General features: G+C 43.7%; 1 protein-coding gene across 5 annotated transcripts; it reads right to left on the minus strand.

Annotated features, from left to right (window-relative positions):
- Window positions 1-32214: 32214 nt before the first annotated feature.
- On the minus strand, window positions 32215-116020 carry AGL (amylo-alpha-1,6-glucosidase and 4-alpha-glucanotransferase). 5 transcript variants are annotated; one of them, XM_069737432.1, is made up of 35 exons: window positions 115980-116020; window positions 113827-113945; window positions 98288-98437; window positions 79354-79564; window positions 73720-73886; window positions 73401-73604; window positions 70470-70651; window positions 69105-69219; window positions 68895-69018; window positions 68694-68796; window positions 67652-67749; window positions 65723-65862; window positions 65266-65453; window positions 63183-63306; window positions 61836-61999; window positions 61087-61188; window positions 60378-60533; window positions 59888-60038; window positions 58817-58941; window positions 58616-58728; window positions 57843-57977; window positions 57297-57427; window positions 56258-56394; window positions 55497-55630; window positions 54341-54516; window positions 53036-53138; window positions 51287-51512; window positions 50895-51006; window positions 50674-50809; window positions 42760-42872; window positions 41627-41838; window positions 37741-37838; window positions 35306-35393; window positions 35094-35227; window positions 32215-32938 (listed from the first exon to the last, which is right to left on the minus strand). In XM_069737432.1, the coding sequence occupies exons 3-35, from the start codon at window positions 98367-98369 to the stop codon at window positions 32821-32823; spliced, it is 4602 nt and encodes a 1533-aa protein (XP_069593533.1). In that variant the 5' UTR covers window positions 98370-98437; window positions 113827-113945; window positions 115980-116020; the 3' UTR covers window positions 32215-32820. The 5 variants fall into 5 exon arrangements, with proteins under 5 accessions (XP_069593533.1, XP_069593531.1, XP_069593535.1 ...); XM_069737430.1 differs by lacking the exons at window positions 113827-113945; window positions 115980-116020 and adding an exon at window positions 98735-99033; XM_069737434.1 differs by lacking the exons at window positions 63183-63306; window positions 113827-113945; window positions 115980-116020 and adding exons at window positions 63756-63879; window positions 98735-98905.
- Between the last annotated feature and the right edge of the window lie 28159 nt (window positions 116021-144179).

The following is a 144179-nucleotide window of genomic DNA, read 5'->3' on the forward strand; positions in this document are numbered from 1 at the left end:
AGTCTTGACGTTTTATCTTATGTTTCTTGTTCAAAGGTGGTCGTTTTTCAGCCTTACATTGGCCATGTCCCTGAGTATCGCACACCTTGTGCTTTTTGATACTCCAGTAACGTTGCAGCTCTGAAATATTGCAAAACTGGTGGCAAATGGTATCTTGGCAGCTTCACACTTGATTTTCCTCAATTCATGGGCAGTTATTTTGCGCCTTTTTTGCCCAAGACGCTTCTTGCGATCCTGTTGGCTATTTTCCATGAAACGCTTGATTGTTCGTTGATCACACTTCAAAAGTTTGGCAATTTCAAGACTGCTGCATCCCTCTGCAAGACATCTGACAATTTTGGACTTTTCATAGCCCGTCAAATCTCTCTTCTGACCCATTTTGCCAAAGGAAAGGAAGCTGCCTAATAATAAAGCACACCTTATATAGGGTGTTCATGTCATTAGACAAAACCCCTCCTCATTACAGAGATATACAACACCTGATTTACTTAACCCTGCTGTACTTTTCGGGTCAATATGACCCGAAATGATTTTTGAGACCCTGTAGATTTTTTTTTGAGGATTTGAAACTAGTGGTATCTTGACTTTTTCTCATTTGTGGAGCTCTATATATTTTTTTTGTTTTTGTTTTTTTTTTTGTTTACTTTTTGCTACACGCTGATTGTTACACTTGTACTGTTCGGGTCAATATGACCCGATAGCATTTTATATTGTTCTACAGGTCTCTGATTATTTCTGACTGCAAAAGTTATGCTTTTTTATGTGTACTTCATCTGGTGGTGGTTTCACTGTTCACTGTTCTTATCAGTAAACAAGTAATTATCTAGTATTATCCATTTGCTGTTTATGAGTGAGGATACTGGTTGGACACCAGTCATTTGACTTACACCCTGAAGCTAAGTCCTGTGAAAGAGACACTGGAATCTGTGACGTTACCGCTGTGCTCTGCTTTACGGCCGGCCGGCGCTGACACAGTGCGGGAAGCTGACGCCGTGGGACGTGACAGACATCAGAATGTGAGAATGTACTGGTTTTTTTTTTAACTTTTACAATGGTAACCAGGGTAAATATCGGGTTACTAAGCGCGGCCCTGCGCTTAGTAACCCGATATTTACCCTGGTTACCCGGGGACTTCGGCATCGTTGAAGACAGTTTCAACTATGCCGAAGTCTTTCCCCTGATCGTTGGTCACTGGAGAGAGCTGTCTGTGTGACAGCTCCCCAGCGACCACACAACGACTTACCAACGATCATGGCCAGGTCGTATCGCTGGTCGTGATCGTTGGTAACTCGTTTAGTGCAACGGTACCTTTACTTTAAATCTTCCCTCCCAGGGGGTTTGCAGGAGCTGAATCATCTCCAGGGGAGATCCAAGTTCCAGCATTGCTGTGACCCTGATGTCAGAGGGGGCGCTATTAACATAGCACTGGCCATGCAACTGCAAAGAGAGAAAAACACACTGTAAAGAGGTGGCTGGCCATGAGTAGATGCCTCATCTGTGCGGCCTGACCTGCCTGTTTGTAATGATGGATCTGGCAGCCTGTGCTACATACTGCGTGGGCTGTGCTATATACTGCGTCTGCGTGGGCTATGTTATATACTGCATGGGCTGTTATATACTGCGTGGGCTGTGTTATATACTGCATGGGCTGTTATATACTGCGTGGGCTGTGTTATATACTGCGTGGGCTGTGTTATATACTACGTGGGCTGCCTGTGTTATGTACTATGTGGCTGTGCTATATACTACGTGGGGTGCCTGTGTTATATACTACGTGGGGTGCCTGTGTTATATACTACGTGCATGATGAATCTTGGTTTGTGTTAAAGGGGGGGGCCCACTGAGACTCTTTCGCCCGGGGCCCTCAAAAACAGGGAGCCGGCCCTGGGGCCAAGTCTGTAATGTCAACAGATCAGAAAGTCTGTAGTCAGAGGGAATGGTCCACTGTGTCAAAGACAGATGCCAGGTCCAGGAGAAGGAGGAGGACAAATTTGTGTCGCTTTCATTTGGCGGTTAGTAGGTCGTTGGTGACTTTAGTTAGGGCAGTTTCAGTGGAATGGTGCAGTCTGAAACCAGATTGTAAGCGGTCAAAGAGGGAGCAAGAGGAAAGGTGGGAGGACAGATCAAAATGAACATGTTGTTCAGTAGTTTGAAGGCATAGGGGAGAAATGATATGGGGCGATGGGTAGACACAGGGGATGGGTCAAGGGTGGGCTTTTGAGGATGGATGTGATTGAGGTATGTTTCAATCAGGATGGAAGACACCAGTTGTTAGTGACAGGTATAAGAGGTGGGTTAGGATTGTGATGAAGACTGTGATAAAGTTGGGAATGAGGTGGAGCATTATTGTGTCAAGTTCACAGATGGGGGTGCATAGTATTCAGCTGAGATGAGAGGAGAGGGAGGGGGAGCTGGTGGACGCAGGAGAGAATTGAAAGTACTGAAGTTTGGTCCGGACATAATCCAAACCCCCGTCAACAGACGAAGTAGTAGAACACACTTGGTGTAAACCAAGAGGCATGCAGCTGAGTACCTCAGTAGAGGAAATGGAGGAGGAAGACGAGGAGGTTACATAGACACAGAGTTATGCAACCACGACAACCAATGTATCCTGAGCCCCAACTCTGGCAGTGGACAGCAGCGTTTGCGGTTCTGCAGTTGCCAATATTGGGTCTTTTTTTCATATAGGCAAAAATCTAAAAAATCACGTTAGCTGTCAACTTTTTAAAAAAGACCTAGTAGAGTAAAAAAAAATGAAATAATTTCAGTACTACATGCATGACTGGCACATGTGCGATCAACATGCGTTAATCTGGGAATGTCACTGTGCTAAAATGTAGATTAGCAGGCATCGCCAACCAACGTCCACCCCATCAACCACATCTTATGATTCTTCCTCGTCCCTCACCATGGCAAGTGTTGTCACACAGGTGGGGTGACTGAGAGCCTGTCAGCTCATACAGAATTGGACATGCCTGCTGTTTTTGACTGATCATACATACCAAGCACACCCCATCTTTCTCAATCCACTGTAACATTTCCGCCTGCAACTCTCACAGTTCAGTAGCTTGTCGTGTTCACTCTACTCCACCCTGTGTCAGCACAGCAGCAAACATTGTGCAGTTGTGCTCACGTAAAAGATTCTTTCCCCCACACATGACAAAGCTAACAGCTTGAACTTCACTATCTTCAATCGACTAATAATAACCTTATTTATATATCGCAGTCAAAAGTTGCCAAGTTTAAGATAATCAAACAATTAAAGCAAAAATAATGACGACCCTGCTCTTCAGAGCTTACAATCTACAATGAAATGAGGGTAACACAAATTACAGATTATTATTTACAATGATGGTACAACCATCTTGAGAAAATGGGCGGTAGATAAAGGCTGCATGAGCCTTTTGGGTACGGTTGAGTTTGATGGCGAATTATGTTCAGAGAAGTAGAAAATAAGCTACATAAATAAAAAGGACTTTGATTAGGGAACGTGATAGTCCGCCCTAAACAGATGTATTTTTAGGGAGCACCTAAAAATGTCTAAGTTGTGGTTATACTCCTAATTTCATTGGGGACAAAGGGTAAGAGGTGAGTTATCTAGGTAGGAGATTAAACTGAGCTGGAGAAAGTCCAGATCAGGGGTGTTACCGTCTTTGTGTGTCTCAGAATTTGAAAGTTGTGAGAGGCCATGAGAATTGGCTAGAGAAAGAAGCTGGGATGCAGTTGGGGAGGTGGAGCTGTTGAAGTGTCCCAGGATAAGGGTTGTCAATTTTGAGGACATGAAGTGTGGCAGCAACGCATAAAAGTGGTCAAGGAAGTAGGTGGGTGAGCCTGGGGGCCGGTATATGACTGCTACTCTTAGGGAGAGGGGATGGAACACCCTGATGGTGTGAACCTCAAAAGAAGAATGACTCTAGGCATGCACCTCTTCAGACCTGATTTATGTTTGGATGTGACGGTCAGATTTATTGATATCAAAAGAAGAATGACGTCCAATTGGCCTGTATTTATGTATTGCATAAAAACACGGATTGTTTTTAACCCAGTGTAGGGTTATCGTGGAGTTAGCAGTGATCGTACGGTGGGATATACAGTACACATATTCCATGTGTTCTAATCTGGACATGGATAAGCTGTACGCTCACCATTACTATTCTGAGAACTAATTATTGTGAACAGCCTTTGGCCTCCTTGGATGATACATCGCCCAATCCTGTCATTGTCTGGATTATAGGGTCCAGTTGAGAGCTATTCGCTACAAAGATCACAGCGTTTGTTTCTGTATGACTCATGGCCTGTGATCTCTGTGATTATTGCATGGCCACTCCAATCTGTTGGCCACAGAAATGCAGCCTTTCCATCTTATGGATACAGATGGTTTCCGAAAGCTGATGGCTGTCGCAGTCCCCCCAGTACCAGTTTCCCAGTCACCATTACTTATCTAAGAAAGATGTGCCTGCTCTACAGCAACAAGTTGCAGACAACATCACCGGTTTCCTGAAAAATTCTATGTCTGCCATGGTGCATTTCAACAATGACACCTGGACAAGCAAGCATGGACTGGGAAGTTACATCTAGATGACTGGGCACTGGGTGACTCTCAGGGCTGTAGGGGAAGGGGCTGCTCCACAAGTCTTGCAATCCCTAAGGCTTGCAGAGCGCTTGTGGATGGAGAAATAAACCATTACACACCATAAGATGGATAGCTAAACTACTAGACAGCAGGGGTTGGAGAACTAAACTATTAAACGGCTAGAGTTGTAGAGCTAAACTACTACACACCATACGATGGATAAGTTAACTAATAGACAACAGGGGTTGGAGAACTAAACTACTAAACAGCTATGAGTGAAGATCTAAAAAAATTAACATAAGAATATGGAGAACTAAACTAATAGACAACAGGGATTGGAGAACTAATCTACTAAACCGCTTGGGTTGGAGAACTAAACTAGTACACACCAGGCAATGGAGAACTAAAGCAGTAGACACCATGCTGTCACTAGACACCAAGTCTTGGAATCCCCAGGGCTTGCGGAACAAACCTCTGTATGTAACAGTTCCTGCAGTGCTTCTGCCTCCTCCACCTCCTCTAGGGCCTCCACCTGCACCCTCAAACTCTGCCTTAATTAAACACATGCTCCAACACTGCAGAGTGAATCCTTCCCACCCCTCCATACTGCGCAGCCAGGGCTCACCAAAATCAGGCAGTGTTTACATTAATATTCCTTGGAGATCGCAGTCATACAGCTCAACAGTTGTGGACAGCTATCCATGCCGAGATTGAGAAATGGCTATCTACACTCAACCTGGAGCCAGGGAAGGCCGTGTATGATAATGGTGCAAACTTGGTGGCAGTCCTACGGCGGGCTAACCTTACACATGTGCCTTGCATGGCTCACATCCTCAACTTGATGGTTCAGCAATTCTTCCCCCACTGTCCCAGCCTGGATGCACTTCAGCAGAAACCACTGTCATGCTGACTTCAACCATTCCACTTCAGTTGGTATAGAGATCTTTTGGACTACCGGCTAACCGGTTCATATGTGATATGACCACACCGTGGAATTAAACTCTGCACACGAGGCAGCGACTCTGGGAGCAGTCACGAGATCTGGTGCAGTATGATATTTTTCATAGCCTGGCACAACGAAGTATGGATGTGGTGCAATTCGCACTTGCGTTATGGACGCGCAACAGTTAGGAGATGAAGACGATAATGATTCCCTCTATGTTGTCCGTTGTTGTCAGAAGGGGATGGGGAAGAAAGCTTGAGTGCTATACCACCACCAACACACTGTGGAGTTGGACCTCATGACCCATGAGCACCTGCTTGCAGCACTATCTGCAACATGATTGTTACCCGTATAGTTATGATTCCAAATAGTGCTGACTATTGGGTTGCCAGTGTGTTCTATCCACAATACAAAAGTAAATTTTGCCAATTGCTTACCCCCCTGTAAAGGGACACGCCCGTACTGCAGTATCAAAACATGCCGGAAGACAATCTTGACAGTGGTTTTCCCCAACTCAGCTGTGAGGCACACAGTTTGCATTGCAGTGTTAACCTTCCAACCACAGAAATGTTCAGTTGTCAATGCAAAAACAGCAGCCTTTGCAGAGTTTGTATGTTCTACCCATGTTTGCAAGGGTTTACTCCCAGTTATTATTTTTCTACCCACGCTACAAAGACATACAGATGGTAAATTTAGATTGTGAGTCCCAATGGTGACAGTGCCAGTAATGTCTGAAAATGTCTATAAAGGGAATTTTGAATTATTGGCATTTTATAAGTGATAAAACCCCCAGAAAAATTGAAAGTGATGCTCAGCCACACTCAGGTGGCACACATATCAGTTTTGTAGATTACTATTGTCAGAAAAATGTAATGATAGTAACACAGGTAGTTGACTCAAAGACAGTGGAGGAGTGCCGGTATTGGAGACCAACTGCTACAGGCAACACACATGAAGGAGACCCAACGCGGAATCTACACATGTAAAACATTTATTTGCACACACCAACAAAGTAACATCAATTTTACCACAATAGAAATAGTCTAATAGGGACCGACAGGTCTTCCACTACACCCAACCCTGCAGATGAACACCAAACCAGAAATAGTGGCAGACGCCAACAAAGTGGTATCAATTTTAACACAGTAGAAATATTATAAAAGGGACGCACACGTCTTCCACTACAGCAACCCAGCAGATCAACACCCAAGCAGGACAGTTCACATTTCCACAAATTAGTGGTAACATGTCCAGCAGCAGCCGCAACAGCAGGCACATAAGCCCCACTAAAGATATCAGAGACTGCAATTACGCGAGAACAATACAGCACACTAAAAACTACAACATCTAATAACAGAAGTTGTCAGTTGTCCTTGGATAGGAAATCACGTTAGTGGCTCATTAGTGCTTTCAGAAGCATTAACATTTTTGAACAGCTGACATGTGCCCGCAATAGCGGCGGGTGGAATCGCTATTCACCCGCCGCTATTAACTAGTTAAATGCCGCTGTCAAACACTGACAGCGGCATTTAACTACCGCTTCCAGCCATCGGGCCAGAAATGAGCACATCGCCGACCCCGTCACATGATCGGGGTCAGCGATGCATCGGCATAACAACCAGAGGTCTCCTTGACACCTCTATGGTTGTTGATGCCGGATTGCTATGAGCGCCACCCTGTGGTCGGCGCTCATAGCAATGCAGTAAATCTACTACATAGGGGCGATCTGGGGATCGCTCCTATGTAGCAGAGCCGATCGAGTTGTGCCAGCTTCCAGCCTCCCATGGAGGCTATTGAGGCATGACAAAAGTAAAAAAAAATGTTTACAAAAAATATGAAAAAAAAAATATATATATATAAGTTTAAATCACCCTCCTTTCACCCCATTCAAAATAAAACAATTAAAAAAATCAAACCTACACATATTTGATATCGCCACATTCAGAATCGCCCGATCTATCAATAAAAAAAAGGGTTAGCCTGATCGCTGAACAGCGTCGCAAATTTTTTTTTAGAAAAGCCAGAATTACGGTTTTTTGGTTGCCACGACATTGCATTAAAATGTAATAACGGGCGATCAAAAGAACTTGTCTGCACCAAAATGGTATCATTAAAAAAGTCAGCTCGGCATGCAAAAAATAAACCTCACCACTTAGATAAAATATAACCTAGACATGTTTGTTGTCTATGAACTTGTAATGACCTGGAGAATCAAAATGGCAGGTTAGTTTTAGCATTTAATGAACCTAGCAAAAAAGCCAAACAAAAAACAAGTGTGGGATTGCACTTTTTTTGCAATTTCACCGCACTTGGAATTTTTTCCCATTTCTAGTACACGACATGCTAAAACCAATGATGTCGTTCAAAAGTACAACTTGTCCTGCAAAAAAATAAGCCCTCACATGGCCATATTGACTGAAAAATAAAAAAGTTATGGCTCTGGGAAGGAGGGGAGCGAAAAATGAAAATGCAAAACCGAAAAAGGGCAAGGTCTTAAAGGGGTTAATGTGCCTTAGGTCTGCAGACAGTTTCATATCACCACCACAAAATGACAACGTGGGATACAGCAGGCTTTTTCACATTTAGCTAGTGAAAAAATATTATTTAGAATGCTATACTCGTGCATGGAGCACAATAGAAGCAGTGGACAACACACTTGTAGGACATGTGCCCTGCCGGCTTTGACTGTGGACCTCAGTGATGACAAAAAAAAATTCTGGAAGGTAAATTTAACAGCCACACTGGACACTATCTAGCTGCAGTTTCTGACTTATATACAACCTCCGACTTAACTAGCTAAAATCTTGCTGCTAACAGTGCCAGCGTCAGGAGCAACCTCTGTGCACTGTTACAGTGTCAAAATGGCGGTAAAACAAGATGTCCACTCTTTATGTGGAGAGCGACATGTGATTTCAGCAGCCAATGACACAAGCCATTGTGTCAGGATATTGTGGGGGTTTTCTGCGCCCTGATTGGCTAGCAGCAATGCGCACACATAAAGCTAGGGGGAAAAAAATTACTGTTTACTAAAACTCTGTGCATCTGAGCTCTGCAAACCCCTTCCCCTCATCAAACATGTGCCAAACGCTCATCCTCCTATCAAGATCACATCTCACCACTTGCACTCTTGACCCGCTCCCATCCCACCTCATCCCTAACCTCGCAAAAGTCTTCATCCCAACCCTAACACAACTCTTCAACCTCTCACTTACAAACGGTGTCTTCCCCTCATCCTTCAAACACGCATCAATCACACCTATCCTCAAAAAACCCTCCCTCGACCCATCCTCTGTGTCTAGCTATCGCCCAATATCCCTTCTCTCTTATGACTCAAAACTACTGGAACAGCATGTCCATCTTGAACTGTCCTCCCAGCTCTCCTCCTGCTCCCTCTTTGACCGATTACAATCTGGCTTCCGAACACATCACTCAACTGAAACTGCCATAAGTAAAGTGACCAATGACCTACTAACCGCCAAGAGCAAGCGACACTACTCTGTCCTCCTCTTCCTGGAACTGTCTTCTGCCTTCGACACTGTGGACCACTCCCTCCTGTTACAGATCCTCTCATCTCTTGGCATCACAGACTTGGCCCTATCCTGGATCTCATCATATCTAACAGACCGGACATTCAGTGTCTCCCTCTCCCACACCACCTCCCCATCTCGCCCCCTGTCTGTCGGTGTTCCCCAAGGCTCAGTTCTAGGACCCCTACTCTTCTCCATCTACACCTTCGGACCTATCTGGACCCGAACTCACTTCCTTACTGACCAAAATCCCACAATGTCTGTCTGCTATTTCATCCTTCTTTTCTGCTCATTTTCTAAAACTGAACATGGACAAAACAGAATTTATCATCTTTCCCCCACTTCACTCTACCCCTCCACTCGACCTGTCCATCAATGTCAATGGCTGCTCACTTTCCCCGGTCCCGCACGCTCGGTGCCTCGGGGTGATCCTTGACTCTACCCTCTCTTTCAAGCCACATATCCAAGCCCTTGCCTCCTCTTACCGATTCCAACTCAAAAACATTTCCCGGATCCGTACATTCCTTGACCATGAAACCACAAAAACACTAGTACATGCCCTTATCATCTCCCGCCTCGACTACTGCAAACGCCTACTCTCTGGCCTCCCCTCTAGCACTCTGGCACCACTCCAATCCATCCTAAACTCTGCTGCCTGACTAATCCACCTGTCTCCCCGTTACTCCCCAGCCTCCCCTCTCTGCCAGGCCCTTCACTGTCTTCCTATTGCCCAGAGGCTACAGTTCAAAACACTAACAATGACATACAAAGCCATTCACAATCTGACTCCTCCATACATCTGTGACATGGTCTCCCATTACCTACCTACATGCAACCTTCGATCATCTCATGATCTCCTTCTCTACTCCTCTCTCATCTCTTCCTCCCACAACTGCATCTAAGACTTCTCCCGTGCTTCCCTTATACTCTGGAACTCTCTACCCCAACACATCAGGCTCTCACCTACCACAGAAACCTTCAAAAGGAACCTGAAGACCCACCTCTTCCGACAAGCCTACAACCTGCAGTGATCCCCAGTCTACTGAGCCGCCACATGACCAGCTCTACCCTCACCTAGTGTATCCTCACCCATCCCCTGTAGACTGTGAGCCCTCGCGGGCAGGGTCCTCTCTCCTCCTGTACTTGTGTGTGCCTTGTTTTACTCATGTTTATTGTACTTGTCTATATTTGCCCCATTCACATGTAAAGCGCCATGGAATAAATGGCGCTATAAAAATGAATAATAATAATAAAAATAATAAAATGATACACCACCATTATCATTGATAAAGTGCTGAAAATACTTTTGTGGCAACGCAAATATTTTCCCGCACTTTTTACCAAATGTTAACAATTTTTCCGATTTTATAAAATTTTGTGCGTTTTTCCGATCACAAATCTGAATATGCCTTATTCATGCCGAATTTATATTTGGCGATTGTTTTCCTAATAAATTTGTTCATCACTTGAATCCCAATGTACTAGCACTTCAATTGACTCCTACTGGGATTGTTTTATTCCTGTGATTTAACCCCTTAGTGACAGAGACAATTTGGTACTTAATGACCGAGCCAATTTTTGCAATTCTGACCACTGTCACTTTATGAGGTTATAACTCTGGAACGCTTTAACGGATCCCGCTGATTCTGAGACTGTTTTTCCGTGACATATTGTACTTCATGTTAGTGGTAACATTTCTTCGATATTACTTGCGATTATTTATGAAAAAAATGGAAATATGGCGAAAATTTTTAAAATTTTGCAATTTTCAAACTTTGTATTTTTATGCCCTTAAATCAGAGAGATATGTCACGAAAAATAGTTAATAAATAACATTTCCCACATGTCTACTTTACATCAGCACAATTTTGGAAACAATTTTTTTTTTTGTTAGGGAGTTATAAGGGTTAAAAGTTGACCAGCAATTTCTCATTTTTACAACACCATTTTTTTTAGGGACCACATCACATTTGAAGTCATTTTGAGGGGTCAATATGATAGAAAATAATGAAGTGTGACACCATTCTAAAAACTACACCCCTCAAGGTTCTCAAAACCACATTCAAGAAGTTTATTAACCCTTTACGTGCTTCACAGGAACTGAAACAATGTGGAAGGAAAAAATGAACATTTAACTTTTTTTTGCAAACATCTTAATTCAGAACCATTTTTTTTATTTTCACATGTGTAAAAACAGAAATGTAACCATAAATTTTGTTATGCAATTTCTCCTGAATACGCCAATACCCCATATGTGGGGGTAAACTACTGTTTGGGCGCACCGCAGAGCTTGGAAGTGAAGGAGCGCCGTTTGACTTTTTCAATGCAGAATTGGCTGGAATTGAGATCGGACGCCATGTCACGTTTAGAGAGCCCCTGATGTACCTAAACAGTGGAAACTCCCCACAAGTGACACCATTTTGGAAACTAGACCCCTTAAGGAACTTATCTAGATGTGTGGTGAGCACTTTGAACCCCCAAGTGCTTCACGGAAGTTTATAACGTAGAGCCGTGAAAATAAAAAAATCACTTTTGTTTACACAAAAATGATCTTTTCGCCCACAAATTCTTATTTTCACAAGGGTAACAGGAGAAATTAGACCACAAAAGTTGTTGTGCAATTTCTCCTGAATACGTCGCTACCCCATATGTGAGGGTAAACCACTGTTTGGGCGCACCGCAGAGCTTGGAAGAGAAGGAGTGCCGTTTTACTTTTTCAATGTAAAATTGGCTGGAATTGAGATTGAACGCCATGTCGCGTTTGGAGAGCCCCTGATGTGCCTAAACAGTGGAAACCCCCCACAAGTGACACCATTTTGGAAACTAGACCCCTTAAGGAACTTATCTAGATGTGTGGTGAGCACTTTGAACCCCCATGTGCTTCACAGAAGTTTATAACGTAGAGCCGAGAAAATAAAAAATCACATTTTTTCTACAAAAATGATCTTTTTGCCCCCAAATTTTTATTTTCACAAGGGTTACAGGAGAAATTAGCCCACAAAAGTTGTTGTGCAATTTCTCCTGAGTACGTTGATACCCAATATGTGTGGGTAAACCACTATTTAGGCGCACCGCAGAGCTTGGAAGAGAAGGAGTGCCGTTTTACTTTTTCAATGTAGAATTGTCTGGAATTGAGATCGGACACCATGTCGCGTTTGGAGAGCCCCTGATGTGCCTAAACAGTAGAAATCCCCCACAAGTGACCCCATTTTGGAAACTAGACTCCCCATGGAACTTATCTAGATGTGTGGTGAGAACTTTGAATGCCCAAGTGCTTCACAGAAGTTTAGAATGCAGAGTCGTGAAAATAAAAAATATTTTTTTTCCACAAAAAAGATATTGTAGCCCCCAAGTTTTTATTTTCACAAGGGTAACAGGAGAAATTGGACTGCAATAGTTGTTGTCCAATTTATCCCGAGTACGCTGATGCGCCATATGTGGGGGTAAACCACTGTTGGGCGCACGGCAGAGCTCGGAAAGAAGGAGCGCCGTTTTGGAATGCAGACTTTGATAGAATGGTCTGCGGGCGTTATGTTGCGTTTGCAGAGCCCCTGATGTACCTAACCAGTAGAAACCCTCCACAAGTGACCCCATTTTGGAAACTAGACCCCCAAAGGAACTTATCTAGATGTGTGGTGAGAACTTTGAATGCCCAAGTGCTTCACAGAAGTTTAGAATGCAGAGTCGTGAAAATAAAAAATATTTTTTTTTCCACAAAAAAGATATTGTAGCCCCCAAGTTTTTATTTTCACAAGGGTAACAAGAGAAATTGGACTGCAATAGTTGTTGTCCAATTTATCCCGAGTACGCTGATGTGCCATATGTGGGGGTAAACCACTGTTTGGGCACACGGCAGAGCTCGGAAAGAAAGAGCGCCATTTTGGAATGCAGACTTTGATAGAATGGTCTGTGGGCGTTATGTTGCGATTGCAGAGCCCCTGATGTACCTAAACAGTAGTAACCCCCCACAAGTGACCCCATTTTGGAAACTAGACCCCCAAAGGAACTTATCTAGATGTGTGGTGAGAACTTTGAATGCCCAAGTGCTTCACAGAAGTTTAGAATGCAGAGTCGTGAAAATAAAAAATATTTTTTTTTCCACAAAAAAGATATTGTAGCCCCCAAGTTTTTATTTTCACAAGGGTAACAGGAGAAATTGGACCACTAAAGTTGTTGTTCAATTTATCCTGAGTACGCTGATGCCCCATATGTGGGGGTAAACCACTGTTTGGGCGCACGGCAGAGCTCGGAAGGGACGGAGCGCCGTTTTGGAATGCAGACTTAGATAGAATGGCCTGTGGGCGTTATGTTGCGTTTGCAGAGCCCCTGATGCACCTAAACAGTAGTAACCCCCCACAAGTGACCCCGTTTTGGAAACTAGACCCCCCAAGGAACTTATCTAGATGTGTGGTGAGAACTTTGAATGCCCAAGTGCTTTACAGAAGTTTATAATGCAGAGTCATAAAAATAAAAAATATTTTTTTTCCACAAAAAAGATTTTGTAGCCCCCAAGTTTTTATTTTCACAAGCGTAACAGGAGAAGTTGGACCCCAGAAGTTGTTGTCCAATTTATCCCGAGTACGCTGATGCCCCATATGTGGGGGTAACCCACTGTTTGGGCGCACGGCAGAGCTCAGAAGGGAGGGAGCACCATTTGACTTTTTGAGCGCAAAATTGTCTGTCATGTTTGGAGACCCCCTGATGTACCTAAACAGTGGAAACCCCCCAATTCTAGCTCCAACCCTACCCCAACACACACCTAACCCTAATCCCAACCCGATCCATAATCCTAATCACTAACCCTAACGATAATCACAACCCTTACCCCAAAACAACCCTAATGTCAACCCTAACCATAACCCTAATCAAAACCCTAAATCCAACACACCCCTAACCCTAATCTCAATACACCCCTAATCACAACCCTAACCTTAACCCTAATCCCAAACCTAACCCTAATCCCAAGCGTAACCCTAATGCCAACCCTAACCCTAACGCAAACTCTAACCCTAATCCCAACTCTAACCCTAACTTTAGCCCCAACCCTAACCCTAACTTTAGCCCCAACCCTAACCCTAGCCCTAAGGCTACTTTCACACTTGCGTCGTTTGGCATCCGTCACAATCCATCGTTTTGGACAAGAAACGGATCCTGCAAATGTACCCGCAGGATGTGTTTTTTGCCTATAGACTTGTATTGCCGACGGATCGTGACGGATAGCCACACGTCGCGTCCGTCGTGCACTGGATCAGTGTTTTGGCGGACCATCGGCACAAAAAATGTTCAATGTAACTTTTTTTGTACGTCGCATCCGCCATTTCTGACCACGCATGAGTGGCCGAAACTCCGCCCCCTCCTCCCCAGGACATAGATTGGGCAGCGGATGCGTTGAAAAACTACATCCGCTGCCCACGTTGTGCACAATTTTCACAACGTGCGTCGGTATGTCGGGCCGATGCCTTGCGACGGCCCCGTACCGACGTAAGTGTGAAAGAAGCCTAACCCTAAATTTAGCGCCAACCCTAACCCTAAATTTAGCCCCAACCCTAACCCTAAATTTAGCCCCAACCCTAACCCTAGCCCTAACCCTAGCCCTAGCCCTAACCCTAGCCCTAGCCCTAACCCTAGCCCTAGCCCTAACCCTAGCCCTAATTTTAGCCCCAACTGCTGTTCTCCTGCCGGCCGGCAGATGGAGACAGATGGCGGGCGCACTGTGCATGCGACCGCCATTTTCTTTTCCCCGGCGGCCAGGCGGAGCAGCAGGAGGACCCAGGGACACCAGTGAGTATGATAGGGTCCCCGAATCCCCCTATTTCTCTGTCCTCTGATGTGCGATCACATCAGAGGGCAGAGAATTACACTTTGCTTCTTTTTTTTTTTTTTTGCGGTCGCCGGTAAACAGTTAATTACCGGCGATCGCAAAACAGGGGTCGGTAAAACCGACCCCGATCATGCTCTTTGGGGTCTCGGCTACCCCCGGCAGCCGAGACCCCAAAGATTCCACCGGGGCCGGCCGGCGGGCGCACTGCGCATGCGCCCGCCATTTTGAAGATGGCGGCGCCCACCGGGAGCCACGAGGAGCACCGGGGGAGACAGATGAGTATCGGGGGGCGATCAGGGACCCCTTTTCTCTGTCCTCTGATGTGCGATCACATCGGAGGACAGAGAAATTAAAAAGAAATCGCGTTGTTGTTTTTTTTGCGATCGCCGGTAAACGGTTAATTACCGGCGATCGCAAATGCGGGGTCGGTACAAAACCCCCCGAATCATGTTCTCTGGGGTCTCGGCTACCCCCGGCAGCCGAGACCCCAGAGAAAATCCGACTCTGGGGGGCGCTATTTACTTTTTCCACAGCGCCGTTAATTAACGGCGCTGTGGTTTAAATACCCTTAGCGGCCGCCGTTAAAAGGCATATCGGCGGTCGCTAAGGGGTTAAATAAAGCTATGGTCATTTTGACAACCAAAATAATGTGTTTTGTGTATTTATTCCAGGGTCTAGGTTTACTGTTGTTATGGTTGTTTTAAGATGGTGTGGGGGTCCGTCCTATATGCAAAAGTCATGCATTACTTAAGAATGAGGCAGAATTCATACTGTTAACAGAGGCATTGAGAACACTTGGTCTCAATAACTGCAATGATTTAAAAAGTACCTGTGGCTTCCTCAAAAAAGTCAGTTAAATAAATACCTTGCAAAAATGTCTAGGCTCCCCCGATTCTGCTGTACTTTTCAATTTTGTTCTGTGTCACTCTAATGCAGAATACACTGCCTTGTATTCATACTCCATGAACTCTTCCACATTTTTTCAAGTTACACCCACAAACTTGTATTTTATTGGGATTTTATGTGATTTACCAACACTAAGTAGCAAATATTTGTGAAGTGTAAATTGTAAATGATAATTGGTTTTCTATTTAAAAAAGAAATACAAATCTGAAAATTGTGATCTATATTTTTATTCAGCCATCCCCCCCCCACCCCCCGAGTCAATACTTTGTAGGACCACCTTTTGCTGCAGTTCCAGCTACACATCTTTTGGGGGCTTTACACATTTAAAGACTGAAATTTTTGGCCATTTTTCTTTGCACACTTGCTCTAAGCAATTTTCTAGTCTTGCCACAGATTCTCAATGGGATTTAGGTCTGGACTGTGATTGGGCCATTCACACACATGAATAGATTTTGATCTAAACCATTCACCATTCATTGTAGCTTTGGCAACATGTTTAGGGTCGTTGTCCTGCTGGAAGGTGAACATGCACTGCAGCCTCAAGTCATCTGCAGCCTTCAGTGGGTTTTCCACCGGGATTGCCCTGTATTTAGCTTCATCCATCTTCCTATCAACTCTGACCAGCTTCCCTGTCCCTGCTGAAGAAAAACATCTCAACAGAATGATGTTGCCACCACCATGTTTGATGGTGGGGACGGTGTTTTCAGGGTGATGATAGCATTTTGTATTTAGCCCCAAAAGTTCTACTTTGGCCTCATCTGACCATAACACCTTCTTCCACATGCTAGCTGTGTCCCCTACTTGGCATGTTTGCATCTTGGGCCCTTTTCTGTAATAAAGTTCCTCATCCTGGCCCCTTCCTGTAATAATGTCCCCTGTCCTGGCCCCTTCCTGTAATAATTTCTCTCACCCTTTCTGTTGGCCTAATGCATATTGATCTGTATGTATTGCAACAGCTATTGTTTGTTTAATATGATGTGATTTATATATCTGCATGCATATTGTTCACATGTCAACAAAGTTAAAACAAAAAAAAGGGGGTCCTCATTTACAGACAGGATGTCCCTCCTCCCCTTTTCTTTCTGAGCATATTATTGTGTGTGCAGCTGAAGCTGAAGGTCACAGCAGCTCTCTCTCTCTCTCTCTCAGAAACCAGATTGATCCTGTTCTCATGTTGTAAGCTGGATGTTCTTAATTCTTAATAAATGAACATTCTCTGTTGCTCGTTGTGGACATCACGCTGATTAACCCGCTGCTAACAGGTTATGGGCCCAGGAGTCAAAGCAATCCCAAACCTCCAGAGCACAGAGATAGAAAGACAACAGCAAACTGAGAAGAAGTAAAATGGCCGCCAGTAGCAACTCAACAAAGTTTACAGTGCCAAGCCTGAATAACCAGAACTACCAATCCTGGAAATTCAAGTTGAAGATGCTGCTGATAAGAGAAGGTACGTGGAAATACACTCAGGACCCTAAGCCTGACCCAGTACCACAGGAATGGCTAGAAATGGATCAGAAAGCACAGAGCACCATATCACTCAGTATAGAGGATGATCAGATTGTGCATGTGTGTAAGTGTGAATCTGCAAAGGAAATGTGGGAGCAGTTGCAGAAAGTACATGAGAGAATAAATTTAAGTAATAAACTCTATCTAATGAGAAAGCTGTATCAGTCTAAGCTACACAATGACCAGGACATGCAGGACTACATTAGAAATACTCTGGAGACCGTAGAGCACCTGCGGGGCATTGGGGAAGATATGAAGGACTTCCATGTAGCAGCACTATTACTTAGTGGTCTCCCAGAAAGCTATGACACTTTGGTAACTGCACTAGATGCACGCCCTGATGATAAGCTGACATTGGAATACGTCAGAGGAAAGCTTGTAGATGAATATAAGAGAAAGACAGAAAATGTGAGCAGCAAGATATGTAACAAGGAAACTGCTTTACAAACACATGATGTGCCCACCAGCAGAAACCACCCTAAAGAGACACGTGAATGTTTTGTATGCAAGAAGCCAGGTCATTTAAAAGCTGAATGCAGAGTCTGGAAAGCTAAAATGAATCAGCTGAAAAAGCAAAACAGCCAACAGAGAGCTAAGAGTGCTGTATCTGGAAACAATGATTCGGCAAATACTGAAGCTGCATTCACATCAGTCAATGCATTTAAATCAAAGCATGCGTGGTGTATAGATTCTGGTTCCACCAGTCACATGACCAATGACAGAGACTTCTTTACTAAGCTTAACCAAAATAAGTCAGAGAAAGTGATAATGGCAAACGGTAAGTGCATGAACTCAGAAGGCATAGGAGACGGTTATATTGATTGTAACATCTCTGCAACACAAAGTAGAAGGATCCATGTGAAAGATGTACTATATGTGCCTAGTCTTGAAAGTAATCTATTATCAATGAAAAAGCTCACAAAACAAGGCAATGAAGTTACATTTAAGGAAGATAGCTGCATCATCTCAAAGGAGGGTCACACATTAGCAAAAGGAAAAATCAGAGATGAACTGTATCAGTTGAAATGTAAAGAGTGTGTATGCACAGCTAAGCAAGAACTGCACAAGAACTGTATTCATGTATGGCACAGGCGGCTTGCGCATAGAGACCCAGAAGCAATAAGAAAGTTATTTCAAGAACAATTAGCTGATAATATTACAATTGATTCATGTAATCAGACAATGAGGTGTTCCAGCTGTATCAAAGGGAAAATGTCCACAAAGGCCTTTCCTAAGAAAAGTACTACAAGAACAGAAGAACTACTAGATTTAATACATACGGATATCTGTGGTCCAATGCGTACTCAGACCCCTGGAAAGAAGAGATATTTTCTTACATTTATTGATGACAATTCAAGATATACAGTTGTCTATTTACTTCACAGCAAAAATGAAGTTCCAGAGAAACTTGGAATATATCTAGCTGAAGTACACAACAAGTTTGGAAGAATGCCAAAAACTTTACGTGCGGATAATGGAACTGAGTATACAAGTAATGAAACACAGAGCATTTTAAAGAAAGATGGAATCATATTTCAAACTACTGTACCATACAACCCTGAGCAAAATGGTGTAGCAGAAAGAAAGAACCGGACACTCTGTGAAAGCGCAAGGAGTATGTTATTTGATGCAAATTTGCCTACCGTATATTGGGGCGAAGCTATTATGACGGCTTGTTATCTTCAGAACAGACAACCAAGTAAAGCAACAGAGAAAACTCCATTTGAACAATGGAATGGTACAAAACCAAAACTACAACACATAAGGATTTTCGGAAGTAAAGCATTTGCACATGTTCCCAAAGAAAAACGAACTAAGTGGGAATCTCATGCCAAGGAAGGCATCCTGGTAGGCTACAGTGAAACCCAGAAAGGTTATAGAATTTTACACCCAGAGACAAACAAGGCCACAATAAGTAAAGATGTAGTGTTTGATGAAAACTTCTTGTCACCCAAGTTTTATGACATTATGCTAGTAGTCCAGATGAAGCAACAACAACAATTTCAATCACAATTACAAGACAATGAAGAAAAGAATGTAGAAGTCTGGCTCGACTCTTCAACCACTGAAGGAACAGCAAAAGGCCTAAGTGAACCTGAAATTAGACGGTCGTCAAGATCAAACAAAGGAATATCAGCTAAACATTTATCCTACATTGTAAAGACACTGCCTGAGTCAGAACCACAGTCATGGGATGAAATGCAGAAACTACCCGCCCATGAAAGAACAAAGTGGATCAATGCCGCGAATGAAGAAATGAACTCGCTTCATCAACTTCAAATTTGGAAACTCACTGAGTTACCACAGGATAAAAAGGCAATTAAGTGCAAATGGGTATTTAAAACCAAATATGATTCTGAAGGTAAAGTCCACAGATTTAAAGCGAGGTTGGTCGCAAAAGGATATTCTCAAAAATATGGCGAAGACTATGATGCTACTTTTTCCCCGGTCGCTAAGCAGACATTTAGAGCATTGTTGGCGGTAGCTGCAGTACAAAGGATGTTTGTCAGACATTTGGATATCAAAACTGCATTTTTAAATGGTGACATTGAGGAGGACTTATACATGACTCAACCTGAAGGTTATGTAAAGGAAGGTGAACAGAATCTTGTTTGCAAACTACAAAAATCTCTTTATGGTCTTAAGCAATCGGCAAGAACATGGAACACTAAAATGAACAAAGTCTTGTTAGAAGAAGGATTTAAAAGAGGTCAAGCAGATCCATGCCTGTACACGAGATATACAGATGGAAAATGGATGTATATTCTCTTATATGTGGACGATGTAATTGTAGTTCATCAAGAAGAAGCTGAAATTGGGAAAATTACTAAAATAATGAACCAGCATTTTGAAACGAAAGACCTAGGAAATGTGACATATTATCTAGGAATCCACATCCAGAGAGAGGAAGATGGAAGTTTTCTTTTAAATCAAAGTGCAAAGATTAATTCAATTTTGGATCAGTTCAGAATGACGGAGGCCAAATGTGTATCAACGCCAATGGAATCATCCTACCTGAAACTGGAAGATGACCTGTTGCCTAACAACGAGAAATATCGACAGGCAGTGGGGGCACTTCTATATATATCAACTATGACTCGACCGGATATTACAACAGCAGTTGGAATATTGTGCAGATATGTGGAGAAACCGCGCCAAAAGGACTGGAATGCCGTTAAAAGAGTTCTCCAATATTTAAAAGGGACACAAGGTGTAAATTTAAAAATATCTGCAGCAGGAAATCTAAAACTCACCTGCTATGTTGACTCAGATTGGGCTGGTGATTCGCAAGATCGAAAATCCACAAGCGGATACGTATTTAAACTTGGAGAAAGTTCAATCTCCCGGTCTAGTAGAAAACAAGTGTCTGTTGCTTTGTCATCTACAGAAGCTGAGTATGTATCCGCAGCCTATGCAAGTCAGGAGATCATTTGGCTAAGACAACTGATGGATGATCTTGGTAAACCGTTAACTCAGCCAACGGTGATATATGAGGACAACCAAGGATGCATTAAACTTGCATGCAGTGAAAAGATCAGTGCTAGAACTAAGCACATCGACGTCAGATATCATCATCTTCGTGATTTAATAGATCGTGGCATAATTCAATTTGTTTATTGTGAAACTGATAAAATGTTAGCTGATATTTTGACCAAGCCATTGCCACGACCTAGGTTCCAAGAATTGAGAACCACTATGGGACTGACAGAATAAGTAGTTGTTGACTGGGGGGTGTTGGCCTAATGCATATTGATCTGTATGTCTTGCAACAACTATTGTTTGTTTAATATGATGCGATTTATATATCTGCATGCATATTGTTCACATGTCAACAAAGTTAAAAAAAAAAGGGTCCTCATTTACAGACAGGATGTTCCTCCTCCCCTTTTCTTACTGAGCACATTCTTGTGTGTGCAGCTGAAGCTGAAGGTCACAACAGCACTCTCTCTCTCTCTCAGAAACAAGATTGATCCTGTTCTCATGTTGTAAGCTGGATGTTCTTGATTCTTAGTAAATGAACATTCTCTGTTGCTCGTTGTGGATATCACGCTGATTAACCCGCTGCTAACACTTTCCCTTTCTATCATAATTTCCTTTGACCTGTCCACTATCTTGTAATAATAATATCCCTAAACCTGGCCCCTACACTGAGTGCAGAATTATTAGGCAAGTTGTATTTTAGAGGATTATTTTTATTATTGATCAACAACTATTTTCAACCCAAAAGACTCATAAATATCAAAGCTTAATATTTTTGGAAGTTGGAGTGGGTTTTTTAAGATTTGGCTATCTTAGGAGGATATCTGTGTGTGCAGGTAACTATTACTGTGCAGAATTATTAGGCAACTTAATAAAAACCAAATATATTCCCATCTCACTTGTTTATTTTCATCAGGTAAACCAATATAACTGCACAAAATTTAGTAATAAACATTTCTGACATGCAAAAACAAAACCCCCCAAAATTAGTGACCAATATAGCCACCTTTCTTTGTGATGACACTCAACAGCCTTCCATCCATAGATTCTGTCAGTTGCTTGATCTGTTTACGATCAACATTGCGTGCAGCAGCCACCACAGCCTCCCACACACTGTCCCGAGAGGTGGACTGTTTTCCCTCCCTGTGGATCTCACATTTTATGAGGGACCACAGGTTCTCTATGGGGTTCAGATCAGGTGAACAAGGGGGCCATGTCATTATTTTTTCTTCTTTGAGACCTTTACTGTCCAGCCACGCTGTGGAGTAGTTGGAGGCATGTGATGGAGCATTGTCCTACATGAAAATTATGTTTTTCTTGAAGGATACCGACTTCTTCCTGTACTACTGGTTGAAGAAGTTGTCTTCCAGAAACTGGCAGTAGGTCTGGGAGTTGAGCTTCACTCCATCCTCAACCCGAAAAGGTCCCACAAGTTCATCTTTGATGATACCAGCCCATACCAGTACCCCACCTCCACCTTGCTGGCATCTGAGTCGGAGTGGAGCTCTCTGACCTTTACTGATCCAGCCTCTGGCCCATCCATCTGGCCCATCAAGAGTCATTATCATTTTATCAGTCCATAAAACCTTTGAAAAGTCAGTCTTAAGATATTTCTTGGCCCAGTCTTGACGTTTTATCTTATGTTTCTTGTTCAAAGGTGGTCGTTTTTCAGCCTTCCTTACCTTGGCCATGTCCCTGAGTATCGCACACCTTGTGCTTTTTGTTACTCCAGTAATGTTGCAGCTATAAAATATGGAAAAACTGGTGGCAAATGGCATCTTCTCGCTTGATTTTCCTGAATTCATGGGCAGTTATTTTGCGCCTTTTTTGCCCAACACGATTCTTGCGACCCTGTTGGCTATTTGCCATGAAACGCTTGATTGTTCGGTGATCACGCTTCAAAAGTTTGGCATTTTCATGACTGCGGCATCCCTCTGCAAAACATCTCACAATTTTGGACTTTTCAGAGCCCGTCAAATCTCTCTTCTGAGCCATTTTGCCAAAGAAAAGGAAGTTGCCTAATAATTAAGCACACCTTATATAGGGTTTTGATGTCATTAGACAACACCCCTCCTCATTACAGAGATGCACATCACTTGATTTACTTAATTGGTAGTTGGCTCTCAAACCTGAATAGCTTGGAGTAGGACAACATGTATAAAAAGTATCATGTGATCAAAATACAACTTGCCTAATAATTCTGCCCACAGTATTTGTAATAATGCCCCTTCCTCTAATAATGTCCCCAATCCTGTTCCTATCTGGTCACAATGTCCCCCATACTGACTCCCTCCTGTAATAATAACCCCTGTCTTGTAATACTGTCCCCCTATTCTGGACACCTTCCTGCAATAATGTCCATAGAAGCTAGGTACTTACTGAACCTGGGCTGCATATGTGACCACGATTTTCACTATGTACTGTGACATCGAAGTTTTGCAAGATCTAATACAAATGGTCTTACAATCACAGGTTCAAGTCTCTATGTGGACTGAAAAGAAATAATGAAAAGTAAAGAAAATGTATAAATAAAATATTTTGAGTACATTATATAAAAGATGAAAGGTTTTTATCAGTACCAACACATTTCAGCGCTAAACTTGCGTCTTTCTCAAGGTCAAAAAACTAATGAAAATGTACACATGACGTCTTTTTCAGATAGGAAAAGCAAAAAATACTTTAAGAAACTCTTTTCTTCACGGAGCATCTTTTTTTTAGTATTTTTGGTTACTTCCTGAATGCTACTTTTTACATTTTCAACTGCACACAGTTTTAAAAAATTGTTTTTCCAACATTTTTGCGGTGTCTTTTTGCCAGCATTTTCTGAACTTTTTTATAACCCCATTCAACAATGTAGAAACCGCTAGTGGTTTTTCAAGCGAAAACACAGGCAAAATGCTGAAAAAGACACATGGACGTCTTCTAAGCCTTCCCACTGACTAGTATTGCAAGTATGGAGCAGCTTCAGAGCAGAAAAAGCATGAAGAATTCTCTGCTCACTGCTTTTAACTGCTTGGCATCTTTGGAAACCAGAAGCGGCTAAAAGATGCTCAAAAGCCAGAACAAATGATCAGCAAGTCATTTTTACATAGAGATGCATGTGTAGAGTTTTGAGCACTTTTCAGGGGGTTTTCAAAACAGATTCTGCTTGAAAAAGACACTGTGTGCACATATCCTTAGACTGGAAACTATGCAGTTTTGGATCTTGAAGATACAGGTGAGGAGATCCGGTACCATGTGCTTGCCTTGATTTCCCAGCTCTATTCAATGGGAGAAAACTTTGAATCAACAGGGATCTCAAGTGCCACTCAAAATAGGAATAATGCATAATTTGTGAGAAGGAAAAAGTGTCACTCACAGCCCCTTAAAATGTCCTTATATTTAAAGAAAAGGTTAAAACACAGTGGTGTGGACGACGGCCATTTTTTGCTACACTGCGATTCAATGGATCCTGTTGATACAAGACTCATTGAAGAGAAATGTAGTGCGAAACGGCCATGGTCCACACCAAGTTGCATTAATTTCTGCCACTATGTTTTAACCTTTTTTTTAATAAAATGACATTTTAAGGGATGGCGAGTGCCACTTTTTTCTTTTTAACAAATGATGCATTTTGATCTAGAGACCTAGTGCCAGAAGTGGATCCAACAGGTGGTAGAAGTGCTTGCTTTATATTATCCAGTCCAAGTGAATCACCAATCGTTAAGCGTTTTCTTCTAAGTAAAGCAGTGGCACAGGTTTTATGTCAGGATGCAGAAACCCTTAGGATCAGGGCGATTTTTATGACAGCCGGCACTTGACTTGGCTTGTTTGTCCTTTGTCCTGATGAGATTTCTGCAGCACTTGTTCTTTACTGACATTATTCAGCGTACATATCCTAGTTTCTTTCTTGTGGTGAAATGTAATATACGCAGATGTTGTGTTCTACGGGAAACAATGAAAACTCCTAGTTCTTCATTCTTTGCTAATAAACTTCCTCTAGCCAAGTCATGCACAGGTAATGTATCTGCAGGTTCACAGATCACACCCAACACTTCAACAAAGGCTCTTTGTGATGAAATCCATTGATGGTAGCTGTTTATTAAGTACATGTAAGTGTCTCTGTACTATAGAGTAAGAAAAATAGAACATTTCCGTCTTTATATTTAACCCTTACTTATAGTTAAGCAGTATCAGGGCTTTTTAATGCAAAATGTTGTTTTAACCACTACTAAGTGTTACAGACAGTAGATGTACTATAGTGATGAATGTAACACTCCCTTTCACCATGTGTAGTTCATATGTCTGACATTAATAATTCTTTTTTTTCGTTACTGACCACAATCGACAATAAAAGCATGCATATATCTTACATTTGTGGCTTGAAGGAGTAAACTCACTGTTCTATGATGTGGTGGTAGTTTTTGTTACACAAATTAGCAAAAGAAAAAGGAAGAACAAACCACTACGGTTTAGGCTGGATTCAAAAGGAAGTATTTCACGATTTGTGTCCAGACTGCAATGCGCAGCTTGAACGTGTGCCTCCTGACTTACAAGCTCATAGACACATATTTTAGGATACCCGAGGTCAGAATGGGCATTGAAGTCCATACATGGACCTTGAAAAATGCCTGTCTGAACCCACCTTACTATAGAGAAGAAAGTATTATAATACTACAGTTAAATATAGTCCTATCCTAAAGTTCCTTAGTGTTCTTAGATCTGCAAATTAGATAAAAAGAACAGACATATCTTAATTTTTAGAGACAAAATTGATGGCGGCAGAATGTCTCAAAAAAGCTGGGACAGGGTTTACAAAGGGCTAAGTCGCATGATTGTGTATAAACGAAGCATGATAGAGAGGCAGAGTCTCTAAGACGCAAAGATGGTCAGCGGTTCAACCACCTGTGAACAACTACTTCTAAAAATTGTGGAACAATTTAAAAAAAAATGTTCTTCAACCTTAAACTGCATTGAATAACATACCATTTATAGTACATGTTATCAGCAAAATTCCAGATTCTTGAGAAATCCATATGTACAAGGCTGATGGTCAATATTGGATGCTCATAATCCACGTGCCCTCAGGTTTCCAGTGACCCGGACAAGGGTAAATGTCAACTAAGTGGTTTCTGTGATGGATATCAATGTGGAAATGGCAGCTGATGGAGACTATTGGGCATCAATGGATACTGTGCTTGTGATTGGGGAGTTGGAACTGAAGTTATAGCTATTCAGGCAAGCTGTGCCACATGATTGGGTGTAAATTGTGCCACATTGAGAAAATCAAAAGATGACCCCAAAGGGGATGTGAGAGGGACAGCTGCTGAAGACCAGGCTGTGTCAGGTGCATGTATCAGCCATCTATTGCTGTAACTACCAACTATCTACTTCTGGATAAGTCTGGCTGTTGCCTTATGGGAAAACCTATACCACCGAGGTCACTGCCTCGTAATGAACAGTCCCTGTGTATGCCTGCATAACCATCGCTGAATGAAGAGCCACTCCACCACCAAGGGGGTTCCTACTGGTCTTGAGTACATGTACAGAGGTAATTATGGTCTTATGATTATGCCATAGTGAGGCTGTGCCTGGCAACATTGCAATACTTCATAGATTTGGGTGCCTTCAAACAAACAATGGTTTTTGGCCACCTTGATGATTTAACTAACTTAGGTGTATATCATCGTATAAGCCTTATGGGCGACTTGGATAGGTAGTCATGTATTTATGCACATTGGCACTTTAACATTGGGGATCTTCCTCTCAGGCAAGTCATTGGATATATTACCCACAAATTGGTCCAACAATAATTAATGAATAAATTATTTTGGTACTTATTTTATTACGAAGTTTCTATTGTTTGGACATCTATACTGTCATACTAAACCAGGTATTGATTTGGAGGCATTCTGTATACTAGGAAATTGTGTATGTTGAAGGATGGATTTTTTCAATTGTTATAAATAAATTTATGTGTTTGAACTAAACATTCTGTGGCCTGGTTAATAGCATGGTGGGCCTTTTTTGTGAACTGTTACCTTCTACCATATACTCTACAACACAACGCACAATCTCACAAATGCTTCAGACCTTAACGGTTTCCTTTTCAAATACTTGATCACTCTTTGGCAGGCCCATTCCACAATTCCTGACTAGTCATGAGCACCCCTTTTCCCTTTCACATAGGTTAATATTGGTTTTATGTGCAGTCTGTTGTGTCCACTCATGAACAATACACAGAATGAAAATATGTTAGTATATTACTGGAATTCTCTAACATAGGAAACTGTACTTGGTCTTGTACATTTTTAAGAATTGCTGTTGTATAAAAAGGAATTCATACCGATGAAAAATGAGAACAAAATCATCTGAGTCTTCTGGATGAAACTTTGGCGATTATTTTGTATAAACTCTTGTAATTTCTATATGCTTCACCTGCACCTGCTGCAAAAAAGCAGCAAATAACAGTAAACTTTTCTATTTTTTTCACCCATTTGTCGGCTTTGCAGCACATTCCAGACTAAGATGACTTCTGTAAATCTAAGTCTGATCTTATAAAGTGAAGGAGATTACGTAGTATCTTATGGTCCAAAGTGAAAAACATATTTTCTTTTAAAAGTTGCATCACATTACTGTATCGTGAAGATGTATGACTTGCATATTCTAAGAAAAATTAGGCAGATGAAATGCTCTGGCTCAGGAAGAATTTGGCTCATCTGTGGGCAGTGTGGTGTAATCTGAGAGTGTGACACCACGGTTACAAACTAAAACAATTATTTCTTCACATTGTGGTACCCAGAGTTGCGCCACCACTTGAGTCATAGTTCCTTTTTATTTGATCGTGTTCCAGTTGGAAAAGATATGAGACCTGGTAACTAAAGAACAGTAGTCCTTGGAGAAATGCTAATCACTTCCTCTTATGTGACGTACAGCATGTTGTACTTTATCCAACTATTGACCAGCACTCGGTGTACTCACTGCTGTAAATGTCTCCTACATGAACACAAAATAGCCTATCTTATTTGCTTTCTCTCCGTTTTAACATTTCTTAACCCTGCTGTTGTCTTCGGTCAAAAATGACCGACCTTGAACTTCAATATTCTTTAAAATATTCAAGATGCGGCTCTGAAACCCTTGGCTGACCGACCCATCCTCATTTAAGTCAATCAACCACAAGTTTCAGAACCGCATCTTGAACACCCCCAAAAATACCAAAGTTCAAAATCGGTCTCCCCAGACCAAAGACAACAGCAGGGTTTTAAACAATCACTAAAAGAGGTACTGGAAAAGAAATACTTTTTAATGGCAGCAATTCCAGAAACAGACTGACGGAAAGTTCTGACACCCTGTTCCTCATGTCTTTCATTGGCTGCGGCGATCAGACTAAAGAATCTGACATTATCTCTTCGGGTAATGGTGGAGACTGGAGACCACTGTAGAGGCAGTGATCTATCAAAAAAAAACAACAACAAAATAAAATGGATTGGCAGCTCACAAAAGTATCAGGTTATAGCTCCTATTAATATATATGGAGAAAAGTTGGGGAAGAAAAAGGAGAAGAGCTCAGCACCATAAACGATCAAACAGATTGTGCTGCAGCTTCTAGCAAATTTATTTCACTCCAGAACTGGATTCACAGCCACACAGCTCAGTCCCGCTTAATAATGTCTTCTATGCTGCTAATGCTTCCTTCACAGTACTACAGATTAAGAAGTGCTGGAATCCCTGTCTGTGTAATGTGTAAGAGATAAAGAGATGTAGTTTAGCTGGTGCTCAGGTGGTAAAATACAAGGTGGTGGGTTAAGAATATTCACTTTCTGGATGGGAGACAGTCCAAGAAAAGAGCTCACTTAGAGAAGGAGCTGGTTAACAACGGATAGATGAAACGGCGAAGTGTTGTTGTGATACTAGATAAAAATATACAATACTCAGCGAATTATGAGTTACCTTTAATGCAAGTCCATGGTACAATAGACACAAATTGTTTTTTCGGCTTCGGATAAGAGCCTTCGTCAGGTGCTATAAATCACTCAGTATTGTACCATTTTATCTGATAGCGAACCGACACCGTGCCGTTTCTCCTACGGTGTATGGGAGACATTTTAGCAGCTAGTCCTCACCTAATAATTCAAAAACAATTGGATGTAGAAAACAGGAGCTAGAACCTGCACAGGGGAAAACTAATGGAAATCCACATACATAAGTCGTAAAATGTCCAGAGATAGTGTTATTTTTCATGCACACATACAAAAGCTTATTCTGAAGTAAAAGGCACACGTCACATTTCACTAAGCACTCGGCCTAATGCTTCCCATACACATACAAAATCTAATGGCTTAGTTTTTTAGCCAATAGCTATTCTTCACCAGCTTCTTACACACATGCTAAAATCCAACGCACTTGATCCTTCTTTACCGCAACTTTTGCTGTCGGGGAGACATTGAGACAAGCTCATTCACATTAAGGTTTGGCTAATCTTGCGGAAATTAGGTGTAGGTTGTCCAATCTCGCCAAATTATATGAGCACCTTTCAAAAATACAGGCAGCTGGGAGGTTAGGAAGGTGCAATGTACCCCTAATAACATACACTGCTCAAAAAAATAAAGGAAACACTAAAGTACCATATCCTAGATATCACTGAATGAAATATTCCAGTTGCAAATCATTATTCATTCATGGAATGCGTTGAGAACAATAAAACAAAAAAATGATCAATGTAAATCAAAATTAATATCCCATAGAGGTCTGGAGTTGGAATGATGCTCAAAATCAAACTGGAAAATGAAGTTACAGGCTGATCCAACTTCAGTGGAAATGCCTCAAGACAAGAAAATGATGCTCAGTAGTGTGTGTGGCCTCCACGTGCCTGTATGATCTCCCTACAATGCCTGGGCATGCTCCTGATGAGGTGGCGGATCTTCTCCTGAGGGATCTCCTCCCAGACCTGGACTAAAGCATCAGTCTACTCCTGGACAGTCTGTGGTATAACTTGGCATTTGTTGATGGAATGAGACATGATGTCCCAGATGTGCTCGATTGGATTCCGGCCTGGGGAACGGTCAGGCCAGTCCATAGAATCAATGCCTCCATCATGCAGGAATTGCTGACACACTTCAGCATTGAGGCCTAGCATTGTCATGCATCAGAAGGAATGCAGGGTCCACTGAACCTGCATATGGTCTCACAATGGGTCTGAGGATCTCATTACGGTACCTAATGGCAGTCAGGGTACCACTGGCTAACACATGGAGGGCTGTGCGGCCCTCCAAAGAAATGCCTCCCCACTCTATTATATTGAACTGGAGAAAATTTGTGGATCAAATCTGCGCTGCTGATAAAAATCCGGTCATACAATTTTGGAATGAAGATGAAGTCTTATTTCGAAGTCACTAGGACGTCTTCTTCATCCATGAATTTTCTCTAGTTGAATATCATTACTTGGTCACCGGTTTGACCAGTGGAGCTGCAGCAGCTGTCAACTCTGACGAGTTTCCATGCGCTAATGTTAAGATATATGAGTGCAATCTGATTTTACACTATTTCCTATCCATCGGATAAGACTCTATTTTGCGCTTCTTTTTCCTATAGTATTCTTTATTGTCCCCACACCATTACTGATTCACTACCAGTCCGGCCATGCTGGAGGATGTTGCAGGCAGTAGAACGTTCTCCACGGCGTCTCCAGACTTTGTCACGTCTGTCACATGTGCTCAGTGTCAACCTGCTCTCATTCGTGAAGAGCACAGGGCGCCAATGTCAATTCTGCCAATCTTGATGTTCTCTGGCAAATGCCAATCGCCCTGCACAGTGTTGGGCTGTAAGCATAACACCCACTTGTGGATGTTGGGCCCTCATACCACCCTCATAGAGTCTGTTTCTGACATTTTGAGCAAACACATGGATGCTAGTGGCATGATGGAGGTCATTTTGCAGGGCTCTTGCACTGCTCCTCTTGTTCTTCTTTGCAAAAATGAGGAGGTAGCAGTCTTGCTGCTGGGTTGTTACCGTGATACGGCCACCTCCACATCCCCTGGTGTTCTGGCCTGTCTCCTGGTATCTGCTCCATGCTCTGGACACTGTGCTAATACAGCTACACTTCTTGCCACAGCTCACATTGATGTGCCATCCTGGATGAGCTGCACTACCTGAGAAACTTCTGTGGGTTGTAGACACTGCCTCATGCTACTGTACAGTAAAGGTACCTTCACACTGATCAACTTTCCAACGATCACAACCAGCGATACGACCTGGCCGTGATCGTTGGAAAGTCCTTGTGTGGTCGCTGGGGAGCTGTCACACAGACAGCTCTCCAGCGACCAACGATGCCGAAGTCCCCGGGTAACTAGGGTAAACATTGGGTTACTAAGCGCAGGGCCGCGCTTAGTAACCCGATGTTTAACCTGGTTACCATTGTAAAAGTAAAAAAAAAAAAAACACTACGTACTCACATTCCGGTGTCTGTCACGTCCCTCGCCGTCAGCTTCCCGCACTGACTGTGTGAGCGCCGGCCGTAAAGCAGAGCACAGCGGTGACGTCACCGCTGTGCTTTACGGCCGGCGCTCACAGTCAGTGCGGGAAGCTGACGGCGAGGGACGTGACAGACACCGGAATGTGAGTACGTAGTGTTTTTTTTTTTACTTTTACAATGGTAACCAGGGTACACATCGGGTTACTAAGCGCGGCCCTGCGCTTAGTAACTCGATGTTTACCCTGGTTACCCGGGGAGTCATCGCTGGATCGGTGTCACACACGCCGATCCAGAGATGACAGCGGGTGACCTGACGACAAAATAAAGTTCTGGCCTTCTAGCTCCGACCAGCGATGTCACAGCAGGATCCTGATGGCTGCTGCGTGTCAAACACAACGAGATCGCTATCCAGGACGCTGCAACGTCACGGATCACTATCGTTATCGTTCAAAAGTTGCTCAGTTTGACGGTACCTTTACTCTAAGGGTGAGAGCAATGACAAAATGCAAAAGTGACCAAAACAACAACCAAAAAGGATGAGAACAAAGAAATGGTCTCTGGTCAACCCCTGCAGAACCACTTCTTTTATTGGGCTTGTCTTGCTAATTGTCTGTCATTTCTACCTGTTGTCTGTTCCATTTCCCCCACAGCAGGAGAAATTGATTCACAATTGGTGTTGCTTCATAACTGGACCGGTTGATTTCACAGAAGTGAGAATTACATTGTGTTGTTTAAGTGTTCCCTTTATTATTTTGAGCAGAGTATATTGATATGTTTTACGTAATCACACAGTCTAATGATTTATGGAAATATCATATTAGGTATGGTTGGCGACAGATACATCAATCTGCCATATTGTTGATTAATGGTATAACTGGTACATGACATATCGTGTATCTGCAGCAAGAATTTTATATTATTGAGCTAAATAAATCAGAATTTATGGAAAGACAAAATAAATACTGGTCATATGGAGATAGCTTGTACGAGCAGTGAGAGAAGAAGCACTAATAGTGAAGGCTTTATTGCACAGATTTACAGGAGATCACAGACATATGATTATTACAGTCTTACACCATGCAGCATCTCACACGCTGCGTCCGCACTAACCACATAAATGGCCAGGAGGACAATATTCCTTTGTAACAGACTACAGTAAATAGATGTTACCCTACTTAGAATAGATACCCCCGACCCCAATGTATTCTGCACTTCTTCTCATGCCTCCTCAACACTAAAAGAGATTTTCTAATATCTGATCCCATCGTACAGTGTAATGTTCGGCAATTATAATCCTAGTTCATTATGTACTGTCCAAGCGCTCCGCTATATTGTGAGATCTTCTGCCGCAGCACCATTGTGGCCAGGAATCTGATGACTTTATTTACATCATTATGAACAAAAAACTCTTAAAGTTGGTGACCAGCGGGTCCTAATGTACTTATGGCAGGACCGATGGGTTATGTGCAAAGTAAACAAGCATTTCACACAACAAATATCTACTCCCTGCGGTAAGCCACGTCACAGTGAGGTCAGTTCCTTACATACAGGCCCTCCAGTGCTCGAGATCTTTTCATCCCGCTACTTCTTCATAGGTGACACAAGTGGAGCGTCCTACAGGTCGTGTAGAACCTCAAGCACTACAGATATAGACCAGGCTTGTGTCTCGCAGCTGAACGGACAGTACTGACCATTCTCGTTGGTGAGTTCTGGAAGACCTTTCCAGGAGGATCTGGAAAAGAGAAAGAAAGTAATATTACTAAAGCGGAAGATACCTTATGTGTCACAACAGGTATCTACAAGAGTGGCTGAGCGAGATTGCATGCTTCAACATTACGATATTAATACACACATTCACATTTGTGTCTACAGACCGGAATAAGATGAATGGCTTTGTGAATACAGGTTATGATACTGTATATGCTGCTTTTATATCCTACCTCAGAGCTGTATTCATTAATCTACTGGTTGCTACATTGAAGCTTCTTAGCAAACACACCCATTACTGCTTATCCGAGCTAAGCCGCGCAGTATGGTAATCGGCCATTCATCCATCAGATTACTGTCAGATCGCACCCCAGAACACACACTGCACCAGGCACTGAACCAAGAATGGAGGCTGGCACATCTACAAACTCGGCTGTAATGCAGACTAACGTCTGTACGTGACAGAATTCACTCCTAATTCCGGCAAGAATACCACTGTGCAAATATGGGACTTTACCAAGGAGTGCAGGTGACTGCAGCCACACTTCCTGCTACAAGATACCTAATGCAATGTGCAAGTAACCTAAGGTCCCCATACATGCAGGATGAAAGTCAGCCGAAGCCTCCGATATTGTCAGGATCGGCCAACCATCTAAGGTGTATGGACACTCCCCACTGATGATAACGTTGGAGGAGAAAAGGATTCGGCCTGATGAATTTCAATAACTGATCCCTTTGTTGTGCGGGAGATAAGCGGCTGCTTTCCTATGAAGGACACAGGAATGCTCGGCTGGGCGCAGCACCCCTGTGCATGGAGGAGATGGGAGACATGGCTGTATAATGTGGATGGAGACCTTTACTGGGACAGCCTTATTATGGGGGAGGATGGCTGCTGGGGAATCGTCATTATGAGCTGGTAAGGATCGGTAGTAATGGATCCAGCAGACGCAGCCCATCCTTACAATGAGTGGTAGGCTATTTATTCAGAAGATATCAAGCAACATTTACCAGGGGAAAAATACTTTTGACCACAACCTCAGCTGACAACAAGTTTCATAAGCTTACCTTGTGGTGATTAAAGGGGTTGTCCGGCCCAAACCCATAAGTCTGCAGTCACTCTGTGTGAATCCCCCCTGCGCACAATGTGCACTGAGGGGATTCACAGGTTTCTAACCTGGGACTGGAGGGTATGAAGCGTTATACATACACCCCAGCCAGCGGGCGCAGCTTCACTCCATACACTTGTACCAATAGGCATGGCTGATTAGAGAGCGCAGCCTCACTCCATACAAGTGTATGGAGCCAGGCTGCGCCCACTGGCCGGGGTATGTATAACTCATCATACCCTCCGGTCCAGGGGCAGAAAACGGTGAATCCCCGCAGTGCACAGTGCATGCGCTGTGGGGATCCATAAGTCTGCAGTCACCAGAGAGACTAGGCCTAGGCTCTGAGGTTTCTCCTCCATGACAGCAGACTTATTGATTTGCACCGGACAACCCCTTTCACTATTCACTAAGCCTGCTTCAGGAAGTCGTCCTCATGATCTAAATAGTTGAGATCATTTAAAGGGAATCTGTCACCTTATCTGAGAGCAGCATGATGTACGTGCAGAGACCCTGATTCCAGCGATGCGTCACTTACTGATCTACTTGTTGCAGGTTCGATACAATCACTGTTTTCACCGCAGATCCTTCCAGTTCTCTGAATGCTGAGCTCTATATAACCCATCCACAGCAATGATTGGCAGCTTTTTGTGTACACTGTGCATAGGCAGAAAGCTACCAATCAGTGGTTATAGAGAGCTCATTAATACAAAGAACTACCTGGCAGCAGATATACTAGTTCACTAGTGATAATCTACTGCTGTTGATGTTATTGAATCTACATCAAGCAGACCAGTAAGTGACACATCGTAGGAATCAGGATCTCTGCCCCTACACTATGCTGCTCTCAGATTAGCTGAAAAAAAAAAAACTTAGTGACAGATTCCCTTTAAAGGTTCTGCTAAATATATATGAATTCCATTTTCCTCTGCTTATGCCACAGTTTGGATCACAAAGAATATTTTCACCCTGGAAGGTTGGGTTAGTGAAGAAAAGACAAGAAAATGGTCCTGGTGGAGGGGTAAAGAATGAGGCATGAGAACAGTGTCCTATCTGCCATTTTAAGTGTGTCCTCACCTCTCCAGATGCGTGTAGTGACGAGACAGTACATTCTTCACTAACACCACTGTTTTCTGGTACGTCTCCTGGTCTATCTTCTTGGCGAAGTGCAGCTTGGCACGCAGGAAATACCCAATGGGCCAGAGCCATTCCTGGAAAACAGAACAGACTGTCAAGATCTGGCTCAGCACAGACAGGGATTTAGGAGAAAAAAGGACGAGCGGCCTTACTGGTCCCTGATGGTAATTAAATCCTTTTGCAACATTATAATTGTCATTATCCAGAGCATTGTCATAAACTCCGCAGTAAACCATGTCACTAGGAAAAGCAAAAGGAAACATTAATTAGTCTTCACACAGACAGTGAAAGGGTTACATAACGGCAAGCGGACACACAAGGCAGGTGTAACCAGGAAGGCCCCTCTGAGGCCATAGTGAGGTGGGCACTGGGGCCGCTTTCTGGTGCCCAGGACCTGTATAGACCTAAGGTAACCATGCTGGAAAGCTTTGGATCTCTGCCAACATCCATAGTCAGATAAAATGCAATGTGATATAGGTGTGACAGGGTGAGGCCGGTGAATGGCTGCCCGCGTGACACTTATGCATCAGACCTGGCACAGAGCACAATACTGTAGTGGAAAGCCAGTGCTCGTCATAAACGGCTGATCAAAAGGTGACAGGGCTTCACAGGTAAAAGCAGAAAAATACAACATGAGATTTGCAACGCTGCCTTGAAGTTAGGAAAGTGAGGACTATTTAGTCTCTGTTCACACCTCTGCGTCTTGTAAGAATAATGCAAGGACAGCAATAACGACAACTAAGCCGACACCTACCATCTGTTATTCTCACAGACGGGCATGCTACAATTAATTGTTTTTTTGTGTGGTAAGGGATTCCCTAGCTTAAATTAGGATTAGACATAATAAGAGCACATTCATGTAGATCCGCTCTGCCTTGTGCAACCAATCACAACTTAAGCACTATAGTTCTTCAAGGGAACCTGTCATGTCCCCAAACACTATTTACATGCCGAAATGGGGTTAATCTGCAAGATAATATATTTCTAAAACCATGGGGTCGCCGCACTGTAAGCCCCACTGCTGGGAGGAAAATAGCTTTATTCCTCATGGCAGCCTCCGGCTTTCAGTCATGGAGGTGCAGCCTCCGGCTTTTAGTCATGTAGGCAGAGCCGATGCCGTTTCAGTCACTGCTTAGTATATAGTGATGGGAGGCTGTAACCATGTCCTGGCACATTTAGTATCAGTGCAGAGCTGGCTGTCAGTCAGTGTCAGGGTTTGGTTACAGCCATCCACACTATGCATTGACCAGTGACTTAATGACCGAAAGCCAGAGGCTGCTGGTAAGAATAAAGTTAATTTCCTCCTATTGCCGGGCTTTCAGTACAGATGCCGGACAGTGTTAGATCACTAATAAGCTGAAGAATTACACCATACCTTTATATAGTGTGCACAGGTTCCCTTTAAGAACGATCATTTCTCAATAATCTTTCAATGGAAGCAGGCAGCTGATCATTCGATGAATGAGCAAAACGCTCGTTCATCTGGTGAAATGATCTTTTGTGCAGAGCAAAAGAAAAACCATCATTCCCTGATGTGAATAGTCCTGTATAGACAGGACTCATATTGTGAACACCACGGCAGCCTAGGTGCACTGAGCGAGCTATTACAGATCGCAGGCTATTAAACACCGCCAATTGGTAAATGTTTATTTACCGGCGGTCACTTAGTGCCGCCTGTTACTCCGTGTAGGTTTAATTGCAATAGAAAAATGAAGCTGGAATGAGACTGGCTGATATGGAGAACAAGGAAGATCTTCAACATCTGCAAAGAGTTTGTATGTTCTCCCCGTGTTTGCGCGGGTTTCCTCCGGGCACTCCGGTTTCCTCCCACATTCCAAAGACATACTGATAGGTAATTTAGATTGTGAGCCCCATTGGGGACAGCGATGACAATATGTGTAAAGCGCTGCGGAATATGTTAGCGCTATATAAAAATAAAGATTATTATTATTATTATTTTCTGTTGGAGCACTTTATGCATCAGGCCCATTGGGACAGTCTGAAAAATGTATTCCTATGAGTTGTTAGCAGGGACCATATTAGCATGATTTTGGAGGGTTGCGTGGGTGCTGGCATTTTCACCATTTGTCAGGCACTATCAGTGCTATACACTAATGCTTAAAGGTGCAAAAGAGAACAAAGGTGTCAAATCAAATGTTCTGCATGGTTATGACAATTACTGGAACTTACCTCTTTTTTCTTATCTGTGATATAAGGGAGTGAAGATCATTAACTTCTGGTCTTTGCCGCTGCTTTAAAATTACACCTTTTTCACAATGTCAGTATCTTGTAAAATGACATAAGAACAGTCCCTTCCCTGTACAAATATACCATAAGTTTCTTTCTTGTTCTCAATCCCCAGCCATTTCTACCTATACACAGCCTTCATAGGAACAGAGCAATGTTATACATCTCTGACTGACTAACAGTTTTTATGACAAAAATGTTCCCCTTTTCTCAATATAAGACCATGTAATGTTTGTGCTGGGGTTTTCAAAAATGTATAGCAAAGGCTACAGAACCTGCCATACATTTCAATGATACATTTCCTAAAAGAAAAATAAATGGTGCTTGACCATCCACTTACTCTGGATCCAGTGTTTTCATTCCCAAAGGTCCCATTAATTTCTTCTCAGCCACTTCGAGAGCTTTCCACGCTTTGGAAGCTGTAAAGAGCTCCGGAGCCTGAAACAGGACCAGTGGTCACATGGGAACATCTCATGTAAAGGGCACCTATCATTTCATAACATTGTAGACATGTAGTGGTGTTTATCGGTTTTGGGCCCAGGAGTTAAGAAACCTACCAAATTTTAAAACTAAAGGGAGAAGTGTTCAGCTTGGTGCTTCTGTCCTATGTTATAAAGCTGATAATAAAACCTAAAGATAGCTGAATATTTAAAGGATTTTTTTCCATTAGTTTTTTTTTGTTATCTGACGAAACTGCTCAGTGGGTGTGGCCATGTTTTGATTGGCCAGTATCAGAAGAGAAAAAGCCAACACCCACACAGAAATTCTGTGATACACGCCCAGTTTGTTAAAGGGGGAATTTGCATCTTTATTTCCAGGGAACATAACTTTGGAACAGAAAGGTATAGAGGAAAAAGAAAAACTATTTCAGAATCAGTGGAACTGCGACAATTGCAGGATGCACTCAGTTTAAATTTTAAAAAATTCAGTGAAATGTCCTCTTTAAATGGGCTTTTGATAAAGAACAATCTACTATATAATTGTCTAAGGGTCAATTCCATCTGTCTGTCTGTCCTTCTGTCTGCCACGGATATTCATTGGTCGCGGCCTCTGTCTGTCATGGAATCCAAGTCGCTGATTGGTCGTGGCAAAACGCCCACGGACCATTGCCACGACCAATCAGCGACGGGCACAGTCTGGAAGAAAATGGCCGCTCCTTACTCCCCGCAGTCAGTGCCCGGCGTCCGCATACTCCCCTCCCGGTCACCGCTCACACAGGGTTAATGCCGGCGGTAACGGACCGCGTTATGCTGCGGGTAAAGCACTCCGTTACCACTGCTATTAACCCTATGTGACCAAGTTTTTACTATTGATGCTGCCTATGCAGCGTCAATAGTAAAAACATCAAATGTTAAAAAAAATGTTAAAAATAAAAAATCATTATATACTCACCGTCCGCCGCCTTTCCTGCTCCTCGCTACGCTCCATGCAAGCGGCAGGTTCCGGTGGTATGGGAGAAGGACCTGCCATGATGTCACAGTCATGTGACCGCGACGTCATCACAGGCCCTGCGCGAGAACGACCTGCCATGACGTCACGGTCATGTGATCGAACTACAAGTGGCCCTCGGAAGGTGAGTATATGTTTATTTTTTTATTTTTTAACCTGTGACATACGTGGATGGGCAATATACTACGTAGCTAGGCAATATACTACGTGGCTCTGTGCTGTATACTACGTGACTGGGCAATATACTATGTAGCTGGGCAATATACTACGTGGGCTGTGCAATATACTACGTGACTGGGCAATATACTATGTCACTGGGCAATATACTACGTGGGCTGTGCAATATACTACGTGACTGGGCAATATACTACGTGGCTGGGCAATATACTACGTGGCTGGGCAATATACTACGTGACTGGGCAATATACTACGTGACTGGGCAATATACTACGTGGCTGGGCAATATACTACGTGGCTGGGCTATATACTACGTCGCTGTGCAATATACTACGTGGCTCTGTGCTGTATACTACGTCACTGGGCAATAAACTACGTCACTGGGCAATGTACTACATCACTGGGCAATATACTATTTCACTGGGCAATATACTACGTGACTGGGCAATATACTACGTGGCTGGGCTATATACTACGTCGCTGTGCAATATACTATGTGGCTCTGTGCTGTATACTACGTGGCTGGGCAATATACTACATCACTGGGCAATAAACTACAAAAATCCAAAAAATACGTTAAACCGCACCCTATACCCATACGGCCTCCACAGGCCTAGTGGCGCACGTCACTGCCAGGGGGTCAACCCAGCTACAAAGTCCAATCCATATCAAAAAAGAAGACAGCGCCACAACGGTCAGTGAAAAATAACTTACAGATTTAATCTGCCATCTGCGGCGACGTTTCGGTACAATGACCTTTATCAAGCACTTGATAAAGGTCATTGTACCGAAACGTCGCCGCAGATGGCAGATTAAATCTGTAAGTTATTTTTCACTGACCGTTGTGGCGCTGTCTTCTTTTTTGATATGGATTGGGCAATAAACTACGTCACTGGGCAATATACTACATAACTGGGCAATATACTACGTGACTGGGCAATAAACTACGTCACTGGGCAATATACTACGTGACTGGGCAATATACTACGTGGCTGGGCAATATACTATGCCACTGGGCAATAAACTACGTCACTGGGCAATATACTACGTAACTGGGCAATATACTACGTGACTGGGCAATATACTACGTGACTGTGCAATATACTACGTGACTGGGCAATATACTACGTGACTGTGCAATATACTACGTAACTGGGCAATATACTACGTGACTGGGCAATATACAGTACTACGTGGCTGGGCAATATACTACGTGGCTGGGCAATATACTACGTGACTGGGCAATATACTACGTGGCTGGGCAATATACTACGTGGCTGGGCAATATACTACGTTACTGGGCAATATACTACGTGACTGGGCAATATACTACGTAACTGGGCAATATACTACGTGGTTGGGCAATATACTATGTGGCTGGGCAATATACTATGTGGCTGGGCAATATACTACGTGACTGGGCAATATACTACGTCACTGGGCAATAAACTACGTCACTGGGCAATATACTACGTAACTGGGCAATATACTATGTAACTGGGCAATATACTACGTCACTGGGCAATAAACTACGTCACTGGGCAATATACTACGTAACTGGGCAATATACTATGTAACTGGGCAATATACTACGTCACTGGGCAATAAACTACGTCACTGGGCAATATACTACGTAACTGGGCAATATACTACGTGACTGGGCAATATACTACGTGACTGTGCAATATACTACGTGGCTGGGCAATATACTACATCACTGGGAAATAAACTACGTCACTGGGCAATATACTACGTAACTGGGCAATATACTACGTGACTGGGCAATATACAGTACTACGTGGCTGGGCAAAATACTACGTGGCTGGGCAATATACTACGTGGCTGGGCAATATACTACGTGGCTGGGCAATATACTACGTTACTGGGCAATATACTACGTGACTGGGCAATATACTACGTGACTGGGCAATATACTACGTGGTTGGGCAATATACTATGTGGCTGGGCAATATACTATGTGGCTGGGCAATATACTATGTGGCTGGGCAATATACTATGTGGCTGGGCAATATACTACGTGGCTGGGCAATATACTACGTAACTGGGCAATATACTACGTGGTTGGGCAATATACGATGTGGCTGGGCAATATACTACGTGGCTGGGCAATATACTATGTGGCTGGGCAATATACTACGTGGCTGGCCAATATACTACATGGCTGGGCAATATACTACGTGGCTGCGCTATATACTACGTGGACATGCATATTCTAGAATACCCGATGCGTTAGAATCGGGCCACCATCTAGTGATGGCATATTTACTAAATATGAAATCAGTGTCTGATAAGTGAAGATCTAATTATTAGGACCCTTACTGACCGGAAATGCAAAGGGGACGCAACATAATTTTCACACAGTGCCTGGTCCACAGTGGTGCTGTATAGGGAAGAAGGTAAATGGCTAGCTGTGATTGGCTCTTCTTTCTAGTATGGGTTCTCAGTATGCCTCTCAACTGTCATACAATAATGGTATAGATAATTAATATATCATCATTTTATTTTGTGGAAATATTATTAGACTGAAAAAATGAATGAGTCCATTGTACAGAAAAGTCTGAGCCATAATAAACACTCACCACCACCATGGCGATAGGGAAGTTTGGCCGGAGCTGGTAATCACACCAGGGACTAGATGCTCCATAGCTGTCTTTATAAATGTCACGCTTGTGAACCAGATCGGGACGTTGTTCGTTAGGATCAGTAGGGTTCTCGGAGACGTAGAAGCATCTTTCAAAGTGATTTTGAATGTGCTGATTCCACTCGCAGAAGGTAAGCAATACGTCTTTCCCTGATTATATTAAATACAAGAATACAACATGGTAGAGTCGAAGGGTTCGAACCATTAGTTCATTTGTGCCTTTTTTGTGTTTAGTTTTTGGTGTTTTTCACTTTGCGACTTACTTTAAAAAAAGGTGCAAAAAAAAAAAAAAAAAGTGAGTGTTATATGTTTTGCCTATTGTCTATGTTTGCAATTTTGGGTGGTTATTGGGGGTTTCCATACGTTTATGGCTAATTTGTCAATTGAGCTAATGTACTCAGGTCGCTTCTTGGAATGATTTTTTGTATACCTGAATTTTTTAGCTAATTTTGTGACATTTTAGAGGAACATACAAGTTTTTGTTCTAAACATGAGTCCTTGTTCTAAAAAAGTCACCAAAACAGTGATAGGCATGAATAAAAAGCATTTTGAGTTTGCTCAAAATTCATAAACCGTGTGCGTCATTTTGAAGAATTTCTAGCAAAAACATCAACGAATAACACGAGACAGAAAAAGAAAAGTGAATTAAAAAACTCCTCATAGATGATAGTATTATTAGTCACAATCAACACATTCAAGGGGTTGTCCAATATTAGAAAAAACGTGGCTGCCTTCTTTCAGAAACAGCGCCACCTCTGAACATGGGTTGTGTCAGGTATTGCAAGTCACCTCCAATAAAGTCAGTAGAGCCTTGCTACCATACCATACACAACCCATGGTCAGTGGGGGCGCTGTTTCTCACAAAAAGCAACCACGTTTTTTGAATCCTGGAAAATTCTTTCTAAGGATCAATCGTCTGATTGAAGATGGGGCTAGAAATACATAATTGTTAACAAAGATCATAAATTAGACATGTATGATTAACCTGACAATGCTAATGTGACAGAACTAGACAAGTATTGCGACTTTCATGGGATGTATGATCCTGTAACATCGCGTGCAGTTTCTCACCTTCCCTCCGGACGGTGACCCCTTTGTATGGATACGCACTCTTCTCATTCAGCCCACTGAGCCAGCGCACCGTTGACTTACTGAGCCCCACGATCTCCACAGCGGAACCGTCCCTGCAATGGAGAATAAGAAGTGACATGTCGCCATCTAGTGTTACAATACAGATATAGCAGTCTACAGCAGATGTGAATTACAAGAAATGGGTTAGCCCTAACAAACAGGAAATCCCTGCATGTGTTGCACCAGATGAACATCCGCGAGACATGCAGCCACGGGGCCTCAAGCATAGTATTAAAGCACGCCGAAGACCATCTGTTAGAACTCAAGCATGCTCGGATAACACTCTATTCCAGCACGTTCGCTCAAGAGAACCTGTCACCTAATACAGGCTGCCGACATGAATCAGAGCCTGACTGCCCAATTGCAGACAAGTATCTTCCACTCTGAAAAGCTGCAGCGTTTTAGAAAAAATATAGATCCGGCTGGTGACTGTAGCCAGAGATGGGACTAGCCCTGACCGCCCCGGTGACTTTAGCCGGAGATGGGACTAGCCCTGACCGCCCTGGTGACTATAGCAAGAGATGGAACTAGCCCTGACCTCCCTGGTGACTATAGCCAGAGATGGGACTAGCCCTGTACCGCCCCGGTGACTATAGTCAGAGATGGGACTAGCCCTGATCGCCCTGGTGACTATAGCCAGAGATGGGACTAGCCCTGCACCGCCCCGGTGACTATAGCCAGAGATGGGACTAGCCCTGCACCACTCCAGGTAATTGACAAGGTCGCTTCATGTACACACATAGGAAAGACCGGTCAATCAACTAGAGCGGTGTAGGGAGAAGCCCGCTGGTGGTGGCACCAGATTCATCCTGGGCACTACCTACTCAAATAGGATCTACCAAATGCATACCTAAGTACTGACCATGTGAATAAAAAGAAAGAAGTATGCGAAACCTCTGTGATTACCAAATAAGAAAATATACTTTCTTTATCGCTTCATTGGGGGACACAGAGAACCGTGGGTGTATGCTGCTGCTGCTAGGAGGCTGACACTATGCAGAAAAGGAAAAAGGGTAGCACCTCTCTGGCAGTATACACCCACCGACAGGCACCAAGTACCTCAGTTTGTGCTTAGTGTCTGTAGGAGGTGGACCTGGATCTCCCCAGATCCGCAGCTAACCTTTTCTTTCTACAGGATTGTTGTGTTTTATTAACTTTTTTCCTTTTTCTTTCAGATACAGCTTCTGGGAATCAGGTTGTTAATTCACTCTGCCTTCCCCTTAGAGGCGGCTGAGCTACCAGTGTGGTGTGTCCCACTCTGTCTCTCTCAGGACCGCCGGCAGGACTTATCCCCTTCCACCCTCATGGGTGATCCAGAGTTGATTTTGGTGGCCAGTCCTTGCCATGTCCCTCCTCACCCCTCTCCTTGGAGAGGGCTGAGAGAAAGACGGTGGTTACCAGAAAAAGAAAGAAAAAGTGGTCCACAGGCCAATCATCGCCTCTCTGCCAGTCCTGCAGTCCACCTGCCATGTCTGCCCCGCAGGAAGCCTCCGTATCTCAGGAGGAATGCACTCCCCCTACCCCAGAGTGGGCCGTTGCCATGTCTCAGTCGGTCTCGGACCCGACTAAGGTTTCCCAGTCGCTAGTTCAAGCACTTGAATGTCTCCCACAGCTATCTGCAGCCACCAGTGCTCCGAACGTCTCTCATGGCGATTCGCATGCACCTGATATCGACCCCCAGATGGACAGACCAGCGGGCCGTTCTAGAAAGAGGATTATATCTGGCTCCTCTTCCAGCTCCCCGGGTCCCTCACCAGCACCCAGACTGCTCACATCATCACAATTCCCCTCTTTGGAGGACCTTGGGTCGGGTATAGATTCCTAGTCCGGGTCTGACTCTGATTCAGACCAGACCTCTAGTTTGCAGGCAATCGTTGATAGTCTCATCTTGGCTATTTCTCAAACCCTCAAGCTTAAGCAGGCGAGGCTCCTTCTCAGGATTCATTGGTTTCCTTTAAACGAGTAAAACGTCCCTCTCGCTCCTTTTCCAACCACGAGGAGTTTGAGTCTACTCTGACTAAGCACTGGGAGCATCCCAACAAGCGTTTATCGAGCAGAAAATACCTGGATGTTCTATATCCTTTCAGTGCCGATCTTCTTTTCAGGTGGGCAGAGTCCCCCAAGGTGGATCCGCCGGTTTCCCGTCTTTCTTCTAAGACAGTTTTGTCCTTACCAGACGGTGCATCTGTCAAGGACGCGACTGACAGATAGAGGCACTAGCCAAATCGACCGTTGAAGCAGCAGGCGCTCCCCTCTGCCCTAGTTTTGCCTCTACCTGGGTGGCAAAGGCCATCTCGGCCTGGGCCAAGATTCTGCACTGGGGCATTTTGGCTTCGCCTTCTCCAGACGAACTCGCAGATCACATTAATCACGCTGGCAAATACCTTCTGACTGCCTCCCTGGATGCAGCGGCTTGTGCGGCCAGAGCAACCAGTAACATCGTGGCTATTCACCGCATCCTTTGGCTGAAGGCGTGGAACGCAGATACTACTTCCAAAAAGTCCCTCACCAGCCTTCCAGAATTCCAGGCTGTTCGGAGCTCAATTGGATCTGATAATTTCGGACGCCATTGGAGGCAAGAGCACCGCTGTCCCTCAAACTAGACCCAAACGTTTCTTCAAGAAAAAGGGCCCCCGGCCCTTTCGCTTTTTCGCGACCTCGGATTCCTCGTCGCAAGAGGAGCGCCCCTCGGCGTCGGGCAAAAGAAGGAAACCTTCTTACAAGCCAGCACCCAGCTGGAGGCCTAGGAACCATCCTACAAAGTCCTCTGGATCCCGTTCCAACAGATACCTTTCTAAGTGACGGGTCACCCCCACCTGGAAATCTTTCCAGGGTGGGAGGCAGGCTTCTTGCTTTCATGGACGCCTGGTTGTTGGTGGTCAGCGATGCCTGGGTCAGAGAGATCATCACCTCCGGTTACAAGATCGAGTTTTCTTCCCTCCCAGAAAATCGCTTCTTTCTCGTCCACCAAGGCAGCCTTCCCAATTACCTGGCTTTCTTCGTGCTGTATCTTACCTGGTCGCCGCGGGTGTAGTCGTTCCCGTCCCTCCAAACGAGCGATTTTCGGGGTTCTACTCGAATCCTCCAAAAAGATGGTTCCCTCCGTCCAATTCTGGACTTGAAATTGCTGAATTGTCACGTTCGCCTCCGCCACTTCCGGATGGAATCCCTTCGATCAGTGATAGCCGCCATGGAGCCGTGGGAATTTCTCTGCTTGGTAGACATTAAAGATGCCTACTTACATGTCCCCATATGTCTAAGACACCAGAGGTTACTTCACTTTGCGATTCAGGATGCTCACTACCAATTCACGGCCCTTCTCTTTGGCCTGGCATCTGCCCCGAAGGTTTTCAACAAGGTCATGGCGGCTGTCATGGCCATTCTTCGTTCCAGGGGGATTCTAATTATTCCTTACCTGGACAACCTGATGATCAAGGGATCTTTGCAAGGAGTCTTCAAATCTCCCTGGACACTCTGACCTGTCTCGGTTGGCTCATCAACCGGGACAAGTCCTCCCTGACCCCCTCTCAGCGTCTGACAATCCTGGGCATGGAATTCGACACGAATTTGGCTCGGGTTTTTCTCCCGAAGGACAAAATTTCGGCTTTCCGCAAGGCAGTCCAGTCTCTAAAACATCCATCTTCCCGTCCCCTACGATTCTGTACGGGAGTTCTGGGAAAGATGGTTGCCTCCATGGAGGCCGTTTCTTTCGCCCAGTTCCATACTCGCCCCCTCCAACTGTTCCTTCTGTGCTCCTGGAACAAGTTCACGACTTCCCCTGACCGTCCTGTTCATCTGCCTCTCCACGGGGCGGTAGTCCCTAACCTGGTGGACTCTGTCCTCCTCCCTCCTGACGGGGAGGTCTTTTCTCCCTCTTCGGTGGCAAGTCATCACCACCGATGCGAATCTCCTCCGCTGGGGAGCAGTCTTCCGACACCTCACAGTGCAGGGTCGCTGGTCCCCCCAGGAGGCACTTCTTCCCATCAATCTTCTGGAAATCAGAGCGATCTTCCTGGCCCTGGTACACTGGCAGTCTCTTCTCACAGGCGGCCCCGTCGGCATTCAGTCGGACAACGCCACGGCCGTGGCGTACTTGAATCACCAGGGCGAGACCCGCAGCAGTCAGGTAATGGCGGAAGCGACAAAGATTCTCCGTTGGGTGGAACGTTGCGTTCCCGCCATATTAGCCGTTCACATTCCCGGTATCGAAAATTGGGCAGCTGATTTCCTAAGCCGCCAAGGCCTAGCAGCGGGCGAGTGGTCTCTCAATCCCTCGGTCTTCGATCAGATCTGTCGGCGTTGGGGCACCCCGGACGTCGACCTCTTGGCGTCTCGCATGAACCGCAACGTGGATCCTCTGGCCATTGGCCACTACGCTCTCGTAGTTCCGTGGTCCCAATTTCAGTTCCCTTACCTGTTACCTCCTCTTCCCTTGATCCCAAGGGTCATAAAAAAGATAAAGGCAGAAGGGATTCCGGTTGTCCTGATAGCGCCGGACTGGCCGCGGTGCCCTTGGTATGCGGAACTCGTGAACATGCTCTCGGATTCCCCCTGGAGACTCCCAGACCATCTCTCACAGGGTCTATTCTTCCACCAGAGTTCTCAGTCACTGAATTTAACGGCATGGCCATTGAGGCCGCTGTCTTAAAGGAGTCCGTTTTTTTCTCACCAGGTCATTCAGACCATGATCAGAGCTAGAAAACCAGCTTCGTCCCGCATTTACCACAGGTACTGGAAGGCCTTCTTCCGATGGTGCGAGACTAACCAAGTCTTCCCGATGTCTTTTTCCCTTCCGGTCTTTTTTGGCTTCCTTCAGACAGGTCTCGAGTCGGGACTCTCTCTCAGTACTCTGATGGGTCAGGTCTCTGCTCTGTCTATTCTTTTTCAGAAGGACCTATCTTCCATCCCTCAGGTGAGAACCTTTCTCCAGGGAGTCGCCCACCTTACTCCTCCTTTCCAGGCCCCATTGGAACCCTGGGATCTCAACCTGGTGCTGGGTGTTCTACAGGCTGCGCCTTTCGAACCCCTTCAGGACATTCCTTTTTCTCTTCTCTCCTGGAAGGTGGCCTTTCTGATTGCTATCACATCAATCAGGAGAGTCTCTGAGTTGGCCTTATCCTGCCAGTCTCCGTTTCTCATCCTGCATCAGGACAAGGTAGTTCTCAGGCCCGTTCCTTCATTCCTTCCCAAGGTGGTGTTCGCTTTTCACATCAATGAGGACATCATTCTTCCCTCATTCTGTCCTTCCCCAGTTCATCCCCTGGAAAAATCTCTTCACAAGCTGGACGTGGTCAGGGCCATCCGGGTCTATCTTTCTAGAACGGCTTCCTTTCGGCAATCCGATTCTGTGTTTGTCATTTCTGAGGGTCGCCTAAAAGGTTTTCAGGCGTCAAAATCCACGATCTCCCGTTGGATTTGCTCTACAATAATGGAAGCCTACCGCATTCATGAGCAACGGCCCCTTCGAGGGTGCGGGCCCACTCCACCAGAGCTGTCGGAGCTTCGTGGACCATTCGCCACCAGGCTTCCGCTTTGCAAGTCTGCAAGGCCGCGACCTGGTCGTCCTTGCACACCTTTACGAGGTTCTATAGGGTTCATACCCAGGCCTCGTCTGACGCAGGCTTTGTAAGGAAAGTACTGCAGGCGGCAGTTGCACACCGGCCGACCTGACTCCTTTCGCTTAGTTTTTTTTATACCCACCCTCATCTGGGACTACTTTTGGACGTCCCACGGTTCTCTGTGTCCCCCAATGAACCGATAAAGAAAGAGGGATTTTTGGTACTTACAGTAAAATCTATTTCTTGGAGCCTTCATTGGGGGACACAGCACCCCCCGTCTTGGTTTTTTTTGTACCGTGTTGGGGCTAAACACCCTAGTTGAGTTGGTACTTATACGTTTCTGAGTTCGGTCGTTTCTCCTACTGCTTTTTACACCAACTGAGGTACTTGGTGCCTGTCGGTGGGTGTATATTGCCAGGGAGGAGCTACCCTTTTTCCTTTTCTGCATAGTGTCAGCCTCCTAGCAGCAGCAGCATACACCCACTGTTCTCTGTGTCCCCCAATGAAGGCTCCAAGAAAGAGATTTTACGGTAAGTACCAAAGATCCCTCTTTATTAATTAAAAGGACAAATCAAATCACACAAAAAAAACATCCAAAAAGCCAAAAGGCTGCCCAACAATAAAGTAGGTGTGACCATAATAGGGCTAACACCTCTCGTAATATGCCCAAATGGTGACACTTGAAATAGAATCCCAAAAGGAAAAATGTTTCACAGTATAAAATAAATAACACGATGATGGAAAATTGATGGCAAGAAAGAGGGTAATGGACGCCTGTAAAAATAGAGGCAAATAACAGGCACATGTGTATCAATACTGAATTATAAAAATAAATCTATAAATTAATATATGCGCAGCAGAAAAATATACCATATCAATGGGCCAACAAAGAGCCAGAGAGTGATCATTCAAAGAAGGTAATGCACCCAAGATGAACAATGTAGATCTGTACTGCTTAACAAATTAGGCCGCCTAATAAATGCCAAGGCCTGAGAGTAAGAGGATATCACAAATGCGCCCAAAACCCTGGAGACTGTGAGAAAATATGCAAAATTCATATAAAGGGAGCTTGTGAACAGGGCAAGATGTAGTGGAGATCTCAGGGGGAGACTCATCTGGTCTCTCACTATAGCAAGCTTACTATTTGGACAACCCCTTTTAACTCCTTTATTTTGTATCCTTAAAAAATATAGAGACTCAGCTCCTGCACCGGCGCCTTTCAGCGATGTTGGCACCTGGTCTCTAGAGTTCACACAAAACGTTTATGCCACATGAGAACTACAACTAATCAGCAGCTGCTAGTTGGCTGCAGTCCTCACATCTTCCTGTGACATCCCAGTCTTGTCCGAGGGAAGTGTAAGAGCTGCGGTCCATTACCAGCAGCTGACTGGTTACAGCTCTCACGTAGCAAGTGATAGACAATCCCTTTAAAAGGTCATTTCACCGGACAAATGAACATTTTACTTGTTTGTTAGGAGATTGGCAGCCTGTTTACATTTGCCGATTATTGGTAAACAAGCATATCTATGTGCGCTCGTTCACAATAATCTGCTAGCGCAAATGCACCTTAAAGGGAATCTGTCAGCAGGTTTTTGCTACCTCATCAGAGAGCAGCAAAATGTAGGGAAGGAGAAGCCGAATCCAACGAAGTATCACATAGTTTTCTGTTTGCAGCAGTTCTGACACAATCAGAGCTTTTAGATTTAGAATGATGCAGAGCTGAGAAAGCTAACCCCGCCCACATCACAGCTGCTAACCCCGCCCACATCACAGCTAACCTCGCCCACACCAGGCTCTGTATGTACATAGTCTATAGACGGTGAGGTGCTTATCACAGGAGGGGGCGTTGCTGGGCAATGTTAATCTGTTAGTGCTAAATCCTTCACAGTTAACAAAAGCAGCCATTTTAACAAGTGACATATCCAAGAATCCCGTATTTCATCTCCTGCTGTCTTCAGTTACTTAGCAAAATCTGCTAATAGATTCCCTTTAAGCATGTGAATGTAAGAAGCCATGTTTACATTCACTGACAAGAAGCACAGATCTTGAAATAGATGAGTGATACAAAAACAAAGTAATGAAAAAAGCTGTGTATGTTTTCATGGGGCAGAAATGGTGAATGAAGAGACTGTACATTACCGCAGGTAGTGCTTAGGGTGCTGAACACCACTTGCACCATCTTGCTGACCTCAGCAGCGTGGGGCTGTTTGCTGAGGAAAGTGCTGTGAGTGGCTCTCTTCCCACGTGCAAAAGTTGTGTTATTGAATAACATTACATAGACAAAAAAGATCAGCACCTTGGGGTTGCAGGGATTCCTTTATTTCGGGCCTTTTCACTTTCCCCCATTTTGTCCATCCATGTCCCACAGTTTAGTCGATTCCCTCCATATACAAAGCCAGTCACTGGGTCAACCCCAGCACTGATGTTAAAGCCTAAACAATGAACACAGGCATGAAGTACATAGTGAGATAGCAGCGGGTTCATATAGTGAAATACATCATCATTTACAGAACTCACCTTCATCTCTCATGTTCCGGTCAATCTGGGGCCCCGCGTTCCTTTCTCTGAAGTTGATCCCTAGTGCATGGCGCTGCAGCGCTTCTTGGATAACTTCATACAGGGGTTGGTCCTTATGAAAAAAAAGAGAGAAGACATACTTCTGTTACTTTCCACAAAATCACTGGAAATAGATGACAGATGTAATCAGAGACTGATCGTGAGCCTGAAACATACGGCTACAACACGAGGATCCGCTAAGCTCCATATTGTGTAAGTAGGCTCCAGATACCACCAAAGGCTGGGGCATGGGGGGAGTCTACAACTCATCGGTGCCTGTCGGCAGCAAATATTGGATGGAGACACTACCCAGGAGTAAATTACTGCACATATGTAAGATCACAAACACATACCACTTGTCCAGCGGGCAAATGAGAAGAATCGTCTTTGGGATACATCCTGGAGACTGGACACTGCAGTATCGATAAGCCATTTGGCACAATGTTGCAGTAATCTTGTACACACTGCAGCCACCACCACACGGCATCTCGGCAGTTATATCTGGCGTAGGTGCCCTGGCCAAGAAGGTTGGGGATCAGCCCGTGTCTCAGAGTGCCGGCAAATGCAAGAATAATGTTCCTGCGGATACAACAGTTACACTTACTGATGTGATCCAAACCGGAAAATGCGATCACACGTGATGTCATGAAGCAGAAAACAAGAAGGTTCTGTTCACACACTGCGCTTCTTCAGGTGTTCAGGAGCGCTCCCCATAAAATCAGGATGCAGATGACCCCCTGATGGGGCCATCTAGTGCAATTACACAATCAGCTCACATTAACTCCGTGTTTTTTATTCCTGAAAATGTCAGTCATTTCAGACAGGCACAGTATTTGTGACTGTCTGAAAAAGTGAACACTTAAGCTACTTTCACACATTTTTTTCCCGCCGGATCCGTTTTTTTCTCATAGAGTTGTATTAGCGCCGGATTGTGCCTGATGTCCCAACGTTTCATCCGTTTTTTGCCATATCCGGCAAAAATTGCCGGTCCGGCAGGAGGAACATTTTTTGTTGTAGCGAAAAACCTGATGGTGCCGGAATCGGCATCGTCCGGGTTTTCTGACAATGGACGCCTATGGGAGCCGGATTTACATAGTAACATAGTAACATAGTTAGTAAGGCCGAAAAAAGACATTTGTCCATCCAGATTTGCCACTTGACGATATCCGGCGACGGAGTCCGGCCTCCAAACTGCGCATGCCCTGATCTCTCTCTTTTTTACTATTGATGCTGCATAGGCAGCATCGATAGTAAATAGATATAATGAAAAAAATAATATACAAAAATAAAAAATCGTGATATTCTCACCCTCCGGCGTCCCCCGCAGCCTTCCCGATGTGACCGGTCCCAGTAATGCATGGCGGCAATGACTCCAGATGACGTGCGATCTCGCTATGTTATCACAGGTCATTGCCGCGATGCATTACTGGGACCGGGAGCATCGCGACCATCGTGAGGAGCGGGAAGGCTGCCGGAAGGTGAGAATATCACGATTTTTTATTTTTGTTTATTATTTTTTTACAATATATCTTTATCCTGGATCCGGAAGAAAAGCTGATCTGGCGCAATCAGTTTTTACACTAATTGCGCCGGATCCAGCAATCCGTCCTGCCGCCGGATTATGTGTGACGGCGCCGGACGGATGTGTGAAAGTAGCCTTACAGAGAAAAAACATAACTGGAATTCATCTGAACTCTATTCCTGACACTGCAGTATACGGCCCACTCGGGGGGGATTCTATTACATCCTGCCTTGGTGGGATCTCCCAAATCCTCTGCAGAAATACAATGTGAACAGTGCCTAAAACACCGTGTAACGAGACTGGGCGTGATAAAACCAATGGAGCACAAATGTGACTAACATCTAATAAAAGATGCATGTGCCCGATCATATCAATCACATTATTTCCTTTGTGGCCGTTAATAACTGTAGATCAGTTGTTGTGTGTAACACCGCAGAACGAATATTCTGGCCCAACTGGGAGATTACTGTACATGACGTGGCCGGCAGTGAGAGCAAACACCACATTCACGCTGAGTAATAATGGAACATCTGCCATTCCTATTGTGTAAGTCAAGATATAAGATATATGTTTCTCTGACCTCGCCTCAATGTGTCGTCCGGTGATGAGAAGCAGACCCCTCAAGGATATAAAAGTGTCTCTGCCCCAGCAGCGGAAAATCCCAGAGGAGAAATGAGGAAGACCTACAAGAAAACAGGGAATTAACATCAGTAAGCCCAGAACGTTTCTATGACATTTATTTGTATTAATTATCCAAATACAGCACCATGTGAACTCATAAAATAGAAAAGCAATTCTTTATGTCCTATATGAAAACACTGGAAGCAGGTGGTGATAAACTGCAGACCATCAGTACAGGAAAGATATGTATCTTGGCATCTTTCCTGTATCAAAATGGAGGATACCAGAATGACCATCAGTACAGCATATTTGATGAGGCTGATTAGCCATAGGAAGGCCGAGAAGGGTCTTGTCTGTAAGATCAACCCTCCACCAAACCACTTATATGGCATGCTGGTCTTTGAAATGTAAATCCATGGACACCTTTATATCTTTGATCTGTTGCTGCAGTCTGAATAATGAATATTTTCATTCATTTGCAAAGAAGGTATTAAAGGTAACCTGACAGCTGATACATGCAGAAAAACATGTTGTAAAAGCTACCAGAAGATTAGTTGGACAGGCGAGTCGCTGGTGCTTTCTCCTCACCCGCTGCCAGCACGGTCAAGTATCTCCCTGTACATGCAGGAAGAATGCTGTCAAAACAGAGAGCGGACCCCAGGCTGCTTTTACAATATGTTTTCACAAGAAAATATCATTACTTTATTAAAATATAACCTATTTATATATATAATCGTGGACCATGAACACTACGAGATAGCTATGTCTATTATATAGGGGCGATCTTATTACAATGTATAATATATGAGGGGACAGTACAGAGATCTGTACAATGATCTCTTTATGAGTAGGGTTACAGCAGTGATAAGGGGTCATTCTCTATGTCTACAGGAAAGGAGGTTTAGTGATAATCACAGAAGGCGATTCTTTACTGTAACAGCAGAGAGACTGTGGGACTCTCGGCCACATGATGTGTAATGGTGGATTCACTACAATAGTACAAGGAGGCCTGGATGCCATTCTTCATAAAAATAATATTACAGGTTATGGACATCGATTCTGTGATGGGGCGTTGATCCAGGGAATTAGTCTGATTGCCGTATGTGGAGTCAGGAAGGAGTTTTCCCCTAATAATATGGGACAATTCGCATCTACACCATGGGATTTTTTACTTTCTTCTGGATCAAGATCTTAGGTTCCAGGTTAGACTTGATAAGACTTCTATTTTCTATCGACTGTAAAATGATAAAAGGTGAAAGTTTACCAGCTGCTAATGAAGGACAGCACTGCTCCTTCTCTTGTGTGATGTTGTTGGTACGGTATGGCACTTCGGTTAGAGAAGGCGACAGGACCGGCAGGGCAGGAAATCTCCCAACGCCACACATCTGCACTGATCCCAGAGCCAAGTGCTTCACCAACGTAGACCCGTTCTGTACAAAGCTATAGGGGAGATACACAAACATGGCAGCAGGTAGTTACCGGAAGCCTCTCCGGGATATGTAGCTGTGGGTGCTGTGCATTACTAAATTAAAGGATAACCCCAAAAAAGCAGACGAGATAATACTATAGGGAAAAAGGGAATGAGACACTAAAGCACCTAAAGATCTCTATCAAAAAGGTTAAGATTGTACTGTACTTTTACAGTCCTCATGCAATCACTTGGGTGTTAGTACATGCTACAAATCCTCGCCACTTTCAGGACTGTTACTTAAAGACTTCTATTTTTGCTCCGAGTCTACCTTGGATACATTTTATTTATTATGCGCTATCATATTCCACAGCAGTTTACGGACATTATCATCGCTGTCCCCATTGGGGCTCACAATCTAATCTGTATGTTAATAGTGTTACAATGTTGTCTGGCTCCAGCTGCAGGAGCAAATGAAGTTTATGTCTCCAGGGAGTCGCTTGCTTTCAGTCATAGAGGCCGGCTGGCGTGGCTACAGTCACCACTCAGTACATATTGAGTAACAGCACTTTGATTGACAGCTCGCTTTGCACAGGTGCACTGTACCACAGGCTGTCCATCAAAATATTGGGGCATGCGTACAGCCGCAATTATTGTGTACTAAGTGGTTATGTTGCCACTCTGGCTGCACCTTTATGACTGAAAGCCGGCGACTCCTGGGAGGAATAGTTCATTTCCTACTAGCAGGTGGGTTTTCAGTGTGGCGTTCAGGCAGCTTTTACCTGAAGAATAACCCCATATCTGCAAGTTAATAGCATTTAGGGACCTGGCAGGTTCCCTTTAAGTGAAGCTCTTGTTTATTGTGCACAACCCTTTACATAAACTGACGCTTTAATTTACACATAATACATTAGAGTAAGTAAAGAGATACAGCAAATGATGATTTTCTAGTCTACTCTGTCTAGACTCAACTATATGGAAAACAGAAATGCTGGAGTTGTAGGTCTCGTACCTGGACATCTGTTTCCAAGCCGCTTCCAAAAGAGTTGTGTAAGCTCCAATTAATATGGCATCAAAATAACAGGGGATCAGATAACGTGGGATTTGCTTTAGATAGGCGAACATTGCTGCAAACCATTTGCCCACCTTAAAAACAAAGAGATTCAAAGCTGTCAACGCAGCAAATACTGCAAATATAACACTCAGATTCCAATATAAGATTACAGTAGGTTTCAATACATTTAAAGGGAATTTGTGATCAGATTTTCCTACCCCATCTGAGATTGGCATTATGTAGGGGCAAAGACCCTGATTCCAGTGATGTACAACTTACTGGGCTGCTTGCTGCAGTTTTGATAAAATCCCAGCTTTATCTGCTGCAGATCCCGCAGTTCTCTGAATGCTGAGCTTTGTACAACCCACCCACACCACTGATTGGAGGCTTTCTGTGTACACTGTGCAGAGGCAGAAAGCTGCCAATCTGTGATGGGGCAGGGTTACACCGATCTCATGAATATGAAGAACTACATGGCAGCAAGTTTACTAGTCATCTAGTGATAATCCCCTGCCAATAAAACTGTGATTTTACCAAAAGTACAGTAAGCAACCCAGTAAGTGACACATCACTGGAATCACGCTCTCTTGCCCAATATTAGGCTGATCCCAGATTATATAGCAAAACCTTTGTTTTATGACTGTGTCATTCTGATCAGTCGGTCACTTACTGAGTAGATTGTATGACTACAGTTACTCTCCACATTGTCCTTAGCTTACCTCCGCACATGCTCCTCCTCGAGCAATTAGGCGGTTACTCAGGTAATCAATCATCCAATCTCCAGAACGCAGATTATCACAAAACGGGTGTCCAAGATCATTCTTAGGTCTGATGTCAGCCATGACGGACATTAAACCTGATAACGAATAAAATGTGATCAAATACAATGACAAATGAGTACAACATTTAGAAATCTGATGTGATACACCTGCACACAACATAGCGCCTGGCCAGTACAGGATGAGCAAGAATCTCAGTCATCTGCTAATTTTGTATTATTGGTGCATTTTTATTGTAATCTCCGGTTACCACCTTTGAGATAAAATATGTAGACTCAGAACTAAGGTATCAAAAGATGCAAAAAAAAAAAGCGAGTCATTGCAGACCATTTATCTCCCTTTTCTTGCTTTTCAAAAAATCCAATTTATGTTTAAGGGAATCTGTCACCAGATGTTTGCCACCTAACCTGAGAACAGCAAAATGGAGGGACATAGACTTTGATTCCAGGGATGTGTCACTTACTGGACTATTTGCTGTAGTTTTGATAAACCACTGTTTTATCAGCAGATTATGACTAGAGGACTAGTAAACCTGCTGCCAAGTTGTCCTCCATATTCATGAGCCCTGTATAACCCCATCCCCACCACTGATTGGCAGCTTTCTGCCTATACACAGTGTACAAAGACATCTGCCAATCAGAGGTGTGGGCGGGGTTATACAGATCTCAGCGTTCAGAGAACTGCTAGATCTGCAAGCGCTAAAACAGTGATTTTACTAAACAGCAAGCAGCCCAGTAAGTGACACATCGCTGAAATCCGCTCATCTGTTCCTACATTATGAGGCTCTCAGTTTGAGTAGCAAAAACCTGGTGACAGATTCCTGATTCCCTTTAAGACCCCCATACACAATAACTTAAACTCGGCTGAATGCACTAATATTGGGATATTTGTTAGTTTCAACATATTTGTTGGTTATATTAAAAAATATAAGATATTCCACCAACACTGAAGTTTAGACAAAGCACAGGAATGTCCTCACCTTGTAAACCTGCATACTTTAAGGGGGTCCAGTTTGGTATGTTGTAACAACCACCCCCATCTTCCTGCTCCTCTGAATCACAGCGATACAGTACTTGGTTAAGGTCAGACAGAGATAGATTAGATGCAATCCTAAACGTGAAAGAAAAGAAATGGAGATTTATGAATAGAAATAGCCACAAGAGCGTGAAAGTGAAGCCAATCCTGTCTTACAGAGAGGTCCTAGAAAATGGCCATTATGGAGCCTACACATCCGTCATTGTGAAGACATGTCCACATGAGTGAAGCATCCAGCACACCGAGGAATCATCAGCTAAAAGCTTAGTCTGCTCCTGACAGATCTTTCTCCTTCTTTCCAGCCTATTATTAGCTGCAGTCACGTGTTTGCTGGATTTGCAGGGCATGCCCCATATTGGAAAGCTTGCCCATACGTAACATGAACAAGCTTTCCATCTGACGTCTGTACGAAGCTTTACTAGTATGTGTATATAAGCAAACAAATCCCAAAGAAGAAAATAATCACAAATAATATGCGAATAACACTCACGTTTCAAAAGGAACCTTCAAGATCGGATACTGCTCATCGTCTTTCAGGCTGCCGGACTTGAAATGTGGCCTGAACTGGATCAAATGGTTGCGTAAGATACCCACGGATTTCTGAGCATTGGGATCCAAGCTTACCCTGCAGTGAATGCACACATTAGACTTTGCACATCAAATCTGGGTGAGTAAATATAATAAAGCTGGAAAATACAAACACCCTCAACGTGTTACTGATCGAAAAATTAGATACCAAAGCAATTACACCAACAGAACAAAAAACGCACCTGAAGTCACCAGCCCAAATCCGACAGCAGCACCCCTACTAGATTCTCATCAGTGCCCGGCTTCACATTGTCCTAGAGAAACCGTGTGGCTCTAAATCGTCATCCAGAGGCAATGTCTACCTGGTAGGGACTGTGCTGAGCAATGCCGAGTCCTATTACAGTGAACAGGATTGCGCTGCAATTCCCATCACAGCGGCTACTAGGCAGATGATGCACAGAGCAATGCAACCATCGCAGAGGCTGCAGAGAGCGCACAAACACAGTAATCTCTCCCAATAGCTGTTCTGTGGCTGGTGAGAATAAGCTCCCACTAATCTGATATTAATGGCCTAGCCGAAGAACAAATCCTGAAAACTTATTGAAATACAAAGTATGACATGACACCAGCAGTTCTTATGGAGACTGCCCATGTAGCAGGCCGCTGTATACCCGTAGCCAGATACTGGATGTGAAATTATCATCACACTGAGATAAATAACCTGTAGGTTATCACCTGAATATAATGACACTTCCTGGGGTCAGGTTCTCAAAGTCTATTTCTTGGACATATTCATTGGGTCCTTTTGTCGCCACCCCAGCTTGTCTGACTATTTTACTGTCAGCGAGCTGCAGGATAAAAAAAAACTTTCATTATTTTTCTCTAAAGTGGAATTTCACAGAACCTTACAATAAATAAAACAACAACTGTTCTTACCTGAATGTGTTCCCTGATCTCGACAGTGTACTGTGCCAAGCCGTTAATGAAGCGCTCGTCCTGTTTGTACGGCTCTGCGCTCCGCTCCACCGTCCTGGCTTCTAGTATTACCTCCTCGATTTTTCCTTCGCACAAAGAAACAATGTTACACTAATGATTTATACTAAACATAAAGCAAACAAAGAAACAATACAATGACTCCGCTATGATAATTTGGCTATAAAATTAAAAAGCCATCTATGACAAATCTTTCTCGGAGAGGTAAGTAACTTCCTTCCATCCATAAAATCTCTCCAAAGTCATCCAAAGGGTAATTTTCTTCTTCTTTACTGGTCAATCGTTATGAAAGAAGCAAGGCTCCCCCCTGCCATTGCACATTACTTGTCCATCAGAAAAGTAGCAGACAAAAATACTGCAGGTGGAGAAGTTGGGAAGTTGAAACAATTTTGCACCAAGAATAAGCATCCTGAGTGTGGCATTTTCCCAAATGCTTTAGGTCCCTGTTCGATACTTGTAAAGTTGATCTCATTGGGATGAATGTACAGGACAGTGCAGAAGCTTCTGCAGAGCTAACAAAAAGGGGGATTTTCTTGAAGATCAATCTTCAGGAGCACATCGCTCCCCTTCTCCCGCCTTCTCGAAGTGCGCTCCTGATGACTGACAGTTTGGGCTGGTGACATAGTTGGGCCCCCGGTCCAAACTGTCCGCTGTCTATTGCTGCTAACAGAGGATTAAGGAGCGCAGGGCATTGAAGCTGGCTGTGTCCAACCATCCAGACACAAGCTCTACCACTCTGCTCCTTGAATTGGTCACCTCTGATAGACTACAGAAGTGGACGGTAACATAGGCAACAAGCAGTAAACTATACAATTAAAAATCTGTCCGCTCTTGGAAAATGAGGATTTTTAATAACAAATACATTCATTGGTTTTATAAGCACTTTGTGGTTTTTCCCTCTTATCACGTTGACACAACCAATTCATTTCACAGCCATTTTTATTACTTTAAATCCATTGTACTGATTTCTAGACGCAGTTATGTCTTAGTCGTTGTCATACAACAGGACTGTACCTGGAATGCACATCTGGGGGACCTCCTTGCTGTAGAATGAAGTTTTAGGGTCTCTAAAGGCCGTCCTAGACACGGCAACCACTGACTGGTGTGTATGAGGACAGTGACGGGTGACGGCTACAATATCCTCATCCACTTGATCCACATAAACCTTGTGGGGAAAAGGGAAGGAAGAAAAACATTTCAATGCGTCATGGTTAGTGATGAGCGTTGTGCTCGGATAAGGTGTTATCATAGCATGCTCGAGTGTTATCCGAAAATCTTGGGCGTGCTTGGATAATATGTTCAAGTCCCTGCGGCTGCAGGTGTTGCAGATATGGAAAAGCCGCAAGACATGCAGCCGCGGGGACTTGAACATATTGTTCGAGCATGCCGAAGACACTCGGTTATCACCCGAGCACGCTCAGATAACACCTTATCCGAGCACATCCGCTCATCACTTGTCATACTGGATGAGGTGAGGAACCCAAAAGCGTGTTAGTGCCATTACCTGAATGAACCCGCGGGCTGCCAGCTCCTGATGGAGTCTGTTCAAAGCTTTCTTCCCTGATATAATGCCACTGTTAGCATTCACCTCTCCAGCCCCGGGGACGGCCACACTGGGGTTCCACTTAGTGTAAAATCTCTCCTCCGACACCACAGAAATCTGCAGGGGAAAGTATCCCATATTAATGACCGATACGATACTGTGCAGTCAAAAGGGGGGTCACAGGATCCTTAGTTACATGAGATTAATAGTCAAGCGTGAAAGTGGACATCTCTCACTGGTCGCAGGGATGCTGAAGACAGTACGTTTCTGTACGAGCAGTGAGACGCTGGATCCCTCTGCCACATGATGTAATGGTGGATTTACTACTAAAGATCAGGAGAGGCCTAGATGCCTTTATTGATGAATACAGGTTATGGGCACTAGATTCTGCGATGGAACGTTGATCCGGGGAACTAGTCTGATTGCCGTATGTAAAGCGAGGAAGGAATCTTTAGCCTAATATGGCGCTATTAACGTCTGCCCCATGGGGTTTTTGCCATCCTCTGGATCAACATGTTATGTTTCAATATTAAAAACTATGAAACTAAACACTACCGAAACAAAAAGATATCAAATACAACGCTGTGTGGACCTCCATGCGCCATGTATCTCTTCACTGCAATCTTTATCATGCAGATCTGTTACTCGGATGTGTCATGTAATAACCAACCTGATGTGGCACCAGCTCATCATATCCCCGTGAACTCCCAGTGGCACAGCATGCCATAGACACAATGGCTGAACTGGGCAATGAGTCGTAAGCAGATCGATGCTGGAAAACAAGAGGCGGTTACATCACTGGGACATCTTACAGATTTACATTTGCTACACATTTGCCATCATTTATATTTCCAACCTTGCAGGTTATGGCTGGCAAGGTGCCCGCTGTTAAGGAAGAGTCTGATGATATTGAATTTGAAGCCAGAAGTAAGTGCCCTGGGGAGTGGCAGTGCACCCCAAATGCATCAACACGCCTACAATGCACTTCCAGGCTAATTTACATATGGTTTTATACACGCACATCAGATTACTGCAAAACAGGGATCATTTTTCTTTCTACTCTATGACCTATACAGCCTCAACACTAGTCTGAGTAGTAAAATAGTCCTGATGGGTTATTAATAAAAATTGCCATGAAATGTCCACATTATACTGCCAAACAGTTTCTATATACTTGTACAGTAGATTTTGCACATTGCAGCAACAGAATAATGTTTAAAATCTTTAATATTAACAAGCTTCTACTATAACCTTTCCAGTCCACTGTTCCAGCTCCTGCATGCCCATCCTCGATTACACAGACGCAGAACCAGACGAGTGACTACCAGACATGGCTGAGCAATTCTCTTTCAGTCCCATACAACCACTATTTTGTCTTTTATATACTGATGACTGAATAATGAATAGGAAGATTCTTACCGTGATGGGACTCTCGTTGTCATGTGTAACATCCATGAACAGGGCGTGGGCGATTCCAGGAACCAGCGGTCTGAGGGACGGCTGCACGAAGGATCCCACTGGTTCCCCACCATAGCGATACACCAGCCGGCCTTCCTCATGGCTGTTGTAAGCACTCATGGCCTCTGGGGAGAAAAGACCCTTGTAGCTTACATCATATCACAAAGAGATAGGACAGATATGGAGAATGTACAAACAGATGGTGAATGCATAAGAAGCGGCCCGTATGGGCGAGCTCATCTATATGACTGGTGCACATAGTGGAGGGACTCTGAATTTAGCCGTGTGCTCCATTATGATGATGTTATGGTGTCACCTATATATATCTATCACAGCTATGACTTGTAAAGAGATATGCTGATATAATTTGTAATACTCTTGTGTATTATATGTATGTTTAATCCGCAATTTCCACATATGTTCTTATTACTGAAATTACTGTACTTAGCAATGAAACTACTATAAAGGAGTATATTATGATCCCAATGGACCCTCTACATAGAAGATGTCTGATCATACCACCTGACAGGGAATATCACTAATGGCGCCAATACACATTAGACTAAAGTCAGCCGAACCCGTCGATATCGGCGTGGTTGGCCGACTGTTAATTGTGTATCGAGGCCTTTGAACTGTACTATGACACATTATGTTGGGGAAGAGAAGGGGTCGGCCTGTTAATTTCCAAAAGCCGATCCTTTTGTTCTCCAGGAGTCGATCACAATGGAGTCTGGCGAGTCTTTCATAAAGGAGCATTCGGCCGAGCCGAGCGTTCCTGCGTATTGGGGAGATAGCTGTCGGACGAACGATCTAATGTGTACGGGGGATTTAAGGCTATGTCACATTTGCTCAGAGCCTTATGTAGCATAACAGCAATGACCAATATAGACCCCTCGCTCCATGTGCGTTATCAGGGATTCTGGAATGGCTGGTCTTACAGTTATAATTTGTGTGTCCTCTAAAATACTCCCAAACCAGCACCCTTTAAAGTGAACCTGTCAGCAGGATTTGGCTAAGTAAACTACAGACACTGTCAGGTTGGCACTGTTATACGGATTACAATATCTGGGGGGATGAAATCAGTCTTGTGGTTCTTGTGTAGTCAGTGTTAGAAGATGATGGTACTTAACGGCGTATCCTATGGTAAGTATATGGAGTCTATCATTTACTAACACATTACAAGATGAGCAGATTTTATGTTCTGTATTAACAATTACACGGCAGGCTTACATATGTCATATTGGATTATCCAGTTAGAAAAGCAGAAGTCTTAGCAGAATTAATGCATGCCAAAAACCAGCAGCCTACCTCGTATAAGGGAGCTAATGCCCAGCCTAGTAACAAACACATTGTCCAGATCCTCACTCCCAGTGAACAGCTCAGCTACTACATACAAGTCCGGGCGCAGCTTCCTAGCAGCATCCAGCAAGTACTACAAGTAGCAGGAAATGCAGGAGGAACAAGAGAGGGGGCATGCAAGAATCAAAGGATCAAGACCGACAAGAAAAAAGGGCGAGATACAAAACAGAAAAATGAAAAAGGATATCAGAGAAAAAAGAAAGGAGAAGAAGAAAAAGGTGAAACCATGAGGAAGAATATAAAGAATAACAGAACGACAGAAAAAAAGAAAGATGAGAAATGAAGGGAAGAAGTGGTGGGAAAAAAAGAAGTAGGGTGAGGTGGAGTACTAGGCACAGATGTGTTCAGGGTAGACATGGAGGTGCATGCACAGACGGCGCAATAAAGGAAAGGTGTGAGAAATTAAGGCGAGGAAACGGTAAGGAGCAGAGAGTTATGGGGAGAAAAAGAAAAACACGGCAGCATTTAGTAATTGAATGCAGCATTAACATTCTCCAGAGCAGCAGTTCCGCGAGCAGATACCTCGAATGAGGCTGGTTATCCCCAGGTGGTTGACAAACACATTGTCGATATATTCACTGCCTGTGAAGAGCTCAGCAATCACATACAGATTGGGCCTGACTGACCGGGCTGCGGCCAGCATTTCCTACAGACACAAAGTGCTATGTATGACACTGTTCACACACGTCACAGACGAGGCTCACAAGTTATACGGCTCTGACATTGCTACTATACAGACGTAAGAGTGCTCCCTATACCCATCCTGCAGGAGGGGAGGGGGTTAATACATGAGTAATGGAATCCTATGGCTTCTGGAAGCAGATCACATTTATAAGCACTCGTTCATACTATCAGTGGTGACCACATATTCATGCACTGTGTCATGTCTGCCACTATGGCAGTCCCTCTCCATACACCCCATTGGTTTATATGGACGTCACAGAATGGGATCCCTGCTTGGGGCCTTCCACTATATATAGGCTCTTCGTCCGGGGGCCCAGGCTGGTTATTTGTGACACAGACCACCATGGAGTTGGCACGTTACAGGAAAAAATTTGATTATCAGGTCTTCCCTTGTGAATCACAACTTACATGATTACTTTACTTAAAGGGATCTTCTGACTAAATTCCGTCAATAAATTATCCACAGGATGGTAAGAAATGAGGAACGGTGAAAGCCTTACTGCTGGCACCCCTGTGCCAATCATAAGAATAGGGGTCACAAAGTCCCCAGTGTGAATGGCGTGCTAGTGTGGATGTTCATCTATGGCTGATGAAGCTAACAAAGACATTTTCCTACATGAGCAGCCATGTTTTATAATGGACATATGCCAAAGCGTGTACATAGCTTGTACACACACTCAGAAACTTTTCTGAAAAACTACAATCTCTTTTCATAGGCGATGATGTCTATAAAAAACACCACAATTTCTTTCTTACCCACCCGCTTCAGGTCTGGCACCATCTCTCTGCCACTGCCCTGTTCTTTGCTGCTTGTTTGCAGAGCTCACGTCACCTAAACAGCGCTGCAGCCAATCAGTGATCTAGGCAGCGCTGCCCATGTACCCAGCACACGCTGCTGAACTCACACGATGAAAGCACTGAAGACAAACAGCAGAGAACGGGCAGTGGCGGCGAAATAATGCTAGACCAGAGGATAGGGGTAAGTAATACTCTGTATTTTTATAGCCCTCCCAGCCTATGAAAGAAAGATTTCTGAATGGGGACAAAGCTTTTTAATAACCTCTCCTTTGAAACCCCCTTAAACATCCCTCCTTTACACATGACACAGCGCTTTAGATAGAAATATAAAGTATGGAGAACCTGCATAAATATTAGGCTGGAAAAGTAAGCTTCCCATTATTGGGGGCAATTCTATTAGCAAAGAACACGCTGCCTGGGACACTATTCTGCTGACTCAGAAGCTTGGGGGGATTGCAATTATTAAATCAAGACATCATAATGGACCAGGACTCACCCCTGACGCTCACATATCACACACACCGCACCTGATGCTTTCCATTTTGCCTACCTCAGCCACGTGAATAGGGGTAGAATGACAGTTGTCAAGCCGGACTCCATGAAAGTGAGTGGCAGTGATTTCTGTGTATTTCTTCATGTGATCCCACAGATATGGACAGTCCGATGGCTTGTCACCATACCGCAGCTTCACGCTGTCCCCCCAACATATCAGCTCTCTGCGCAGGTACACGTTGGAATCTAGAAAGAGAGGATCATTACCAGGTATTATATGTGCGGCCATGTGTAATACTGATTAGGCAATATCGATATACTCAGTGCGGATTCCCCACAAACACGCCCCTCCACCATCGCATACAATTTCAGTATAATAAGAATTCCAACTTTAGACTCTGCAGCCAATTTCCAATACCAATTCAGTCATTAATGCAAAAAAAAAAATGTCCCACATCTCACATATCGGGACATTTCGGCGCCTCGCCTACAGTACACAGTGAATTGAACTGTACCTGGTCCAGCAAAATTCCGCAGCGGATCATCCCCCATGACCCAGCCATTGTGAGCCATGAAGAAGCATCCTCTGTCGGGCTGGTGCATGAATGGCTCCTCTTCTTGTAGGGTCATTTTTCCAAATGGGAACGTGAAATAGCTAAAAAAATAAAAATAAATAAATTTCACAGTAAAGCTTGGACTACACTATCGCTTCAGGGGATAGTGAAAGAACCCAAAAAATCTGACTTTAGATACCACAAAATAAAGGATCTCCCCAATTATATAGAGTCAATGTAAATGGACATTGTGTATGAAAGAGTAAGAAGAGACTGGCAATATATATACATGAACACACACTCATCAGCATTAACGTAAGTGGTGAAAGGTATCAGCTGCATCACTGGCGGCATCTTTTATGCAACTTTAAATACCCCCATTTTGGACACAGTTTTGCTGATTTTGTTTTTGCTTTCCCGTCTTCCAATATGTTTCTCTGGGTGCGTACAATTACGACAATACCAAACTTACAGCTTTTAGATACCATATAGTTTTTTGTTTATAATATTTTAGAGGCTTGAAAAAAATTGTGAACTTTGTAAAAGAAATAAATAAATAAAATATTTTCTGAGGCCCATACGCTTATTATTTTTGTGTTGATGGAGCGGTCTGAGGGTTTGCTTGTTTTTTTGTGACGATCTGTAATTTTTATTGCTACCATTTTTGAGAACATACAAAGTTTTTATTGTATTTGAGTGGGTGGGCAATTCTGGCGTTTTTATTTTACTTTGTTTGCAGCATTTATCTGATGGGTTAAATCATTTTGTATTTTCATAAATGTGACTTTTATGGATGCTGCGGTACCAAATATGCTTATTTTACTGCTTTTATTTTTGCATGAGCAAAAGGGGATTATTTGAATTTTTATATTTTTTCTCATATTTTTCGAAACTTTTAATCTCACTCTCTTCAAGCCATTTGTATCGTGTGGCTCACATATAATACGTTTTGTAGTGATTGGCAGCAAGACACTTGTACTGTGAGGGATGGGAGCAAAGTTTTGGATCGGTGACACATGAATAGACAGAGAGAAAATGATGGAACAAAACCATTAATGGCCTCAATATTCTTACTGAGTGTGAAACGCACCAGTAAAACCAGAATATCTCAATAATTAATATCAATTAAAAATTATTAAGACCATTGGAAAATTACTGCTCAGATTGCAAAAATAGTAGCCATTTTTATAATATCTGGGATGGGGGTCTAAGGGGTGATGTTTCTCCTTGTTTAGGGTGATATGTCAAGCCTGGCACGTCAGAGTGAGGAGACTTAAAAGCCATGCAAGCTCCTCTGGGAAATTAGATATGCAAATTATCTCTTCAGAGAGGAAGAGGACTAGAACTCTAGCGCTATCAATTGGAAGCGGCGATTCTAAAAAAAAGCCATTATTGACCCTTAAACGAGCCATTCAATATGGCTTACATTATCTGGAATAATCTTTATATCAGTTCGCAGCCGTAGGGCTCATTCACACGTCTGACTTTTTCATGTGCAAGATAAATGGACCAATAATTCTGATCACCCTTTCATCAGAGTTTGATCAGATCACGTTCCAAGTGTCATCCGTTTTTCTCGTATGTGGAGAAATTAAAAAAAAAGTTTCTCCACCATCTCCATTTTGACAGTCCGTGAAAATCGGACTGCACTCAGATGTCATTCAAGCGTGATCCGATTTTTTCAAGGACCCATTGACTGGCATTGCCAATGTTGATCCGATCCCCAGATCAAAATTGGACAAATGAAAAATCACAGAGATGCTAATGCCGCAAAGAATATCACAGGTGCGAGTGCTATCCATGAAAAACAGGGATAGCCCTTGTATGTGAAAATCGGAAGTCTGAATGAGCCCCAACTGATTCCTAACGATCCCGTTTAATCGCCGTTACCTGGTGACAATAGGATCTTTTCTGGTTATGGCTCCAAGCTTCGGACCTTGATTTGCCAAACGTTCATAAGTCATGGTCCCCAAAATACAGTTCACTGCCTAAAAGCAAGAAGACATAAGCAAAATGTAAAACGTGCACTACAAGGAGAAGCTTAGGGGGGCAGCCTGGCTCTCTTCACTGTCCATATACCCACGATAGCACAAATGGAAAGGGACTGCTGAGATGTGATGCATGGAGCATTTGTATAACATATGTCACACTAGGAAACTCGTAAGGAAGTAGCAGTAATAATGTGTCAAATGTATGGGTAAAACTGCAAGAACTTGGGTCAACTCTATCTACAGTACACGATAATGCAGAAGTTGATGAGCATTGCTGTATTGGTTCATGGCATCCAGCATTTATACCCACACAGCTTTACACTTCAATAGATCTACACGTTTTAGGTGTAAGTGGAATGACAGTAAATCTAACCAAGCAGACCACCTATGGGAATGTAATTAAGCACAGATGTACCGCAGCACGTAAATACAGCTGTAATCTCCATGTTTTGTGCTGCAGTTACTTCTCTAGACCTTTATTAATATGTCACAAGGTAGGAAAAAATAACCGAAAAGTGCAGCCCGTGAAGGAAAGTTCCTGCTGAGGTCAATACATCCAGTCTGTCGGATTAAACGCCCCCTTATACTGCCACCCTTAAATGTGTAGACCTTGTGACTTTTGCACCTGAGTCTTCACTACAGATTTTATTACTATTAATGTATGGTTTATGCCACTTCCTTTTGATATTCTCCAAAAACTTTTTGTCGATTAATTTTGGTGGACAATTGACTCTCTGTTTTTGTAGCATTCCCATACATGGGAGAGGCCTGACAAACACTTGGTGCGGAGCCGGAAGACGCCGGCCGGGGACTATAGGGAGAGATGCGACTGGTCCAATGACTTCCCCGGATCGGTTTCTCTGGCGGCATGAATCTAATGACAAGTTCCATTTAATATCACGAAACAACTGAACGGCGCGTGCTGACATTTCTAGAGAGACCTGCTCATGGTGGAAGTTCATCTGTCGGTGCTTCTCAGCATTCAGTTCTTCGAGCCTCTTGCGGAACCAGTTGCAGCATTCTTCTATAGCTGCCGGCCCATTACTGCCATCACAAATAGGTTACACATGAGTCTACGAATATAAAGGCAAACTAAAAATAAATCTGCATGATATCTATCCACCCAAATAGCCAACACCCACCTGTTTGGTATGAAAGTACTGAGAGCTGTGTCCATGTCCACGGTGCTTCCGAAACGTCTGTATTCTGGGTCCTGGACAATCACTAACTGCGTTTTATCAGACTTTGTTCCCTGCTTCTGGGCACCTGAAGTACAAACACATCAACCCCTATTCTGGTGTGTGGTTGAGTACGGATTAGCTCTGTATAAGTAATGTACGTGGCCTCCTTACCACCAGTGCTGAGCAGGGCTCGGAACTGCTCCACAGCTTTAGCCACGTTGACTTGGTAAAACTCCCAGAGTTTGATTTTTGGGTATATCTCCTCCCATATGATGCCACGGATATTCTGCAAGAAGTATAACATAGATGAGGGGGTCATAGCAGATCGGACGCATGTGGCTGGGGTCTGTGTACATCCTGCAATACACACGTTTGCCCCATTGCTTGGCACAATGTGACTACTCTTTGCTGCAGAGGTGTTTGCATGCAATCTCCTTATCTCACTCTTATTCTAGAAGCCACACCTAATATATCAATATTTCATGCTGGGATACGCTACCGCATTTTCACCGAGCATGAAACTCTATGTACTAAGCAAGGAATGTACGCTATATCATACCACATCGAAAATCAGTCCACAGAGCTGAAAGCTTATGGTCTAGGGACTACTGACCTGGAAAGACCCTGGGCCCCGCATTTTTCAGGTTTGGCAACTTTACAAGTTCAATGAATCATAGACTGGTCAATTTTCTTTACTTACTTTTCACACAGAAGCATTTTGCTCAGCTCAACAGTTGGCTGTTTTGCATGTGGACTGCATGAAATCATAAAATATAGTAATATGAACGAGTCCTTAAAGGCAATCTGTTAGTAATATCAACCCCTCCTCCCACACTGCATATACTGTACGTGATTGCAGGTCTTCGAAATGTAAATCCATCAGCACCTTTATATCTTCTATCTGTTGCTGCATTACTGAGTAAACAGCGTTTTTACTCATATGCAAAGGAGGTGTTAGGTGCTCTTGATGTGACAGAGCACTTATCAAGCCAATGCCTCCCCGAGTTGTTTCCCTGTCCAGCAGCTTGATTGATAGCTCACAATCTAATTTACTTTCTGGCGCCTGATGTCACACAGACAGGGATATATCAATCAAGCTAAAGAAGCAGGTGCTGGGTTGAGATTCAAGCTCAGAAGCCAGAGGCTCTTTAAGAGCCCAGAGCACATAACGCATCATTTACATATGCAGAAAACAGTAATTACTCAGAAATGCAGCAACAGATAGAAGGTATAAAGGTGCTGATAGCTTTAGATTTTAAAGATGTGCATGACCATATATGTGGTATGGGAGGTTGATCTTATGGACAGATTCCATTTAACGCAACAGTGACATCTTCCCAGACATCAGAGAGGATCAACAGAGGCACTTCACCAGCAAGCGTGGCAGGAGAAAAGCTCCTTCCCAATGTTGCTGTTAGGAGATCACATAAGCCCGTGGCCATCTCGTGACTATCGATTTTTACAAGACAATAAATAAAACTCTATTGAGGACTGAACACCTGTACGGGCAGTGACACTTCGCTCACTGGGACGTACATTCAGCTGCTGGTCATTCTGAATTAGTGCAGGAAGCCCCCGGGCAGCGTACTTTCCATCCGCCACATTGCAGGTCAGATGCCACAGGGCTCTGTCCAGGAGCCACGCCGGCTTCAGGTGCGGGGAGTTCACCAGGTTGTATCCGCACTCCGGGTGCTGCTGGATCCATTTGCTGTTAGAAGCTGTTGACAAAAAGAGGGAAATCAGGTCAGGTACACTCGGGATGGATATGGAAAAATCAAAATATCAGTATTTCCACCAATGTACGTTGCAATCTTTGGTGTAATAATTGCAGTGGCGACTGAATGAAGCTGATCCTGCTGCAAAAGTGACCGCTGAGAAATAAGAGCCTCATTCACAGAGAAGGGACATATTGATTTACATGTTCTCCAAAGATACAAGTCCATGGAGGAGCTCCTAGATTTATTTATTTTCCTCATTTATAAAGCACCAGTAATTCCACAGTGCCTATCACTATGTCTCTGGAGTGAGGGAGGAAACCGGAGAACCCAGAGGAAACCCACGCAAACACGGGGAGAACATACAAACTCTTTGCAGATGTTGTCCTTGGTGGGAGTTGAACCCAGGACCCCAGTGCTGCAAGGCTGCTGTGCTAACCACTGAGCGACCGTGCTGTTCACAAGATGAGTATATAGCCATCTATAGATGTGTCTCATAATTGATCTCATTGATTCAGTCCGTGAACTGCTGCCTCCCTGTAAGACCTGAATGTAACTCTACCCCTCGACTAGTGGCGAATTTTTGGGGCCCTTAAAGTACATGTAGCAATTCAACAACTTTAAGAAGTAAATGCACAAAATAATGTACAAGAGTATAAAATGGAAACTCCAGAGGATTCCCTATTAAATTATTAATTTATGGCTCCCAAATGTATAATTTTTTTTTCCTGGCGTTTGACAAGTGTTAACTCTTTGAGTACAATATAAAGTGTAATCTCATTTTAGTCTCCTAAACCACTGCTATTACTATATATGTAATGTATCCTGTACCCCCCACCTGGCACCATAACGCTAAACGCCCCAGAATATCATTGAAAAAAAAAAACACGTCTAATCCTTTGGTGCCCGCTACATTAATTTCTGGCCGCAAGTTAAATGGGAGGCGCTGGATCCGGGAACAGTGGAGCTTCAGAGCCAGGAATAATGCCCTCCAGGGTTTACTAGATAGACTGCACACTGTTCAAGGTCTCCTACAGAAATCTCACACATGCTCGCTGACTGCCAGCTTTCTACAGGGGACTACGTCACTATCAAACCCTGGTGGGCATAATTAGGGTCTCTGAAGACGGCACCGGGATCCAGCACATCCTACTAAACATCCTTAAGTCTGCAATATATGGAGCAGGCGCCACAGGATTAAATGCATTTTTTTTTCAGTGATATTAAGGGGCATTTAGCGTTATAGCACCATGATGGGGGACATAGGTTACAGTAACTGGTATGGTACTGGGGGTGGATTTTAGAAGGCCAAAGTAACATGACAGGCTTAGCTCAAACTAGGGATATATATCAGAAATGTGGGTGGAAAAAGTTGCCGATTTTGTCACACACCTCATTTGAGCAAAATGTGTTACTTTTTTTTACACCACTACTGACATTTATTTTTATTAAGGTGGGATTAGTGGAGGGATCAGGGCCTCTCTCCTCCCACAAAATGCAATTATGCTGGAATTGCCTTAGATCAGGGGTGGGAATCTTTTTTTCTGCCAAGAGTTATTTGGATATTTACCCTAATTTTTCAGATTATAAAAGACGCGCTTCTTTTCCCCCTTTCTTTTTTGTCTCCCTAGATGCAGGGACTTCACTGACATTTTGTGAAAGCACGTGGCCCGCCGCAGTCTCGCACCACCAGCCATCCCCTCCTCCCACATGCCCCACTCCTGCGGCAGCTGCCAGCTTCCTACAGCACGCGACTGCCTCCTGCGACCCCGCTCCACCACAGCAGCCCCTTCTCCGGTAAGCTACCGTAAAATCAAGACTATAAAACACACCACCATTTTATAGAAAAAAAATCCCCTATTTTCCACCCCAAAATTTGAGGTGAGTCTTAATTAATAAAGGGGATGGGAGAACTACAATACCCAGATAGATTAGCGAAATTAGGATTATTTAGTCTAGAAAAAAGACGACTGAGGGGCGATCTAATAACCATGTATAAGTATATAAGGGGACAATACAAATATCTCGCTGAGGATCTGTTTATACCAAGGAAGGTGACGGGCACAAGGGGGCATTCTTTGCGTCTGGAGGAGAGAAGGTTTTTCCACCAACATAGAAGAGGATTCTTTACTGTTAGGGCAGTGAGAATCTGGAATTGCTTGCCTGAGGAGGTGGTGATGGCGAACTCAGTCGAGGGGTTCAAGAGAGGCCTGGATGTCTTCCTGGAGCAGAACAATATTGTATCATACAATTATTAGGTTCTGTAGAAGGACGTAGATCTGGGGATTTATTATGATGGAATATAGGCTGAACTGGATGGACAAATGTCTTTTTTCGGCCTTACTAACTATGTTACTATGTCACTATAGTCCACAAAATACTTGTGGTCTTTCCTGATGAAGAAGTCTTTTGTACTTTGAAATAAACGATACACCGAGACTGCTGTATACATCACATAGGAGATACCAACACAGCTGTAAACATCACATGAGGCACTGATACTGCTATACATACATTATATAGGAGACACCTAAACCGTTGTATACATCAAATAGGAGACAGTGAAACTGCTGTATACATCACATAGGATACACTGAAACTGCTGTATATACATCATATGAGACACCTCCCCTACATGTAATTACTTATACCAATTAAATCTATATGAGGTGTTAGATTTTATTCTATACTGAAGTCTTAGAAAGCTGATGGCACCTCACGTGCATGTACCAGCCGTGCCCTGCAGTCTTACCCGTGTGGTTATAGACCACATCAGTGATGCTCAGCAAATTCCATTCCGTCCTCATCTTCTCCACCAGTCTCCCAACATCAGTCCAGTTATAGGTTTTCCCCGCTCTAGAGAAGTCTGGATTTAGTTGCAGCTGGTCAGCCAATGAGTAACAAGACCGAGAAGTTCCCAGGGTCTGAAGGGGTGTAAAATGCACCATATTGTAGCCTACAAAATAAAAAATACATCAACTAAACTGATAACGGAAAGGATCACCAATGTCATTCAGAACACTTGCAGACCATGAGCATCAATAACGAGCAGTGTCGGACAAAAGTGTTACCTGACTCCTTGGCTACTCGCAGTCTGTCCTCCCACTCATCAAACGGCCCCAGGCATTTGGAGAGGAAAGTCTGAATGGTGATGCAATCCAAGGCGAGAACTCGGTTATCAGCTCCAACCCTCAGCACCGGATTCACCACGATGTATCCTTCACCGCTCTTCTGTTTCCTGTAGAGGAAGAAATACAACTGTGAGACAGTATAGTGTTTGTGGTACACATGTTAAAACCAATAATAATAATAATAATAATATATATATATAATGTGTATACCACGCTTCGCCGGACTTGGTAAACATGATATTATGAATAGCAGTGTAGCACAAAGTGTTTAACCCTGCTGTTCTGTTGGTCAAAAATGACCGACTTTGAACTTCAATATTCTTTAAAATATTCAAGATGCGGCTCTGAAACCCGTGGCCGACCGACCCATCCTCATTTAAGTCAATCAACCACAAGTTTCAGAACCGCATCTTGAACACCCCAAAAAATACCAAAGTTCAAAATAGGTCTCCCCAGACCGAACAGAACAGCAGGGTTAAGGAGGTTGTCCGCTAACATGATAATGGCTATCCTTTGTATAAATCATCAGATTGTCGGGGTCCAGTGTCACACAACGTAAACAGAGTCACAACATCACAGCTCCAAACACCGTTTAATGGTCGCTCTCAAATATTGCAATTTACAGCACCACAACAGCTATGGCAGATCCAGTTCTGAACAAATGCCAGCGAATCCTGTAAACTAAAATAATCTCATGCGACGTGCTATATTTGCCAACCAAAAGCAACACAACAACGATGGAAAGAGAAAAATATCAGTCTGAATAGCGCTTTATTCTCATGGTCGACTTCAGATTCTACACTCTGCTACGTGCTGTAATACATGGATGCTGCAGAAAACAAAACGATCCAAATTGTTAATGAAATACAATTGCAAAAATCTGTGCCAAAAATCCAAGACTTTAAGTAAAAAAAGAAAAAGTCACCAAAAGGCATCCACATCTTTTTAAGATATGTGTCATAGGGAACTAAAACCTAATTAAACTCTCCTTCATAAGATGGCGACTGGACGGGTTCTTGATGGGAGATATCACCGAGGTGGTTGGCCTTGGTAATGTAAAGCCTGGAAAGTAGGTTCCAGCACAATTAGTGCTAAGAGGTTTTTTTTTTTTAAGAGAGCAGCATGGGTCTGAATTTTTAGGAGCAGTCAGAAAGAGATGGGCAGATCTGGCTGCTCCCATATCCCCACTCTGGCAGCTCAGCTGCTTCATTCCTGGTCTATGTGTGTAGAAGGAAAGACCCTGTTCGTTTCGCTCAGTCTCTGTCAAAAGCTGAAGGTGCAGGACTGATATTTAAAAGGGGCCTGTGATATATGTATGGACTATTCTGATTGCTTTTCTACCTTTGCGCCATGACAAGGCTATTTAGTTTTGTGAGCTGGAACGGTTTATGGACTTTTAATAAATTACTTACTATTTGCACATGAGAACTTGCAGCCTGTGCCAACTCAAACCGCTGTCACCGGGAGCCAGGATCCCTACACTTTTTAGACATTTCAGAGCTGGGCAGCAATTTCTATCACCCAAACTGTGGCCTGCTATATATTAGGAACATTAAACCTACAATAATAAGAACAGTATGAGAAAAAAGGATCTTCTGCAAAGTCTGGTAGAAACCTTACAGAGAACAGGAGCTTCTGTTGGCTGACAGACGTCTTGGACAGTCTCTTTTTGCAGATGGGGTAGTGGGGCAGGTCTTCTGCTCCAGCCTCTTACAGAGACAAGTCCATTGTGAGGTGTTTGACAAGCATGAGGAAGCAAATTGTTGATCTTCGTGACACCTAAAAGAATTTTTGTTTTTATCGCAATTTAAGACCGAATAGGATCAACACAGAAGAGGATATCGAAGGAAGGAACGGCTGGCATTCTGTATATTTTACATTTAGGCCCGTATTCATCAAGACTGGCTATTTGCGCTCCAGTCTTGATGTAGGGTACACTGGAGTAAGATGTGCCAAATGCATTAAGAGGTGTGTGAGTCCTACAGAGAAGCTGTCAGTCTATTCATGCTGCCCAAACCACAGGCAGCATGTATCACAGCCTGGCTGCACAATTGCTCTTGTGTTTCAGAAAAAGCATAGTTTAAAGGTCCAGCCGATCTTTAAATGAAAGAAACTGGAAGGCTTCTCCCAGCGCTGCTGCAGGTGATGGAGAGGCCTCTCACATACGTGTACTTAGTGAGAGACATGTCAATCATCTCTAGTGGAGTGGTGAGAAGCCGGCCAGCAGCAGTGCCGGACAAGACTCGTCATTACCTATAGTCTTGGATCTTAAGGCTATGTGCACACGTTCAGGTTTTTTCACGTTTTTTTTCACTGCCATGTGCCGCCCAGAAAAGGACAGGATGCTATTCACAAAAAGAACAGATGTCAGGTGAGAAAGATGTTTTTTAATGTGTATAGAAGCATGGCAGAATTGGAGAAATTACCGGTACTATATGATGGGGAACAGGATGGGACATTCCTACAAGATGATGATCGGGATGGGACATTACTACAATATAGGGACCAGGACGGGACATCACTACAAGATGCTGACCACGAAGGGACACTACTGCACGAAAGGGACCACGATGGCACATTACTACAAGATAGGGACCAAAATGAGACATTAATACACGAAAGAGACCAGTATGGGCACATTACTACAAACTGTTGACCAGGATGGGACATTACTACAAGATAGGGACCAGGATTGGACATTACTGCAAAATGCTCACCAGGATGGGCACATTACTACAGGATTATGGTCAGGATAGGACATTACTACAAGATGAGGACTAAGATGGGACTTTACTACAAGATAGGGACCAGGATAAGACATTATTACATGACGGGGAACAGGATGGGACATTACTACAATATAGGGACCAGGACGGGACATCACTACAAGATGCTGACCACGAAGGGACACTACTGCACGAAAGGGACCACGATGGCACATTACTACAAGATAGGGACCAAAATGAGACATTAATACACGAAAGAGACCAGTATGGGCACATTACTACAAACTGTTGACCAGGATGGGATATTACTACAAGATAGGGACCAGGATTGGACATTACTGCAAAATGCTCACCAGGATGGGCACATTACTACAGGATTATGGTCAGGATAGGACATTACTACAAGATGAGGACTAAGATGGGACTTTACTACAAGATAGGGACCAGGATAAGACATTATTACATGACAGGGAACAGGATGGGACATTACTACAATATAGGCACCAGGACGGGACATTACTACAATATAGGCACCAGGACGGGACATTACTACAATATAGAGGCCAGGATGGGACATTACTACAATATAGGCACCAGGACGGGACATTACTACAATATAGGCACCAGGACGGGACATTACTACAATATAGAGGCCAGGATGGGACATTACTATAAAATAGGGACAAGGATGAGACATTATTACAAGATGGGGAAACTACTACAAAGTGGGGACATAACTAAAAGATGTTGGTCAGAATTATTATATTGTGCTAATTGTCAGACAATATTACCGTATGAGGCCAATATGGCCACTTTTTTGTTTACTTTAGTTTATACATAAAACAGTATTTTTGTTCATACTTTATTTAGAATTTTTTTTATATATTTTTTCAAATGGTATTTCCTTTTTGTGTCCCCTAACACAAAAAGGAAATACCATTTGAAAAAATATATATAAAAAAATTCTAAGTAAAGTATGAACATTTTTTGAAGACACTAAAAATACTATTTTATGTATAAACTAAAGTAAAGAAAAAAGTGCACAATTGTTATCTCCGCACCTGTAATGACTCAAGCTAAAAAAAACCCCTGTAATATAACCCATTAGATGAATGTCATTTAAAAGAATAAAACATAAAACAAGCCAAAGATCTCCCAAAAAATTACCAAAGGGTGTATAGGAAAAACAATATGATACCACAATATGATACCACTACAAATGTCAAATTCACATTGTTTTTCTATGTGTGGCCAATATACTCAGCCGAGTTTCAGACACGTACTTTAGACAATATACTGCACTGCTGTAAGATTCTCCTCCTCCCACTGCCCCAAATTTGGCAGAAAACCTGTGAAAAACCAACACAGCAGTCTGCTCTCCCCAGACACTTCACAGAGCTCAAAGAATTGCTTGTCTTAAGGCCCCGTCACACATAGCGAGATCGCTAGCGAGATCGCTGCTGAGTCACAAGTTTTGTGACGCAACAGCGATCTCAGTAGCGATCTCGCTGTGTGTGACACGTACCAGCGATCAGGCCCCTGCTGTGAGATCGCTGGTCGTGTCGGAATGGCCTGGGCCATTTTTTGATCGTTGAGGTCCCGCTGACATCGCTGAATCGGCGTGTGTCCGAGCTCCTATACCGCACCCTCGTACATACCTGATGTCCTGACGGATGTTATTTTCATTTGTTCTCCAATAAAAGACCACAATCTTCACAGCTATATCGGGGTGAGTGCCGCATTTTTTCTTCTCTTCTATTATACTTGGATTACTTTGTGGACGTTTATGCTGAGCACCAGTCCCCTTAGCGATTGTGGCGCCTGAACACATAGCTGTCCGCTAATAGTCCTATCCTATCTACCTGGATTTGCTCTACCCTAGTGCCGTTCTACCTCTTATATTCTGGAAATATAAGTTTGTTAGGCGCGTTCTCGGCAGCAGATCGCCAATGATACCATCATACAATGATATTGTATGTGTACAGGATGATTGTATCAGTGATGCATTCTAGTATTCTGGGGTCCATCTGTCTAGACAGGCCACTAAGGGACAGCTGATCAGCTTCCATGCAGCCAATCAGTGGTCATTTAATGGCAGCCTAAACCCAGCATAAATGCTTTTTTTTTTGCAATCAGGACACTGGGGAAAACATAAACTGGGAAATAAATACACCAAATTTTGTGTCTATTATTACAGATTGAGAAACGTTTTTAAACACAGACCACGGGGCTGAGTCTTTATATTGTGGCCATAAGGCTACTTTCACACTGGCGTTTTTTTTTTAATATGTCGCAATGCGTCGTTTAGGGGAAAAAACGCATCCTGCAAAGTTGTTTGCAGGATGCGTTTTTGCCCCATAGAGTTACATTACCGACGCATTGCAACGTATTGACACACGTCGCAACCGTCTTGCGACGGTTGCGCCGTGTTGTGGCGGACCGCCGGGAGCAAAAAAACGTTAAATGTAACGTTTTTTGCAGCCGACGGGCCGCTTTTTCCGACCGCGCATGCGGGGCCGGAACTCCGCCCCCAGCTCCCCGCACCTCACAATGGGGCAGCGGATGCGCCGGAGAAATGCATCCGCTGCCTCCGTTGTGCGGCACAACAGACGCTAGCGTCGGAATCTTGGCCCGACGCAATGCGACGGGCCGATTCCGACGCTAGTGTGAAAGTAGCCTAAGGTGGTAGTGAGCGGCATGGCGAAATTACAGGAGGTTTACTGCGATTTGCTGCCAGCATATGGGGGAGAAGGGAATGACCGCTGTCAGCTTAAAATCTAAGATAAAGCGATGTAAAACCACTGCACTGCACAACTGCTTATAAATAAACCATGTAGCATTTACTTACGATAGGTTAAAGCGATACTGAAATGATCCAGCAATCTGCAAGTCAACTTTACAAAATTTGTCGGAGTCTTCTTCTCGGCCCGTTGGGTTGTGCCACTGCAGAGGATGGAAGGTCTGACGATCAAAGCTACCACCAAGTGGCGGGTAGTTGGAGTACACAGTGACATCTTTTCCTTGTAAGGTGGGTCCCAACCGGAACTGAAGTTCGAACCCTAAATGAAGAAGCACGGTGAGTCTGGCGACGGTTTATGGGAAAGATAGGAATCAGAAACATTTTTTAGGTGTATTGGTTACCTGCCTGAGGGGACGGGTCCAGTACATATATACTAGGATCATCAAAGGTGTATTCCCATCTAGTACATACATATCCACGATGACCAGCATCTACACAGAGAATGGGGCCGCTATGTTCATCAACGTTACTGGAGCAACGGTCAGAATTCCCAATCTTGTGTAAGTAAAATTCTGACCACCTCTTCACTTAATGATGCAAATTTTAACATCTGAAGACCATATGCCTGCCCTGACCATTCAATTTGTCAGTTTTTGAGCCAGATGTGGGTCTCAATGGTGGGATTGTCATCTACTATACAATTACCCTGCATATGAGCCAAAATTGTAGGGATGTGAACATCCCTTTAATGTTATCATCTTATTTTATCTGCAACCATGGATAAGTACAGGTGCTTGTCACAAAATTAGAATATCATCAAAAAGTTACTTTATTTCAGTTTTTCAATACAAAATGTGAAACTCGTATATTATATAGAGTCATTACAAACAGAGTGATCTATTTCAAGTGTTTATTTCTGTTAATGTTGATGATTATGGCTTACAGCCAATGAAAACCCAAAAGTCATTATCTCAGTAAATTAGAATACTTGATAACACCAGCTTGAAACATTATTTTAAAATCCGAGATGCTGGCCTACTGAAATGTATGTTCAGTAAATGCAATCAATACTTGGTCGGGGCTCCTTTTGCATCAATTACTGCATCAATGCGGCGGGGCATGGAGGCGATCAGTCTGTGGCACTGCTGAGGTGTTATGGAAGCCCAGGTTGCTTTATAGCAGCCTTCAGCTCGTATGCATTGTTGGGTCTGGTGTCTCATCTTCCTCTTGAGAATACTCCATAGATTCTCTATGGGGTTAAGTTCAGGCGAGTTTGCTGGGTAATCATGCACAGCGATACTGTTGTTTATACACCAGGTATTGGTACTTTTGGCAATGTGGACAGGTGCCAAGTCCTGCTGGAAAATGACATTTTCATCTCCAAAAAGCTTGTCTGCAGAGGGATGCATGAAGTGCTCTAAAATTTCCTGGTAGACGGCTGTGCTGATTTTGGTCTTGATAAAACACAGTGGACCTACACCAGCAGATGACATGGCTCCCCAAACCATCACTGATTGTGGAAACTTCACACTAGACCTCAAGCAGCTTGGATTGTGGCCTCTCCACTCTTCCTCCAGACTCTGGTACCTTGATTTCCAAATGAAACGCAAAATTTACTTTCATCTGAAAACAACACCTTGGACAACTGACAACAGTCCAGTTCTTTTTCTCCTTGGCCCGGGTAAGACGCTTCTGGCGTTGTCTATTGGTCAAGAGTGGCTTGACACAAGGAATGCGACACTTGTAACCCATGTCCTGGATACGTCTGTCTGTGGTGGCTTTTGAAGCAACGACTCCAGCAGCAGTCCACTCCTTGTGAATCTCCCCCAAATTTTTTAATGGCCTTTTCATAACAATCCTTTCAAGGCTGTGTTTATCCCGGTTCCTTGTGCATATTTTTCTACCACACTTTTTCCTTCCATTCAACTTCCCATTAATATGCTTGGATACAGCGCTGTGTGAACAGCCGGCTTCTTTAGCAATGATCTTTTGTGGCTTACCCTCCTTGTGGAGTGTGTCAATGACTGCCTTCACAACATCTGTGAAGTCAGCAGTCTTCCCCATGATTGTGGAGCTGCTGAAACAGACTAAGGGACCTTTTCAAATGCTTAGGAAGCCAGTGTGCAGGTGTTTTTTTTGTTGTTAATTACCGTATTCTAATTCACTGAGATAATGACTTTTGGGTTTACATTGGCTGTAAGCCATAATGATCAATATTAACAGAAATAAACACTTGAAGTACATCACTCTGTTTTTAATGACTCTATATAATATATGAGTTTCACTTTTTGTATTGAAGAACTGAAATTAACTAACTTTTTGATGATATTCTGATTTTGTGAAGAGAACCTGCCTTTATCTAACACAAATGAAAATCCGCCTGCATTTCAGCGGCAGCACATCCACGACATCTCTGCGTGCCAAGACATTCGCTTCCACCAGGTTATTATAAAACAAGTGTATGACACTAAAAGGTCACCTCCAGGCCCCATTCCAGCCCGGTTCATGAAATGACCGCTAATATTAGCCTGCCCTGCAAGATTATAAGTCATCGGTGTCTTGTTTCTAAGGACGATGACACCAGGGGAATATTTGTCTTAAATTAACATGGCCTTTCACCAACAAAGAGAGGTCGGCCGTCATGAAGCCAGGGATAAGGTTAGATATGTGCTGTACGGGCCTCATACAGGATGGAGGCTCAGCTCACGACGACAAGAAAAGCATTCTCCGAAATCAAAATTTCTACCTGTCCGTCCTTCTAAAAATATGAAACAAGCAGCATTTCTATAGACTCATGGTGAAAATGTTATAATTTATTACCTGTCAAAATATTCAACATTTTTATCCCCAAACTGAGCCTTCTCGCGTGAAAGGCTTAATTTTGGAGCTGACTTAACTTTTGATTGATATATATTGATGTTCGGTGGACCAAGGCTTCACACAAGCTACGGTATATTTTGCTTATTGCTGCTTTATTTTGTGTTTTTGTCTTTTTATTTATCTATGCCTTGTATACACTGTATGAATTTCACATATCTATATATTTTAGGCTATGTTCACACTACGTTTTAGGACCACGGTTTAACGTATAAGCTGAGAAAAGCTCCAAGCTTGTATGTTACACGCCTAGCACCAGTCAGCTATAAACTTCCATTTTTTTAAATAAAAAGTAAGTTTCACAGTAAAATCTTTAATATGGAAAAGCAGAGTCTACTACACTATTCCATACTTTACATATACCGGCCAGACGGGATCGATCTTTCTAGCTTTTAAATTAATGGACTATGAAATATGATGCAATCCTATAAGCAGCGCCATGTACAGGTCCTTCTCAAAAAATTAGCATATAGTGTTAAAGTTCATTATTTGCCATAATGTAATGATTACAATTAAACTTTCATATATTATAGATTCATTATCCACCAACTGAAATTTGTCAGGTCTTTTATTGTTTTAATACTGATGATTTTGGCATACAACTCCTGATAACCCAAAAAACCTGTCTCAATAAATTAGCATATTTCACCCATCCAATCAAATAAAAGTGTTTTTTAATAACAAACAAAAAAACCATCAAATAATAATGTTCAGTTATGCACTCAATACTTGGTCGGGAATCCTTTGGCAGAAATGACTGCTTCAATGCGGCGTGGCATGGAGGCAATCAGCCTGTGACACTGCTGAGATGTTATGGAGGCCCAGGATGCTTCAATAGCGGCCTTAAGCTCATCCAGAGTGTTGGGTCTTGCGTCTCTCAACTTTCTCTTCACAATATCCCACAGATTCTCTATGGGGTTCAGGTCAGGAGAGTTGGCAGGCCAATTGAGCACAGTAATACCATGGTCAGTAAACCATTTACCAGTGGTTTTGGCACTGTGAGCAGGTGCCAGGTCGTGCTGAAAAATGAAATCTTCATCTCCATAAAGCATTTCAGCCGATGGAAGCATGAAGTGCTCCAAAATCTCCTGATAGCTAGCTGCATTGACCCTGCCCTTGATGAAACACAGTGGACCAACACCAGCAGCTGACATGGCACCCCACACCATCACTGACTGTGGGTACTTGACACTGGACTTCAGGCATTTTGGCATTTCCTTCTCCCCAGTCTTCCTCCAGACTCTGGCACCTTGATTTCCGAATGACATGCAAAATTTGCTTTCATCAGAAAAAAGTACTTGGGACCACTTAGCTTATGGTTCAAAAGTGGCTTTGCCTGGGGAATGCGGCACCTGTAGCCCATTTCCTGCACACGCCTGTGCACGGTGGCTCTGGATGTTTCCACACCAGACTCAGTCCACTGCTTCCTCAGGTTCCCCAAGGTCTGGAATCGGTCCTTCTCCACAATCTTCCTCAGGGTCCGGTCTCCTCTTCTCGTTGTACAGCGTTTTCTGCCACATTGTTTCCTTCCAACAGACTTACCATTGAGGTGCCTTGATACAGCACTCTGGGAACAGCCTATTTGTTGAGAAATTTCTTTCTGGGTCTTACCCTCTTGCTTGAGGGTGTCAATGATGGCCTTCTTGACATCTGTCAGGTCGCTAGTCTTACCCATGATGGGGGTTTTGAGTAATGAACCAGGCAGGGAGTTTATAAAAGCCTCAGGTATCTTTTGCATGTGTTTAGAGTTAATTAGTTGATTCAGAAGATTAGGGTAATAGGTCGTTTAGAGAACCTTTTCTTGATATGCTAATTTATTGAGACAGGTTTTTTGGGTTATCAGGAGTTGTATGCCAAAATCATCAGTATTAAAACAATAAAAGACCTGACAAATTTCAGTTGGTGGATAATGAATCTATAATATATGAAAGTTTAATTGTAATCATTACATTATGGTAAATAATGAACTTTAACACTATATGCTAATTTTTTGAGAAGGACCTGTATACATATTATCTTTGATTCTATAAAATACAGGCGGAAACAATAAAGTATTTTCTTAAATGTACTGACTGCAAATCTCAAACATGACGAATTGTATGGCTAATGCCTCCATATGTTTGGCAAAATTAATTATGAAATCATCTGTGTAAAATAAATAAGCATCTAAAGGATTTTTTTTGCTGCAGAAGACCATTATGTAACGTAAAGGTTTATTAGGGACTCGGTGTGAAGGTACCAGGGGTGACAGGGGGTTGAGTCACTGTGTACACTATGTAAGACCCTAGTGGCACTGTATATGCAGCCCTGTAAATAGAAGCAGTTTCTGGAGTTGGCTATGTATGGGGGCTCTCTAGCACTGTTTTGGGGGCGAATTCTTACAGGTGCTGTGTATGGGAGACCAGATGAGAATTGTATGAGATGGTACCTAGCAGGCTCTAGTATGCGGCCACTTGCTAGATACATTTACAGGGTGCCTGTTATGCACTGGTTACAGGCTCAGCTTGCAGGTAGTTTTCATGAGGACACTACTGTTAGCATCTCAATGCACGTGGCATTTAATAAATATTCCTGAATCTCAAAAGGTAGATGTCGACCTTATAGCTGTCATGGTGGTATTATACAGTCCAGTCTCTATCTGGCGGTATTATTCAGCCCAGTCACTGTCTGGAGGTATTATTCAGTCCGTCACTGTCTGGCGGTATTATTCAGTCCAGTCACTGTCTGGCGGAATTATCAGGCCAGTCACTGTTAGGGCTGGCGGAACGCACCAAATAATTATAAGGATGGTATCAGGTGCGTTTGCAGCCCAGGGTCCATCGTGCAGAGATGACACCTGCTGCTCGGTAATTGCGGATAGTATATGGCGGTATAATGTGAACACACACGGGTTAGCTTCACCCGGTAGGTAAGGAAGCGAACCATGTTGCTTCACAGGGCCGCAATACCGCAGAGAGGACGCTAGTATTGGGTCACAGGACTCTGCCCCAAGGACACGGGATTAGAGTCCCTCTAGACCACTAGCGCTCGGCACCACAACTGCGGTACCAGGGAAAAACCTAAATAATGATTTACCGCACTGAGTGCGTACAGCGCCGCTCTGGCGGACGCCACTAACCACCCTAACTAGGGCCAGGAAAGTGAACTAGTTGCGCAAGGCGCCGCACTGGCGGTCGCTGTTAATTGACACTGTGTACTCATGCCTAGTGCTGGATGGCACAGTCTGGCACTAGGTAACTCAATCACCGAAGTACATTCAACAAGACTAGGGATGGGTATGATTAAGGAGCTTTCACCAGATTCAGTCACACATCTACACACACACGATTTCTGATTTATACTAGCACATGGCTGAGCGGCCATGCAAACCTTTTATATCTGTAGCCTTCCAGGACCTTCCTAATGCTCCAATCGGAGCTGCTACAGGACCTGAGCATGTGACCCCCGACCACCAATGAGAGGTCGTCCCGTGGGCATGCTCAGTAGAAGAAAAGCAGGACTTAGTCCCTGGAACGTCTGCTCGACGCTGATCAATGCTGGTTACAAAGGTTGAGCCTAGAAAGGCAGCTGTAACCAAACGCACAGTTTCTGCTTGAGCCAGAAGCTGGGACCGACGTCTCTGCTGAGCAGGCTCCACTGCGGCTGAAAGAGAATGGGAGACAGCAGCAGACACGGTTCGAAATTTCCCCTGTGCAGCGGAGTGAACTCAACACCTAACAGTCACTGTTGGGTGGTGTTATTCAGTCCAGTCTCTGTCTGTGGGTATTATTCAGCCTAGTCACTGTCTGGCGGTATTATTCAGTCCAGTCACTGTCTGGCGGTATTGTCCAGTCACTGTCTGGCGGTATTATTCAATCTGTCACTGTCTGGCGGTATTATTCAGCCCAGTCACTGTCTGGCAGTATTATTAAGTCCAGTTGCTGTCTGGCAGTATTATTCAGTCCAGTCACTGTCTGGCAGTATTATTCAGTCCGGTAACTATTTGGCAGTATTATTCAGTCCAGTCATTCTCTGGCAGTATTATTCATTCCAGTCACTGTCTGGCAGTATTATTAAGTCCGGTAACTGGCAGTATTATTCAGTCCAGTCACTGTTTGGCGGTATTATCCAGTCATAATATGCTGCTATTTTTCAGTCCTTGTATAGCAGTATTATTCAGTCACTATGCGTAGTTATTGAACAGCAATTTGATTTCGCACCGTTGTATTATTTGAACACTGTATGATTGTATTATTTTGAAAAACTGAAAGCGCATTTTATGATTATCTTTAAATCTAAGGGTCTCTAAAAATAAAATAATTATTTGTGGGAGGTATCTAATAAGGCCTACATCTAGAACATAAGACAACCCCTGTATATTACTTGTAGTGAGGCAGAAGAATATGTTGGCTCCATAGGCTATATAGTAATCTATAGGATAAAAGATAATGGACTGAAAGCTGAAAATCCCTCAACAATTCTGAGAAGGGAGCTCTGAAACTCAAGAACCGGGCTCTGTAGAGCTTCATCTTGAAATTAGGGTACTCTCATATGACGTTTTGGCATCCATTCGTTGGTCCGTTATGTCTAAACCCAAGGTGCCAAAACCCATTCCCTATCAGTACTTTGAAGAGTGCGAGGAACTAGGAGAACCAAGAAGAAACCCACACAAACAAGGGAAGAACATACAAACTCCTTGCAGATGGTGTCCTTGGTGGGATTTGAACCCAGGAACACAGCGCTGCAAGGCTGCAGTGCTAACCACTGAACCACAATGCTGCTCTAACGCTACTTCATTCATCATATTTGTCAGAAATAGCTGAGTGCTGCCCTGGGCTTTCTATCCATTTCTTATAAATAATGAATGGAGCTGAGGTTGAACAAAAGCACCTCTACTGCATTCAACATGGAGCTCTGCAGAGCCTGGTTCTAGACTTGCAAAGCCATCTTCTCGGGATTGATTGGGACCTCCAAAACTTTGTACGGTATCCCCTAGCATTTGGTCCAACTTTAGTTGGCCATACACATTAGACAAATGTTGGTTGAACCAAGCCAATAGACAAGAGCCCTCCATGCAAGTAACATAGCTGTGGTTCAAACAATGGCTTGGCCGATCTCACCTGGATCTCTCGCAAACACAAAAGCGCTCATTCTGCCTAGACCACTCTGGTGGCGGCTTATCACAGAGAGAACACAGGGATCAGAAGTCCGAATTCAGACACACCTGATCCTTCATTCCCTCAGGAGCCCCATACGCATTTAGTCTATTTTCTGAAGTTGTTCTATCGGCAGGTTTAATGTATATGGGGTGTGACTAGTGATGAGCGAGTGTACTCGTTGCTCGGGTTTTCCTGAGCACGCTTGGGTGACCTCCGAGTATTTATGACTGCTCGGAGATTTAGTTTTCATCGCCTCAGCTGAATGATTTACAGTTACTAGCCAGGCTGAGTACATGTGGGGGTTGCCTGGTTGCTAGGGCATCCCCACATGTAATCAAGCAGGCTAGTAGCTGTAAATCATTCAGCTGCCATGACGAAAACTAAATCTCCGAGCAGTCATAAATACTTGGAGGTCACACGAGCGTGCTCGGGAAAACCCGAGCAAAGAGTATACTCACTCATCACTAGATGTGACCGTTCATTGTGAATGTTCATATCAGTACACTATCAGCGGTGGCTGAATCATCATCTAGTGCAGCAGGAGAACTGGAAAAGGTCGAAATTACTGTTATTGTGAACAGTTAGTCGTAGCAGATCGTTTGAAACTTTCTTTCGTCGTCTAGTGTCCCGCTGTGGCGGCATGATCGCATGGTGTAACAAAGGTGTGCACGATATAGTATACGATGTGCGCATAGTAACCAACGGCTTCCACATCGCACATACGTCATGAAATTATCGCTCCAGCGTCGTACATTGGAAAGTGTGACAGCAGTCTACGACGCTGGAGCGATATTGTTACGATGCTGGAGCGTCACGAATCGTGCCGTCGTAGCGATCAAAATGCCACTGTGTGACGGTACCCTTAGGCAAGTTAAAGATGAAGTAATCTCTAAAAGGGCTAAAGTTAAAGATGACACATTTCCTTTGTATTTTAGGCAAATTATATATATATACATATACAATCATGGCCAAAAGTATTAACACCTCTACAAATCAGATAATACTCAGTATCTTCCTGAAAATGATTGCAAACACAAATTATTTGGTATTATTATCTTCATTTAATTTGTCTCAAATGAAAAAACACAAAAGAGAATGAAGCAAAAAGCAAAACATTGATCATTTCACACAAAACTCCAAAAATGGGCCAGACAAAAGTATTGGCACCCTCAGCCTAATACTTGGTTGCACAACCTTTAGCCAAAATAACTGCGACCAACAGCTTCCGGTAACCATCAATGAGTTTCTCACAATGCTCTGCTGGAATTTTAGACCATTCTTCTTTGGCAAACTGCTCCAGGTCCCTGATATTTGAAGGGTGCCTTCTCCATTTTTAGATCTCTCCACAGGTGTTCTATGGGATTCAGGTCTGGACTCATTGCTGGCCACCTTGGAAGTCTCCAGTGCTTTCTCTCAAACCATTTTCTAGTGCTTTTTGAAGTGTGTTTTGGGTCATTATCCTGCTGGAATACATATGACCTCTGAGGGAGACCCAGCTTTCTCACACTGGGCCCTACATTATGCTGCAAAATTTGTTGGTAGTCTTCAGACTTCATAATGCCATGCACACGGTCAAGCAGTCTAGTGCCAGAGGCAGCAAAGCAACCCCAAAACATAAGGGAACCTCCGCCATGTTTGACTGTAGGGATTGTTCTTTTCTTTGAATGCCTCTTTTTTTCTCCTGTAAACTCTATGTTGATGCCTTTGCCCAAAAAGCTCTACTTTTGTCTCATCTGACCAGAGAACATTCTTCCAAAACGTTTTAGGCTTTTTCAGGTAAGTTTTGGCAAACTCCAGCCTGGCTTTTTTATGTCTCGGGGTAAGAAGTGGGGTCTTCCTGGGTCTCCTTCCATACAGTCCCTTTTCATTCAGATGCCGACGGATAGTACGGGTTGACACTGTTGTACCCTCGGACTGCAGGGCAGCTTGAACTTGTTTGGATGTTAGTCGAGGTTCTTTATCCAACATCTGCATAATCTTGCGTTGAAATCTCTTGTCAATTTTTATTTTCCGTCCACATCTAGGGAGGTTAGCCACAGTGCCATGGGCTTTAAACTTCTTGATGACACTGCGCACGGTAGACACAGGAACATTCAGGTCTTTGGAGATCTACTTGTAGCCTTGAGATTGCTCATGCTTCCTCACAATTTGGTTTCTCAAGTCCTCAGAGTTATTTGGTCTTCTTTCTTTTCTCCATGCTCAATGTGGTACACACAAGGACACAGGACAGAGGTTGAGTCAACTTTAATCCATGTCAACTGGCTGCAAGTGTGATTTAGTTATTGCCAACACCTGTTAGGTGCCACAGGTAAGTTACAAGTGCTGTTAATTACACAAATTAGAGAAGCATCACATGATTTTTCGAATGGTGCCAATACTTTTGTCCACCCCCTTTTTTTATGTTTGGTGTGGAATTATATCCAATTTGGCTTTAGGACAATTCTTTTTGTGTCTTTTCATTTAAGACAAATTAAATGAAGATAGTAATACCAAAGAATTTGTGTTTGCAATCATTTTCAGGAAGAAACGGAGTATTATCTGACAGAATTGCAAGGGTGTCAATACTTTTGGCCATGACTGTATATATACACAGCACAGAGCAAAAGTTTAGACACACCTTCTTATTTAAAGATTTATCTGTATTTTCATGACTATGAAAATTGTACATTCACACTGAAGGCATCAAAACTATAAATTAACACATGTGGAATTATATACTTAACAAAAAAGTGTGAAACAACTGAAATTATGTGTTATATTCTAGGTTCTTCAAAGTATCCACCTTTTGCTTTGATGACTGCTTTGCACACTCTTGGCATTCTCTTGATGAGCTTCAAGAGGTAATCTGTTATGAAAGGTAATTCAGTACCACAATGGACATAGAGGTCAGCGCACATACAGTGACCTGGCAATAACCCAAAAAACAAGAACGAGCTCTGAGACGTGGGAACTCTGTTGACCGCAATCCCTAATCCTCTCCAACCACACTAGAGGCAGCCGTGGATTGCGCCTAACGCTCCCTATGCAACTCGGCACGGCCTGAGAAACTAGCTAGCCTGAAGATAGAAAATAAGCCTACCTTGCCTCAGAGAAATACCCCAAAGGAAAAGGCAGCCCCCACATATAATGACTGTGAGTTAAGATGAAAAGACAAACGTAGAGATGAAATAGATTTAGCAAAGTGAGGCCCAACTTTCTGAACAGAGCGAGGATAGGAAAGGCAACTTTGCGGTCAACACAAAACCCTACAAAAACCACGCAAAGGGGGCAAAAAGACCCTCCGTACCGAACTAACGGTACGGAGGTACACCCTCTGCGTCCCAGAGCTTCCAGCAAGCAGGAAAAAACAAATAGACAAGCTGGACAGAAAAAACAGCAATCAAAAATAGCAAAAGAGGAACTTAGCTATGCAGAGCAGCAGGCCACAGGAAAGATCCAGGAGGAAACAGGTCCAATACTGGAACATTGACTGGAGGCCAGGATCAAAGCACTAGGTGGAGTTAAATAGAGCAGCACCTAACGACTTCACCACATCACCTGAGGAAGGCAACTCAGAAGCCGCAGTACCACTTTCCTCCACCAACGGAAGCTCACAGAGAGAATCAGCCGAAGTACCACTTGTGACCACAGGAGGGAGCTCTGCCACAGAATTCACAACAGTAATCACCGGGAATGGTTTTCACTTCACAGGTGTGCCCTGTCAGGTTTAATAAGTGGGATTTCTTGCCTTATAAATGGGATTGGGACCATTAGTTGTGTTGTGCAGAAGTCTTGTGAATACACAGCTGATAGTCCTACTGAATAGACTGTTAGAATTTGTATTTTGGCAAGAAAAAAGCAGCTAAGAAAAACGAGTGGCCATTATTACTTTAAGAAATAAAGGTCAGTAAGTCCTAAAACTTGGGAAAACTTTGAAAGTGTCACCAAGTGCAGTTGCAAAAACCATGAAGCGCTACAAAGAAACTGGCTCACATGAGGACTGCTGTTGTGAATTCTGCTCTTGGGCTCCCTCCGGTGGTTGTTGATGGTAATGCAGTTACTCCTGAGCAGCAGTCTTGGACAGGTGTTTCTGCTAATTGCAATTCTGACTGTGCAGGACTCATTAGTCCTTGCCAGTAGTAAATGTTCCTTTGGAAGTGTTGGTCCTCTGCCTTGCCTCTCCTGCTTGCTGCCAATTCAGCAAAGATAAGTGTTTGCTTCATTTTTTAGACACACTGCTGTGTGTTTATTTTCTGTGCTTATCTTGTTTCTATTTTGTTCCTGCTAGACTGTGCCTGATGTTTTTCTCAGTCTAGTTGGACTCGCTGGAGTCGCAGATATACTCTCCACATCTTTAGTTAGGTGGTGGAGTTTTTGTATTTTTCTGCTGTGGATATTTTGTAGTGTTTTATGCTGACCGCATAGTATCCTGTACTATCCTTTCCTATCTAGGTAGAAGTGGCCTCCTTTGCTTATCCCTGTTTTCTGTCTGCGTGTGTCTTTTCCTCTCCTACTCACAGTCATTATTTGTGGGGGCTACCTATCCTTTGGGGGTCTACTCTGAGGCAAGAGAGTTTTCCTATTTCCATCTTTAGGGATATTTAGTCCTTAGGCTGTGTCGAGGTGTCTAGGTCTGGTTAGGCACACCACACGGCTACTTCTAGTTGCGGTGATAGGATCAGGGTTTGCGGTCAATAAAGTTACCACTGCTCCAGCGAAGGTCATTTCATGCTGCTCCAAGGCCACCTGATCATAACAGACTGCCCCAGGAAAGGAAGACCAAGAGTCACCTCTGCTTCTGAGGGTAAGTTTATCCGAGTCACCAGCCTCAGAAATCGCAGGTTAACAGCAGCTCAGATTAGAGACCAGGTCAATGCCACACAGAGTTCTAGAAGCAGACACATCTCTACAACAACTGTTAAAGGGAACCTGTCACCTGAATTTGGCGGGATCGGTTTTCGGTCATATGGGCAAGATTGCCTTGCGCAGGCGTGTACTATGGAGGACAGAGAATGAAGTTCAATCCAATATTGCGGCCAGCATGCAGCCAGCGGGTAAGGAAAGGGTGAATCAAACACCCGAAAACTCCGCCCATATGACCGAAAACCGGTCCCGCCAAATTCAGGTGACAGGTTCCCTTTAAGAGGAGACTTTGTGCAGCAGGCCTTCATGGTAAAATAGCTGCTAGGAAACCACTGCTAAGGACAGGCAACAAGCAGAAGAGACTTGTTTGGGCTAAAGAACACAAGGAATTGACATTAGACCAGTGGAAATCTGTGCTTTGGTCTGATGAGTCCAAATTTGTGATCTTTGGTTCCAACCACCATGTCTTTGTGCGATGCAGAAAAGGTGAATGGATGGACTCTACATGCCTGGATCCCACTGTGAAGCAAGGAGGAGGATGTATGATAGTGTGGGGGTGCCTGGTGACACTGTTGGGGATTTATTCAAAATTGAAGGCATACTGAATCAACATGGCTACCACAGCATCTTGCAGCGGCATGCTATTCCATCCGGTTTGCGTTTAGTTGAACCATCATTTATTTTTCAACAGGACAATGACTCCAAACACCCCTCCAGGCTATGTAAGGGCTATTTGACCAAGGAGAGTGATGGGGTGATACGCCAGATGACCTGGCCTCCACAGTCACTAGACTTGAACCCAATCGAGATGGTTTGGGGTGAGCTGGAGCGCAGAGTGAAGGCAAAAGGGCCAACAAGTGCTAAGCATTTCTGGGAACTTTCATTATCCATTTGTAGGAGTCATCCTCTTTTCAACTTCAACTTTTTTAGAGATGGTGTTGAATTTGTTGAAATTTCATTGAATCCATTCTTCCCTCGACCCGTGAAATGTTACCTGTGCCACTGGCTGCAACACAACCCCAAAGCATGATTGATCCATCCCCGTTTAATGGTTGGCGAGATGTTCTTTTCCTGAAAAGACAGGACTTGTTTCCAAAATGCATCAGGCTTGTTTAGATGTTCTTTTGCATATTTCTGAAGCTTTGTTTTATGGTAAGGGCGCCAAAGACATTTCCTTCTGATGATTCTCCCATGAAAGTCATATTTGTGCTGGTGTCTCTCTCTGAACAGTAAAACAATGTACCACAAGTCCAGAGTCTTCTAAATCTTTCTGAAGGTCTTTTGCAATCATGCGGGGGTTCTGATTTCCCTCTCTAGCAATCCTATGAGCAGTTCTCACTGATATTTTGCTTGATCTTCTAGACCTTATCTTGAGCTCCACTGTTCCTGTTAACTGCCATTTCTTAATTACAGTTTGAACTGAGGAAAGGGCGACTTGAAAACTCTTTACTATCTTCTTATAGCCTTCTCCTGCTTTGTGGCCTCCACCATTTTCATTTAGTGCTAGGCAGCTGCTTAGAAGAAGCCATGGCTGCAGTTTTTCAGCACAAGGTTAGAGGAGGCTGGGTGTTTATAAAGCTGGGAAATTTGCATCACCTGGACTTTCCTAATAGTGATAGTGAACAAGCCATAACCCTAAGAGGCTAATTAAGGTCTGAAACCTTGGTCAAAGCTATTTGAGCACACAAATCTCCAAGAATGCATAAACGTTTGCATTGGCCCATTTTGTTTTTTTGTAATTTCTAAAATGTAAAAAAATTCAATGTTTAAAATACAAACAAATTGTGTCATCGTTATTGTTAGTCCTTTTAGGCTGGTTTCACATTTGCGTTTAAAAACGCAGCGTTTTAAACGCAAACGCATTTGGTATAAAAACGCATGTAAACGCGCTTAAACGCTGCGTTTTTTACACACATGCATTTTTGCATGTTTTAATACAAACGCGGCGTTTTGACGCGTTTACATGCGTTTTTACCTGCGTTTGCGTTTTTGAAACGCATTATGAGAAGTGTGTGACAGCTGCCAATCATCAAAATCAACAAGAAAACCCACTATAAACAGAAATAGCTAGGGTTAGGATCCCTAGTAACCCTAGGGATCCTAACCCTATCCATAACCCTAACCCTAAGGGATCCTAACCCTAAGGGATCCTAACCCTAAGGGATCCTAACCCTAAGGGATCCTAACCCTAACCCTAGGGATCCTAACCCTAACCCTAAGGGATCCTACCCTAACCCTTAGGGTTAGGGTTGGGGGTTGGCTTATCAGTGTGTATTCTTGTGTTTTTCTATTAAAACGCATGCAAACGCATGTGCTTAAAACCGCATGCGTTTACATAGACAGCAATACGTTTTTTTGCCGCAAAAAACGCTGCTAGAAATTACTACATGTTGCATTTCTGCAACAAAACGCATGCATAGAAATGACGCATGCGTCGTCAAAACGCGGCAAAACGCATGCAATAAAACGCATGCATTTTTAATGTTAAGTATAGGGAAAAAAAACGCATGCTTTTTTGCGCTAAAACGCAGCAGCAAAAAACGCAAATGTGAAACCAGCCTTAGCGATAATTTCATCTTCAACTTGCTTAACTGTTCACAATAACAGTAATTTTGACCAGGGGTGCCCAAACTTTTTCATGCCACTGTAATGTGTGAAGTTCAACGTGTGACTTGCCCATATTATGGCAGTAACACCAAGACAGCTAAGGCTACTTTCACACTAGCGTTAACTGCAATCCGTCGTTTTGCAGAAAAAACGCATCCTGCAAAAGTGCTTGCAGGATGCGTTTTTTCCCCATAGACTTGTATTGACGACACATTGCGACGGATTGCCACACGTCGCATCCGTCGTGCGACGGATGCGCCGTGCTTTGGTGGACCGTCGGGAGCAAAAAACGCTACATGTAACGTTTTTTGCTCCTGACGGACCGCTTTTTCCGACCGCGCATGCGCGGCCGGAACTCCGCCCCCACCTCACAATGGAGCAGCGGATGCGCCGGAGAAATGCATCCGCTGCCTCCGTTGTGCAGTGCGTTAAACGCTAGCGTCGGAATCTCTGCCTGACGCATTGCGACGGGGAGATTCCGACGCTAGTGTGAAAGTAGCCCACCACCACAAATTCCAAAGTATATTTTAAATCAATATAATGTAATTATCTCAAATATATAAAATTATTTATTATTAACTATTGCAAATAATATATGTCATTCACCTGTGAATGGTTTTATGTTTTTGTACAAATAACTGATATCCATGGATAATTAATCTGCTGTAACTTTAATGGGTCGTGGTCGACTGATTGAAAGCCAATCTGGCATTAAAAAAGCAAATGAAAGAGGAATAGTACGGAACCATAATTATTAAGGCGCCGCATACACATTAGACTAATATCACACACTAATGTCGACAGGTTTGGCCGAGAGTCCAATATGTATGGGGGGAGATAAGAATGTGGCATGTCCAATCCTTTTGCTCTCAGAGAAAATCCACCGCCAGAGGAGTCTGTCAGCGACTCCCTCATAGAGAATACAGAAACGCTCCTGCATACTGGGTACATGAGGGAGACGGCTGGTGCCCGAAAAATCGGGAGAACCATTGGTCAACCCACAGCTATCTAACATCTATGGGGGGCATTAGTGGTTGTACTAGACAAGGGTACAGTAGGATGACTGTACCACGGAAACCTTCAAAAAGAACCTGAAGACTCACCTCTTCCTACAAGCCTACAGTGATCCTCAGTCTACTGAACCACCGAACAACCAGCTCTACCCTCTCCTAGTGTATCCTCACCCATCCCTGTGGACTGTGAGCCCTCGCAGGCAGGGTCCTCTCTTCCTCTGTACTTGTGTGCGCCTTGTTTTGCTCATGTTTATCGTACTTGTCTATAATTGCCCCTTCCACATGTAAAGCGCCATGGAATAAATGGCGCTATAAAAATATATAATAATAATAATGACTAAGCCATTTGTCCTTCACTTAGGATTTCAGGTTTGTGGCCAGCTGGTCTCGGCTTGGTAAACAGGTTACTTTACCTACACCTTCAAGATCTGGTCCAGGTGGATTACAAGCCAATTAGCATATTAGTGATTGCAAAGAGTCAGCAAAGACAGGGTGGGGTAATAGAAACAAAGGAGCAGATGGGGGCTGGGATCAGACCAAGATCCTGGTGTCACACCATCATCCACATTGTCTAAGGGTATGTGCACACGTCAGGATTTCTTGCAGAAATTTTCCTGACAAAAAACGGACATTTCTGCCAGAAATCCGCATGCGTTTTTTTTCCGTTTTTTTTACGCGTTTTTTGTGCGTTTTTTCCCAAATGCATAGAATTGCGGGAAAACGCAGAATATCAGCAAAAATAATGAACATGCTCATTTTTTTACTGTGATGCGTTTTTTTCGCAGAAAAAAATGCATCCATGTGCACAAAACATGCAGAATGCATTCTAAATGATAGAATGCATAATGTATGCGTTTTTAGTGAGTTTTATAGCATTTTTAGCGTAAAAAAACGCGAAAAAACATCAACGTGTGCACATGGCCTTAAGGTACCTTCACACATAACGATTTCGTTAACGATATCGTTGCAACGTCACGCTTTTTGTGATGTAGCAATGATCCCGCTAACGATCTTGTTATGTGTGACAGCGACCAACGATCAGGCCCCTGCTGGGAGATCGTTGGTCGTGGGGAATGATCAGGACCTTTTTTTGGTCGCTGATCACCCGCTGTCATCGCTGGATCGGCATGTGTGACGCCGATCTAGCGATGTGTTCACTTGTAACCAGGGTAAATATCGGGTTACTAAGTGCAGGGCCGCGCTTAGTAACCCGATATTTACCCTGGTTACCATTGTAAAAGTTAAAAAAAAAAAAAAATACTACATACTTACCTTCCGATGTCTGTCACGTCCCCCGGCGTCAGCTTCCCTGCACCGCTGTGCTCTGCTTTACGGCCGGCGCTGACACAGTCAGTGCAGGGAAGCTGACGGCGGGGGATGTGACAGACATCAGAATGTGAGTATGTAGTGTTTTTTTTTTTTTCTTACTTTTACAATGGTAACCAGGGTAAATATCGGGTTACTAAGCGCGGCCCTGCACTTAGTAACCCGATGTTTACCCTGGTTACCCGGGGACTTCGGCATCGTTGAAGACAGTTTCAACGATGCCGAAGTCTTTCCCCTGATCGTTGGTCGCTGGAGAGAGCTGTCTGTGTGACAGCTCCCCAGCGACCACACAACGACTTACCAACGATCACGGCCAGGTCGTATCGCTGGTCGTGATCGTTGGTAAGTCGTTTAGTGTAACGGTACCTTAACTCCTATACTGGATGGATGGATGGATATGGGATAGGAATAGATAGATAGATAGATAGATAGATAGATAGATAGACATATAGATATGGGATAGGAATAGATAGATAGATAAATAGATAGATAGATAGATAGATTGATTGATGACAGATAGATATATAGATATGGGATAGGTACAGATAGATAGATATGAGATAGATAAATATATAGATATGGGATAGGAATAGATAGATAGATGGATAGATAGATAGATAGATAGATAGATAGATAGATAGATAGATAGATAGATAGATAGATAGATAGATAGATAGATAGATAGATAGATAGATAATCTGCATGGGTTTATTTATTATGTCAAAGGTTGGAGTCTGAAACTTTGTTATTTATCCTCCCCTGAATCTTCTACAAACATGAAGGAACAGTTGTCTGCAGTTTTATATTTTGCAATTGCTTTCCGAGTGTTGTAACAGGAGTGCGGTATTACTTTATGCCGCTGTGCAACTGCCTTTTATTCTCCAGTTGTCTTTTGCTGAATCCACTCGATTTGAGAATTGCTTAAAATGCAATCCCTCAACACCGATCTCATACTAATTGCCTTTTTTACAGCAGTGATTTGCTAAAGATCCATACGCAGGGTTACAGGAACATTAGGCTTTCCCAATCTGCAGCTATATCCGTCAGGTCCGAGCCCGTACACTCCGGACGTCCAGACATATTTCTAAAGTGACTGTAATGTATAAAAACAATTCTCTCCGGGGTGGATTGCGCTAATCCAATATTAGGAAACTGCTACTTCAGAGGGCCCCTAATATCTATCTGCAGGCTTACACAACATTAGTAATGGAGGGCCACAGTCTGTCCGGAGGGCTTTACCTTGCTCGAGCCTAAAGAGTCTTTTCTCCAACTTCTCCATGTCGTTGAGCATCAGTACCCGGACCTGCTTAGTGGGCTCCATTGTGGTGTCCTGGCTCTGGTGTCCTTGTCAGATCACGGGCAGGTGTGACGATAGAGTACGAGTGACCCCTGTACAAAATAATAATTATAACATCAAATCAAAAGCCAATAGAGAAAAGTACAGCTGGCGGACTCCATTCAATGAGAGAGCAGGCTTACATTGCTGAAAGCTGCCCCAGCACAGGCCGACCCTGCAGGGAAATAACAGGGGCACTGGGCTGGGATCAGTGGGGAAGGTGTGCAGCCATACACCGGAGCTGTCACACTCCCTGTGCCCCAGGATTAGCAGGAGCACTAATAACACCATGGTGGCATGTAAACCATCCTTGTTATCCAGCAAACAATCTAAATATATATGCATCTCACCTCCTCCTCAGGGACTCCCCCTTCAAAGACCCTCTAAATGTCCCTGAGACTCAGCAGACAGAATGTAGGACGTGCAGAGAGGGAGTCAGGACAGTGCAAAGAGCAGGGACCTCCCAGTGTCCTCCACATCTTCTCAGCCCTCCTCCTCTGGGCCCTGCACACATGCAGCCTGCTGGGCCCTGCCTCCTGGCTGGGAGGACTACAGCTCACACCTCCCAGGGCAGCCATGGTGTACAGGCACTGATACTAGCCATATCATGTAATAGCAGCTGTGCCAAGCTAATCACAAGAACAGTACTGAGCTCTCCTGCTACAATATTTACTGTGATTGTTTGATAATACAGCAGCACTGCTCTTCCATATGAGCTGACCTCAATCACATCGGTGATGTATAGTCACACTAGTGCCTGGCGGGGGTTTCATCCTTCCCAAAACTGTAGCAAAACCTATTGTGACAAAATAATGTATTTTTCCCCAAAAAAACTCTAAAAACTGCAGCCCACAAAAAAAAAAAAACTTTGCAGGAGCAATCAATGTGTGAACGCACCCTAAAGGCACAAACGACATACGGATATATCTCACGGGTCTTTTCTACTTTTGCACATTTTTTCTGTATTAGAGCTTGTTCACACGTCATTTTTTTTTATTTTCGTGCTTTCTGAAATGTCGTGCACATGTTGTTTATTTTTTTTCTTGCGGATTCGAAGTAGGGTCATATCTGCAGCATGTCAATTCTTTCAGAGTTTTCGCAGCGGTTTTTAGCCATTCAAAAAACTGGGAAATAAGCAGAAAAAAACACATAAAAAAGGCAAGAAAAAATGTGGCAAAAACATACTTTTTTGTACATTGTTCTTCCTAGGAGAGACATGCTTATGATGCAGAAATGTCTGCAGCAAATACTTCATGTGTGCTCAAACCCTTAAGCCGGCGTCACACACAACGTTTAAAAATACGGTCTATTTTTTACGGCCGAGATTCGCAGAAATGTTCCCGGACATTGATCCGTTTGTCATCTGTGTGCAATGCAAGGATGAGTTTTTTTCTCATTAAAGTATCTGTGTGACATCCGTATGGCGAGATTTTCTCGCCGGCTTGCAAAATGGACATATACTGGATCCATGGCCTCAAATATTTGTGAAAACATATATATAGTCTATATATACACTGCTCAAAAAAAATAAAGGGAACACTAAATTCACACATCCTAGATATCACTGAATGAAATATTCCAGTTGTAAATCTTTATTCATTACATAGTGGAATGTGTTGAGAACAATAAAACCTAAAAATTATCAACGTAAATCACAACTAATTTCCCACGGGGGTCTGGAGTTGGAATGATGCTCAAAATCAAAGAGGAAAATGAAGTTACAGGCTGATCCAACTTCAGTGGAAATGCCTCAAGACAAGGAAAAGATGCTCAGTACTGTGTGTGGCCTCCACGTGCCTGTATGACCTTCCTACAATGCCTAGGCATGCTCCTGATGAGGCGGCGGATGGTCTCCAGAGGGATCTCCTCCCAGACCTGGACTAAAGCATCCGCCATCTCCTGGACAGTCTGTGGTGCAACGTGACGTTGGTGGATGGTGCGAGATATGGTAGCGGTCTTGCTTTTGCTGCCCTCCTACGGCCCCCTCCTCGTCTCCTGGTGTACTGGCCTGTCTCCTGGTACTGCCTCCAGCCTCTGGACACTACTCTAACAAGAAACAGCCAACCTTCTTGCCACAGCTCGCATTGATGTGCCATCCTGGATGAGCTGGACTACCTGAGCCAGTTGTGTGGGTTTAGAGTACCACGAGTGTGAAAGCACAACCAACATTCAAAAGTGACCAAAACATCAGCCAGAAAGCATTGGTACTGAAATGTGGTCTGTGGTCCCTGGGACACTCTGGATTATTATTATTATTATTTATATAGCACCATTAATTCCATGGTGCTGTACATGAGAAAGGGGTTACATATAGAGTTATAGATATCATTTACAGTAAACAGGTTTACAGTGACAGACTGGTACAGAGGGGAGAGGACCCTGTCCTTGTGGACTTACATTCTATGGGATTATGTGGACTACGGCGGACAGGAGAGTATATGGTTATTTATTATTTTTGACTGTTTACAGGAGACATGGGCATCGGCGATTTGGTGTTAGTTGAGTATAATGTGTTTTTTATTTTTATTTGAATATTTGATTATTTTAGGCTACGTTCAGATTAGCATTGCGCGCCGCTGCGTCGGCGACGCAACGCACGACGCACGAAAAAACGCGTGCAAATGCACGCAAAAACGCTGCGTTTTGCGACGCGTGCGTCGTTTTTTGACGAAAATCGGACGCAAGAAAAATGCAACTTGTTGCATTTTCTTGCGTCCGACGCTAGCGTCAAAAACGACGCACATGTCGGAAAACGCAACAAGAAAAACGCATGCGTCCCCCATGTTAAACATAGGGGCGCATGATGCGTGCGTCGCCGCTGCGTTTCCCGACGCAGCGTCGGGAAACGCTAATCTGAACGTAGCCTTACTTGTTTTATTTATTTTTATTTTAAGTTTGAGCACATGCACCAGCGGACGAGAGACTTCTCCCATCAGCGGAACCTGCTACATCTGTTATCAGTGACAGCAGACGTAGCCTGATTGGAGTAGTAGTCTCCTATCAGCCGACACCGGTGACCTGCGGTAAGCTTTTTACCACTGGTCACAGTATCTCTGCGGGGTTACTCAGACACCTGACAGTGTGAACCCGCGTGCTCTGGCGGCAGTAGCAGTTACCGGTAATAATGTTACCACCGATCAGAACTGCCGCGCCAATGTTTCTGGCGCTGTCACACAGATGACAGCGTGGGACATACCATAGGAAATCCGTAAAAAATTGTCAAATCCGCAAACATTTTTATACCTGCATTTTTGCTGAGGATTTGACTGACTAAATTGAAGTCAATGGGTGAAAAATGCTAAAAATCCGCACAAAGAATTGACATGCTGTAGAAAAAAAACGCACTGCAAATACTCAAAGAAAATTAGTGATCATGTGCAGTACACTTCAGGATTCTCATTGCATAAATTTTGTAGCTTCAAAACACATCTAGCAAATTCTGCACTATTTTTGTTCCCATAAAACTGTTGGTAATAATGATACTTTCTATGCATGTAGTGCCCTCTAGTGGAGTGTCAGGGAAGGATGTCCTCTTTTCCTTAAAGGGAACCTGTCACCCCCGTTTTTTGAGATTGAGCTATAAATACTGTTAAATAGCGCCTGCGCTGTGCGTTACTATAGTGTATGTAGTGTACCCCGATTCCCCATGTATGCTGAGAAATACATTACCAAAGTCGACGTTTTCGCCTGTCAATCAGGCTGGTCTGGTCAGGTGGGCGTGTTCACAGCGCTCTTTTCTTCCCCAGCTTTCCGTTGGTGGCGTAGTGGTGTGCGCATGTCCAGAGTTCCGACTTCCCTGCGCCCACGTGAAGACACAGCGCGCGATCTGCGCTGTAATCCCTTGCATCGGTGGGGGCGGCCTTCTTCCTGGGGCCGCGCGTGCGCAGATGGAGTGCTCTGCTGCACGGGGCTTCAGGAAAATGGCCGCGGGATGCCGCGCGTACGCATTAGAGATCGCGGCGGCCATTTTCCCAAAGCCGAGTTTGCATCTCGGCTTTGGGAAAATGGCCGCCGCGATCTCTAATGCGCACGCGCGGCATCCCGCGGCCATTTTCCTGAAGCCCCGTGCAGCAGAGCACTCCATCTGCGCACGCGCGGCCCCAGGAAGATGGCCGCCCCCACCGATGCAAGGGATTACAGCGCAGATCGCGCGCTGTGTCTTCACGTGGGCGCAGGGAAGTCGGAACTCTGGACATGCGCACACCACTACGCCACCAACGGAAAGCTGGGGAAGAAAAGAGCGCTGTGAACACGCCCACCTGACCAGACCAGCCTGATTGACAGGCGAAAACAGCGACTTTGGTAATGTATTTCTCAGCATACATGGGGAATCAGGGTACACTACATACACTATAGTAACGCACAGCGCAGGCCCTATTTAACAGTATTTATAGCTCAATCTCAAAAAACGGGGGTGACAGGTTCCCTTTAATTTAAAGGGGTTTTACAATGATAGTAAATGCATTCTGTGGGAAAAATCTTTGAAAAACAATAAAACTTTTCAAATGCAATCCATTTTCAGAATTGCATCCTTTTCAGAACACAGGCTGTTAAGAATATAGCTCGGCCAGTAGTGGTTTTCCTGAAGTAAATGGGTTATGTGTGCTGAGACCGAGGACCACACAATCCACTGTGGGTAATGCCCATAGCACTGCTCAGAGAGGTTATAGGGTATGTGCACACGTTGCGGATTTACTGCAGATCCGCAGCGTTTTTTCCGTGCAGAAACGCTGCAGTACCGCAAGTGATTTACAGTACAATGTAAATCAATGGGAAAATCAAAATGCTGTGGTAATGGTGCGGAAAATTCCGCATGGAATCCGCAGCGGATTAACCCCTTCTAGACCTTGCCCTTTTTCGTTTTTGCGTTTTCGTTTTTTGATCCCCTCTTCCCAGAGCCATAACTTTTTTATTTTTTCGTCAATATGGCCATGTGAGTGCTTGTTTTTTGCGGGACAAAATGTACTTTTGAACGGCATCATTGGTTTTAGCATGTCGTGTACTAGAAACCGGGAAAAAATGTCCTCCTTGTTCTCCACACACAGAACCCATTTACTACAGAAAAACCATGTGCATGTGCTGGACCAGATCAGGAGAACTGTTATGGACCTGGTGGTTAGGAGCACCCGGAACGACCTGATGGTGAAACTCTCACAGGACAAGCTCTGGGAAGCGGGAGCTCTGCTGACCGCAACCCCTAATCCTATCACACAACTAGAAATAGCCGTGGAGCGTACCTAACACGACCTAGACGCCTCTTCACAGCCTAAGAGCTAACTAGCCCTAGAGATAGAAAATAAAGCCTACCCTGCCTCAGAGAAATTCCCCAAAGAAAAAGGCAGCCCCCCACATATATTGACTGTGAGTTAAGATGAAAGTCACAAACACAGAAATGAAACAGGTTTCAGCAAAGGGAGGCCAGACTTACTAAACAGACTGAGGATAGGAAAGGTATCTTTGCGGTCAGCACAAAAAACTACAAAAAGACCACGCAGAGTGTGCAAAAAGACCTCCGCACCGACTCACGGTGCGGAGGTGCCACTCTGCATCCCAGAGCTTCCAGCTAGCAAGGCAAAATCATGATAGCAAGCTGGACAAGGAAACAATGAACAAATAATAACTAGCAGGAACTTAGCTTCTGCTGGAGTAAACAGGTCACCAGAAAGATCCAAGAGCGAACTGAACCAGTACAAGAACATTGACAGCTGGCATGGAGTAATGATCTGAGTGGAGTTAAATAGAGCAGCCAGCCAAAGAATAAACTACGTCACCTGTGGAAGGAACCTCAGAAGCAGCAGCTCCACTCACAGCCACCAGAGGGAGTCCATGGACAGAACTCGCCGAAGTACCATTCATGACCACAGGAGGGAGTTCGATAACAGAATTCACAACAGAGAACCCTACTACTGGCCGAGCTACAACCTTAGCGGCCTGTAATAGAAGAAACTATTCTGAAAATTGATGGCATTTGCAAACTTTGTTTCTCAGAGATATTTCACACAGAATGCATTTACTACCATTGTAAACCCCCCCAGGAGGACCACATTTGTATATTGGTGCAAACTGGAGACTGTTACCCACCTGGCTGTACTGTGATTACTGTAAAGTTTGGTGACGGAAGAATAATGCTATGGGGGATCATTTCCGTGAAGACCCTTTTCTGTTCAGCATGACTGTGCCCCAGTGCTGAAGGCGAGGTCCGTAGCTGGATGAGTCTGGTGTCCCAGAACTTGACTGGCCCACACGGAGACGGCAATCCAGGCTCTCCCCCTCAACATCTGTATCTCACCTCACAAATACTCTTCTGGATCTATGGGAGAAAATTTCCCAGAGACGCCTCTTGTAGAAAACTTTCCCAGAAAAGTGGAAGCTACTATAACTGCAAAGGGGAACCAACCCCATAGTAATGCCTGTAAGGAAGAGATGTGGTACAAGCTCCTGCACTGCAGGTGCCATGCTCATCGTCCCATCACTGAGGTGTATGCACTGTAGAAACACTGCTAATGTCCTCCTCACTGTATGGTAACATGATAAGGGAGGGATGGAAACATAGCCAATAACTTATAGTTGGGATCTTAAAAAGTGACATGTTTGGAAGAGAGGTCCCTTCAATGATCTACTTGATACAATGTCATCCAAAGTAATGTAATAAAATCATCATAAATGGTATCCAAGTACACATTCTCCAAATGGAGGTCCTTTGGTTTTCTACTTGTCTTTCATGTGTCTTTTATACTGTACGTCATTGTACCAATTCTATGAGTATTGCAATTTGTGTCATTCACTGATAGTGAGCATGGAGGGCTCTGCTTACAGCCGGGGTGGGCACAGACAGAAGATGCCCCTGTGCAGGAACAATATTTGGGCCCTTTTCAGGCAAACTGCTCATCATAATGCACAATGTCACCTGCTTTGAAGATGGTAGTGGTCTCTTACCTTACGGGCCCCAGGGCGGCTGCACAGGTCGCTCCATTGGTGTGGTGACCCCTGGCTAATAGCCCATTACAAATTACCACATTCTCCACTTTTTCCGTTACGTGGAGCGATACTTTATTTTGCTTTTTCTGTGCTCTTTGTAGCTCGGGGAATAACTCATAATTTTGATGTTTAGTAATATAAACCAGGCTGGTTAATGTTCCTTCTGACTGATCACATGCTGATTGTTTCGTAACTGTAATTTCTTGCCTATGACGTGAAAATGAAAGTGAAAACATGGCAGCTTCCTATTAATCTGCACGGACCAGTTAAGCCCACAACACTTGGAGTGATCTCTCCTAGACAGTCATGTGCAGATAGCATTGTCCGTCATGGCGTTCCTCTTCTACGTCTATGCTTTTTCAGCAGTGTCCTCCACTGCAGGATCAGGTAAGTGAAACTGTTCTCCTATTACCTGACCTCACTTGGGAATTTAAAGGGGGGACAAGACATAATATTTTCTGTATCTATAATGTTTGCCCGTCCAGAACATAAATTCTCTGTTTTTCATCCCCAGCTATCCCAATCTGCTCTTCAAGGCAAATAGTCACAGCCAGTGTAGGGGATTCTGCAGTCCTGTCTTGTCACTTCTCCTATGGAAAGTTTATGAATAATCTCACCGTAATCTGGAAGAAGATAACGGAAGGAACCGAGGCCATTGTGGTGTATGACAAAGGCAAAACATTCACCAACCTAAGTGCAGATTGTTTACACAGGACGGCAATGCACAAGGAATGGTTCCTATGTAAAGATGCTACTCTGACTGTGACAAGGATCAGGCCGGAGGATGCTGGGGAGTATGGCTGCTGGATGGTACTGTCTCCACCGGGCCGAGTAACTGAGCACAAGTGCTGCACCAGACGCCTGTATGTGACCCAGGAGAAAGGTAAAACCTGCTCATGTGAACACAGCTGTACAGTGACATATAATAATAATCTTTATTTTTATATAGCGCTAACATATTCCGCAGCGCTTTACAGTTTTGCACACATTATCATTGCTGTCCCCGATGGGGCTCACTATCTAAATTCCCTATCAGTATGTGTTTGGAATGTGGGAGGAAACCGGAGAACCCGGAGGAAACCCACGCCAACACGGAGAGAACATACAAACTCTTTGCAGATGTTGTCCTTGGCATGATTCATGGTCATAGCTCCACAGCTAAGCAATACACACACAGAAAGTGTCAAAAGTGTCCTGAGACATAAAACCAACACAGCACATAACCATAAATCTGCACAACACCCGCACAAAGCAATAGTAAAGGAGTGGTCTGGTATCCAAACAATCATATTTAGCATTACTGTACATCAGAAATAATAGTTTTCTTAATTAATAGGTGGTCCAAGATTGTATATTGCAACAGAGAGGAATCAGTGACAGAAAAGCAATAAGAACAGAGACCTAGCCCTATTCAAGAAAGCTGACCGAGAAATAACCATGTAAAACATGATTCCATTACATACAGTATGTATTAAATATGGCCCAGCAAAAAAGGAGTAAGAATCAGGTAACATTGGAGTATCAGAGGTATAGTGGGTGTGTTATGGCAAGGAACAGACAATTAACACCCACATTGGGGCATAAACCTGCCCTATCAGGGCTTATAAAACTAGTTCTAATATTGAGATGATACACCAGCTTTATCAATAGGAATGTATCCATCATCCAGAATGACATAGTATGTACTGACTAATCAGTGGATCACAGGCGGCCAGCTTTTGCCTTATGGGGCCAAGTGCGTTCTGATTTTCACGGACTGAAAGAATGAAGAAGATGGAGAAACTTTTTTTTCTCTCCATATCTGAGAAAATCGGATCAGTCTGATCGTACAGTTTTTCTCGGTCGTGTCACCCTACCCTGATTAATACTCCATTTTCTCTGTATAGCTGCACTTCAAGTCACCGGCTACACAGGGTTTTAAAGCTATTTACCTGCAGATTACCCCTATGTCTGCAGGTAAATAACCGCTCTGGTGACGTCAGGTTCCCTTTAAGATAACATATGAAAACACCAAGCAACTGCAATGAACATAAGCACACTGGGTGACAATCTGGAATACAAACAGCTCATAGTGAATGTGAAAGAAGAGGAAGCAAAAAAACCGAGACCTGTGATCAAGCCGGAGGACGGCTGGGAAGTCTCCACATTAGGGCATGTTCACATTGGGCGGATTTCCTGTAAGTTTTACAATGCAAAAATGATCTGCATGGGGGCTTTTGCTGTGGGACCCTGTGGGTTCTAGTTTTGATTGAGAATAACAGTTACGGATTAATAAGCTGATGGAGACTGATTTGCCTTTTTTCTTGCAGGTGACACCGTACAGCTTGTTGTGGCCTGGAGCGTATATCTCAGCTTCCTGTCTCTCCTTCTTCTATTTCTATTCGGTTGCAGTAAAAAGAAACCTCGCTTAGACAGGCTCAATGACATCTAAGGGAGCAAGAACTATTGAAAAGACATTTTTACCAGCTTTTTGCATGTTTATAATCAACGTTCAATGTGTTTCTGTTGGGAACAAACCATAATAGAAAAACGTATAACATTAATAAAAAGAGCACATTGTGATATATGCAAATTTAAAGGGGTGGTCTGGCCTTAGGGTGCCAGTCTGCAGCCACTCTATGTGACTACTTGTGAATCGGTGAGGATCTCCCGATGCTGGTGCCAGGAGTGTCGGGCGCGTGCCCACAAGTATACATTTCCATACATGCCGTCTAGACATGCGCTGCCTCGCACGTAGAGTGACTGCAGACTTGTAGCCTAATGCTGGACTACCCTTTTACGGTGCCAAAAAGGCTTGAGCAAAGTTTGGTAACCAAAATAATATGGTGTGAAGTAATATTGTTTTTTATGTACCCATCTCTTGCTATTCATGATAATAATGTCCTTTTACTGGGCAGGGATCAGATACAAATGCTACCACTGCCTCCCCTTAATTTCACCATTGCAGGGGTTACTCCCATCTTCGTATATGGATTATGGATATTGTAGGACGGTGCTTGAAAAACAAAGCACATTTGCAATTTTTTTGCTTCCTAGAATTTGCAGCCAGTCTTGAGATATTAATCCTTTTCTTTTGTTTTGGAGACCGACCACCGCAGCTGTCTAGCTCGTAAGCACTGCACTGAAGCTGGCCAATTTTAAGAGGTACCCGTGCATGCCAATGATCCTGGCCAGCTTCAAGACAAGGTTTACAAGCTTGATAGAAAAAGACAGCCAACGCTGCACATATTCTGCTATCTAGCAGCAGTGGTCGGTCGCCAAGGCGATGAACTGTAAATGAAAGCCAAGAAAGGTGTTAATATCTCAAGAAAGAATGAAAATGTCAGTAGGCAGTAAATTACAAAAATCACATCTATATACAAGCCGTACCCGACAAGACCCATTAATGAAGACGGGAATATCCCTTTACGTTTTATTGTCACAGCAAATTATTAAAGTCCCACAATTTTGAGTAAAGTGGTTTCCAATTGCCATTACATGTTACAGCTGTACTCAGTGAGGTAGCCTCTCATGGTCACTGGTGGAAATGTTCAGCTGGTGGTCTCCATGGCAAACTCCACATTACTGTAGGACAGTGCACTGGTCAATGGTAACATCTCTAGTGGTCTAAGGCAGTTATTACTGGCAATGTCCAAACCCCTGGTGATCTAATGAAGCGGTCGGTGCTAACATACATAGTTACATAGGTTGGAAAAAGACCGAGGTCCATCAAGTTCAACCTTTCCCCACCAATTGTATATTTTGTCAGTAATTTAACTATAACCCCAAATGTTATGTGTACTGAGGAAATCATCCAGCCCTTTCTTAAAACCTGTTATAGTGTCTGCCGTTACTACCTCCAGTGGTCGCCATTCCACAGTCTGACTGCTCTAACTGTAAAGAACTCTTTCCTGTTTAGCTGCTGGAATCGCCTTTCTTCCACCCATAATGAGTGCCCCCTGGTCCTTAGTATGGTCTTTGGAAGGAATAAGTCATGTGCCAGTGCTTTGTACTGACCACACATATTTAGACATGCAAATGAGATCTCATCGGAGACATCTTTTCTTCTAAGCTAAACAAGTCCATCTTTTTCCACCTATCATCATGAGAGTCCTTCCATCCCTAGTAATAATCTAGTTGCCAGTCGTTGAACGGGTTCTAACTTCTGAATGTCCTTTTCAAAACATGGAGCCCAGAACTGGATCCGATATTCTAGATGTGGCCTCACCAGTGATTTATAGAGGGGTAGCAATACGTTGGGATCGTGGGATTTTATCTCTCTTTTTATACACCCTAAAATCTTACTGCTGCTCAGCTTACTTGTAACCAAAATACCCAAGTCCTTCTCCTGTTCTGTAGTCCTGAGTATGGTCGGTCCCATTTAATGTAAATGCAGCAATAGGATTACTCTGCCCTAGGTGCATTACTCTACATTTATCAATACCTAATGGCCTAGAGAAATTAAGAGGTTTAATTGGAACAAGTCACATCATTTTGCTCTACTAAATAGCCCCCATTGCCATAGAGGTCATGTAATGTGCACGCCTGACGTGTCTGCAAGGGTGGGCGCTGGATATCGGTTCAGTCATCCTCCCCCTATCAAGCTGGAGACATACAGACAGCCTCAATACACATGCACGGGACCTGGCTGTCAGCGCGCAGGAGCGGGATTTCCGAGCGATGCTTAAGGACATCAAGGAGTCCAGGCCATCAATCAAACTGCGGTGGGCGCCATTATTAACCATGAGAGCGTAACTGAGCCAATATCCAGCTCCTCCCACATGACTGGAAGGTATGGATCTACATTGAAGGTGATAAAAAGATTAAAAGTGCTTTTTTACTGATACACCGGGGTGTTTATCTTATAGACACGTTAGCGATGCACATCACATTACTTATACAGCAATGAGGCCAGTTTAGTTGGCAAAATGAAGTGACAGGTTCCCTTTAAATCAGAATTACTTGTGGCCTATGACAATGAAGGGATTACAATCAGCTTCACAGGTATTGTAGGGCAGGCCCAGACAGGACTGTGCGGCTGGGACTGTACTGCCCCACAATTATCAATATAACCGGCAGAGCCCCTCCTAAGCTGTATGTATACACCGCTATACCCCTCACATCTACCTAGATTCATCTCTGCAGGCCAATCTGACAAAAAGGGGGTAAAATGTGTAAATATATTCCTAAGGTCCATCTGTGCTTTGCACTTAATGATTCTGCCTATAGTAAACCATAAGTTTCACTTTTCTATGCTGGAATATCTCCAATAGTTTTCTGTCTGTATCTCATCATGTCCGGATGAAGATATAATAAGTGCAATATAACACAACATACTGGATATGATTTGGACTGTTATTTATTCTCTTGGAGCACTTTTTTTCAGAACTTTGTGCCTTTTTCTAGCCCTTTCACTATATGATGCTGTTTTGATAACAAAAATTAAAATAAATAACCAAGTGTTTGACATAATTACAGTCTTGATATTCATTACCACAGAGGAAGTTCTTTTTCTTGGGGCTCATCTACACAGACCGATAATCCTGAAGGAGTTTTTCATTTATTATCGGCCTCGTTAAGGTTGATTAAAAATAATCGTTGTCGGCAGCAGATTGTCCTGAGGAAACATGATGATCTATGCACACAGAATGATTATATTTGGGAAAATGGAAGTGCGGTCAGCCTGTTCATACACTCAGCCATTTGCCCATAGGGGTGGAGCCGCATATTTATTACTGTAATAAGCGGCACCACGTGACCGCTCATGCAGGACAAGCAGCGACGCTGAGAGGATGTAAGCGCCGAGGGAGCTGGGTAAGTATTTTAATGCCAGCGGGGGTTGGCGCACAGGGGGTGGGAGGGGGCAGATTACCGGCAACTTTATTTTAAAAACAAAAAATAAATTAAAAAAAAAGATTATTCATTCCTTCTTTTCAGCCAACGCTGCTGGGAAGGGATGAATACCGGCTTCAGCACCGCATTCAGGGGACAGCGCTTAACTCTAGCGCTGTCTCCTGCACGGTCCGTGTGGTCCTCAGTCGGCACACGGGCGGCACACGGCTGCCGCACGTGTGCCACACTGATGTTCAACGTAAGCACACGGACACGGATAATTCCGGTACCGATTTTTCCGGTACCGGAATTATCTGGACGTGTGAGACTGGCCTCAAGGTACCGTCACACTCAGCAACTTTGCAACGAGAACGACAACGATCCGTGATGTTGCAGCGTCCTGGATAGCGATCTCGTTGTGTTTGACACACAGCAGCGATCTGGATCCCGCTGTGCCATCGCTGGTCGGAGCTAGAAGTCCAGAACTTTATTTGGTCGTCAGGTCGGCGTGTATCGTCATGTTTGACATCAAAAGCAACGACGCCAGCAACGTTTTACATGGAGCTAACAACCAGCGAGAACGATAAGTGAGTCGCCGTTACGTCACTGGATCACTCCTGCATCGTTCTGGTGTTGCTGTGTTTGATGTCTCTACAGCGACCTAAACAGCGACGCTGCAGCGATCGGCTCGTTGTCTATATCGCTGCAGCGTCGCTGAGTGTGACGGTACCTTAGTATTGTGGTACATAGCACCATAAAGGGCCACAATGGACAGTGATATAAGATAAGACTAACTTGCAGCTGGACTTTCAACACCCGATTCCTTTGGCTTTTATTGCAGACAAGTCCGGAAGCGGCTTTCTATTCTTTCCGCTATGGAAACATATGTATGATCGGCCGAGGGCTCTCATGTATGAGGGAGTCAGGAAAGATAGATGTATGAATGAACATGTGCATGGCAAATAAATGAATATCACTATGGTAAGCTTTTCCTCTGGAATATAAAAATGGAAAAGTGTCCTTTCGGCTTCCATCAGGCCAGTGTACATCAGCCTGATAATATCAGCTCACAGCTGTCTGCTTTACCTTTGCTGGTTATAAAAAATGGGGGGACCTCAGGTCTTTTTTTTTTAATTTATTTATTTATTACCTTAATGCATGTAAACTAGACACGCAAGGCACTAATTATATATCTCATGGACATCTATCTCTTTGCACATCATTAACCTAAACATCTGTCATTTCTATTCTGGTACGTGTCACATGGACGGCACATGGATGACACACATGTACAAGTATTTCACAAAGACACACAACCCTGGGGCTTAAGGAAGCGCAGCAGACTGCTTTTTACTATACAGAGGGCTTTGGCAAGAAATTAGACCATGCAGTATTATTATTGTTTTCACAATGGGACCCGAAGGCTAATTTATGCTACTGCATGCGTGGCTCAATCACAGTGTGCACAGAACCTAAGGGTCTTAATACTGTGACCATACAATAAACTATGGAGTAAATAGTCTGATACCACAGAAGCTGTAGGGATTTCTTGCTCCTTGAGATGCCGGCTGTGTTATCTCTACTGCTGTTAGAAGAAGTGATTCCCCTGAAACTTAAAACAAAAAATGACAGCCATTCCATTTTTACCATGGAAGAACGCATGTCTCAGAACGGCTCAGCTTGGAGTTGGGCACAGCGACACTCCCTATGTACAGGCTGCGATTCCTTGTATGTGCCTCATTGACAAGATTCTTTAAGCAGCCATACTGTTGGGAATCTTCCAGTGAAACCTCTGACCATATTTTCTGACTGCGGACCGGCAGTAAGAACCTGCTAGCTGTTGTCATGCTTTCAAAAAAGTAATAGACCAACAATTAGCTTTCTGATCATTTCTAATTCAAAAAATAGTATAGAGTGATATTGGGCCATTTACCTCCCTTTTCTTGCATTGCAAAAAAATCAATGGACATTTAAAGGGAATCTGTCACCAAGTTTTTACAAACTAATCTGAGAGCAGCATGCTATAGAGGCAGAGACCCTGATCCCAGCAATGTGTTACTTAGTGGGCTGTTTGCTGTAGTTTTGATAAACTCACTGTTTTATCAGCAAATTACCACTAGAGGACTAGTAAAACTGCTGCCAGGTAGTCCTCCATATTAATGAGCTCTGTATAACCCCATGTCCACCACTGATTTGCAGCTTTCTGCCTATGCACAGGGTACACAGAAAGCTGCCAATCAGTGGATTGGGCGGGGTTATACCAGAGAACTGGTAGATCTGCAGCAGAGAAAACAGTGATTGTATCAAAACTGTAGCAAGCAGCCCAGTAAGTGACTGGAATCAGGGTGTCTGCCCCTACATTATGCTGCTCTCAGATGGAGCAGCAAAAACTGGTGACATATTCCCTTTCACTCTATAGAAGAAAATATAGATGGCTTTACAAAAGTGTGCTGGATATCTGGACCATTGCCAGCAGGTCATCATAGCACAAAGCAAGGCGCTAAACATGAATTAAATCCAGTGGATTTTGTATTGTGATCTAGTTACAACCAAGGTAACATCCCTTTTCATAAAGTAACTTCATTTAACCAGCACTAGAAGACTTTGTTTTGGGTGTGAATTGGGGATAATATAATATGCAAAAATTGCATACCTGGAAACCCTTATAATCTATAATCTAACAGGTTGGATGCCTTCAGTACTCCCAGATGGTGTCTTGGTCATATTATTATTACCGCAGGATACAGAAGAATATGGCACTGGAAGATTTTCCTACAAAAGAAAAAATAAAAGGTCATGAAAAGTTTACATCTTCACTAAAGAAGAAAAGTGATGTAAGAAAGGAAAAACCCACAGCAAAAAAACACTTGATAATCTAAGTAGCACAAAACCGGAAACAAAAGGGGGCTGTTTTGCTTTGATATAGACAAAAGCTGCACTTCTGTAATCTCACAGTACATGTACAGGGAGCAAATATCACATGGGATATATATACACTCATGGACATTGGGACTGCAGCACCAAGAAGGGAACGCCCTGGAGGTTCGGCGATCACAGGATGGATAGTTGGGTTTATGAAGAAATGGACACAACCTTTTAAATATCTCTATTTATTCTGTATCGAGTCTGAGCACCACCTGCAGAAATACAAGCAATTAATCCACGTTCACACCAATGTATAAAAAATCATCAGCGTGACCTCAAACGATTTTCTCACTTGACAACGATATGCGATCTGCTTTATTACAGAAGCAGCTATTAATCATTTACGGCTTCTTATGTTACAGAATATCCGTAAAAATCAGATGCTATACGTATTGGATCTGATTTTTTTTTTTTGGTGTACCCATATACCTGAGTGGGTGAGTTTCCTCCGATTTATGGAAGAATCTACTGCGTGCTGTGATTTTTTCACAAGCAGATTTGGTTAGAAATAAAAAATTGCTGTGTGAGCTTTTATGGGGGCATCAAAGTGTATAGGGACTATGAAAGGTGTGTGTTAGTGGGTGGGAACATTAAGGGGCTTCAGTAGGTGCAATATTTCTGTGTAAGTGCCGCAATAAATGTCCCTCTTCATCTGTCTAAGGCCGGAGTCACACTAGTGTGTGATGCGGACGAGTGCTATGCGATAAAAAAAATCGCATAGATTTCGGACCAATGTTAATCTATGGGGCAGCTCGTATCATGCGTTTTTTTTCTCGTCCGTATTACGCATGCGAGTGAAATCACAGCATGCTGCAATTGTCCACGTATCTCAGCTGAGAAACGCCAATGCAAGTCTATGGGGGGTGAGAAAAAAACGCACAGCACACGGACCATGTGTGTGACTTGTGAGAAATTCTCAGACATTGGGCAGGTGACAGGAAAGGCTCAGCCATTATTTGCTCATTTTGCAAGTTTGTGAGAAAATCTCAACACATGGATGAGAAAAAAAAGCATCCTGGCATTGCACACAGATGAGATACGGATCACCATACAGAGAACATTTGTGCGATTCTCAGCAGACAAAATCGGACAGATTTTTTTATACATTGTGTGTGACTCCAGCCTAAAGGGGTTGTTCACTAGTGCGGCATTTCACTTACATCCTGCAGCGCTGATTGTCCACAGGGATCCACAGTGTCCACAGCACACTGTTACATGAGTGCTGGCAGAGACAGTAACAACAATGGAGGGGAGTATAAGGCCTCGCTCACACGGTGTATAACATGACCGGGCGCTGTGCGATAAAACATGGCATAGCACTCGCATCAGTGTTATAATAGGGGGCAGCTCACATCTGCGATTATTTTCTCATCCTGATAGTATGACAGAACAATCAGCTCATGTGCACCCACATAAGTCGGGTGGCTTGAAGCATCGGACTGCACTCAGATGTCATCCCAATGCAGCCCAATATACGCCAAGACAAGCAATGGAGGAGACGGAGAAATTACTTTCTCCATCTCCACTGCAGGTGTGCTGTGATGCTCTGATGCGAGGGATCGGAGCACAGAGCACGGACACTCGGATCACGCTCGCAGCAGAGCTGGAGCCGAGGGTCATTAGTATATTGCATATTTTGTGGCATAAGTCCACTCTGAACTCTCACTATGTACCCCTCTGTGTCCCCTCCTCTGTATCCTGTGTATAATGTCTGCTCCTGTTATTCTCAGGTTATATAAAGCCTGGAGGGAGGACCCCCGGTATAAGGCACTCGGGGTCAGACCCTCAGTGTAAGTCCCACAGGTCTAATAGCCGCCCCGGCAGTGCGGGGGTTAACCCTGCGGCAGCGCGAGCTCATCTCCATATATAAACACCTCTCACCTTCCTGTCACCTCAGCTGTTCCCAGAATGCTCCTTGTCTCTCTTTTGGTGGTCAATAAAGTTGATTCAATTTTTTTTTTTTCTTCAGTCAACTTTATTACAACAAGGACAACGTCCAATTTCCAGATTCCAGTGGTCTCTGTTTGCTTTGCTCGAGCTGCCTGCTGTGCAATGGCTGATGTGGGAGTGTGAGGAGGTCAGGAGTGTGGGGAGGAGGAATCCTGCACTGACTGCGAATGAAGAGAGTGCATCATCCTGTAGTTTATAAAAAAAGGTATTAGGCTGCCATCACACTAGCAGTATTTGGTCAGTATTTTACATCAGTATTTGTAAGCCAAAACCAGGAGTGGAACAATTAGAGGAAAAGTATAATAGAAACTCATCACAACTTTTGTATTATCATCCACTCCTGGTTTTGGCTACAAATACTGAGGTAAAATACTGACCAAATACTGCTAGTGTGACGGCAGCCTTAGTCCGGCGTCACACTCAGCGTATAAAAATACGGTCCATAATTTACGGCCGTAATACGCAGAAAAGTCCCCAAAATAGTGGTCCGTAGCTCCTCCGTAGGCAGGGTGTGTCAGCGTATTGTGCGCATGGCATCCTCCGTATGTAATCCGTATGGCATCCGTACTGCGAGATTTTCTCGCAGGCTTGCAAAACTGACATACGGATATACAAGGGATCCATGTTCTCAAAAAATCATAAAAACATATATACTGTCTATATATATATATATATATATATATATATATATATATATATATATATATATGTCATTGAGACACATATATATATATATATATACCGTATATATATTTACTTCAGCGCGATATAGCAGAAAGCCGGTAATTCAATTACCGGCTTTTGCTTTCTCCTTCCTAAACCCGACATGATATGAGACCTGGTTTACATACAGTAAACCATGTCAGATCCCCATTTTTTTTGCATATTCCACACTACTAATGTTAGTGTGTATGTGCAAAATTTGGGCGCTCTAGCTACTAAATTTAAGGGTTAAATGGCAGAAAAAATTGGCGTGGGCTCCCGCGCAATTTTCTCCGCCAGAGTAGTAAAGCCAGTGACTGAGGGCAGATATTAATAGCCTGGAGAGGGTCCACGGTTATTGCCCCCCCCCTGGCTAAAAACACCTGCCCCCAGCCACCCCAGAAAAGGCACATCTGGAAGATGCGCCTATTCTGGCACTTGGCCACTCTCTTCCCATTCCCGTGTAGCTGTATTAAATATATATATACATATATGTGTCTCACTGACATATATATATATATATACCTATTCTATGTGTACACATTTATTCTACCTATACTGTAAGCTGTCAGTGTGATTTTACTGTACACCGCGCTGAATTGCCGGCTTTTCTCGCTAACACCGCTGCGTATTTCTCGCACGTCAAACTGCTGGTCCGTGTGTAATCCGTATTTTTATGGCCCCCATAGACTTTCATTGGCGTATTTTTTGCGCAATACGGTGACAAACGCAGCATGCTGCGATTTTCTACGGCCGTAGAAGACATTATAATACGGATCAGTAAAATACGGCTGATAGGAGCAGGGGCATAGAGAAGCATTGTACCGTATGCAATCCGTATTTTGAGCACCTCTCTTACGTCCGTAAAACTCGCTAGTGTGAGGCCGGCCTTATGTGTAGTGGGATATTAATGCGTTTCTATAGGATAGCATGACACTATTTGTGCACACGTCACACATTTATGGTGTTGCAAAATAAAAACAAAGCAAACGATGTCTGTTTTGTTTTTGCAAAAGTTGCATAATACCGCATGAACACCGTCTCACGCAACCCTACTACTTACACTTCGCGCTGGCAGTTCACAGGTTCACATTGCGTTAGGGCAATCCGTTAAGCGCATAGCAATGTTTATTTTGAGTCCGCGTTCGCCGTCCCCGCTAGCGCAGATCCCCGACCTACACATGGAGGGCAGGGAGAGAGCGACAGACCCCTCACTACACATGGAGGGCAGGTAGAGAGCGATAGACCCCGCACTACACATGGAGGGCAGGTAGACAGGGACAGACCCCTCACTATACATGGAGAACAGGTAGAGAGTGACAGACTGCTCACTACACACGGCAGGGAGAAAGAAACAGACCCCACACTACACATGAAGGGCAGGGAGAGAGTGATAGACCCCACACTACACATGGAGGACAGGGGAGAGTGACAGACTCCACACACACACATGGAGGGCAGGGAGAGAGTGACAGACCCCACACTACACATGGAGGACAGGTAGATAGCGACAGACCTCGCACTACACATGAAGGGCAGGGAGACAATGACAGACCCAGTGCTACACATGGAAGGCAGGGAGAGAGCAGCATACCCCTCACTACACATGGAGGGCAGGTAGAGAGCGATAGACCCCGCACTACACATGGAGGGCAGGTAGAGAGCGATAGACCCCGCACTACACATGGAGGGCAGGTAGAGAGGGACAGACCCCTCACTACACATGGAGGGCAGGTAGAGAGTGACAGACTGCTCACTACACATGGAGGGTAGGTAGAGAGTGACAGACCCCCCACTACACATGGAGGGCAGGTAGGGAGTGACAGACCCCTTGCTACACATGGAGGACAGGCAGCGAGTGACAGACCCCCCACTACACATGGAGGGCAGGTAGAGAGTGACAGACCCCGCACTACACATGGAGGGCAGGTAGAGAGCGATAGACCCCGCACTACACATGGAGGGCAGGTAGAGAGCGATAGACCCCTCACTACACATGGAGGGCAGGTAGAGAGGGACAGACCCCTCACTACACATGGAGGGCAGGTAGAGAGTGACAGACTGCTCACTACACATGGAGGGCAGGTAGAGAGCGATAGACCCCGCACTACACATGGAGGGCAGGTAGAGAGCGATAGACCCCTCACTACACATGGAGGGCAGGTAGAGACGGACAGACCCCTCACTACACATGGAGGGCAGGTAGAGAGTGACAGACTGCTCACTACACATGGAGGGCAGGTAGAGAGTGACAGACCCCCCACTACACATGGAGGGCAGGTAGAGAGTGACAGACTGCTCACTACACATGGAGGGCAGGTAGAGAGCGATAGACCCCGCACTACACATGGAGGGCAGGTAGAGAGCGATAGACCCCTCACTACACATGGAGGGCAGGTAGAGACGGACAGACCCCTCACTACACATGGAGGGCAGGTAGAGAGTGACAGACTGCTCACTACACATGGAGGGCAGGTAGAGAGTGACAGACCCCCCACTACACATGGAGGGCAGGTAGAGAGTGACAGACCCCGCACTACACATGGAGGGCAGGTAGAGAGCGATAGACCCCGCACTACACATGGAGGGCAGGTAGAGAGCGCTAGACCCCGCACTACACATGGAGGGCAGGTAGAGAGGGACAGACCCCTCACTACACATGGAGGGCAGGTAGAGAGTGACAGACTGCTCACTACACATGGAGGGTAGGTAGAGAGTGACAGACCCCCCACTACACATGGAGGGCAGGTAGAGAGCGATAGACCCCTCACTACACATGGAGGGCAGGTAGAGAGTGACAGACCCCCCACTACACATGGAGGGCAGGTAGAGAGCGATAGACCCCGCACTACACATGGAGGGCAGGTAGAGAGCGATAGACCCCTCACTACACATGGAGGGCAGGTAGAGACGGACAGACCCCTCACTACACATGGAGGGCAGGTAGAGAGTGACAGACTGCTCACTACACATGGAGGGCAGGTAGAGAGTGACAGACCCCCCACTACACATGGAGGGCAGGTAGAGAGTGACAGACCCCGCACTACACATGGAGGGCAGGTAGAGAGCGATAGACCCCGCACTACACATGGAGGGCAGGTAGAGAGCGCTAGACCCCGCACTACACATGGAGGGCAGGTAGAGAGGGACAGACCCCTCACTACACATGGAGGGCAGGTAGAGAGTGACAGACTGCTCACTACACATGGAGGGCAGGTAGAGAGCGATAGACCCCGCACTACACATGGAGGGCAGGTAGAGAGGGACAGACCCCTCACTACACATGGAGGGCAGGTAGAGAGTGACAGACTGCTCACTACACATGGAGGGCAGGTAGAGAGGGACAGACCCCTCACTACACATGGAGGGTAGGTAGAGAGTGACAGACCCCCCACTACACCTGGAGGGCAGGTAGGGAGTGACAGACCCCTCGCTACACATGGAGGACAGGCAGTGAGTGACAGACCCCCCACTACACATGGAGGACAGGGAGAGAGTGACAGACCCCACATTACACATGGAGGGCAACTAGAGAGTAATGGTGTGACTTCCTGTTATGATTTCTGGAGTATCTGGGATCAGAAGGTTACAACATTTATTAGATCGCAGGTCCTCTTTCAGATCTGTTTGTTGTTTACCATGAATTGGTGTGGATTTACTTTCATTCGGTGCTGAAAGGGTTAAGGACCCTTTCTCTTCTGGCAGTTAAGGCTACTTTCACACATCAGGTTTTCGCTGTCAGGCCGAAGTCACACATGCGAGAAACACGTCCGTGTCTCGCATGTGAAAACCAAGCTCTGGCGCTGGCACTTCGGAGCGGAGCTTGCGGCCGCATAGCAACACATGGAGCCGCACGCTCCGCTCCCAAGTGCCGGCGCCAGAGCTTGGTTTTCACATGCGAGACACGAACGTGTTTCTCGCATGTGTGACTCCGGCCTCAGGCTAAATCCGGCTTAATTTAAAAAAACTGGATCCGGTGAATGTTGCCGCCAGATCCAGCTTTTTTCCCATAGACTTGTATTAGTGCTGGATTGTGCCGGGTAACATTGCGTTTCATCCGGTTTTAGCCGGATCCGGCAAATCTGCCGTTTCTGGAAAAAACGTCCATGCAACTTTTTTTGTCTCTGGCGAAAAAGTCGGAAGCGCCGGATCCGTCGCTTCTGGCTGTTTGCTAGTATGGAAGCCTATGGGAGCCGGAAGGTGCCGGATCCGGGAAATGACGGATTCCGGCGCCGGATTCCGTGTTTTAAACTGAGCATGCTCCAAATTTTTTTTTATCCAATAATCTAGATATGCCAGCCGGATCCGTCAAAAAAAGGATCCGTCGCATCAGTTTTTCACAATCTGCTCCGGATCCGATTTTTTCAACATTCGCCGGATTGTGCCTGATGCAAAAAACCTGATGTGTGAAAGTAGCCTAACTTGGAGCTTGAATTCTTAGGCTGCTTTCACACATCAGGTTTTTGGTTTCAGGCACAATCCGGCAAATTTGCTAAAAAATGGATCCAGACCGCTCATACAGTAGAAGGTGCGGCCAGGACAGGAAGCAGCGCCAGCCAGCGAGGGAGCCAGGTGAGTATTTTAAGAACAGCGGGCGGGCGCACAGGGGGTGGGAGGTGGGTGGGGACATGGATCTTTATTGTAAACACGAGAAACAAAAAAAAAAAGGAATATTCATATCTTCTCTACAGCAAATGCTGCTGCAGAGAAGATATGAATGGCAGCTTCAGCACGAGATGCAGGGGACAGCGCTAAACTTTAGCGCTGTATCCTGCACGGTGCGTGTGGTACCCAGTGGGCACACGGGCGGCACACGTGTGCCGCCCGTGTGCCACACTGATGTGCCGCAGAAACGCACGGGCACACGGACACGGATAATTCCGTTACCAATCTTTCCGGTACCGGAATTATCTGGACGTGTGGGACTGCCCTAAGAAGAGGTTTCGCAGGTACCCATTCAGGGCAGACAAAGTACGCCTGCGCCGGAGCCGCAGCATGAAGGCAAAGAAGAGGACATCATCCTATGAAGAACGCCCCTGGGTGAGTATAATCTAACCTCTTTTTCTCATCTTTCAGGATACATCGGGGGCTTATCTACAGCATTCCAGAATGCTGTAGATAAGCCCCTGATGCCGGTGGGCTTAGCTCACCTTCCATTTTGGGGGTGACAGGTTCCCTTTAATGTGAACCTCTCAGTAGCGTGGTGCCCTGTCAGTTGCTTTCCAGGTGTATGTAAGCTAAAGTGTTTTATTCTAATTATTAGGACAGATGCAATTTATCTGCAGGTCGTGCATTAGACCTAGTAAATAGCTGTAAGATCTTATGCCAGAAGCGCCTATTACGCAAATGTGAAAGTAAAAGGCACTGAATAATGTTTAGGTTATGTGCCCACGATCCGGAGTTGCTGCAGGTTTGACACTGCGTATTTATGCAGCTGTAGGGAATGTGACATGTCTTTATTATGTCTTGATTATTATATGATACTGCTACACTATTCGGGGTATTATCACTATGTATTAATGGTACTGCTACAGAGTAACGTGTATTACCGTTTTCTGCTATTATGTATAATATGTTCCCATTATTATATGCACTTGTTTGTATTGTTAGGGAAAGTGAAGTACCCTGAGTTGGTCACTAGATGGGGCACTAGTTAATGGGGAAATTCATATTGTGGTTAAGATAGCAAAATGGTTAAAAGGACACTGTCACCTGAATTTGGAGGGAACAATCTTCAGCCTTAGAGGCGGGGTTTTTGGGTGTTTGATTCACCCTTTCCTTACCCGCTGGCTGCATGCTGGCTGCAATATTGGATTGAAGTTCATTCTCTGTCCTCCGTAGTACATGCCTGCGCAAGGCAAGATTGCTTTGTGCAGGCATGTACTATGGAGGACAGAGAATGAACATCAATCCAATATTGCAGCCAGCATGCAGCCAGCGGGTAAGGAAAGGGTGAATCAAAAACCCCGCCTCCATGGCTGAAGATTGTTCCCTCCAAATTCAGGTGACAGTGTCCCTTTAAATTGAGCCACCACTGGTTCACATGCACGAGCTCCCAATGGTTGCCACAACGTATTTGTGGGGTGACGATAAATTTACCAAGACCCCCATGAATGCTTGGTACGCAGCTTCAAGTTCCATAAGTAGACTAAACAATTTTAAAAAATCTATATAAAAAAAAAATGTGAATCACATAAATAAAAATATATATACAGTACAGACCAAAAGTTTGGACACACCTCATTTAAAGATTTTTCTGTATTTTCATGACTATGAAAATTGTAAATTCACACTGAATGCATCAAAACTATGAATTAACACATGTGGAATTATATACTTAACAAAAAAGTGTGAAACAACTGAAAATATGTCTTATATTCTAGGTTCTTCAAAGTAGCCACCTTTTGCTTTGATGACTGCTTTGCACACTCTTGGCATTCTCTTGATGAGCTTCAAGAGTAAGTCACCGGGAATGGTCTTCCAACAATCTTGAAGGAGTTCCCAGAGATGCTTAGCACTTGTTGGCCCTTTTGCCTTCACTCTGCGCTCCAGCTCACCCCAAACCATCTCAATTGGGTTCAGGTCTGGTGACTTTGGAGGCCAGGTCATCTGGCGTAGCACCCCATCACTCTCCTTCTTGGTCAAATAGCCCTTACACAGCCTGGAGGTGTGTCCAAACTTTTGGTCTGTACTGTATATATCGGTATATAAACATATAAAAGTTATTGTCCTGTACAGTAAACACAGTGAAGAAGACCTAAAAAACAAAACACCAGAATTACCTTTGTCAGTCACCACATCTTTCTCCAAAAATGCAATAAAGGGTAATCAAAACATTGTATGTACTTGCAAAATATACGCCATCACACAGTTCCATTACTGATAAAATGGTTAAAAAAATGAAAAATCTGAGAAAAAGACAAAAAATAAGGCTTTTTTTAACCACTAAAATAATTTAAAAGAAAATAGACAAGTTTGGCGTCGCTGTAATCGTGCTGACCTGAAGAATCACATTGTCATGTCATTTTTACTATTCAGACCCCAAAAAACAATGGTGGCATTTTTTTTTACCATTCCATCCCACTTAGATTTTTTTTCCTGGTTTTCTCGGTACATTACAAAATGTGGTAAAGCGAATGGTGTCATTCAAAACTACAACTCATCCTACAAAAAGTAAGCCCTCATAGAGCAATGTCAATAGAATAACAAGTTATAGTGCTTAGATGAAAGGGAATAAAAAATGGAAGCACAAAAATTAAAAATTGTGCTGTCCTTGAGGGGTTAACTAAAGCTGGATGGGACCTCTATTGCCAAAAAAACTGGACTTTGGATCTATCCGTGCATATGATGAACATGCGGTGACACCCCAGTGAGCTGACATAACACTTTTGGATGTAACTCAAGGCCTTTTCAAACATTTACAGGCTAAAGGGCTTTCCAGGTTTAGCATACTAATGACCTATCCGAGATGAGTCATCAATATCAAATCGCTGGGGGTCCAACTCCTGATACCCCACTGGTCAGCTGTTCTCGGCTCTGGTAACGCTGGATGTAAACAGTTATGGAGCGAAGCAGCACTGCTCCATATACCATGTAGTGTCCAAGATCTGCAGCTCGGCTCCTATTGAAGAGCGATCACCTGCTTCCCTGATATCTTACACTCCTTTATTATCATTGATGAATAAGATTAATCTTCAGCATGTCTGAAAGACAGAAATGGGAAAAAAAATGTTCATTGCAGAAACGCACCTTTTTTTTAATTAAATAAGGCTGAAAAAGTTCCATAGTGACCAATCTGGCAGCATATGAATCCTATACACCTCTTCTTCAACCAGAAACTTTCATTGCCGATCTTGATCCGACACTCAGATCAATATTGGACATGGCTTCGCAATTTTGCACAGACCACTAGGACCACCCCCAAAAAAATCAGACATGTGAACAGCCACATAGACTATACTATACTCCCCCGGAAGAAGGCACAAAGCCGAAACGTGCGTAGAGGCTGTGGCAGCGCAGGTCTGAGGTAAACTATTATGATTTTCCACTCTCAAGTTCCATTCTTTATAGCTGATTATATATACAGTACAGACCAAAAGTTTGGACACACCTTCTCATTTAAAGATTTTTCTGTATTTTCATGACTATGATAATTGTAAATTCACACTGAAGGCATCAAAACTATGAATTAACACATGTGGAATTATATACTTAACAAAAGAGTGTGAAACAACTGAAAATATGTCTTATATTCTGGGTTCTTCAAAGTAGCCACCTTTTGCTTTGACTGCTTTGCACACTCTTGGCATTGTCTTGATGAGCTTAAAGAGGTAGTCACCGGGAATGGTTTTCACTTCACAGGTGTGCCCTCTCAGGTTTGATAAGTGGGATTTCTTGCCTTATAAATGGACTTGGGACCATCAGTTGTGTTGAGCAGAAGTCTGGTGGATACACAGCTGATAGTCCTACTGAATAGACTGTTACAATTTGTATTATGTCAAGAAAAAAGCAGCTAAGTAAAGAAAAACGAGTGGCCATCATTACTTTATGAAATGTTGGTCAGTCAGTCCAAAAAATTGGGAAAACTTTGAAAGTGTCCCCAAGTGCAGTTGCAAAAACCATCAAGCACTACAAAGAAACTGGCTCACATGAGGACCGCCCCAGGAAAGGAATACCAAGAGTCACCTCTGCTTCTGAGGATAAGTTTTGTCCGAGTCACCAGCCTCAGAAATTGCAGGTTAACAGCAGCTCAGATTAGAGACCAGGTCAATGCCGCACAGAGTTCTAGCAGCAGACACATCTCTACAATAACTGTTAAGAGGAGACTTTGTGCAGCAGGCCTTCATGGTAAAATAGCTGCTAGGAAACCACTGCTAAGGACAGGCAACAAGCAGAAGAGACTTGTTTTGGCTAAAGAACACAAGGAATGGACATTAGACCAGTGGAAATCTGTGCTTTGGTCTTGTTGAGTCCTTTTCCGTCCCTGGCTTCCTGGATGTAGGGATCCAAGTAAATGACACGCAGCACAAAGGTTGTGTGGTCATAAACAGGGGTAGCCCCGGAGCACGCCTGCCTCACTGGGTGCTGTCCCTTCTTTATATAGTAAAAAGTTAGGCATTTACAGACATGCGCACATATTTCACAATCTCTTACAAAACAAGTCTATATTAGTGAAATGTTACAATATCTGGTATGTGGGTGAAGGACTATGATAACAAGAAGGAATGCGCGCGTGATTACTTCCATAAAAGGAAATGTCAAGTTTGCTGTTTAGAAGCAGATTTCTCAGGAGGAAGACAAGATGGATTCTTTGGTTCAGTCTGGTCTCCACAATTCCCCCCTTTGACATATTCTTTTATAATCTATCATAAATTCTTGCATGAAGTCTGTGCATTCTCTTCTTTATACGGCAGTATACTAAAACATTACAAATTCAAGCATAAAAAAAAAAATGACAAGGATTAATATGACGATCGGATAACATATAAAAAACTTTATATTCTCGTATCAATTACACAAAATTTATTTGTGCATACCGAGATACCCTTGAGTACAACCTTGAACAATACATATATAATTACAATAACAATAACTATATGTATTAGGCTTTGCATAATTCCGGTAACCCACCCACCGATCCCTCTGAACCAATTGGCCGGGTTAAGAAAAGAAAAGGTATCTGACCACCAGCTATCCTTATTTTGGTCATTGTCTTTGTCATACTGATCCCTAAGTCGTTGTACGTCTTTTAATTTAAATATCATACTCATTGGATTCATTACAAACCAGGTTCCCTGGCTTACTTGTACAACTGTCTGCATCACCTTGGGGGAACAACTCAGAATGTTCCCATTTTCTATTATGTATGTATCTTTCCAATACTGTAGGTTTGAAAGCATCAGAGGAAGGGGTGGTTGTACTGAAACTGAGCTGTAGATTTTCAGTGGGAACCTGTCCTAACTCAGTTAATCCAGTCTTATTCCTAGGTACCCAGGCCCCACCCTTATAGGCCAAATATTGTAGATGTGTACTACTTCCTGAGAGATTACCTTGCCACCAAGGAAATTCTACCCATCCCACAATTGGTATAGTGATTGTAGTATTCCATAGTCTAGTGTTGCCAGATTGGTTGTTGGCCAGGTTGTCTGAACAATTAGGCCAAGCGAATATCTCTTCAGCTGACACGGGAACTGCTAGAAAAGGTATACTTGTGGCTGATACTGGTGAATGGGTACAGATCCAACAATCTGTCAGGGGTTGCGTATTATTTAACAAGTCATGCACTAATTTTCTATGATGTTGCACGAATCTATTGTTAAAAGGGGCTAGAGAATTCAGTCTTTCCCATGCCTCCGTTGAGGTTAACATTATTAACATCAATATCATGAGTCTTATACTGCCTTTTTGCAATGACTTGCGTGTATCCATGATGCCTTTCCTTCAAGCTTGACTGATGTAGGTGTTGTCAATAGGACTTGGAAGGGTCCGTCAAATCTTGGTTCAAGAGCCTTTCTGGTGTGTCTTTTTACATAGACTTGATCACCTGGTTCCAACTTGTGACTTCCTTCAGTGTTGTCAGGATCTGGAAGGGAAGCAAAAACTTGTGCATGCACCTTAGTTAATTGTTTCTGAAGATTTTGCACATAAGAAGTCAATGACTCAATATTTAACACAAGTTGCTGTGGAAAATAACATCCTAAATTGGCAGTCCTGCCAAACAAAATTTCATATGGAGACAGTTTAGTCTTACCCCTTGGGGTATTGCGTATTGAGTAAAGGGCCAGTGGAAGGCATTCTGTCCAAGGCTTTCCTGTTTCAGCCATGGCTTTCTGTATTTTTAATTTTAAAGTTCCATTCATGCGTTCCACCTTACCAGAACTTTGAGGATGATACGGAGTGTGTAACTGACTTTCAACACCCAACATTTTCAGTACATTTTGAAATATTTCTCCAGTGAAATGAGTACCCCTATCTGACTCGATCACTTCAGGGAGACCATAACGGGGCACCAGTTCGGCAACTAGCTTTACAGCAGTGTTTTTAGCTGAAGCCTTCCGAACTGGATAGGCCTCTGGCCACCCCGAGAACATGTCCACACACACCAACACATACTCATACCCATTACTCTTTGGCAGCTGGATAAAGTCTATCTGTAACCGTTGAAATGGGTAGAGAGGTCGGACGTGGTGCTTCATAGGGGTCTTTGCTGTCTGTCCGGGATTATGTGCCAGGCATATAGCGCATGCAGCACAATAGTCTCTTGCGTAGTTGCCAAAACCTGGAGCCAACCAGACTTGCTTTGCCAGTAGTGTCATTGCATTTGCAGACACATGCGTAGGGTGATGTAATCCACCAACTACTATCGGGTACCAGGCTCTAGGTAGACATATTAGTCCATTTTTCTTCCAAATTCCCGCTTGTTCTTCTGCCCCTTCCTTTTTCCACCTGTCCCTCTCCTCTTCTCCTGCATCTTCCTGTGCTTGTCTCAGTCTATCTTCAGTATTTTCTGTGAGGTTTACAGTATGGACCTGTTGTAAGGGTTTGACTGCTGCTGCTTTGGCTGCTTTATCAGCCCTATCATTTCCCCTAGATTCCCTAGTGTCGAGTCTCACATGTGCAGCTACCTTGATTACTGCTACTTCTTTTGTTTCTTGTGCAGCCTCTAAGATCTGTTTGATCAGAGAAGCATGTTTTACAGGTTGTCCTGACGCTGTCATGTAACCTCTAGCTCTCCAGATTACTCCAAAATCAAACACAATACCATGTGCATACCTAGAATCAGTGTATATATTAGCTGTCTGGTTCTCAGCTATTTTAAGAGCTTCAATCAATGCTGTTAGTTCTGCTTCTTGTGCAGACTGTTTCGGTGGAAGTGGTTCTGCTTTGAGAGTTTCAGATTCTGACACAACTGCATACCCTGTATGGAAGTTACCTGTGTCATCTGCAAATCTACTACCATCTATAAACAGCTCTAAATCTGGATTTTGAAGTGGTGTTTTGGATACATTGGGTAAGCCTACCGTTTCTTGTAAAATGAGCTCTGTACAATCATGTGTGTCTGTAGGGAAAAAATTTGCGTATGGATCAGTGTCCTTATTCCCCCCTTCAGACTCGAGAGGTATCAGTGTAGCTAAATTGAGAGTCTGAAGCCTAGCAAATGTGATAGTAGAGGGGAGCAGCAAAGAACACTGCAGCCGCAAATGTCTGGCCATGGAAATGTGTTTTGGTTGAACCTGGTTTAATATCCCATAAACATCATGTGTAGTTTGAACTGTGAGTGGATGCTCTAGGACAATTTCTGATGCTTTGTCCAACAATAGTGAGACAGCAACAACTACACGTACACAGGTTGGCGCTGCTCTAGCTACGGGATCTAACCTTGCTGAAAGATATGCAATTGGTCTTTGTTTCCCTGCATGCTTCTGGGTAAGAACTCCTGTAGCATGGGAATCAACTTCTGCAGCCATAAGCTGAAATGGTTTGGTGTAGTCTGGTAGCCCTAACGCTGGAGCTGAAACAAGGGCATCTTTTAATTGTTGGAACGAAATCTGACCTTCTTTTGTCAACATGTAAGGTTCACTTTTTACACAGTCATACAGTGGTTGCATTAGTTGACTGGCATGTATAATCCATTGTCTACAATGAGACACTATTCCTAAAAATGCTCGTAGCTGTTTATGATTTCTAGGCTCATTCATCTGTCTTATTGCTTCAGTTCTTTGAGGTGTAAGATGCTTTTTACCTTGAGAAATGCAATGACCTAAAAAGACCACTTTGGTCTGACAAACTTGTAGCTTTTGTCTATTCACTTTACACCCTTCTTTTTCTAGAAAACATAGTAAACTCACAGTGGACCTTTCTGCAGTTTCTAGATCTGGGCAGCAAAGTAGTAGGTCATCCACATACTGCAAAATTACTACCTGTGGTTCGGGTTCAAACCTCTGGAGGACTGTTTGTAGGGCATTTGAATAAAGAGTAGGGGAGTGTATCATTCCCTGTGGAAGGCGTGTCCACGCCAACTGTTTGCCCTTAAATGTAAATGCAAACAAATGCCAACTGTCTTGGTGTAAAGGAACCGAGAAAAATGCATTTGAAATATCTATTACAGTAAACACTTGAGAACTGGCTGGTATCTGTGATAGTAACGTATGAGGATTGGGTACAACTGGGGTGATTGGATCTAGAACTTTGTTTATTTCTCTTAGATCATGTACCATACGATATTTGGGCATAGAACCCTTATCAAGAGTTCTCTTCTTGACTGGATACAGAGGAGTGTTAGCAGGTGATTGTATCTCTACCAAAACTCCTTTCTCTCTATATCCCTCTATCTGTTTTGTAATCGCTAGTTCCTGCTGGGCACTCACAGGGTATTGTCTGAGCTGTGGGAGAACAGTTCCTGGTTGCACAGATAGTTTTACAGGAGAGATATGCAATAATCCCACATCAGTGTCACCCTGTGCCCACAGTGTTTCTGGGACCGTTGAGAGGTCTAGATCTGTGGTGTACTCTTTTTCTTCAGTATAATCCTCAAAAGCCTGAATTCTGACATATTGTTCTAATATTTCTGCATCATCAGGGATAGTCAGCATAACTGTGCCATCTTCCCTAAAATTGATGTTAGCTTCTAATTTCTTTAGGACATCAGTTCCCAACAAACATGTTGGGGCACCTCTGGCATACAAAAATCTGGATGCAAAACATTTAGGTCCTAATGAGACCTCTAGGGGCACAGTATATGGCAGTGTTCGAATTACCCCTTCATAACCCTCAGCAAAAGTTGTTTGTTGTGAAATATCTTCCGGGTTTGGAAGAAAATCTTGATTCAAAATTGAGGAAGTTGCACCTGTATCTATCAAAAATGGAATCTCTCTTCCCCCCACATTCACCTGTATTACAGGTCTTCTAGCTGGTAGGGAAGTTTGTAACACATTGAGTCAGTCTGAGTCTGGTATGGGACCATCCACTATGGATGTCTGTTGGGTGTCTGAGGGCTTATTCTTTGGTACAAATTTTCCTGATTTTATGTCTGCCTGCTTCTTTCTACATTCTCTCTGGAAATGTCCTGGTTTCTTGCAGTAATGACAGGGAAAATTATGTCTTGCCCTTCCACCTGTTGTGTTTGCTTGCGCTATTCTGACAGGTTTTTTCTTTTCTCTTAAATCCATAGCAATGCCCATACATCTTTGTTTCACTATCTGTGGTTGTTCTAGAGTTCTCCAATCTGGCGTAGCTGACTTGAATCTTTCCTTAATGCCTGGTTCAAGTCCCTCAATCAATTGTTTAGTATAGAGCCGGAGGACTCCTGGATCAGCAATATTTAATCCCTCATCCCTAAAGCTATCTTCCAGCTCCCAGGAATACTCATCTATGGATTGACCTGCTTTCTGCATAACTATGCCTGTGGATCCTCTCTCCCTCTGTTTTCCTTGCATGAACTGATTTAGAGCCTCTACAAACCGGTTTCCTGACTCTATCACAAAAGGTGCTCTTACATTTTCTCCTGCTGGTCTTTGAGCCTGTGTTGCTACAATCAGCTCCTGAAACATTCCCGATGGCATTTTTAGCCTACATAATTCCATTCCATCCATCCATGAACCATTATGTGTGCGAATTATTTGCTCTATATAACTAGCAAATCTATTTGGGTATCGAGTTGGATCTGGTGCATTCATAAGAAGAGACATACCCTCAGCTGGTGTCCATGGAAAATACTGCTGTGTTTCAATTTGCCTAGTAATTCTTTGATTAGGATTCTCGGGATCAGCTTCTCTCACTCCCTTTGTTATTATCCTAACAGGTGCTAATAACTGATGGCCTTTAGGGGCCCCACAGGCGGAACACTCAGTTCTCCAATCCGGATTCTGCTGGCCACAATTTTGGCATACCCATCCTTCCACCCCGCTTAACCCAGGATATAAATTTGGTATGGGTTTCCCTTCCTCTGTACCTCCTGAAGGTACAAATGGTTGAACATTCGGATCTAGATAAGGAGGAGGAACTGAATGAGTCGTAGCACAACATTTTCTCGTACCCATACTCCATTTGGAAGTGTCTGGATCATACTTCCAATTCTCCTCTTTAGCTGTTTTTGAGACCTTTATCATACAGTGTATGATTTCTTCCCACCCATTATCCCTGATAATTCCACCTCGTTCTTTACTCAGTCTTTCCCATTCAGTGCTAAACATAAGTGCTTCTGAAATTCCCAATTTTTTTCTTACCCTTCTGATCTGCCTTCTGACTGTCCTTCCACATCTTTCCTGTATGATATATTTTGCTTCTACTTGTCCTAAGACGGTTTTTGTCTGTTTATTTCCCATTTTTCTTTTCAATAATAGCTACACTTATCCTAGGTGACGTTTGGACAAACACCTCTCTGGAGTGATGTCTCGTTGCCTTCTTCCTAGGGAGCTAAAATATTGAAGGGCTGATCTGCTCCGTTCTTTCTAATGTGCAGAATAAACTTGATTCCTACAATGCACGCAAACAGGATCAGCAACACCAAACAGATCACCAAACTTTCCGTCTCTGTTATCATACTTGTCCCAGGCTCATGGACCCGTGTCCTGGGCTCATTCTATCAAACTCTTATCCAGAAATGAAGAAACAAGTTCTTAAAGAGAGTCAAGCATGGGCGGAGGTCTCCCCGAAAGGACGCAACCACATGACCCAGTTAGGCTGACTTCACTAATAAGACTTGTCCTAACAATTTCGGCTTATTGTTTTACGTACTTTTATCCTTCTTTCATAACATGCCACAACCTTCACACTGTTCACACACTGCCAGGGACAGGACTCATAAATCTATACAATATGGTAACCCGAGTTTTATAGGTATCTACTCACTACTAGACTAACCCAGCGTGACACGGCTCGTAGAGATCTTTCGGATAATACAGGGCAGATAAAAGAGAACTAATAATGTCTCTTACCTGGCCAGGTTTTTCAGTTCATTTGCCGTCCATTATCCCAGATCTCCGTTGTCCGTATCCGCAGGTGAATCTCGAGCAGATACTCTCGCCTCGGGTCCCTGTTCAGGCGCCAAGAAATGTTGAGTCCTTTTCCGTCCCTGGCTTCCTGGATGTAGGGATCCAAGTAAATGACACGCAGCACAAAGGTTGTGTGGTCATAAACAGGGGTAGCCCCGGAGCACGCCTGCCTCACTGGGTGCTGTCCCTTCTTTATATAGTAAAAAGTTAGGCATTTACAGACATGCGCACATATTTCACAATCTCTTACAAAACAAGTCTATATTAGTGAAATGTTACAATATCTGGTATGTGGGTGAAGGACTATGATAACAAGAAGGAATGCGCGCGTGATTACTTCCATAAAAGGAAATGTCAAGTTTGCTGTTTAGAAGCAGATTTCTCAGGAGGAAGACAAGATGGATTCTTTGGTTCAGTCTGGTCTCCACAGTCTGATGAGTCCAAATTTGAGATCTTTGGTTCCAACCACCGTGTCTTTGTGTGACGCAGAAAAGGTGAACGGATGGACTCTACATGCCTTGTTCCCACCGTGCAGCATGGAGGAGGAGGTGCAATGGTGTGGGGGTGCTTTGCTCTTGGGGATTTATTTAAAATTGAAGGCATACTGAACCAGCATGGCTACCACAGCATCTTGCAGTGGCATGCTATTCCATCCGGTTTGCGTTTAGCTGGACCATCATTTCATCATTTATTTTTCAACAGGACAATGACCCCAAACACAATTCCAAGCTGTGTAAGGGCTATTTGACCAAGAAGGAGAGTGATGGGGTGCTATGCCAGATGACCTGGCCAGACCGGAACCCAATCAAGATGGTTTTGGGTGAGCTGGACCGCAGAGTGAAGGCAAAAGGGCCAACAAGTGCTAAGCATCTCTGGGAACTCCTTCAAGATTGTTGGAAGACCATTCCCGGTGACTATCTCTTGAAGCTCATCAAGAGAATGCCAAGAGTGTGCAAAGCAGTCATCAAAGCAAAATGTGGCTACATTGAAGAACCTAGAATATAAGACATATTTTCAGTTGTTTCACACTTTTTTGTCAAGTATATAATTCCACATGTGTTAATTCATAGTTTTGATGCCTTCAGTGTGAATGTACAATTTTCATAGTCATGAAAATACAGAAAAATCTTTAAATGAGAAGGTGTGTCCAAACTTTTGGTCTGTACTGTATATATATATATGCCACCTTTTGCTGTGATGACTGCTTTGCACACTCTTGGCATTCTCTTGATGAGCTTCAAGAGGTAGTCACCGGGAATGGTCTTCCAACAATCTTGAGGGATTTCCCAGAGATGCTTAGCACTTGTTGGCCCTTTTGCCTTCACTCTGCGGTCAGGGTTCAGGTCTGGTGACTATGGAGGCCAGGTCATCTGGCGTAGCACCCTATCACTCTTCTTCTTGGTCAAATAGCCCTTAAACAGCCTGGAGGTGTGTTTGGGGTCATTGTCCTGTTGAAAAATAAATGATTGTCCAACTAAACGCAAACCGGATGGAATAGCATGCCGCTGCATGATGCGGTGGTAGCCATGCTGGTTCAGTATGCCTTCAATTTTGAATAAATCACCAACAGTGTCACCAGCAAAGCACCCCCACACCATCACACCTCCTCCATGCTTCACGGTGGGAACCAGGCATGTAGAGTCCATCCGTTCACCTTTTCTGCATCGCACAAAGACACGGTGGTTGGAACCAAAGATCTCAAATTTGGACTTATCAGGCCAAAGCACAGATTTCCACTGGTCTAATGTCCATTCCTTGTGTTCTTTAGCCAAAACAAGTCTCTTCTGCTTGCTGACTGTCCTTAGCAGTGGTTTCCTAGCAGCTATTTTACCATGAAGGCCAGCTGCACAAAGTCTCCTCTTAACAGTTGTTGTAGAGATGTGTCTGCTGCTAGAACTCTGTGTGGCATTGACCTGGTCTCTAATGTGAGCTGCTGTTAACCTGTGATTTCTGAGGCTGGTGACTTGGATAAACTTATCCTCAGAAGCAGAGGTGACTCTTGGTCTTCCTTTCCTGGGGCGGTCCTCATGTGAGCCAGTTTCTTTGTAGCGCTTGTTGGTTTTTGCCACTGCACTTGGGGACACTTTCAAAGTTTTCCCAATTTTTCAGACTGACTGACCTTCATTTCTTAAAGTAATGATGGCCACTCGTTTTTCTTTACTTAGCTGCTTTTTTCTTGCCGTAATACAAATTCTAACAGTCTATTCAGTAGGACTATCAGCTGTGTATCCACCAGACTTCTGCACAACACAACTGCTGGTCCCAAGCCCATTTATAAGGCAAGAAATCCCACTTATTAAACCTGACAGGGCACACCTGTGAAGTGAAAACCATTCCTAGTGACTACCTCTTGAAGCTCATCAAGAGAATGCAAAGAGTGTGCAAAGCAGTCATCAAAGCAAAAAGAACCTAGAATATAAGACATAATTTCAGTTGTTTCACACTTTTTTGTTAAGTATATAATTCCACATGTGTTGATTCATAGTTTTGATGCCTTCAGTGTGAATGTACAATTTTCATAGTCATGAGAATACAGAAAAATCTTTAAATGAGAAGGTGTGTCCAAACTTTTGGTCTATGTATATGTATATATATATATATATGTGTATATATATATATATGTGTATATATATATATATATATATATATATAGTGAATGGTCTATGTTTTACTAAGGGATATTGGACTTCTGTACGGTGGCACAGTGGTTAGCACAGCAGCCTTGCCGCGCTGGGGTCCTGGGTTCTAATCCCTCCCAGGACAACATCTGCAAAGAGTTTGTATGTTCTCCCCGTGTTTGTGTGGGTTTCCTCCGGGTACTCCGGTTTCCTCCCACATTCCAAAGACATACTGATAGGGATTCTAGATTGTGAGCCCCATCGGGGACAGCAATGATAATGTGTGCAAAACTGTAAAGCACTGCGGAATATGTTTGTGCTATATAAAAATAAAGATTATTATTATTATTATGCCTCAGATCTGTGGTTCCAATCTATTGGTGTTTTTCATTGCCTGATTCACCCTTTTCTCTCTTACTCTGCAATTTTACTGTATTTGAAACAATGTTTTAAAAGATTTTGTTTATAAATATTACTTTACATTATTTTGGTTCTCTATGTGCCTTTTTCCTATATATGTTCTTATGCTTTGTTGCACTGAACTTTCTTTATGGGTTCAAGAGAGGCCTGGATGTCTTCCTGGAGCAGAACAATATTGTAACATACAATTATTAGGTTCTGTAGAAGGATGTAGATCTGGGGATTTATTATGATGGAATATAGGCTGAACTGGATGGACAAATGTCTTTTTTCGGCCTTACTAACTATGTTACTATGTTACTATGTTTATTTCCCTCTAGTGGATACATGGGGTTATAACAACTTTGTATAGTGTTTTTGTTATCTTTTTATATTCTCCATGAGTAGACGCACTGCAAAGATCAGAGCAGCAGGGGAACAAGGAAAGGTAAAAATTGTTTTTATTTTTAAATCAATGAGTACATGGTGGCAATAATACTTGTGTAATATGGGGTGTGCATTATATTATATAGGGGCTGCATTATACAATTTTTGGCTGCATTATACTCTATGGGGCTGCATTATACTCAATGTGGCTGCATTATTGTTTATGGGGGATGCTCCATACTCTATGTGGGCTGTGTTATACTCTGTGTACTCTATGAAAATGCATTATCCTCTATGGGGCTGCATTATACTCTGTGGGGGCTGTGTCATACTCTTTGGGGGCAGAATTATGCTCTATGTGAGCTGTGTTAAACTCTGGGGGCTGCATTATACTCTACAGGGGCTGCATTATACTCTATCAAGGACTATGAGGAGTGTATTATACTAGGTGTACTATATGGGGGATGCAATATACTCTGTTGAGGACTATTGGGAGTGCATTCTACTATATGAATGCTACATTATACTGTATGGATGGCTATGGGGAATGCATTATACTATATGGAGGACTATGTGATGCATTATACTATATGGAGGGCCATGGAATGCATTATACTATATTGAGGACTATGGGGAGTGTATTATACTACATTGAGGACTATGGGGAGTGTATTATAATATATGGATGTCTACGGGGAGTGTACTATACTATATGGAGGATTATGGGGCACATTATACTATGAGGAGGACTATTGGGTGCATTCTACTATATGGAGGGCTATGGGATGCATTATATTATATTGAGGACCATGGATTGTGCTTTACACTATATTGAGGACTATGGGGTGTGCATTATACTATATGGAGGACTATGGGATGAGTATTATAATGTATGGAGGACTCTGGGGCACATTATACTATATGGAAGACTATGGGGTCTGCATTATACTATGTGGAGGACTATCGTGTCCATTATACTATGATGAGAACTATAGGGTGCATTATACTAAAGAAGCAAAATGCTGCCTATTCATCAAGTGATTGGATTGGTTATGCTGGAGCAGAAATCAATGTTCTCAGCAACACATCTGCTGATAACATGATACTGTATGTGGACAGTTTGATCTACTAGTGATGGTTCTGTGCCCATCATTCTACCTCATCCGGTGTAAAGATGTCAGGAAATAATCATTGAACAACTTCAATATTGTTGATCACGCTTTATTAATGGCCTGAACTCAGCGCATGTAAATAAATCCAAAATGTTTCTGTGTGATGGTGCAATATGTGAGCATTTGGGGCCCCACTTTAAACTTTTACCCTGGGCCCCATTTGCCTAAAACTGGCCCTGGAACACAACATATCTGGGCAAGGGAGACCAAAAAAACAGCCAATTTTTGACTAAAAAACCTTTTAGCAAATTTGCTAAAACTCAAGAAATACCTGAGCTGCTTTGAGATATGAGACATAAAATGTCCCACGATTTGGTAGTGAGATATTGAGCTCTGAGTGTTTATCAGATGGCCATGTGTTTCATATGAGATGATCCCTTTTTAAAATACACCAACAAAAACACGAGCATAAACTAGCGCTTGATTTTACGCTAGATTGTGATGACTTTGGCAAAATCAACATCAGAAAATCTCCAATAAATCCAATATATAACAAGATAAGAACTTGTTTAAGCCAGAATTAATATTTTGCAGTGGGATAATCAGCCATAAGCATGTAGTGCACACACACATAATCACACAATTATCTTGACCGCTAGAGGGCGCTGTGTTACTATTAATTGCGCCAGTGTTGCTTCTTTCAGGTACTTCGGGGACCAGACATTCATTTCATTACCACGAGGGGTCAGCAGTACAATTAGGGGAAGAGTGAGTCAATAATTTCCAAAAACAAGTCAGGGGTCCAAGTATAAATCCTGAAATGGTAAAAAAAAAAAAGTATTAATTATGAAGGAACACACATATCTTCTTAGGGTATGTGCACACAATGTGTTTTTCTGACAAATTAAAACAATAACCCGCTTGAAAAATATGTAAAAAAAAATTGTCAAAATTAATAAAAACAAGGTCATAATCACTTTGCTGTGCTTATGCTACATCCTGTGTAGTGGAAAATCATTAAGTTTTTTTAAAAATATCATGCTTTTGGTAATGCAGTGTTTGGTGAGAAACACTAATGACTACTGGATGCCATAATGGCACTAAGCAGCCACATACCAAACCTATAAACTATACGCTAGACCATAGAATTTTCAGCTGGCATTTGGCTGCTGTGTATTGGCCCCTTGAAGAAGACACTGCCGCATAAAATGCTCATTGATTGCTATGGACCGACGTGTGCCAATCTGACCCGAAGAGGTGGGTTCATTGGCACAATCCCTTTCTTTTGTAGTTGTGCTGGCAGGGAGTTGACCCTCTACAGTGCCTACAGGGGGTCTGTGGTAGTCTGAGACACACCTCCTGCATCCTCATAGGTCCAGGCTGTGGCTCCTCCTCTCCATTGTAGACCTGCCTTTTTTAGATTAGCGGCTTCTTACAACTGAGTGCACAGCAATGGTGGAGAATGAGCCTTAGTAAGGGGAAGCCTGAAGGGTAGGCTCAATAGCGTATGTGCTAACTGCATCGGTTTGCTGGAATTTTTGAGCAGAAACTCTAACATATTTGTGTTTTTGAGGAGGATTTGGAAAGTTTACCCATACCCACAGAGGTGTATTTGACCAAGGAATAAACTTTCTGTTGAAGGTATACTTCAGGAGGGCTACTACTGGCGTATATTTGAGTTGGATGCCTGCAATATATTCCATAATACATGCCTATTTTGGGATAAGTGACATGCTGCCAATAGCTAGGGGTATAATATTAAGGGAAGGATGGAGCCTTCTCACCCCCTATATGTGGGGCTGTCCTGCTGTGGGGGATCACATTGTTCCTGGGCCAAATTCCTGACATACTTGAATTAGTAGGACCATACTTCCCAACATCAGCAGATACAATAGCAGAGGTGATCACCGAGCCAAAGGCACCGCTCAACCTTCAGATGCTGAATTTGGCAGCAATGGTGAATGTATACAAATGTGAATGGCAATTGTTCAGAGAAAGAACAGCAAGATACATTTATGCAAGGTAAGGCAAAAAAATGTATATACTTTACTGATGACTTGTAAAAACAATAGATCAATACTGTAAGATAAAAAGTACAAGGCAAAACACAAAGAACGAGTCAGAAAAAATGGAGAGGACGTCTGGATGCAAATAAGCTGTAAAGCCTGCAATGAAGTCACATACCACAATGTGGTGCTGCGAAATACTCAAAGAGAAGAAACCAGAACTCCTACAATGAGTGTGCGACGTGTCATGGAGGGCACAGTGTAAGTATAAGGTGCGAAAGATGGGGAGAATGGCAAATCCACAATACCGATAAATCTAGCCCCTTGTAAGCTAATATAACAAATGTTAATGCCCCCCCATGAGCGGTCTGACAAACAGGAGATCTCCCCTGACTATAAGTCACGCAAGGAGTAGTATATTCAGGGGACCAGGGACTCCACCAATTCCATCTCATGTTTTGCTAGAGAAGCCTCCTCAGAGATGTAATTAGCCATGTATGAATAGTTACAGTATATACTATAGAATATACTATAGGCTCAGTCACTGCAATCCCTTTAAATGAGCTGTGCTAAGAGTTGTCCAGTTTCCTATTCTCTGTTGTTGCCCAGAACCTAAGAAGGAAAGAGGCGGCTGTATGCGACATTTACTGTTTCACCACCCCAACCACTCCATATACCAGACCTCTGCTCTTCCCTAATAACTTCCCTCTCCAACATCACTGAAGGAGAGCTTACTCGCCTCCTTTCCAAATCACACCTGTACACTTGACACCATCCCTTCCCACCTGCTCCCCAACCTCACTAACACGCTCATTCCAGCTCTAACCCACCTTTTCAACCTATCGCTGTCACCTGGTACCTTCCCCTCTGCCTTCAAACATGCCACCATCACACCCATCCTCAATAAACCTAACCTTGACCCAACTGCTATGTCCAGCTATCGCCCCATATCACTGCTACCATTTGCTTCCAAACTCCTTGAGCAGCATATCCATGGTCAACTTTCCTCCCACCTCTCATCTAACTGTCTCCTTTACAACCTCCAATCTGGCTTCCACCCCAAGACTCCACCGAAACTGCCCTGACCAAATTTACTAATGACTTACAGCCAAAGCTAACAGACAGTTCTCCATCCTCCTTCTCGACCTGTACTCTGCTTTCGACACAGTCGACCACTGCCTACTGCTACAGATTCTTTCTTCCCTTGGCATCAAAGACCATTCCCTGTCCTGGATTGCCTCATACCTTCCGACCGCATATTTAGCGTTTCCCTCTCCCACACTGCCTCCTCATCTCGCCCTCTCTCTGTTGGAGTCCCTCAAGGCTCTGTCCTAGGGCCCCTACTTTTTTCCATCTATACTCTTGGCCTACGACAACTCATAAAGTCCCATGGCTTCCAGTACCACCTGCACGCGGACAACACTCAGATCTACCTCTCTGGCCCAGATGTCACCGCTCTGCTGTCCAGAATCCCGGAGTGTCAATCAGCCATATCCTGCTTTTTCACCTCTTGCTTCCTAAAACTAAATGTAGACAAAACTGAACTCATCATCTTTCCCCCATCTCGCGTATCTCCCCTACCCGACCTATCAATTATGGTAAACGGCATCACGCTCTCTCCCGCACCTGAAATCCGCTGCCTCGGGGTAACTCTCGACTCTGCCCTGTCCTTCAAACCACTCGTCCAAACACTTGCCACCTCCTGTCGCCTCCAACTCAAAAATGTTTCCAGAATCCCTCCCTTCCTCAGCCCTCAATCTGCTAAAACTCTTGTGCATGCCCTCATTACCCCCCTCCCCTTGATTACTGCAACACCCTCTGTGGCCTCCCCGCTAACTCTCTTGCACCACTCCAGTCTGTCTTCAACTCTGCTGCCCGACTAATCCACCTCTCTCCTCGCTACTCCCCTGTTTCTCCCCTCTGCAAATCCCTCCACTGGCTCCCAATTCCCCAACGAATCCAGTTCAAACTACTAACACTGATCTACAAAGCCATCCACAACCTGTCCCCTCCCTATATCTCTGCACTAATCTCTCGATATCTTCCCTCACGTAATCTTCGATCCTCCCAAGACCTCCTACTCTCCTCCACACTTATTCGTTCCTCACACAACCACCCCCAAGATTTCTCCCGAATATCCCACATCCTCTGGATTACCACAGCTCAACATGTTTGATTATCAACCACCCTCGGATCCTTCAGACGGAACCTGAAGACCCATCACTTCAGGAAAGCCTACAGCCTGCAATGACCATTCTGCCGCCTCACCACCACCCGAGCTGCCACCTCACCACCACCAGAGCTGCTGCACCCCCGACCTTCTGTCTCTTCCCCATTATCCCGTAGAATGTAAGTCTCTGTACCAGTCTTTAATCGTAAATGTGTTTACTGTAAACGATCTCTATAACTTTGTATGTAACCCCTTCTCATGTACAGCACCATGGAATGAATGGTGCTATATTAATAAATAATAATAATATAATAATAATTTGCAATTCTCAACTTAGGTGCTCTACTTAATTTTTTTTTTTTTTTACTTTTCCACTTTCGTAGCCATAACTTCTATCTCTATCAGTCACAGTGACTTTAAACTGAGCGCCATCTCGCTTGCTGGACCGTCAGCATTCACATGGGGAACACAGGAACCTGATTCTTAATGACCAGTAAAAGTCCCAGTGGTGGGACTCCCATGTGTGCAGCAATTTTTGACTAACATTACAAAAAACACCCCTAGCTTTTACAAATAAGCTTTTATTTATTTTCTGTAGCTAGCAAGTGGAAATACTGTATATATTTATGTTTGTGTATATGACTGTAAAAGGAATAACTATTGAGGATTTTGGGCAGAGGCAATACTGCAGGGAAGGCCATTTATATGGATACACCTAAACAAAATGGGAATCATTGGCATCAACTTCCTGTTTGAGGCAGATTAGTATATGGGAGGAGGAAAACTTTTCAAGATGGGTGGTGACCATGGCAGCCATTTTGAAGTCGGCCATTTTGGATCCAACTTTATTTTTTTCAATGGGAAGAGGGTCATGTGACACATCAAACTTATTGAGAGTTTTACAAGAAAACAAATGGTGTGCTTGGTTTTAACGTAACTTTATTCTTTCCTGAGTTATTTACAAGTTTATGACCACTTATAAAATGTGTTCAAAGTGCTGCCCATTGTGTTGGATTGTCAATGCAACCCTCTTCTCCCACTCTTGACACACTGATAGCAACACCGCAGAAGAAATGCTAGCACAGGCTTCCAGTATCCATTGCTTCAGATACTGCACATCTCGTATCTTCACAGCATAGACAATTGCCTTCAGATGACCGCAAAGATAAAAGTCTAAGGGGGTCAGATCGGGAGACCTTGGTGGCCATTCAACTGGCCCACGATGACCAATCCACTTTCCAACTGTTCATGTAGGAATGCTCGGACCTGACACCCATAATGTGATGGTGCACGTCACCACCATCTTGAAAAGTTTTCCCCCTCCCATGTACTAATGTGCCACAAACAGGAAATTGATATCACCAACCATTCCCATTTTATTTAGATGTATCCATATAAATGGCCCACCCTGTACATTGTTACCACCAAAATGACTTCATGGTTTGTAGATTGTGAGCCCTCGCGGGCAGGGTCCTCTCTCCTTCTGTACCAGTTGTGACTTGTATTGTTCAAGATTATTGGACCTGTTTTTATTATGTATACCCCTCCTCACATGTAAAGCGCCATGGAATAAATGGCGCTATAGTAATAAATAATAATGGTTATTTTCCAGAAACAAGCAGCAATGGATGTTGCTGAGTGAAAATTGCAAACTGCCGTTGTAGTGACCAGTACATTGTATTGACCAGTCTGTTACAGTCACCAGTACGTTATCCCCAGCCCATGCTTCTGGAGACTTGCACCCGCAAGTTAGGTGGGCTCTCATCACTTCAGAAATGCCAAACATGTGGATGTTATATGTGGTTTAAAGGGACACTGTCACCTGAATTTGGAGGGAACAATCTTCAGCCATGGAGGCGGGGTTTGGGGTTTTTTGATTCACCCTTTCCTTACCTGCTGGCTGCATGCTGGCTGCAATATTGGATTGAAGTTCATTCTCTGTCCTCCGTAGTATATGCCTGCACAAGGCAATCTTGCCTTGCGCAGGCGTGTACTACGGAAGACAGAGAATGAACTTCAATCCAATATTGCAGCCAGCATGCAGCCAGCGTGTAAGGAAAGGGTGAATCAAAAACCCCCAAACCCCGCCTCCATGGCTGAACATTGTTCCCTCCAAATTCACGTGACAGTGTCCCTTTAAGTACACTGTGGGGCTCAGAAGTGAGGGGACATTTGGATTTGGAAACAGAGAATTTGCTGAATTTCTTTTGGAGGGTGAGGAGCCATTTCTCTTATCCAGAGCCTTTGTACTACCAGTAACATTTTATGCCCCCTCTATTTCCGTTAACAAATGATAGCCCTGAGTGGGGACTTGCTTTTTTAGTAGATTGAGTTGAAGTTTTTATTTAGAACATAACGTTTGGGAACACATTTATCCTGCGCTCTATTCTGAGCACTTACTTTGGGGTTTCCATCTAAATCTCCGAGTGACGTGATATAGATGAAACACCTGAGGGATCCATTCACTATTGATTCTGTTGCTTCCAGAAATGTAATGTATGACGTTGTAAAAGTGTAATGTTAACTGTACTATGCAGGTCAGTATGATTACAGCAATACCAAATTTATATCGTTTTATTTATAATTTATTATGTTTGCAGAATAAGGCCACATTCAAAAGTGATCAGTATTTGGTCAATATTTTATACAATCTATTTTAGTATTTTACATCTGTGATTCTATGATCAGTATTTGTAAGTCACAACCAGGAGTGGAACAATCAAATGGAAAGTATAACAGAAACAT

Source organism: Ranitomeya imitator, chromosome 8 (genome assembly GCF_032444005.1).
Source record: "Ranitomeya imitator isolate aRanImi1 chromosome 8, aRanImi1.pri, whole genome shotgun sequence".
NCBI lineage: Eukaryota > Metazoa > Chordata > Amphibia > Anura > Dendrobatidae > Ranitomeya > Ranitomeya imitator.

Excerpts from the sequence above, each read along its gene's own strand:
- AGL (XM_069737432.1), bottom strand. The coding sequence starts at position 98,369 with ATGGAGCCCACTAAGCAGGTCCGGGTACTGATGCTCAACGACATGGAG. Across the intron at positions 69,220-70,469 it reads AGAATGACCAGCAGCTGAAT|AATATCCGTGGCATCATATG; the intron begins GTACGTCCCAGT and ends TACTTCTTGCAG. Across the intron at positions 68,797-68,894 it reads AGTACTTTCATACCAAACAG|TAATGGGCCGGCAGCTATAG; the intron begins GTGGGTGTTGGC and ends TTGTGATGGCAG.